The sequence below is a fragment of the Maylandia zebra genome, linkage group LG7 (genome assembly GCF_041146795.1).
Source record: "Maylandia zebra isolate NMK-2024a linkage group LG7, Mzebra_GT3a, whole genome shotgun sequence".
NCBI classification, from domain to species: Eukaryota; Metazoa; Chordata; class Actinopteri; order Cichliformes; family Cichlidae; genus Maylandia; species Maylandia zebra.
The window spans coordinates 33,662,291-33,783,611 of record NC_135173.1 but is presented as its reverse complement, the minus strand read 5'-3'; the positions used below and the strand labels follow the sequence as shown (position 1 = coordinate 33,783,611).

General features: G+C 39.8%; 3 protein-coding genes across 3 annotated transcripts; 2 read left to right on the top strand and 1 right to left on the bottom strand.

Moving 5' to 3' along the window:
• The first annotated feature begins 6,508 nt into the window (after positions 1 to 6,508).
• Positions 6,509 to 15,185, top strand: nars1 (asparaginyl-tRNA synthetase 1). The gene is made up of 15 exons (XM_004538527.2): positions 6,509 to 6,698; positions 8,022 to 8,104; positions 8,209 to 8,274; positions 8,439 to 8,531; positions 8,648 to 8,737; positions 9,509 to 9,587; positions 9,982 to 10,052; positions 10,511 to 10,597; positions 10,983 to 11,204; positions 11,937 to 12,136; positions 12,224 to 12,359; positions 12,486 to 12,599; positions 13,148 to 13,279; positions 13,809 to 13,940; positions 14,326 to 15,185. The coding sequence occupies exons 1-15, from the start codon at positions 6,656 to 6,658 to the stop codon at positions 14,455 to 14,457; spliced, it is 1,680 nt and encodes a 559-aa protein (XP_004538584.1). The 5' UTR covers positions 6,509 to 6,655; the 3' UTR covers positions 14,458 to 15,185.
• A 2,273-nt stretch (positions 15,186 to 17,458) lies between these two features.
• Positions 17,459 to 36,955, top strand: fech (ferrochelatase). Its single transcript, XM_004538528.3, has 11 exons — positions 17,459 to 17,670; positions 19,551 to 19,641; positions 22,987 to 23,106; positions 25,280 to 25,428; positions 25,841 to 25,975; positions 26,374 to 26,480; positions 27,395 to 27,493; positions 28,495 to 28,602; positions 29,900 to 30,064; positions 31,064 to 31,123; positions 34,898 to 36,955. Exons 1-11 carry the CDS (start codon positions 17,631 to 17,633, stop codon positions 35,033 to 35,035), a joined length of 1,212 nt encoding a protein of 403 aa, XP_004538585.1. The 5' UTR covers positions 17,459 to 17,630; the 3' UTR covers positions 35,036 to 36,955.
• A 26,428-nt stretch (positions 36,956 to 63,383) lies between these two features.
• Positions 63,384 to 101,696, bottom strand: onecut2 (one cut homeobox 2). The gene is made up of 2 exons (XM_076886269.1): positions 100,151 to 101,696; positions 63,384 to 63,694 (listed from the first exon to the last, which is right to left on the bottom strand). Exons 1-2 carry the CDS (start codon positions 101,376 to 101,378, stop codon positions 63,405 to 63,407), a joined length of 1,518 nt encoding a protein of 505 aa, XP_076742384.1. The 5' UTR covers positions 101,379 to 101,696; the 3' UTR covers positions 63,384 to 63,404.
• Between the last annotated feature and the right edge of the window lie 19,625 nt (positions 101,697 to 121,321).

The following is a 121,321-nucleotide window of genomic DNA, read 5'->3' as shown; positions in this document are numbered from 1 at the left end:
GGATGCGCTGCACTCTATTGTTCACATACACATAGAACCTCCTAGTCTCGTTGTGTATGTATCCCAATACAACTCTGCTGTCAGTGTAGAATTTCACTGTCTTGAGATCTAGATCAAGCTCCCTCATTACTAGATCGGCTATCTCAACGGCCATGACAGCAGCACACAACTCCAGTCTTGGGATTGTGAGGCCTGGGTTGGGAGCGAGCTTGGATTTCCCGAAAACAAAGCCCACCTCTTGGAGACCTTGTTCATTCGTTGTCTTAAGATAAGCAACTGCAGATATTGCTTTGACAGAGGCATCACAGAAGACCAATAATTCAGCGTGCTGTGCTTTTGAAACAGAGAAAGAGGCATATGTTCGTGGAACATCCAGGTTTTTTAGTGCTGACAATGATTCATTCCATCTTCTCCAACTTTCTTTTTTAGCCTCAGGGAGTTCTACGTCCCAGTCTGCATTCTCGGTTGTTAGCTCTCTTAGAATCAGTCTCCCTGTCACTGCAACAGGAGCTATGAACCCCAAAGGATCAAACAGACTGTTTACTGTTGACAGGACACCACGGCGTGTAAATGGCTTTTCATTCTCAGGAATACTGAATCCAAAAGTGTCAGTCATTATGTTCCAGCTGACTCCAAGACTGCGTTGGACTGGTAAGTCATCCACAAAGAGGTTAAGGTCTTTTACATTGTCTGCTCTTTGATCTGCAGGAAATGCTTTCAATACTTCTGCTCGATTTGAAGCTATTTTGTGCAGAGTGATGTTAGATGCTGCCAACATCTGCTGTGTTCGACGCAGAACATCAATGGCCTCTGCTGTTGTAGCAAAAGACCGGAGGCCGTCATCTACATAAAAGTCTCTTTCTACGAAGTGCCTCGCATCACTGCCATATTCAACTTCTTGGTGCTCTGCTGCTTTCCTGAGGCCAAAGATTGCCACTGCAGGTGATGGACTGTTTCCGAAAACATGAACACGCATGCGATAATCCACCACATCCTTACTCAGATCGTTATCCTGATACCACAGGAACCTAAGGAAATCCCTGCAGTCCTCACGAACAACGAAACAGTAAAACATCTGCTGAATATCTGCAGTTATGGCTACAGGCTCTTTCCTGAATCTGAGGAGGACACCGATGAGAGTGTTGTTAAGATCTGGTCCAGACAGCAGCACCTCGTTTAGCGAGATTCCATCATACTGAGCACTGGAATCAAATACCACTCTAATCTTGCTTGGTTTTTTGGGATGGTAAACACCAAACGTGGGCAAATACCAGCATTCTGCCCCCTCCTGGAGTGGTGGTGCAAGTTCAGCATGTCCCTTGTCTAACATATTTTGCATGAAGTCTGTGAAATGCATTTTCATTTCGGGCTTCTTATCTAAAGTCTTCCGCAGTGACATCAGACGGTGATGAGCGTAACATCTGTTATTTGGCAGACGTTTACGTGGGTGCCGAAAAGGAAGAGGGGCAACCCAGCTTTTTGTCTCATCCTGGAAGAATTCCTCTTCCATGATCTGTAGGAAGACTGAATCCTCAATGGAGTGTGCTAGCTGGTTGTCATCTTCTGTGGCATTGAAGACTGTTTCCCCAAGATTAGTCACTGTCAATGCATTTTGAATGTCTCTATTGGGTGGGGTTCTCTTTTTCTCATCTTTGCCATTAGGATTTTCTTTCACCTTTATCTTATTCTCACACGTGGCAAAGTGACTTGGTCTGCCATTTTCCAGGATGCAGGTTTTCATAGCACTCACTGTAGTCGTGTTGTGTGCACCTCCTATGCACACCTCTCCAACTATGACCCACCCTAGGTCTAAGCGTTGTGCATATGGGGCGTTTAGTGGACCATTATACTGGTCTCGAACCTTATGCGCTCTTATAATGTCTCTTCCCAATAGAAGAAGAATGTCTGCTTCTGGGTCAAGTGGTGGAATCTTATCTGCCACTCTTTTAAGATGATGGTGGTGACATGCAGCTTCGGGTGTGGGTATCTCTGACCTGTTATTTGGGATATCATTGCACTCTATAAGTGCAGGCAAAGGCATGGTAACTTTCCCGTCCAACGATTCTATCATAAAACTGTGGGCTCTTCTCCCAGATGCTTCTATGACGCCTGCACAGGTTTTCAGTGTGTATGGCATGGTTGCTCCCTTGAGACCAAACATGTCAAAAAACTCAGATCTGGCCAGTGAAACATTACTTTGGTCATCTAAAATGACATACATCTTCTGCCATTGCTCTTGGTGGCCATTTGGATACACATTCACCAGACAGATCTTTGAGCAGGATTTCCCTTGAAACCCATCCCCACATACCTGGGTACATCTGGATGTGACACTCTGTGCCTCTGTGTCCGACCTCTCCCCGCCATTCTCTGTCGAGGAAGTAGGAACTGCATCTGAGCGCGAAGCTGGTCCGGGGTGCAGAGCGGAAATGTGTTTATCACTGTCACATTCCTCGCATTTTACGGTGGCCTCACAAGATTTGGCTTGATGAGTCGTAGAGGCGCAGCAGCGAAAACATATATTGTTTTCTTTTAAGAACCTTTTCCTCTCTTCCAAGAGCAGTTTTCGAAAACCTCTGCATTTTTGAAGAGAATGAGGCTTGTGGTGCATGGGGCATAGCTTCTCTGGATTTCCTGTTTTGGGCTCTGAAGCCATGCATATGTTCGTCTTGTGCACGGAGACAGGTCTCGCTTGATTTGACTTCTCTTTTCTGTAAGAATTAGTGAAAAGATCTGGATAGTTAAAACTGGGATCATTTCTCTCTTCAGCCTCTCTGCAGATGAATTCTTTGAAGTAGGAGAAAGGAGGAAAGGCAGCATGATGATCTCTTTTGTATTTGCACCCGTGTGACAGCCACTTGTCTTGGAGATAAAAAGGGAGCTTTTCCACAATTGGCTGCACACCTCTTGATGTATCAAGATAGGCTAGACCTGGCAGGTAACCCTCTCGTTTAGCAACGTCGAGTTCAGTAAGCAAGTCAGCCAGTTCTTGTAGTTTTTGACTCTCTCTGTTGTGGATCTTGGGAAAACTCTCAAGTTTACAAAAGAGAGCTCTTTCTATCACCTCTGGAGCACCATATTTTTTATTTAGTCTTTCCCAGATCATTCTAAGTCCCACATTAGGCTGTCTGATATTCACAGACCGTATTCTGATTGCATGCCCACCAGATTCTTTACCCAGCCATTTGATAAGCAGATCCATTTCTTCACTTGCTGATAGACTCAGACTTTCGATTGTGTTGATGAACGTTTCTCTCCAGGCTTCATAGTGTTCGGGTAAGTCATCAAACTTTGTTAGGCCTGAGGAAACCAGCTGGGATTTAGCAAGGAACTTGGCAAGATCTGTAGATGAGTCATTATTGTGGGAGCTGTTTAGATGTGGTCGATTGTCGGGCAGTACCCTGTGCTGATAGCGCTCATCTTCTTGCTGTGGGAAGTTCATATGGAGTGGCTGAGCATTATTTGGAGGGAAGCTGGCTCCATTGTCGATGAGCTGGGGCTGTGCATTCTGATTGTAGCTTGGAAATGGAGTGGATGTTGGCGGTAAAGTCGAATCATTCTCTACTTTGGGTTCTTGTGGGAATTGATCTTTTGTGTGCTGTGTAACATAGTGATCAGTCCTTTTCAATGCACTCTCTGGCAAGGGCAGAAAGTCAAATTCTTTGTTGTTGGATTCATTCACGTCTCCTGCAGCTGCCTCCAACACCTCAGCTTCAGCTTGGGCAGCCTCAGCTTCTTTCTGTAGACTAATATAATCTATCTTGGCTTCTAGTCTGGCCTTTTCGACTCTCAGTTCGCCTTCCTTTTCCGTGAACGCTAGTCTGGTTTTCGCCGCTTCTGCTTTGGCTCGCGCCCTGGCTGCTTCATAGCTTACTCTGGAGCTTGTTGATGAGCGTGAAGAGCGTGACCTCTTTGAGCTGTGGCGTGAATAAATAGACCCCGATTCAACTTCATCTCGTGAGCCTTCAGCTCTATCTTCCTTTAAAGCTTGTGCTGAGGCGCTTGTGGCTTCCATTGCAGTGTGATGCAGACTGACAATCCTTCACTCTTCTTAACTTCCACGTTGAGTGGTCATCCTTTTACTATGCTGTCCTCACTAAAGTTTGTTGCAGGCAACGTAATTTCAGCTATACAGCTAGCTTAACAATCTTTATTCCCAGCACTTCATCCTCCAAGAAACAGGCCGCTTGTTGTGTTTGGCAGGATTTAATGATGAAAATAAATTCTCTCTCTCTCTTTTTTTGTAAAACTGTACAAAGAAAAGGAATACAAAATACACAATGAAGACATGTTCCATTACACTGGGAGAATAACATTGTTCTAGCGAAAAACACACGACCACAGATAAAGCATCTGCTGACAAAATACAAGCATCTACCTGCCTCCATATGATTTAACTCAAAACAGCGTCAAAACTTACTAATACACATTAAATGTATAGGAACTTACGGATGAAGCCGATATTGTGGACTTTAACACCAGGATTGCAGAGATTGCCATCAGATTACAAATGCTGTCACTGCAGCAGCTAAAGAGCACACAACTTCCTGTATATCACTTCCTCTACAAAAAAGACATTCTGCTTAGTTACCACTAGGTGGTAGTAACACTTCTTAAACAACTATAATATGTCCGTTCCATGACAAGCTGTGTCAGAGACCAGAGACAAACTACAGGACATCCCCGGTGAGGAATGGACCAAAACCTCTCTGAGAGGAACTGAATGGGATGTTTTACTGTCACTGACAGAGCCCATGACCAGAGATGAATTCTTAAATTATAAATGTCAGAACACATTCAATCTAAACACAACACACCAGCGTATTGAATGTGTCCAGAGCTTAAAAGTAGAAAATAGTTCTACTTAAGGTGAAAGGTATCAAGATCACCCAGACAGATTCACTGACTGGCCTCAGGTGAAGTCTCGCAGGACATTGTTACTTGGAGGTGGAGTGGAATGGGAATGTTGTCATAGCATTAGCTCACAAAGATATAAGCAGATCAGGAAGAGAGACTGTTTTTGGAAACAATGACAGGTTGTGGGCGTTGGAGTGCTTCTGTGGTGGTTATGAATTCATACACAACACCATCAGACCTCCATTCTCAGTCTTCCAGAACTGGAGTGTACCTGGATCACAGTGCAGGTATTCTGTCCTTCATAACATCTGTGAAGCCACTGAAACCACGACTCTCCTCCACAGAGTCCAGCAGATTCAGTTGGACAGTCTGTCCTGGATTTGGCATATATAATCTTAAAGCTTCTGCTAAATCCTTGATGACTCAAAAGGCTAAGAAAGTTTAGCAAACTCAGACAGGTTGGGGTTGTGGTACAATTATTTGCTCTTCTGGACTAAACAGACAGGCTCCCCTTTACTTCACCTACAAAGTAATGAACAAACTAAAGAAATTGCACAACAAAATTTTTTGTGTGTAAAAAAATTTTTTTTTTGTCAAGTTTATGTATAATTTGTAGGTTTTTATGTGAAACCAGTTTCATACCACACTGGACTAAAGGATGCATGCACAAACATCCTTAAGTTATAGAATCAAAGTAAATCAAAATAAATTAAAAATTGACTTTTCTACAGCATGTCTGCAAGTTTCTCCATATATTGTTTTTTCTTGTTTTACATGAAGTAACATATATTCCTCCTTCTGTGTTTGAATGTGTATTTACTTTAAGGACAGTGAGAGGTTTAAAGGAAAGTGATGCATGATTTTAAAATCATTGTTTTTTAAGCATCAAATGACAAAACAAAAACCTAACATGTAATATTATTTATAATCAGTCACTCAGTATCATAGCCTTTAAAAATTGTACTTTTAACTTTCTTTTATCATTAAATCAAACATCCCACTGAATTGACTATTAAATGAATTTTAAAATATTTTTCATCTTAGTCTTAAGTACATTCTTAAATTTTCCTCCTTATCAGTTCAGTAAGGACCAAAATAGCTGAAGAGTTTATGAGAAAAATACCACCAGAGGCTAGAACGACTCCGCCAGCAGGCGGGGCCTAGCGCAAAACTACTCCACCTTTACCTGGAGAGCAGTGTGACGTGAAATACGAAACTGAAAAGGAAAAATGCAGGAAGCAGGAAGAAATCATTGACAGTTATTTATTTTATTTCCCTCATTAAAAACAAGAAAATCTGGCTTTTTGTTCATAAAATTACATTTATGAATGTGGAACCATGGGCACATGGTAGCATTAAATAATTTAAAAAAATTATAGCATCAAATGCGGAAGCATCTTTGCCCCCAATGATCATAGCAAATAATTAAAATATTCATAGAGTAAGAAGCAAAATAAGAAAAACTATTATCAACCACAAGAGTCTTCTTTGATTTTCAGTCCCCGTTGCTGATTGGTCGCATTGTTATGGCACATGAGTTGACTGACGCGGTATTCCACCAATTGGATTTGCTTGACGTCTCCACTCTCGCCAATCAGCGCATGGGAAATGAAAACACGCTTGAGTATCCTCCCCCTTCCCTTCAGTGTGAGAGCAGGCTCTAGCGGGGCTGATGCAAAGTTGCATGTAACTGGTTAGCAGTGAATACCGGTCGTCGGCTTTGGAGGTTAAATTCCGTATTCTTTAAATATAAAACTAGCGCGTTTTAGCGGGCTGCTGCTGCAGTAACAGAGCCGAAATGGCGACGGAGATAACGAAAGACGTGGAACAGATCTCAGTAGGTAAGGAAGGAGAGTGAGCTAGCTGGTTAGCTAGCTCCCACAGACATGTGTGGCTTTAATATTGCATCAGTTGCAGAGATGTTAGCAGTTAGCCTGCTGTGTAACGCCGATTTCTGATTCTGTCAGGTCTCTGGAATGATATGAGCTAATATGTGGCATGATCACGCATCGATCGGCCCTTCTTACCGCTGCAGAACCAATGAAAGTCATTATACAAACGAAAACATTAGCAAGGATATGCTAACATTTAGCCACGGCAGCTGTCAGTTTGCAGTGGAGAAGCAAAAGGAGGCTGCGGCAGACCTGGATTTGAATATCTCACCGTCTTTTATTTAATTGATCAAACCAATATCTAACCCGTGACTGTATTTCAGTCTGTTTTAATCAAGCAGAAAACTGAAGGTACTTTCGGTTTCATTTTAGGGTGTCACTATGATAGAATTCACACATATGTGGTGTAAATATACAGCAGATTTTTACACATTACATGTAAAGTTCGTGTAACGATAATAAGCGTGACAGTCTTAGTCTTTACCATTGCCTGTTGTTACCCGGAGGCTGACTATTTTACATGTCAGATATTTGAACACATGATGCAATCTTGCTGATCACATTGCTCAGTGGTATATAGTACGTGTGAAAGGTACTGCATCTCCAAATTCTTCACCAGGACTAAATTCGAATACAGTTTTATTTATATAGCGCCAGTCACCTCATTAGCTTTATATTACAATATTAAAGAGGGAACCCCAAGGGTCACACGGTCACTTATGAGGATGTACTCACTTTTAAAAGGAACCAGAATAAATGAGAGATGGTGCAAGATGACCTGATCCCATAAGCTTGAACAAGTAAAGTTTGAAGCCTGAACTTAAAAGTACAGAGGGTGTCTGCCTCTTTGTCTGACATTCTTTAGCTATCAGGAAAATCTCCTGTGTAGGAGCCGGTTGCTGAAGGCTCTGTCTCTGATTCCTCTTTTGGAAACTCTGAGTCTGAGAACAATGTTCTCTACTAGGATAATTTGGTACTTTGAGGTCTGAGATATGGTGGGGCCTGATTTTGCAAGACTTTATATATGAGGGGCAGAAGTTTAAATTCAGTTCTCGTATAAGAGGGCGCTAACGTGGGAGAAATGTGACGTCTCTTTCTTGTCCTTGTTAGTACTGATGTGTGGAAGTATTTTAAATGTGTTTTGCTCACAGCATTTTAGTTGTCTTGAATGAAGAGTAGGCCCTGCCTTGAAGGCAAAATCTGAGCGCCAGTAAACTTAAGAGATTGCACATACTGAGAAAATACTGAGCCGACTGTGCTGGTGTTTCTCAGGTGAGCTGTATGTGTCAGATAAATGTGGCAGCGACCAAGACGGAGATGGCACGGAGCAGAAACCCTTCAAAACTCCTCTCAAGGTAACTTGTTTGTTTACTTCAGATGTGCACGGGTAAAAATGCTTCAGGCTGCATGGATTGTGGGATGTCTGTCAGCACCTCACTGTGTCTTTGGATCTTCACAGGCTCTGTTGTTTGCTGGAAAGGAGCCGTTCCCCACCATCTTTGTAGAGTCCCAGAAGGAGGGAGAGGTTGGTTATATTTATAGATGATCACTTTAACATGGATAGAAATCCAATCTTTACCATTTTGAACCAAACTTTGCAAGTTTTATTCCAGTACCAGCTGCAGCACCTGTTTTTACTAACTGTTATTAATGACTGATTCAGTTCATTTTCCTCCTCGTCTCCCTCAGCGCTGGGCGGTGATCTCTAAGACACAGATGAAGAACGCAAAGAAGGCTTTTAACCGCGAGCAGATAAAGAACGATGCCAAAGAAAAGAAGGAGGTTTGTGTCTAACCTCGAGATGTTTCCTACAATCAGTGGGTCACACAAAACATTCTACAGATTCAATCGTTTTGTGCTTTTCTCTTCATTATGGCTCCGCTGTGTTTGTCGTAAAGGCCGAGGACAACGAGAGGAGAGAGAAGAACCTGGAGGAAGCCAAGAAGATCGTCATTAAGAACGATCCCAGTCTGCCTGAGGCTGAAGCAGTCAGTCTTTCTTATTTTACCTGTATTTTGGCTCCTGCTCCTGTTAGAAAGTTTGGTTTTAAGTCTGATTGAACTTGAACACAGAAGTTAGCAAAAAACAGTCCAAAGAACAGCAGCTCTGAATGCAGCCTCATTTCCAGCTCCATCTTTTTAGTGTTAGACTCAGAGTAGCTTTGCATGATTCACAGTTCAAAGTAAACAGCTTGTTTCGTTTCTATCTGAAATCACTGAATGACTGCATTATGCTTGATTTATGTTTACATTTAATTTGAAATATAAGGCCTGAGCTTTTGGTTGCTTGCAGATTTATAAACCTCCTTATTGGGAACCGTTTTATGAGAATTAATTGTTGTAAAATAATATATATGAGAAAAAATAAGAACAGCCCTCTTAACCTGTTCCTTAAAGTTTCACTATTTGGTTCTTTACATTCATTTTTAATATTTTGCAGCGGATGCAGCGTTTCTGAATAAAAGTCACATACAGTTTAAAAACAAAGAAAGTAGATTAAGCTGAAAGTAACTGGCTTTGTGTAGATAGAAAACAGTTCACAGACGACATTCCTGAACCAGAATGGTTTGTGTGGAGCGATAAGCTTTGGCTGGTTTGCTGCTGTTTGAATTGAGCAGCTGAAACACAGAAGTTTGTTTTAAACCCCAAACTAGCTGAACAATCAATAGAAATATAAATATGTCTCCAAAGTCTGAATCATTTCACTGATTCTTCTTCTTCCTGGTGATGATTTAAAGATGATTGTTGTCTTTATTTCAGGTTAAAATCCATCGTCTCCAAGAAAAGAGAGGCCAGAGGGTCAAAGTGTTTGGATGGGTTCACCGCCTCAGGAGGCAGGGTGAGGAACACATCAATATAATCAAACAGTCGATCCATTCAGTATTTACTCATTCTCATTTCAATTTAAGATTCCAAAGTCAGAGAATTCAAAACTGATTTGTTGCTTGTTATTCATTTATAATACGGACAGCTGCATTAAAGGCTTAAACGAGGATATTTCTGAATTATTTTGCATTTAAGAATAATGTCAAAATGACAAACTTGAAATGAAAAGATTAATTTGTAAGTTTAAGATTCTTTACTGACTGTGAAAAGAGAGAAATGAGTAAGATTCAGTTTTTAAGATTGAGCCAAATTAAGTTTTTTAAGAGGATAGAAATAATTAAAATGTTACTTTGAGTCAACATATGTGTATTATTATGTTTTTTTGCTTTTTATTTTGTCTCCTCCAGGGAAGAACCTGATGTTCCTTGTGCTGAGAGATGGCACCGGTTTCCTCCAGTGTGTCCTCTCCGATCAGCTGGTAAAGCTTCATAAACCCCCATTTTTAACCTTTCTACACTGTGAGCTACATGTTATGGTTAAAAATTAAATGTTCATGTCCTGTCACGGCCAAAAGTTTGGCACCGGTGTGGTTTTTCACAATCTTTGCTGCTTCTGTCTTTATTCACAGTGTTTCTGTGTTGTTGTGCAGAGTGATCAGAAACATATTCACAAGCTGCAAAGAGCTCCCTGGGATTAAAAAGTTGTTTGTTTGTTTTTTTTGGGGGGGATAAACGTTTAACTGCCGCTCCTAAAACATTTGGCCGTGAATGTAGTTCAAGACATTTCTTTTTATCCTCTACCACCAGGCCTAAGCAGAGAATCAAAGATTTAACAAAATCGGTGGGAGTGATTCATTTGAAGTTGGTGCTTTAAAAAGAAGCTGTTTAATTTCTGAAGTTGATTCTGAGTGCGACTCTCTGTTGTTCTTGTCTTTAGTGCCAGTGCTACAACGGCTTGGTTTTGTCCACAGAGAGCACGGTGGCTATTTATGGGACCGTCACTGCAGTTCCTGAAGGAAAGCAGGTAAACTCACCTGCTGCAGAAACCTGCTCTGCCTGTGCATGCTCACAGGAAACTAGGTCACCCAGAGCAACATGTTTACATGCCCCACAGTTCTTCCTGGAATCATCCTAACAAGAAATCACCGCATGACTGAAAGTGTATTTCAGTAATGAGATTTGAGTTTCTGTTATTTTTATCAGTGTACAGTAAATATGTTGTGTTAAACTAATAGTTGAACAGAACAGAAAACTTTGTCTTCTGCTAAAGTCTGAACCATGACTGAGGAACAACCTGAACAATCTAGTAAACCGTCTGTTTCCACTGATGAGCCTCCTCAGCCGTTACAGATGCTCTGCAGATGCAGGACGGAGATGTTCAGTGAGTTCTCCTCGTCTTCTTTTCTCAGGCGCCCGGAGGCCACGAGCTGCACGGCGACTACTGGGAGCTGGTTGGCTTAGCTCCGGCGGGCGGGGCCGACAACCTACTGAACGAGGAGTCGGACGTGGACGTCCAGCTGAACAACCGACACATGCTGATCAGAGGAGAGAACGTCTCCAAGATCCTCCGAGTCCGATCCACAGTCACACAGTGCTTCAGGGACCACTTCTTCAGCTGTGGGTACTACGAGGTGAAGCACAGATTTATTGTGGATGCCAAAATGTGGTGGGGTTGGGTTTGTTTTGTTTTTGCTTCTTCACCTCTAACAAGGAAAGAAACCCCCAAACCTGATGACCTCACTTTTAGTCAGTGACACTCTGTGCCTCTGTCACAGGTTGAGAGTAGTTTTGCAGATTAGGAATCAGATCCACCTGAACTGAAAAGCTCCTTAGTCACGTCAAGTCGATGCTGCTGGCCAGATGCAAGATAAATAGCTTTTTTCCAGTCTTCTTAAAGCAGCTGCTTGAGTGTAGCTGGTCACATATTCCACCTGCAAATATCTGTCTGTGGCCTAAGTTTGTCGTTTTTAGCTGATTGTCTTATCTGGGACCTATTGAAGGATTTAGCCTCTATCAGATAAGAGCCTGGTACTACATCTTCTTATCAAATCCAAATGCATTCAAATCACTTCTTCAGTTTGTTTATTTGATTACAGATATTTTAGTCATAAAAGTGCAGTTTAATAGTACAGAGAAGTCTCACTCGACAGCTGCTCGCTCAGAAATAAAGTCGGTAATAACTACAAACCGTTATGGTTGTTTTATTTTATCCTGCTTTGTGATTGGCCCGTTTCTCCTTTATTCTGAAAAATATGCAGCAGCAGTAAGTTTGAGGGTTGAGTGTGAAAAGGAGCAGACAGCTCGGCATCAGACTGAGGATCGCTTTGCTCTACAATAATCGTTAATTTATTTTTCCGGTGTAGATCACTCCTCCGACTCTGGTGCAGACTCAGGTGGAGGGCGGCTCCACGCTCTTTAACCTCAATTACTTTGGCGAGCAGGCGTACCTGACGCAGTCCTCTCAGCTCTACCTGGAGACCTGCATACCTGCCCTGGGCGACACCTTCTGTATCGCCCAGTCGTATCGGGCCGAGCAGTCTCGCACTCGCAGACATCTTTCTGAGTGAGTCGCCACGTTACAGCTTAAAAGCCTTTCTGCAAAGATCCATCATTTACTTACAGTGTTTTTATTATTGTCCTCCATGGTCAGATACACTCACATCGAGGCGGAGTGTCCCTTCATTACATTTGAGGACCTGCTGAACAGACTTGAGGACCTGGTGTGTGACGTGGTGGACCGAGTGCTCAAATCTCCCGCCGCAGAGCTGCTCTACGACATCAACCCTGTACGTGACGAGCGACAGTTTTGTGCTCCTGCGTCATTTTTCTAACTATTCTGGAGCATTTGACCTCATAACATTCACGTGTGGTAGTAAAGTTGATATTTTGTTTGGTGACTATGGCTTTTCCAGAACTTCAAACCCCCGAAGAGGCCGTTCAAGAGGATGAACTACAGCGAAGCCATCGAGTGGCTCAGAGAGCATGACGTCAAGAAGGACGACGGCACCTACTACGAGTTCGGAGAGGTGACGGTTGAACACAGCACATCATTCAGCTGCTCAGCTCATCTTATAAAGTCCCCAAAACGTCTGATATCAAAAAAAAAATTAATCAAACATATTCCAAACAATTCAAATTCATGAGTGCATACAATCCATTAAACATTCATCAATGTTTTATTAAGTTTTAAAACAGTCCCCTCGATTAAAATGTTAAAAATTTTCCAAAAACACCCACATCTTCATTCCTTAAAGTATTATTCACACCAGCTCCTCTGAACGTCTAAACCGGCCTACACTTGTGACAGACAAACAGGAAAGTGATCTTCAAAGATCCTGTCAGTAGCAGAGAGCTGCGGTTTTCAGAGACGCCTGTAGAGGGCACTGTTGTACAACTTGTTAAAAAGCTCAGCTGTCAAACTTTGGTCTTTTCAGATGTTCTGCAATCATTTACAATTTATAAATACGGTTTTCTCCTACCTGAAGAGTTTTTTATTTTGAATATTCATGAAGTCTTTCTTTGATTCTCTCTTTCTTTGACTTGCCTGTTGTGTCGATATTTCTCCCTCTGTCAGGACATCCCCGAGGCTCCAGAGAGGCTGATGACCGACACCATCAACGAGACCATCCTGCTCTGTCGTTTCCCGGCCGAGATCAAGTCTTTCTACATGCAGCGCTGCACCGAGGACAAACGCCTCACCGAGTCGGTACGAACCTCACAGATCCAGCTGCGGTGTGGCTGAAGCCTGGTTAGAGAGCGGGGAGGTCATGTCCTTCACTAAAAGTACAGTTTCTGTGTGAAGAGGAGCATGAGCTCTTCACTTCAACCTGAGCATTAAGTAGGTAAAAAGGTAAAGACTTAAAGTATAAGTAAGTTGGTGATGAGTGAGTTAAAGGCTCGGCAGGAGAGTGTGAGTGACCTGTGGTGTGAGAGACGAGGTGTAGAGCTTCACTAAAGCAGGTCATCTGTGACTAAAAACAATGTTTTATCTTAAAAATAAAGGCAGGACAGCAGAACGGCAGTTGTGATACAGCGGCATGTCAGGAAACAACCAGCGGCCTTATTAAGATATGATCTGATATATTCATTAAACACAGTAAAGGTTCAAAGTTCTTTATTTGTCACATGCATAGTTATACAAGTATAACACACAGTGGTCTGTCTCTGTTTTACCAAAAACAAAAAACGTGAGTTACCTGGATCCCTCAAGTATCGTATGTTTGTCTGTGCTGCAGGTCGACGTGTTGATGCCAAATGTTGGTGAGATCGTGGGAGGGTCGATGCGTATCTGGGACGCTGAAGAGCTGCTGGAGGGATACAAGAGGGAGGGAATCGACCCGACTCCATACTACTGGTACACAGACCAGGTAAATGAACACTGGTTTGACCTCAGATGTTTTGTGCACCTCACTACATCTTTACTTTGTGCAGTTAAACGACTCACGTGGCAGTTAGTTTGTAACGTTAGCTTGAATAAGGTTATCAAACATGCGCTAGTCGACGTTAGCCAGAAGAAAGACAGTTCAGGACTTGGGGACCAAATCCTTGTTCAGCTTTATCATTAGATAACAGTGGTTCTCTTATGGCTGATGCAGTGGCTTCCAAACTTTTTGTCTCCGAGGACCACCAAACAGGAAGTCAAGATTTTAAGGCCCACCTGGAATGAGCCCTAACGTTTGGCTTTATTGCATCACTGCATGTGTGTAGTTGTTGGTAGCTGTGTGTTTCAACAGGCTTCTGTGTGTGTTTCAGAGGAAGTATGGCACGTGTCCTCACGGCGGTTATGGTCTGGGTCTGGAGCGTTTCCTCACCTGGCTGCTGAACAGACACCACATCAGAGACGTCTGCCTGTACCCGCGATTCATCCAGCGCTGCCGACCCTGAGCACTCACACGCCCACACACACACACATGCAGTCAGTACACCCGCATGTGGCAGCGCACATTAAATGAAACCGAATCCATAGTTTGCCCGTGTAGCTTTCATTTCTGAAATCTGAAGAGTTTAAAACTTCACCATGCAACTCCTCAGAAACAAAGTCGGACGCCAGCTGTGCTTCGCCTCTAACCTTCACAGCTTCCTCCTGTGACTTCAAAAGTGCATCTGATCATGTTCAGTGTCTGATTATTAAACCAGAAATAAACAGTTGTTTCCTGTAAGTATCTGCTTCTGAATGTTGCAAAATATTAGCTCAGTCCACCTTAAATTCTTTGTTTTTCTTCGGGAAATTTGGCTTTAAACATTGAACCTGCAGCCACGACATTTACTAAAATAAGTCAGCCTTAAGAATATTTCAGGTGCTCCTGAACAGAAAGCTGAAAAATATGAATCGAAGAATAAAACAAATCCACTTTATTCCTGAGACTCATCGGTGCGTCCGTCCTCCTGAAGTCTGGACTCAGGAGAAATTCACAGCCTCAGCATTGCTTCTCCTGCACGTGGTCCTGGGAACATTTTCTCAAAACTGTTCGTCATTGGTGGTTTAGAAGTGTGACATACTGTACGTGTTGGCCTCAGGGGGTCTTATTGTGTTTCTGTTCTGCCTCTTCATCTGAAATAAATAAACTCTTACTCGATCAACTGAAGTTAAATAAAAATGTGATTCAGACGTGGCTGCTTTGGGCTTGTGTCCTTTTTTTTTTTTTTCTCCTTTTAACCGTAACAAAACCTTAATTATTTAACCTAACAAACACTACAGGACATTTTAATGAAAGATATTTTATATTAACTATTTTTACTAAGTTCACACAACGTCTGGCCCCATGTCATGCTCATCATCTTGCGAAAATCTGTGCCTTTTGTTGCTGCTCCACATGCTACAACACCGCCCCTACAAAGTTCCAACAAAGCAACACTTTAAGATGCCGTTTTTGCTCCTTCCAGGCCGGATACTTTGACAAAATCCTCGTAGACATTTCATCAGATCAGCTTGGTTTTTGGTCGGATCAGTCTAAAGATCACAGTGATGCTATATTGCAAAGCGTTTGAGTTCATGTTGGAGGGCATGTCCATGGCCCTATTTATCTTATGTCAACCTTAGGACTGATGTTTTTGCACCAACTTTCTTTTGATTGGCTGCTCCTCACAAAACAGAAGGAAATTGCAGCGCTGCAGTTCCACTTATGACCACTAGAGGCTGAGATAATCCAACACTTGCTTATAAAGACTTTGAAGCGAAAGAACCCAAATGGCGACAGGTTGCGTCTGTGAGAACTTCCCCATCTGGCAGCTTTTGTTTCTTTCTTTGTGTTTCTGCTTAATTTAACTTCCTCTTCTTGTAAAAATGTTTTTAAGGAAGAAGGAAACATTATGCAAACTGGAGAAACTGGTATTATTTAATAGGAATGTGGGCCATTCAAACGAGATTCTGATTCAAGGAAATAGTTTTTTGAGCTCTTTAGTAAGGCCTGATGCTGTTTAAAACACACTTCTATAGCATTTTAATCCCTTATTTAATTAGTTTGATTACCGGGAGGTTGTTAGGCAAATGTTTGTAGACGCTTTAAAAAAACCCCATCAAAACACATGTTCTGACAGAGCAAAGCAGTCGTAACAGGCTGTTTATGATCAGCATGGTAAGCCTTTGGCCACTTTTGCACCAGAAAGTGCAGCATAAAATACACAGCAGGTCAATGAACATGTGAAATGTTAATTATGAATAACTCATAATTAAATGCAGAGGGGCGTAATAGTGGGGATCAGGTTGGATCAGCTGCAGTGTCAGGTGATCAGGTGTGTCACAATTATAGAGCACATTGTGTGTTTCGCTTTTTCTGTTTAAATTAACGTTTCTCTTCTTGTTTCCAGCTCTGATTAAACTCTGATACTTTATCTCCTAACACATGTCTCTTAACACGCCGCCTGTGGGCGTGACCAGCACGGCCGTGGGCGGGGTCCTTTAACGTTAAGATGACGCCACACTGAGATAACGATTCTACGTTAAGCACGCCACGGTAACAAAGCAACAGACCGGAAATTGACTCAAGCTATTTCTATAATAAAAGCACGTGTTCTTTTTCTTTTCTTTTTCTCAGTTTAAAGCAAAAACAAAATAGATATCGAGCAAAGGGCTTGTACAATGCAGCTTACAATCCGTTTCTATATATAATTTTACTGTCATAAATACAATGAGAAATGTGAAATATATGTTCAGTTTAATTTATTCAATTATGTTTTGTATACTTACCTTCTTAAATCCCAAATAGTTGTAATTAGAGTAAAATAGTTCACTAATCTCTGGAACTGACATGGTTTTCTATAATTTGTGTAATCTTTTGTATGACCTTGTATTTTTTCTTTTTTTCTTCCTTTTATAAATTTTGTTGTTATTTATTTATGTATTTACTTACAATAAAAAAAGCTTCAGTTTTACTGTTTTTGTTGTTTTGTTTTAGTTTTGATTGATTTTATTTTATGTTGTGTTTCATTGTCTTTATTCTAGATTGTCTTTTATTATTTATTTTGGCTTTTTTTTCGTTGAACGTTGAGGGAAAAAATATTGCTGAGAAGATTTAATTACAAATAATAAAATGCATTGACCAAAGACTAATACTACATGCTTGAATAGGAATGTAAAAAATAAAAATCCGACTTTAGGGGACAAAAAAACCTAAATGTCCTATGTTGTAATACCACTTCCAGTTCGGAAGTGCCTGATAAATATCCTTCATAGTGTAATCATTAAAAAATATAATAGTGACATCCTCTTATGAGGAAATTATCCAGGACACATATTTTAGTTTTTAAAGCGTTTAAATATATTTTAAGAAGATATACAAGTGAAATCTAATGAAAAAGATGACATTACATCAATGCAGTTTTTGTAACGTTTAGCTCGTGTTAGATTTTGTTTCGAAACTCTAAACCGGAAGTTGTTTTTCATTAGCTGTTATAACTCTTAACGGAAGTCCTTGCAGGCAGCCGGCGGTAGCTGAAGGAATCTGGCTGTGGTGTCGGATAGTACCGTGAGTTACTGTGGATCCAGCAGCAGAGAGTCTCAGCATCCAGCCTTAATCTTAGCAGGCGCGGAGACGTTTTTTGCGTCAGTGAAAGCGAACATGATGGCAGCCCTGGGCAGCGCCGGTCGTTCGATCCAATGTGAGTGTGATTGCGCCGCCAAGTTAGCCTGAAGAGAAAACTTCCAAGTTTTACTGGTTTTCTGAGGATTTAATGTCAGGGCATAAACAGCATCACAGCGCTTATTTTACACAGTTTACAGTCACTGAATTATTTTATTTTTATTTGCCAGAAACTCAACAGCACGCTTCTGACATTGACATCAATATTTTGTAAATGTAAAGTTAGCTCAGGGGATAGCATAACAACTTCCTGGCCGGATGTGCCCCTCGCTTTTAACAACCTCCTTTATTTTGCCATATTACTGACTTTTTTTTTTTTTACCGTCACCGTCGTCTTTTTTGGAATACATCGAACCCAGGTTTTGTGTATAATACCCATGCGGTTAGGCGGAAAGGCTAAAATTATCTGAATGTGTTACCATGATTGCTCTCTTATTTTGTAAACGTTGGTGTTTCTGCGGCTCATTTCCACAAGCTTGACGCGGCAGAGCTGCGTCCCTTTAGGTTGCCGTGCGAACGTGAGCGTTACATAAGGGATTTATCCCATGCCTAGGCTGCATTTGGTGAGCGTCAGGTGGCCTGAAACTATCGCCAGTGTGTACATACACTTCGCGTTTTAGCGCCGGGAGGAAGAAAGAAAGACTCGAAGTTACACAATTGCAGCTCTGTGAACTTGCGTAACCTCAGCGAGCCCCCTGGCGGTGCGGCGCGGTACTGCTGGGAGCGGTTATGAAAGTGAAGCCGGCTGAACGCATCGGTTAGACTGTATAGTTATTATCATTATTATTAGAATAATAAAGTTTATTTCCACGACAGCTTTCAAGAAGTACTTTCAAAGTGTTTCCCAGGATATTTGAAAAAAAAGGGCAACGATCTAAAGAAGAGAATGCACGCAGTTAAAACGGCAATAACAGTTTAAAAGTTCATTCATGACTTCAGCTTCATAATCCATAAATAAATCTGTAACAGATCCACTAATCTGAGACCACTTTAGGATTTATGGGTACTTTTAAAAAGTTTAAAGTAAACTCTGTATCTGCCAGGAAGCTGGTGTTAAGTTCACTCTTGCCCAGCAGCTGGGGTTTGAGGCCTGAGTGGGTTAGGAAATTATAACAGTCCAAACATGATGAGATGAAGCAAACAAATCTTTATTTATATAGACTGTTTCATCCCAGGTGGGGGCAAAATTGCCTCATTCATACTCTATGAACAGATTTATAACTGATTCAGACCATGCATGTGCACAGATGATAATGAATGAAGGCCATAACTTAAACGCACACATCTATCATTATTTTTTTTTGTGTGTTTAATATTTTGTTTTTCAATAAACCCCCAAAATGCCCAGAATGACAATGAAATTTTAAAAAAGGCAATTAAATTACACGTTAAGACCAGAAAGACCAAAAAATCGTCAGCTTGAATCCAGCTGTGATTTTGTGTGAGCGCTTACATTTTATCTGCATTTCTATGCTCATATCAGTGCCCATTTATCTGCACAAAGCCTGAACCAGTGCAGCCATGATAGATTTAAAAAGGAGCCAAAATGCAACGGTAAAATGTTGTTGTTGTTGTTGTTATTATTATTATTATTATTATTATGTACTATTTTAATCCATAAGCAAAATAGAAATTAAGATTGTTATTACAGCTATAACTGTAGTTTCACAGTACTTCTTTGGAGAGTAGCATTGGCTGTGTTACCTCTGTGATTTTTCTGGAAGAGAGACTTTTGAGTTTAATGTAACAACAGATTTGCCTTCTCTTCACCTTAAAACTGATCCATGGTTGAACTCTACACTCATTACAAACTGATCGTTACGCTCACTCACTGATTCTTGAGCTAATAAAATCATCTAATTGTTGTTCCGATGAATCGCACTGTTTCTTGTTCTTCAGTTGCCAGGAGCAGCTTGAGTCTGAGTTTGAGACGACGCTCCACTGCTGCAGCCGCCGCCTACGCCCAGACTCCAGAGACGCAGGAAAACAGGTCACACACGCCACACTCGATTTCATGTCTTAGCGAGGACATCTAATTGAAATAATGCTTTCCCTAGCTGCTTATCCTTACCCTAAATATCAAAAATGAATACCTACCCTTAAGCCTTTGCCTAAACCTAACCATAACCTAATTGTATCCCTGACACTAAAACCACATTTTGAGTCTCAAAAATGCCTTCAAACTTGTGGGGACCGGGACCACAAGGGCTGTTGGTCCCCACTAGTGATGTGCGATACCACTGATTTCCTTTCTGATCCGATACCAAGTAAAAGTCAGGGTGGTATCGACGATACTGATCCGATACCGATACTCTGTACAAAAACGTAATGTTTCATTGTATTTCATAATACAATATATAATTGTATTATGAAATTGTAATAATATAGCTTCATAATGATTACAGGACATCAGACTACTTGTTCTTTTTGCTTAATAATGTAGAATTATCATGTAGAAATAAAAAACCTGAAGTTGTGCCCTATTTGAACATGTTGAGAGACAGACGTCTCTCAGGACTCCCTGAGAGACGTCTGTCTCGCCCTAGCAGCACCTGTCCCTCTCCTCCTCTTCAGTTCGCCTCAACATAAGCTCGTCATATTCTGTGATGTGATTTACTCTCAGGTGTTTGACGAGGTTAGTGGTGTTGCCACAACACGTCACTGTCTTGCCACATGTATCGCAAACCGCGCCTCGGCCGTTTGTGGAGGTAAAATACGTGCACACATGACTCCATTTATGCTCAGCCATTGTTGTGAGTGCGCACGCCAGGGGCTGGACACATTTATACAGCTGTGTTTTGCACATGACTATGAAAGGCGTAAGAGGAAATAGTTCCTTCCAATTTAGACAATCCGAATGATATAGTTTCTTTCCACTTTGTTCCTGTTAATGAAAAACTACAAATTTACCCCAAAGTACTAAAATATCGATATTTTAATATGAGAATTGATTCTAGAACATAAATGACTGGTATCAGAAGAATCGATATTTCAATATCGATCCGCACACCACTAGTACCCACAAGTATAGTAAACTTCCAATTTTTGGTCCCCACAAAGATGTTTATACCCGGCGTCCACAAACACACACACACACACACACACACACACACACACACACACACAAAATATGAAATAGGTGTAAATGGCTAAAGGGCTCTCTAAACACAGAGTCAGTGCCAGAGGTGGGTGGATCAATCCAAGTATTGGTATTAGATCGATACTAGCCCGATAGATTCATACTTTCTATCATCTATGTTAAGTTTGCTTTAGCTGCTCTCCTACTGATTGATTTATTCCTTTTATTTCAGAAGCAAAGTCTAATAAAACCGCTCCACACCAGTGTGCAGGGCTGTATACACAAAGATTCCTGACCTTGTCTAAAAAAACAAAAAACACGTTTCACAAAGCATCTTGAGTCTAAAAGAAGGTGAAAGCCTGTCAGGAGTGAGGAGGGGAGAAGACGTCCTGTAATGATTAAAGAACAAATAATGGTGGATTTCCTTTCATCTTCTGTGAAATCGTTTCTCCTGGTCTGACCTGCTGGGGTTCATTAGAAATGACAGGGACTGTTTTCACCAGTTTGTCGACATCTTCTCACACAGGACCCGCCTCACGTCTCTTTATAAAATTCTGTCCTCCTCGAGCTGACAGTTAAGCTATATTTATGAATGCGACAGCAGATTATTGGAGTTCAAAGCTCACTGAAGGGTTTAAAACCTTAGCAGTGAAACATGTTTCTCGGAGCTGCTACGGCTGTAAGGCCTGCAGTGATGTAGCGTCAGAGGATGGAAAAGCAGCAGGCAGATAATTCCTGCTGAGCTTTGCCCACATTGGTCTACAGCATAAATGCTTTTATGCAGTTTTTTGTGCATAAATACATTGGCGTCTCCTCCAAGCAGGTTTTCTTCTGTTAGGGGAAATGTTTACCCTTCACTACCAATTTTCATAACTGGACTTTCATTTATTAAAGCATAAAATGCATTTTTGTTAATGAGAAGTGGGCATAAACATCAGAACTTGTTGTATGTGAGGAAAGAAAGATAAATGACCTTTATTAACTCTAGTAGAGCAGGGCGATATGACCAAAAACATTTATCATGATATACATTTGAAAATTTGCAATAACGATATAACTGACGACATAATTGACACTAGACAAAATACTTTACAACTCCACAACTTTTATCAGTGCAAAAACCCATCAATGTATTTTCACTTAAACAAGCAACTGTTTTTTTTGTGCATTAAAGTTATATAAAAATGTAACAGTGCAAAATCCTTGCTGACAGTTTAACCAAAAGACATTTCCAGTGGAAACTGGCCGACAGATCCTCAGCATAACCATGTATAATATCCACAAAACTTGAAGAGGTTATACACACACAATACTGTAATATTATGTTGAAGCACAGTACGTATCACTCCGCGAGGCTCCTGCCTACGATAGCCGTACTGCTCCAACAATCCATCAAGCGGTGCGGCTTCGTAGCTTAGCAAAGTCGTACTGAAACATTTGACAGATTTTCGAGCGCCGTGTACGACATAAAATCGTTTCAAGGTCAGTAAACAAAACCAGAATTCCTACATAAGGCACACGGGATTATAAGGGGACCTGTTGATTTTCAGAAAAATCAAAGGATTGATTTTAAGTGTGCCATATTTTCCAAACAACACGGTAATAACGACGGCCCGCTAGCATGCTCTACCAAAAATAGTGCTTTGTTGTGTATCTGACGGACGAAAGCTAAATCAGTTCCACACCACTGAAGTTGGAGCATTTTTACAAACCAATTCTGATTCATCCGTTTCATTCAACGATCTGTTTTCGCTCTTCTCATTCTGCGTCGCCGCCATGTGCTTATGTAAACATAGGCACTGCTCATGCGCGTTTTACCCATATTCTATCGCGATATTTCATTTTCCTATCGTTGCCCAAAATTACACCGGTATTACCGTGAACGGTATGATATAGTACAGCCCTAAACTCTAGATCAGATTTGTTAATTTGCAATTGATTAACATTAAAATACAGACTGCTGAATGACCTGACTTTGTACTTTGTGGGGTGTAAACGCATTGAAGCACTGAGTCTGGTTTAGATCCTGTTTGGCTCAACTTTTCATTATTTATTCCAATAATTTATGCCTTTTGTTCTTAAACGATTAAATTTACCTAACAGAAGCTCCCCCTTGAAATATCTTCCCAGTCCCCCTGGCTTCCATCCATAATTTTTCTGACCTAGATTTGGCCTAGTGCACAGTTTCTACACAGTGTCACATCTTTTAGGGGTGTTAGATGTGAATTATTGATCGTGACTCTCTCCTGTCTGCAGGAAGCCAAAGACGGGGATCCTGATGCTGAACATGGGAGGACCCGAGAAGCTAGAAGATGTTCACGACTTCTTGTTACGCCTCTTCATGGACACAGACCTGATGAAACTCCCAGTACAGAAGTACGCACACAGAGATCACGCTGCCTTAAATGCAAGGAATTATTTGCAAATGTGAACACAAAATATAGTGACGCAAACAGCTGACCTTAGAGTTGAGGTGGTCGGTGTTTAACAGCTGGGATCTCGGTTTCCCAGCGCTCGCTCCATGCATTTAGCCCGTAATGTGAACTCTCCGGTGGACAGGATGTAAACAGGATATAAAGCTCTGATAAGAGGTCCTTCCTTCAAACAGTCCTCTGTCATCATTATTTCAGCAGGGCTTTGTGGGGATCTAGTGGATTATGTTATGCTCTCGTGCTTTTCTGAAACTCCCCAGATGTTTTCTGTTTAGATTATGTGATGAATTAAAAGCAACTGCTTTATTTTTGGGTTTACACATATGTAAGCACACACAGTGGGGGCGGGCGGTTTGAGGAAGTTTGTTGGGTGACGGCTCTGTGCTGTGTCCGTATTTCATAACGTCCCACTGAGAAGAAAAATCTTTGTGGTTTTTAGCAGCACTGATCCTTTTTAAAGCAGGCGTGACTGACCCAAGATCACACACTTTGACTTCAAAGATTGCTCCACCTCAATATGAATGTTTTATGAGCCACTTATTGACTTTATTTAGACCTCGGGCGGTCCCGACCCCGAGGGAATGAAGCGCTATAGCGAAAGTCTGGATATTTGGGTGCAAATGTGTCCTGTGACTTAACCAAGGACGTCATTCCAAACCAGCAGTTTGATCTGAACTGAGTTCACTCTGTGAAGAGCTTTCCAGAAATTAAGACCCGCTTAATGCATCCAGTTCAGGGTCTTGGGGTGGGGCTGTCACAGGATAAGATGCGGGGTACACCCTGGACAGCTCACCAGTCTGCTGAAGGGCCTCGTGCATGGTTTTGGGCTGTGGGAGGAAGCTGGGGTACCCATACAGAAGGACCCATGCTGTGAGGTGATGGGATTGGCCACTGCACCACCGTGCTGCCCTGCACATAAATGCACATAATGCAACTTTCTGTACAGTTTTGGAACATTTTTAAAACATTGAAGAAATGTCAAAGTCGAACTGTAACTGAAACACAATGACTAAACGCGTTTGTCTGTCAGTCGGCTGACCTCGGTTGGACCTCGGGGGTTAAGCCTTTCTTACACTTGAAGCTGTTTGACTGTAAAGTAGAGAGATTCCCATCAGCCACTGCTCCTCTTTGTTTGCTGCTAACATGCCGGGTTAGGATGGTGAGCATTTCAGCATGCTAACATTAGCAGGGGGTCAAATGACAGCTGTGTCTAAGTATAACCTCACAGAGCAGAGCTCCCTCCCTTTAACTTCTATTTCACCCAGAAGTGAAGCTCTTTGTGTGAAGAATCTCTTTTTATTTATTTATTTATTTATTTATTTATTTATTTTTAAGTGTCATGATTGTAATCTCTGCTCTGTGTAAGAAAACAACACGAGTGTCCGTCTCCATGTTGTCCAGCACTGAGACAAACCATCCTCAGAAGCTGGACAGAATAATACTGACCTGCTAGGGGGTCGTGTTGTGCATGTTTTGTATAATTTTAGACCGTTTTGTGTTTCTGTTTTATTGTTTGGCCTTTTAAAATGCTCAAATATGACGGCACAAACTCCTTGTAACCCTGCACCAGTGCTCAGTAAGGTCTGTTTGTTCATCCATGCAGCATCTGCTCGTTGGACTACAACAGCATTTCATGATGTAACAGGATGAATCCAACTAGACCTGACAATAGAAATGTTAAAATAATAAATTCCTGCCATCATTGTGTACTTGGTGGTCACTTTACCTTTCCTGCTTCTGGCCATTTTGAGCAGAGTTGTCTGACAGGTTTCCCTGGGGTGGGAAACACAAAAACGGTGCAAACGTTAGTGCTTCTTGCTTCTCGCTGCAGAAAGTCCATGCTGGAAACTCTAAACTAGATTTATTGTCTGGTGTTTGGTGACGCTTGTGGACATGAATCTCACCTCCGTGTCCATGGAAACTGCACATCTTACTGAAAATGTTAATAATGAACCTTGACCCTTTAAAGCTCCAGAAATCACACGTTATAGTGCTGTTACAGGTCATTTGCTTTTCTTCTTCTTCGTTGCTGCGCAATAATTCACTGTATTAAATCTGTGATGCATTAAGTGTGAGTTGTGTAACTGCAGCTGTGCGATCTGCCTCCCGCTCTGCAGTAAACTCGGCCCATTCATCGCCAAGCGGCGCACACCGAAGATCCAGGAGCAGTACAGCAAGATCGGAGGAGGCTCGCCCATCAAACACTGGACGTCCATGCAGGGGGAGGGCATGGTGAAGCTGCTGGACGAGATGAGCCCTGAGACGGGTGAGGATGCCTCACAGAGGCCTCCGCTCCTCCTCAAATCTGACAGCTTACATGGAGTTAAAGTCATGTTTGGAGGCAGTTTGTGTGCTTTTATTGAGATTATGGTTTGCTTGGCTGTTGTTGGCAAAGTGTGTGTGAAATGGAGATAGTAAGACAGCGAAGGAGTGTCTCCTCACACGCCTGCAGCACACCTCACTGATAACACAGCAGCAATCTGAAAGCTGACCAGATCTGTTAGAATTTGGTCTAAAAGCACGATAATCTTCATAAAAACCTCCCTTTAAGCTCCTGAAATGTTATTTTTATTTGAAGATTTCAATTAAACTGCATATCCTGCATATTCAAACTGTAATGTTGCCAGTGAGTTTCTCCCGTGCTGTCTGGTCATTGGCTGTTTCTTCTCTCTGCGCAGCTCCTCACAAGTTCTACATCGGCTTCCGGTACGTTCACCCGCTGACGGAGGAAGCCATTGAGGAGATGGAGAAAGAGGGAGTGGAGAGAGCTGTGGCCTTCACGCAGTATCCTCAGTACAGCTGCTCCACCACAGGTGACACAAGCAGGAAATGATGTCTGTTAAATGTAGAGAACATGTAAAAGGAACAATCAGAAGATTACTCAGACGTTTGTGTCCGTTAATGCCGCCACACCCAGGGTGCTGTCTGCTCTGCGAGCTCCTGATAAATACACTCTGTTCTCTCCAGACTAAATCACACTCAGCATGTTCTCAGACTGTTCCAAGAACGCCCAGCTCACACGTGAGGCAGGCACACTCTTCAAACCCACAATCCATCCATGAATCGGTGCCCACAGACTGTTTTTGGGTTACAAAATATGCATCTGAGGAAGAAACTTTGAGGAAATTTATTGATTAGTGATTGGCAGCAGCAGAGAGATTTTATTCCTGTGTAATGAAGTATTTCTCAATGTGTTTTCTTTTGCTCACAGGCAGCAGTCTGAACGCCATCTACCGTTACTACAGCAACAGAGCTGACAGGCCGAAAATGCGCTGGAGTGTCATCGACCGTTGGCCCACACACCCTCTGTTGGTGGAGGTTAGAGACACACGCACTCATTTTCATATCTTAGTGAGGACATCTAATTGGCATAATGCTTTCCTTAGCCGCTTACCCTAACCCTTATGATTAGGCTAATTCTAACCCTGACACTACAACCACATTTTATGCTGCAAAACTGCCTTCAAACTTGTTGGGACGGGCATTTGGTACAGTGGAGGCCAATTTCTGTCCTCACAAAGATGTCTAAACATGTGTGTACACACATGCAAAGTAAAACAAACTAGTACTGATGTACACGATTCTGCCAAAAGTATTCACTCATCTGCCTTCACATCCATATGAACTTGAGTAACATCCCATTCTTAATCCATAGGGCTTAATATGATTTTTGACCCACCGTTTGTAAAGGCTTCAGCTCTCCTGGGAAAGCTTTCCATAAGGTTTGGGAGTGTTCATGAGAGTTTTTGACCAGTCTTCCACATGTGCACATGTGAGGTCAGACACTGATGTTGGGTTGGGCGAGATGGCCGGCTTGGAGTCTTTGCTCTAATTCATCCTAGAGGGTTTGAGGTCAGGACTCTGTGCAGAAAGGAATTCAGTGAGCTCCTGAGAGCGACCCATTCTTTCACAGATGTTTGTAGAAGCAGTCTGCATGCCCAGGGGTGCCTTTTATTTTTTTAGTTATTTTTTATTTTTATTTTTTTAAATAAATAAATACACCTGTGGCAGTGGGAGAGATTGGTATATTTGATTGGGTGAGTGAATGCTTTTGGTAATATAGTGTGTAAGAAAACAGAGTCAGTCAGTAAGTCACCACGCAGCTAAATGACCAGAAAGCAGTTGTGGTGGGTGATCATGGCAGCTTTTTGTCCTGACTGTGTTTTATCAGCTGAGGTAAATTTCACTAGCTGTGTTTATAATACACCCTAAGTGTGTGTGTCTGTGTCCAGTGTTTTGCAGAACATATCAGAAATGAACTGCTGAAGTTTCCAGAAGATAAGAGAGATGATGTTGTCATTCTGTTCTCGGCACACTCACTCCCCATGGCTGTAAGTATGAAAAACTACTATCAGTACTGCTCTAGCCTCAAAGTAACATGCTAATAAAATACTCAAGTTTCACTCACCAGAACTGGACCACAGACTTCTCTAAGCTCTGTACTGCATAACACTCATTATATTTCTCAGATAATTCAAGTAAAAGGCTTAAAAGGGTCATAAAATCGAGTGAAGTGACTCCAGCTTGCAGCAGCTGTCGGTATCACACCCATCACCCCAACTTTTAAACTTTAATACATTTGAAGGGGTGGATTATAAAAATGAGAACAGGTTTTTGTCACCAGACTGTAAAGTTTGGCATTTGCTGTCACAGTTTCTGGGGACTGACTCTTGGAAAGGAACGAATGAAGCCAGAGTGGGGTCTGGTCCTTATTACTGATGACACTGATCAGATGGTACTGACACTGACACTCTTATAAAAACTGATGTGCTTTCCACAAATTACTACTAAAATTTACTGATATTTCTCAGTATAGGCATTTCCTTTCACAATGGAGTAGTAGTATTTATCTCTAGAAAACAAAACCCACTTCATCTTCATTTTCTTTTCGTGTAAAGAAGTACACTTTAAAAACTATTCCGATTTGTTACCTGACGGTTCATCAAAACAGATGAAAAACCTGAAATATCTCAACAGAAATCAGTGCAAATTCAGTTTGTCTTTGCTGTTAGGAAGCCTATAAAACTGTTTTCTGCTGCTTAATTGGTTAGTTTGACAGCACATCTTTGGCATCTATATCCAACATGTCACCAGCAGTTCAGTGTAACTACTCACACTTTAAATCCAGGAAAGTCCCAAACTCTGTGATAGGCCAAGCTTCTCAGATGAGAGATCTGATTTCCTCGTGCCTTGTTAGCTTTCTTTGAACCATGCCATTAGGCAACAGAAGGTTTTTGTCCAGCTGAAGTACTTTCTTCCAGCACATTATTCAGGAACTGCTTAATGTGTTAATGTTGCTTAGCGCCATGCTGTTGTGTGCCCTGTGCTGCAGGTTGTAAACAGAGGTGACCCGTATCCTCAGGAGGTGGGAGCCACAGTTCAGAGGGTCATTGAAAGACTGGGTCACTGTAACCCCTACAGACTGGTGTGGCAGTCCAGGGTGAGTAAACATCACTCGCTACGTAATTGAATAAACCAGCAGCACCACCTAGTGGTGACAGTGTGCTGTGATAATCAGGTAACGCTGCATACTCAACACTGATCACACATCAGTTTGTAATGCTTATCAATATGGTTTAAATTCACTGAGCGTATGCTTTGCTGTTTTTCACACAACTTTCATTGTCAAAATGCTTTTTTTGTTTGTTTGTTTTGTTTATTTATTTACTTTTTGGCATTATTTCACCCTGAGCCTGACTTTAAAAAGACAAAAACGCACATAGCGACATGGTCACCACAGGCCAAAGAAAGTCTGTGACATTCAGCGACTGAGTAATGATGGATTAAGTGACCACTAGTGATGCAGAGTGGGCAGGTTCCAAGTAAGGGGGGCATCAACACAAGAAACAATTTGCTCATCACTTTTAACTTTGCAGCTGCCTGGTTGTTGCTAAGGGACGTTCCAGACTCCAGTTGCCTAGGTAACCCTCTATTTTATTTGCCACACCATCAAAATACAGATAAGAGCATCCTTTGCTCTCATAGGTAGTCGCTCCATTCGCCTAAAAGTTCAGTAAAGTTTAACTTGGGATTTTCTATGGGAAATACTCAATGTCACCTAGGCAACCGGAGCCTAGACTGTCCCCTATGTCACCATCGGTGACAAAATGCTTTACTTCCTACATGAGCAGGAGCCCATCTGGTCACCGTAGGTAAGAATAGATTTGGGCAGTGCTCACATTCCTGGCAAATGTGTTCAGTTTTTCTTTAGTTCTGCAGACAGACTCTTCCAATCCAGCTTTACCTTCTTATTATACTTACATGCAGCTAAACTATTAATATTATTTAGACCTGGCCGGCCTGCTTTTGTGTTTTGTGTTGCCACAAGATGGAGCCACTTGTCTGACTAATATTTTTGCTATTTCAGAGTAGAAGCCCTCAAAGCTCCTCAGTGCTCAGGTCACAGGGCCTGGCAGCTTACATAATTCACAAATGATAAAAATTTCACAGTGGAAGAGGACTCTGAGCTGTCACTGGCTACCTGTAGGGCAGAATGAATAACCCAACAGGGTGAAAATGCACAGTATGTGGTACATACAGTAACACAGGGTACCAGAGATAGCCTTCCTGCAAGAAGATCATGGTATCAGTTTTATTTATTTTATATTTAATGGGATTTCAAGAAAGGTCACAGGGTCGTTTACGTCCTCACTGAACCAGGAACACCTTAAACCACCTTGGACACGTCATCCATCTATAGAACTTAAGTCAGCCATGTCCTGTGTGTGGTCTCTCAGGTGGGGCCCATGCCGTGGCTCGGTCCCCAGACAGACGAGGTGATCAAAGGTCTGTGTGAGCGAGGGAAGAAGAACCTGCTGCTGGTGCCCATTGCCTTCACTTCGGACCACATAGAGACCTTACACGAGCTGGACATCGAGTACAGACAAGTGCTGGGAGAAGAGGTGAGAGGGGAAAAAAGCAGTGTTTATATACATTTCCTCAGTTTTATGTAAAAATTAACCGGTACATAAATACTGATTTAAAAGAACAGAATAAATCTGCAGCAGCCTTTGGAGAAATAAACTGAAGCAGGCAGAAAGTCAATTACCCAGACCTGCTCTTTCTCTAAAGTCCTTAGAAAGATTCATTAAATAGGGGAAACGTATTTATGCATTTGTGATCTACAATTAGGGCTAAGGTCTTTGTACTGGTTGTTTTGGTTAGCTAAAGTGTGTGTATGTGTGTGAGGTTTGTTTCCAGCAGCCCAGTGCCCTCTGTCTGAAGGCACCAGTAAAATGGCCACCAATCAATGTGACTGGTGCCATAAAGATACACATTCTTATACCCATGAGGAACCATTGAAATCGTTTCTAAACTTGAACCTGAAGAAACACATCTGTCTTCCAGTCCCAAGTTTTGAGGTCTGAAATGCTAAAAAAAAAAAACCATACTCCACCAAAAATGTGTAACACCTCTACACACCTGATGTATTAAATTCCTCGTGTTTGGATTAATTTACTCCAAAACAAGACTGTCGCATTAACTGAACGTTTACTACCTTTTTTCTGTGTGAGTCTAAATTGTTGGTAGATATGTGCAGTTCCAGTTTTTCCCAGTGGGCTGGAGAATATCATGACGATCATTTTAACTGATGTGTTGTGGTCGTGAATCACATATGAGCTGTGGCAGTGACTGCATTTTCTCTTTGGGTCTATTGAGTTTCTAAAGCTCAAAAGCCAAACGAATGACTGCATAAAGCTATAAAATGGAGTAAAGCAGCAAATGCTGACCTTTTAAGTCCACAATCAAGAGACTCTTTGGTGTTCTGACTCCACGTTCAGAACAGAAACTCAGACAGGAGCAAAGGAATGAGGAAAAGGGGGGGGGGGGTTTGTCCCCTAATTTTGCAGTTTTCTAAGATGTTATGAACATTTGTGATGTGTTGTTATTTTTCTTTCCAGTGTGGGGTGGAGAACATCAGGAGGGCCGAGTCATTGAATGGGAACCCTCTCTTTATGAAGGTACCTGTCACACACTAACCTGACCCATGTTTGCAGAACAAAGATTTTCTTTAAAAGAAATGCAGATGCCTAACATGAAGTGCCACGCTGGTTTTTAAAGTCATGTTTTGATCCCTTGCGTTGAGCATTTTGGCTCTAATGTCATATGCAAGTGTTGCATATATCTCAGAAACGGAGTTGTTAACCACCGACTGCCCTTTATACAGTCCTTTTTACTTCAAATATGACCATAATTGACAAAATGAGCATCATCATCAATCAAATAACAGTTAAAATGAGCAACTTGGACAATAAACCCATCAAGAAACTCTTCACTGAGGTCACAGATCAAGTGAGAAGTAGGGTCGTTTTTCCCATAGACTTCTATGTAGTTGCGGCTCTATTTTATAACCAAAGGAGTTGCCCTCTGCTGGTCATTGGAAAGAATGCAGATCCAGCTTGCATATATATTCGTAAAACAATATGAAGACTGACAACGGGTAATTATTAAAAGGTGCAAATAAATGTGGAAAAATGTTCAACCCCTTAATACAAAAGAATAAGTGTGAGTTTTCAATTGGTAGATAAATTTTCACTCATGTTCCCAGATTGTAAAATATTCAGATTTCTTTTCAAACTTGCAAACTTACAGCTCTGTCATCAAACCTTTTCTCTATTAATGCCAGCAGAAAGGACGAGTAAAGTAAATGACAACAGTATATGTACAGTAGAAGAAGAAACGAGCAAAGATAAAGTTGAGGTATGCTGCAATGTTCCCGTGGGGCATGTTCATGTCATATGACATTTCTTTCCTGTCGTAGGTGAAACCTTTTCGTTGGCACCATAGAGCTTTTTACCACATAACATATATAAGAAGTTAGTTCTCACAGTAAAACTTCTGAATCTGAATGAGGTGGATGTGATTTAACCTTCTAGGCGAACTGCATAAAATGATGAAACCTGTCATTTCCATTCCCACTAGGTGGCGCTCTAAGCAAAGATTATCATGTACATGTGTTCCAAGGCAGGACTTCTATCTATGAACTTTGGGGCAGATTGGGCGATCCAGGTTTTGAGCTGCAGCAACTTTTTGTGTTTTACTGTTTCATGACGAATCATTGAAATTTGCCCTGGCACCATGGAAACGCTCTTTAGCAAAAACGCAAAGAAGAATTCATTAAAGTACACTGCCTGGAAATTGCTAAAACTGGACCAAAGTTGCATTGTAAATTAAAAATGGGGACCTTCCTGTTGTGTTCAGGGTATGGCTCTCATAGGTGTTTTTATACCTTTTGGGATGACACACATGTGAGCCAAATTTCATACATTTACATAAAACAAGCGGCTGTTTCGTTTGACTTTGCAGGCAAGACCCATAAAACCATATTTAAGTATGAAATCTGTAAGGGGGTCAAAAGAAGAGATGGTCCTGTGAAGTAGCTGCAGCCATGAGATGGTGAATGAATGAGTGAATGCCTCCTTGTGTCCTTCGTTCTATCCTTTATCTCTTTCCTTCTCCATTGTCACTATTTTTCCTTCCATCCCTCCTTCCTTTCCTCTCTCACCTCCCTCTCTCCCTTCATCCTCAACCCTGAAACCCTTCTCACAACAGGCAACTCCTCCAGCTGTATCGTGTGTGTTTGTGCGTGCGTGTGCACAGGGTTTATTAAAGGAAAGGGGCAGATCAATGGGAACCTTTAGAGCTGACTACAGTAGAACTGAACCGCCCGGCTGGCTGGCTGGTCAGGCCCGCCGTGCTCAGAGACCCCTTGCCGTGTGTGTGTGTGTGTGTGTGTGTGTGTGTGTGTGTGTGTGTGTGTGTGTGTGTGTGTGTGTGTGTGTGTGAATCAATATCCAGAGGATGATTAGTTGGTAGTTACTGAAGGATGGTTTCCTTGGTGTGGTTTTTAGTTTCTCAGTGAGCTGCTGCCGTCTGCAAGTAGCAGCAGCTAGAAAATACAGAAAAATGCATTCATCAGGATTTTTACTGCACACTCTGGCTGGTGTTGAAGCTTCATTTAAAAAAAAAAAAAAAAAAAAAAAAAAAAAGTTCCCCTCAAAATTACTACACCTAACAACTTTTTAAAGCAATTTCAGAGTTGCAAAAAATGTCACCTGTAAGACTAAAATTACAACAGTTCAGGTAAAGTTTTGGAGCGCTCCTGTCATCCTGTATGTTTGGTGTAAGGGGATCTTAAGACAAAATTTGCACTTCAGCAGTTGAATGAACTATCATGTGACTATTGTAACACCCACCAATAGGTGCACTCGCTCCAGTCTAGTGCATTAGCTGAAGTTGTAGTTCATGTTTTAGGGGGACTTTTTAGGGGGAGGTAACAATGTTTAAAACGATAACAATAATATTTATATTTATAACAAGGTGCAATAATAATTAATGTGCAATAATAACAGTGTGCAATACACATACACTTATTCTTCTTTTTTATACTAAGTTAATATACTGTGTTGTGTTGTTTGTTACGTTGTGATGTGTCATATCGTGTCGTGTTGTGTTATATGTAGTGCCGACGTAGGACAGTTTTTCCAATTTCATTGTACTACTGTACTATGTATGACTGTGCAATGACAATAAAGAGTTATCTTATCTTATCTTATCTTATCTTATCTTATCTTATGTTCACTGTGTTTGTAACCTTGTTGAGTAAATGTTCATTTGCTCACAGATGTGGTCAGACACATCCACTCATCGTGGGCATGAATGTCGTGGTAATTCTGTGCTTTTAATGATATCTTTGAGCGGTTCTTTTTCCAGAGTGGAATAATTGTACAGCCTACATCTTTAATGACTATTTATTAAAAAAAACAAAACAAAACACTACAAGTTGGTACACAACTTCATTCATTTATTGTTTTTTCTCAGTTTCAAACACACATTAATTATGTATGCAGGTAGCAGCTCTGCCAGTTGCTTTTGGTCACATATCCTGCCAGAGGCTTGTTGATGGATACCATTTGTCTTGGCAGAATTGGTAGCTTATTTAACTTGGTCTCCTGGTGCAGATCTGGCTTTAAGCATAATCCACATATTTTTCAATACGGTTGAGGTCGGGGATTCGGAAAGGCTATTCCAAAGGCTTAATGTTTGCCTGCTATTTTAAAACTAGTTTTGATATGCGTTTTTGATCATTGTCTTATTGAACCAACCACTTGTGTCCAAAGTTCTACTGTCTTACTGATTTGACAATTTTGGAGGTAGTCCTCCTCCTTCTTTATTCCAGGCCTATTAACGGGAAGTTAATATGCCTTGACCTTATCAACTTGAAATACTGCAGAACCTATAGCACAACATTAAAAGATTTAAGTGTACATGTATATTTGAGGCTGTGTGGATTAAAGAAAAGGATTAAAAGTTCTTGTTTGTCTATTTATTTTCTATTTAATGTCTTTCTAAGACATTAAAGATGTATGCTGTACAATCCTGTTTAAAACAAACACAGTGAAAAGGATTCTTATTGGCTTTTTACCCACAAAGGTTTCAATTCTGATTATAGTAACCACCACCATTGCTTCAGTGCTGTGTTCTTTATGCCTTTTAAAGCTTAATATATATTTGCTTTGCCGGGTTACAGCATTAGTTACAGCGTAGGGTTTCAGAAAGGTTTGCAGATATGTGCCCAATGTAGAAGTTATACTTAAGATGGCCTACTTTCTTTTAGCCTTTAAAATTAAAATGCTGACTCCAGCCATCTGTTTACTGGTTATATGGAGCCCTAATCTGTGAGGCACAGTTTGAACATACTTGTCTGACTGCTGATATTCATTTATCTCGTTCAGGCCTTGGCAGACCTGGTCCAGTCCCACTTGAAGTCCAACGAGCCATGTTCCCGTCAACTGACCCTGCGCTGTCCGCTGTGCACCAACCCCACCTGCGGAGAGGCGAAATCCTTCTTCGCCAACCAGAAGCTCTCATAGAAACTCAAGGCACACATTCTGATGCAGCAGGGCTACCTGTGGAGGAGCTCGAGGCCTTCTTCTAAAAAGCTTCATTCAAACGCACAAGCCCACACCACCTCTCCAACAAGAGTGTCAGTTAACCAGGAAATGCCACCAAGAAAGGACCAAATGGTTTCTGCAAATGTATTCCCACACACACATTTACTTTAGGTTTTGGTCTTTAGAGGGGACTAATATCTGCCTTTCAAAACCTCTTTATGCTACTTAAATTCATCATTTTATTTCACCAGAGAGGTTAAACCGTCAACAGATACCATTTGGTCAAAGCTTGTGTAGATTAGAGAACTGGGACATCACATGACAGGAAAAAATTGCACTAAAAACTGCATTTCCCCTTACTCACATTCCATTTGCTTTGCGCCTGCAAACTTCCATCAGAGACCCCATTTTCTTGCCTCTTCGCTGGTGCTAAATGACTAACAGTCGGCCATGATGACACAACACGCACCCAAAGGGTTCTGGGCTGTCTGGCCATTTCCTTCGCCCTTCATCTCACCTGCTGCTTCACGCCATTGTCTCTCCAGGTGGTAGCCCCGCCCATCCTGTTGTAACTCCTGCAATTTGATTGGAGGAGGTTGGATCCTGTGTGATAGGAGGGTACTGGCGGGCTTAAGAGAGAAAAAGAGGTTCATATTTAAATTAAATAAAACTAAATGAATTCTTGTGATGATCCTTCATCTGCTCTAATTTCATAAATGAACCCCAGTGAAGCTGGGAAACTAGAGTCACACACTGACCCTGTGAGTGTCATAAGCAAGCTAGAAAAATCCGTTGCTTCTGTTTTCCTGCTGAGGGAAAAACGGAAACCAAAACAAGTCAAAAAGCGATGAGGGATAATCGAACTGTTCACATCTTGAGCTGTCCGTATCGGTAAAGGTCCAGCCTGTGAGTTAGGGGTTGTGTGCAGCTATTTATTTTGAGAGCGATTGGCCCAGTGACGTGACCAGGAGATGAAACAGTAGCTGCATATTTTTTTTTTTTTTTTTTTCAAATAAAGTAAAATGAATGTAATGAAGAGACCAGTCAGAAATGTGACTTAAAATTGTAGCTTAACAAGGAAGAAGTTACCATAAAATTGTGAAACTATATCAGTGAAGCTGCTCATGAACCCTCCATGAGGAAAAACAAAGAGGGAACAGACGTTACTGGTTTTTATAGTAGCAGTACTGTTTTCACAAATTGAATAACAGCCACCAACATCATCAAGCTTAAAAATATCTGGAAAAGGGGGGGGGAATGACATTGTCTGTATCTGTACACCTGAAACTGAAGCTAAACCTAATCTCTTTAAAGATGAGGAAAGTAAGAAGGAAAAACAAGCAATTAAAAAGAAAAACTAAGTGATCAACACGAGATATCCTCACATCTGTTAAAGGTTTTAAAGGCTCGTACAGCTATAAGGCCGAACCGATTTGGTTTCAATGGGTGTAACAATTCTGAAAAGACTAAAATCATCATATTAATGCTGCTTACTCCCATTTTTCTATTGGGCATCACCAACTTAGAGTTTTTTGTTGCTGTTATGGTTTCTCTTGTGAGCCAGTAGATCAGTACTAGTTGAATACTTTAAATCTTCTTTATCAGTATAGGTGCTGAGTCGGTGTCAATTCCATCACTCTCTAACCAGAGCCAACGTCAGAAAATGTCTTTATTCTTTAAAGTATCCCATCCTTTGGGGCATGATAAGAACTGGCTTCAGTTTGGAAGGACTGAACAAAATGTAGATGAGTGCAGAGAAGTAGCTCGAAAATGACATTTGTCAGGTGTTTAACTGCAGTTAACCTCTGACTGCTGTCTGCATATAGAAACAATTCATCCTGATATTATTGTATCCAATTTAACCAGTGATTAGTCTGAATTAAAGAATTCTATAATTGATTTCAGTGTGGGTTGATAAAACTCCAGATGTCGTCTCAGTGACTGCTGGTTTGATTCCACCTGACTTCCTGTTGTCTTGGAAATGTCCGGGATTTGGGAAGTGATGTTTGATAGTGATGTGTCGGTCGCGAACGAAATGGCTCTTAGAGCCGGATCTTTGACGTGAACGACGCGAGCCGGCTCCTTATCGCGAGCCGTGGAGTTTTTTTCTTTTCTTTCTTTCTCTCACCCTCTCTCTCGCACATTTTTTCCGCTTCACTCGCACGCGAGCCTTGTGCTTTGTGCTTTGTGCTGGGCAGAGAGGGGAGGGGCGGTAGTTATACTCGCAGTAGCACAGGAACAGAGCGGGAGGGAGAGAGAAAGAGAGCCAGGGACAACAACGTCAACTGTATTCAGTTGTGGATGATAAAGGATTCAGAAAGTTTATTCATGCAGGCCCATAAGATAGAGGATATGCATCTTATTTTTATTTATATTTAATTGTGTTGTGCTTTCCAGTGTTTTGTTTTGTTTCACTTTAAATTGGTTTAAAAGGAAAAAGCTGAACATTCATATAGTTAAAAGAAGCACGTACAAAACACAACAGAAGTGCTCCAGGATGCTAGGCACAGTGTTGAGCTTTTGTTACCTGGTGGCTACACAAGCCAGCAAGTACCAACGACCAGATTTGGTGTGTGGTAGTAACAGGTAAATGAACTTTTTTTTTTTTAAATTATTTGAATATATATGAGTGCCTGTGTATAAATACACAAACAATACACATATGCTTTCAATTGTGTAATTTAAGTGATCGAGGTAGCTCTGTTTTGAAGTTCAGTTAACGCTAGGAATGTGTTTTGGAGTTTGTACGTGTTTTGTCTCTTGGGGCCAGCACATATATTTATATATAAACATATATAAATAAAACCACCAAGCAACAAAACAACCTGAAGAGCCGGCTCTTTTTAGTGAGCCGAGCTGAAAGAGCCGGTTCTCTAAAAAGAGCTGGAAATCCCATCACTAATGTTTGACCTCTGACCCTGTTCCTCCTTTACTGGTTTTGTTCTGTTATGCAGTGATAATGTGCCTTTTTTACACTGGCTGACTAAAAATACTGGACTTGTGCTGTGTATGTAAATTATACGCGTGCTTAACCAAAATGCTGACAGGAGAACTCCATCCTGAAATCTGAATTTGCGTGTTTCTGCTGTGGTCAGTGCCATTTATTTAAAAATACATTAAAAATAAAATCTAACCATAATATCCAGAAAGTAGTTAAACTGCTGGGGCTTTACTGCACATGTTTCAGTAATGACCAGTCTCTTTAAGGGTCTCCTCTCCCTAAAACTCCACTTTCTTCTGTTTGGCCACTTTCTGGAAGCTTGCTTTTTTGTGTGTGTGCTATTTGGAACTATGACCATGTGTAAATTTTGCAACACTGTATCATTGTGTCAAAAACGGGGAAGAGCTACAGATATGTAACATTTAAAAAGTAGCAAGTACAGGATATTTACATAGTTTAGAAATGATATGAAAAACTGAAGGCTTGAACCTGTTTGTAGAAGCTAATGGAGCTCGAAATCAGCCTTTTCATGGTGCAGGTCATTCTCATATTTTTGCCAATGCTTGCAAAAAGTTTCTAAGATATTTTTGCTCCTACATTTTTCTGCTTCGACTGTACAACACAGACAGAAATGCACTATACAACGTGTACTCATCCGATACCAGACGTGTTAGTGTGCTTCCACATTCTTTTTTGTGTGTGTGAGAGTGAAATGCGTGAAGTATTACTCAGTCTCAGTGACTCCTTTTTAATGTCAGCATCCATAAGCTGTCTAAAGTGGTTTGTCATTATTATTGTGACCCATGATGTGGGCTTTCAAAACTGCTTTGCAAAGGATTAAAGGAGTGTCTCACTGCTTATGTGCAACTAAAAGACAAAGTTGACCTTCATTAAAACCCTGCTAACAATGGGAAAAGGTCACAGCAGAAAGACATTCTCAGGGTGTGTGTATCCTAACTTATTTTCAATGATCCTCAGTGTGTCCGCTTGGACAGCTGGTGTGACTGTGCGTGCGTTCAGCTGAAATTTTGCAGTTTGATTTGTACAAGCAAACGCACTCTAGATTTCTTGCACCTCCTGTGTGCTTGTTGTAGTTTGGATTTTTTTTAATTGATTTATTTTCTTTGTTCCAGAGCACATAAACCACCTGTCTCTACTGTTGTATCATGTTTTTTGGACATGTACATGAGAGGACATGGTATTAACAGTGCAGTTACAGACGACAGCAAGTCTTCCTTCAAAATAAAATACAGTAATGTGAGAAAAAAAAAGTAGTCATTTCTTATTATTTCAAATCTGTTGTCACGATTATCATTTGTCACTAAATAAAGGGTGAGATTTGCATGCACCAACCATTTTATTAGGCACACCTGTTTAGATATTTGTTAATGAGCAGTTAATCATCCAAATGCCAGCAGCTCAGTGCTGTTCATACTATGATCGTAGAGCATGTGTGTGTTCTCTATCACTCTAGACGAGTAAACCAATCATGATAAAACTTTGCATAAACACTGCAAGTCCCAACCTCTATATTCCATATCTATCTATCTATATATACAGGGAGTGCAGAATTATTAGGCAAGTTGTATTTTTGAGGAATAATTTTATTATTGAACAACAACCATGTTCTCAATGAACCCAAAAAAACTCATTAATATCTGTGTGTGCAGGTGACTATTACTGTGCATAATTATTAGGCAACTTAACAAAAAACAAATATATACCCCTTTCAATTATTTATTTTTACCAGTGAAACCAATATAACATCTCCACATTCACAAATATACATTTCTGACATTCAAAAACAAAACAAAAACAAATCAGCGACCAATATAGCCACCTTTCTTTGCAAGGACACTCAAAAGCCTGCCATCCATGGATTCTGTCAGTGTTTTGATCTGTTCACCATCAACATTGCGTGCAGCAGCAACCACAGCCTCCCAGACACTGTTCAGAGAGGTGTACTGTTTTCCCTCCTTGTAAATCTCACATGTGATGAAGGACCACAGGTTCTCAATGGGGTTCAGATCAGGTGAACAAGGTGGCCATGTCATTAGTTTTTCTTCTTTCATACCCTTTCTTGCCAGCCACGCTGTGGAGTACTTGGACACGTGTGATGGAGCATTGTCCTGCATGAAAATCAAGACTCACTCTCATTTCATCAGTCCATAAAACCTTAGAAAAATCAGTCTTGAGATATTTCTTGGCCCAGTCTTGACGTTTCAGCTTGTGTGTCTTGTTCAGTGGTGGTCGTCTTTCAGCCTTTCTTACCTTGGCCATGTCTCTGAGTATTGCACACCTTGTGCTTTTGGGCACTCCAGTGATGTTGCAGCTCTGAAATATGGCCAAACTGGTGGCAAGTGGCATCTTGGCAGCTGCACGCTTGACTTTTCTCAGTTCATGGGCAGTTATTTTGCGCCTTGGTTTTTCCACACGCTTCTTGCGACCCTGTTGACTATTTTGAATGAAACGCTTGATTGTTCGATGATCACGCTTCAGAAGCTTTTGAGACTTTTGAGACTGCTGCATCCCTCTGCAAGATATCTCACTATTTTTTGACTTTTCTGAGCCTGTCAAGTCCTTCTTTTGACCCATTTTGCCAAAGGAAAGGACGTTGCCTAATAATTATGCACACCTGATATAGGGTGTTGATGTCATTAGACCACACCCCTTCTCATTACAGAGATGCACATCACCTAATATGCTTAACTGGTAGTAGGCTTTCGAGCCTATACAGCTTGGAGTAAGACAACATGCATGAAGAGGATGATGTGGACAAAATACTCATTTGCCTAATAATTCTGCACTCCCTGTGTGTGTGTGTGTGTGTGTGTGTGTGTGTGTGTGTGTGTGTGTGTGTGTGTGTGTATATATATATATATATATATATATATATATATTTATTAGGGGTGCAACGATACACAAAACTCACGGTTCGGTACTTTGGTGTCACGGTTCGATATTTTTTCGATACAAAAAAAGTTCATGCCTTTTTAATTTGTCATTTATTAAAATTATAAATATATATTTTAACTCAAAAGTACAGTTTTTAAATTTAATGTTGCTGAAACAACAAAGTCGGAGTAAATGTGCAGTCATATTCGTTGTGTTCCCACTAGTGCTATCAGCGTTAATTCTCGTTGAAATGCCGTTAAAGCCACAACACGACAAATCTCCGTTAACGAGCTACCGCAGATCGCCCTGTGTGTGGGGCTGGACCGCCAACACCTTAACAAGCTAACTGCGCTAACACACTAGTTCCCACCAATGTAATTGAGCATTGCGTGGCGCATCCCACATACTGTTTTACTTTAGTCCGTGACGCGCTTACCTTCAGGGTCATACGTCACATGAAGACCAAAATAGTTCTAAACGCCAGATCTGAATGAAGGTGGGAGAGGTTCAATTTGCCATGTTGCAAGGAGAGCTTAACTTCTGTCTGCTAGCTTGCCCTGCGCTCAGTGAATCTGCATTCGACTACTCCGCCTAGGCTGCACTGTCGATCGCAGATCCACTGAGCGCTCAACACAGACAGCATCGTCAGAAGGAAAGTTGATAAAATATATTAAAAACTTTGTATTGTTCATCCATATGTGTATCGAACGGTTCAATATCGATACGAGTATCGTTGCATATGATTATATGATTAATGGTGAATGGACTGGTTCTTGTACAGTGCCTGAACACTCAAAGCACTCGATACAACTTGCCTCATTTACCCTTCACATTGGAGCAGCCAGTTATCTTTACATCTTGAAACATCTCCCTCTGTATAATCTGTGAACCTCTCAGCTTCTACGCTGAGAAAAAACAACTTGATCATACTGTTGTGTCCTCACCTGTGCGCAGACACCAAATCTGAGAGGTGCATGACTGGCTGAAACTCCACCAAAGCAGCAACAGCATTCATGAGAGTGAGAATGGCAAGTATAATGGGCTCCTTGCACAGCTAAGCCAGGTGTAACAGTATCCAAACAGGTGAGATATAAAAAAGACTCCAAAACATGAAGGTCACTGGGGCTTTATGCTGCTTTCCATTTGAAGTTAAAAGTTGAAAATCCTGAGTTTCCAGTCAGGATTTACAGTTCGAATTCCGACTTTAGAAAGTTTCAGAAGGCACACCAACCCAAGGCATCTATGCTGTGGCTGTTGTGTATTTGTATTTGGATAAAGCTCTATCAGGGCACATTAAAAATATCAATCCAATAACCTCAAAAGAAAAAAAAAAGGGGGGGGGAAATAAAAGTAGCGTTAAAATTGGCTTCTTGTTATTTGGTTAGTTTTGGACAAATGTAGGTGATTCGAGACACTTTTGAAGTTTTGTTGCTTGAGGTTTTTTTTGTTGCTGTTTAAGGCTAATATAGCACGGTCTAACACACCACCAGGATTTGATTTCCTTTATTCCTCCTCTGTTTTCCTTTCTTCTTTCACTCATCTCGTCTTTTCTCCTTAATTGTCCTTTTAATCCTCAGCCTATTTCTCTTTATCTTCCCTTTATTCTTCTTTCTTTCCTTCCCTCTCTATTTATGTCTTCATAGTCGTCACCTTTTTCATCTGAGTTTCCATTCATTTTGCTTTCTCCTCCACGTTCATCTCTGCCTCGGAAAACATTCCTTTCACTTGCCTGCTTTCAGTTCCTCTTTTTCCCCTTTCTCCCACATCTTCCTCACTTCCTCTCCCATCTGTCTTTCTCTTATCTTCCACTTCATTCCTTTCCTCCTCTTTCCCGTCTCGCCCTCTCGCTCATTTCTCTTCATTTGTGCTTCATCTTTTTCTGCTTTTACCCCCTCACCTGTTTTCTCCTCCTGTCATCCCATAATTTTCTCCCCTCTTCCTCTCCTCTGTCCCCCTTACTGCTCTTTACCCCTCCCCCGTTTTCTCTGTCCCATCTTTTCCAATCGTTTGTCCTCCCTCCTTTCCTCTTGCACACCCCCCTCTTCCCCCAGTTTTCCGTGCTTTTCCAATCTTTTCCTCATCTTCACTGTTCCTCCCCCCTTCCTCTCCTGCACCGTTCATTCCTATCTCGTCTCCCTCCGCCTCCTTCCTTCGTTTTTCCCAGCAGTCCCCTGCGGTGTTGCAATCACCTCTGCTGCTGTTGATTAAGCTGAGAGAGATTGGCTGTCCACGACCCAATAACCCCTGAGGACGGCCGGCTGAGCGACCAACCCCCCCCCCCCCCCCCCCCTCCTCCCTGCATCTGAGCCAGCAACTATCTTTCATTTCATTTTCTTCGCTCTCCCCTTTTTCCTCATCGTACTTCATCCCATGTTTTCTTTTTCTCCTTGTTCTATTTTATCTCCACTTCTTCTTTTAATTTACTCCTCATTTAGCTCCTATTTTTTCTTCCTGTCTTCCTCTCTTGACCACTGTCCAAAAAATCTGTCCTGTCCTGTTCTGTCTCCTTCATTCCTCTTCTTCATTCCTCTCCTTTCCAGCATCTGTTTTTATTTATTTCAGTTACCTTCTCTCCTTGTGCTCCACCCCTCGCTAGCATTTTCTTTGATTTTTTCTTTTTTCCTTTTCTCTTTTCTTAATTGTCTCAGTTTTGTCAAACTTGTCAGCTAAACAAGTGTCAGGAGGTTTGGTGCAGATGTTTACTGAGACTCTGATCCTGTTTGGATTGTCGTATCCATTCTGAACTTAATTAAATTAAATTGAATCTTTATCCTGACAAAAAAAAGCAGCTACCATAGAATAATATATATATATTTTTTTAAATCCCTCAAACTAAAACAAGTTCTCAAATCCATCCATCTTTTTCCGCTTTTTCCGGGGCGGGTCGCGGGGGCAGCAGCCTAAGCAGAGAAGCCCAGACCTCCCTCTCCCCAGCCACCTCCTCTAGCTTATCTGGGGGAACACCAAGGCGTTCCCAGCCAGCCGAGAGATATAATCTCTCCAGCGTGTCCTGGGTCTGTCCCAGGGCCTCCTCCCGGTGGGACATGCCCGGAACACCTCACCCAGGAGGCATCCTTGTCAGATGCCCGAACCACCTCAGCTGGCTCCTTTCGATGTGGAGCAGCAGCGGCTCTATTCTGGGCCCCTCTGGCTGAACTTCTCACCCTATCTCTAAGGGAGAGGCCAGCCACCCTTCGGAGGAAGCTCATTTCCGGCGCTTGTATCCACGATCTTGTTCTTTCGGTCACTACCCACAGCTCGTGGTCATAGGTGAGGGTAGGGACGTAGATCGACCGGTATCGGTCGGTGACAAAGGGCAGCCCTGGCAGACACAGCCCGAAAAGGGGACATGGGCCCACCACCCGCAGGAGGCGGGTGCATTGCGTGCCGGACGGCGGCCAGGAGCGGAGGGCCTGGCGGACTGATCCCCGGCTACCAAGACTGGAAACTGAACCCATTTAATCTATTTCTGTATTTTTCCTCAGATGTGTACTTCTCATTACTTACACTGTAAAAATGTCAAAAACTACTCAGAGCATCGTTAAAATCTCCTCCCACTAAATATGGCCAATAGTTTAGGAAGGCTACTTACTTGAAACACTCGCTGCCTTCATGTCTTTTGAAAACCAGCTCGCATTTCTACAGGTTGGAGATTTGAACATAACGAAACATAAGTTTTCCGCCCCCTCATCGGCACCCACATTAGAGGGAGCATTTTCAGGATTTGTTTTAAATGAGGCGGTGCAGGCAGGCCACATGAAATCAGAATATTTGATCAGAAGTTTTACAGAAATGTTACAGCTTTGTCTTTTCTCAGGACAGGCTTTTCATACTTTAGGTGGTCGTTAGGTGGAGCCCTGCTCAGTTCTACCTGCATTCATTCCACCAATCACCCCGCTGTATTTGAGCACTAGCTTAAATCTCAGAGCTCAAATCATTGTTGCCCTTGTGGTGTTAAGCAGGTTTAGGGAGGTTTGATTCTGTCAGTTTTTGATGTTGCTTTTTAAATTTGCCTCCTTGAAAATCTTGAAAACAACCCCCCTCCGCTCACCTGCAAACATCTCCTTCTCTGGACAAAACTGTCTCTCCACCACTCCTCGGCCTGACTCCTCTCAGCAAACTGTAAAAGGAAAACCAAGTAAAGACTCTAAACTGCACACTGAAGCATTAATGGCATTAAACATCCCCACCACTTCACACTAACCTGTCTGCTCCTCTCTGGCATTCATAAATTCCTCGTCCTGCTTCTGAAAACAGACTTACCTGGTTTCACTTACTGGCTCAAAATACTGGCTCCAGCTCCTGAAAATGGTGATCGGTCTCTGAGTGCTGCTTCTGATACTATGAGACAAGTACATTAAAACGGTACTTGAGTAGATGTACTGCTGATTGGTATCACTAGTCCTCTCCTTGCTTTCATCCAATGCTGTTGTCCAGAATAGAATTAACAATAATTCAGTATTTCTGCATCATTCAGCACTGGAAGGTGTTGATTTCATATCACAAGTGACTGACATCCACGAGAGGACACGCAATGCAAACATTCATCATGGATCACTGACACTCCATTCTTCAGATTTTTCTTCTTTATTTCCTTCAACAATCTGACTTTGATTTATTCCATCTCTATCTGTCTCTGATGGTTTCTGTCATTTCAACATCCAAATTGTCCTTTCATCTCAAAATCTTTGCACTTAATTTTGCAACGGTGGGTTGGAGGAGCGGCTCAGTACTAAAGGTGTAGGTGTGTGTATTTTTGTGTGTGCACGCGCTGTGGTGACTGCAGGCTGCTAGTAATTGAAAAGCCAGGACGCCAGCGCCCGGAACCCCGTGACCTCCTATTGAGGAGAACGACCATTGATTTCTGCAGAGCAAGAGAGAGAAGGACGGAGCGAGGTATGAGGTAAAATGAAATTAGAGAAATAAAATTGGGAGAGGATAGAGGTAAAAGAACGAAGGGCGAAAGGAGAGGAGGAGAAAGATGGAAGGTTGAAGAGAAAGCGAGCATAAGAGGAAACCAGAGAGAGAACTGGGGAAGCAGAGAATAAAAAACAAAGAAAATAGAAAGAAAATTTAGTAAATTCTGCACAGTCTCTCAGAGGAATAAAGAGCTCGCCTTGTATAAATTTCTCCACTGAATGACAGAATCAAGTGATAATCAAGGGGCAAACACCTAAAAATTGCAGTTCTTCTTGTGGTCACTTGAGGTTGTTATTAATAGTTAAACACTACAGTCTTAATTCCTGCTCTTCTGTGCAGGTCCGACTTTTCAGATCAGCTTCTGTATATAAAGATGTGCGTGAGTCTGCTGATGAATTATTTTCTGTGCTCTCATTTTAAAGCAGAACCAAAATGGCAAAGCCAGGTCAGGTGACGTTGTTTGGGAACGGCGTGGTGGTCGATATCAGCCGGGCTGCACCGAGCTCAGCATAGTTTACAGGCTATTTGATTCCCTTTCTCCTGCATGCTGCCTGTTTACACTCATTGTGGAGGTGTATTGGCTCCTGTCCACTGGCATTAGCAATGTCAGCCTAGTCCAGCAAACACCCTTCTACCACGCAGCCTGCAGCACAAAGTCCTCGTACTTCAGCCTGAGTGGAAACCAGCACCACGCAGGAATCTGCTGGACTGTTAAGATAAGATAAGATAAGATAACCTTTATTAGTCCCACACGTGGGAAATTTGTTTTGTCACAGCAGGAAGTGGACAGTGCAAAAGTTATGAGGCAAAAATTAGAATACAATAAGAATAAATACAGTACACAGCTGTACAGAATAGAATAAAATAAAATACTATATACAGTAGAATAAAATAAAATAAATATACAATAAGATAAAAATAGAATACAAATACAAATACTATATACAACGGAGTAAAAATACAACGATGACAGAAAGGATTATTGCACTTAGTATTATTGCATATGTATGGATGTGTGTGCTTGATCAGTTAAAGTCTTTATTATGGAGTCTGACAGCAGTGGGGAGGAAAGACCTGCGAAATCTCTCCGTCCCACACCGTGGGTGCCGCAGTCTCCCACTGAAGGAGCTGCTCAGTGCTGGTTAATGTGAATTTAGCACAAAGCAGTGACACAAAAATCTTAAAATCAAGCTGTTCATTGTACAGCAGTTTCCAGTGAGTTGCTCTTCGGTTTCCCACGCTTTGTTCTCCTTATCAGGCATCTGACCCACAGGTAATAGAAAGACAATGTCACCAGATTAACAGCTACACAATGGGCCACTGTTTCCCTGGCAACAGAGGTAGGAAGGCGAGCAGGAGGTTTGGGACGGAGTGATTAAGAGAGCGGGAGGAGGGGTTAAAGGGGAGAAGTGACGAGGTGGATTGATGAGAGGAGATGGATGCTGGAATGATTACAGTGAGAGAAAACAGAGCAGAGTGACACTGAGAAGAAAAGAATGAAGAGAGAAGAGATGTAGAATCAGACGGAAGAGGCGGTAGAGTCATTACAGACACAGAAAGAAAGAAATAGATGGGGTCGTGGAGTGGTTAAAAAGAAAAGAGGCAAGGTGAGAGGTAGAGGGGACCAATCTAACAAAAGAAAATGCGGGACAAGATGAAACTTTAAACACGTCTGTAAGGAAACTGAGGAAAAAGATCAAATTAAAGATGCTTTGCCAGGACTTTACTGCAGCTACCTTCGGTCTATGCTTGTTTGTGGGTCTTCATGGATTCAGTTTTTATATTTAATAAATGAAAAGCTGTTCCATCAGGTGGCTGACTGTTTTGGACATTGAACAACATCCCATTTCTTTGCCTTGAGAACCTCTTGGGTTGCTTTTGAACTGTGACGCTCTGTCCAATCAGTTTTGAAGCTTTCCCTGAATCCTGAGAAAAGACCAATGCCCTGAACTCTTCACAGTTCATGTCCTGTTACTTCCATCAGCAATCACATCATCAGTAAACACTAGATCCGGATCCGCTGGCAGACCTTTATGCCCACGTAATGCTGCCTCCACCATGTCTGACAGATGTTGTACTCTAACCTCTTTTCTGTCTCTTCCCATCAGGATTAACTTTTTGGGAAAAGTTAATCTTGATTTCATCTGTCCAAAGAATTGTTTTCCCAGAACTGTGCAGCTCTCTCTACTTAGGAGGTAGGCTGTGGTTTGCAGTTTTCTGTAAACCTTCTGTATTTACATTTGTAAAGATCTTGAGCCCTTGAGAGCGCTCTTGACTTTGTTAGATGTTGTGATGTTATTTTCCCATGGAAATAATTCAGTCATCGCACACTTAGTTGTCTTTTTTTGGTCTTACAGCTTGTATGGTGTCGCTGAGCTGGTCAGTGCGTTCCTTCTTCATAGGAAATAACTAGATTGTTGGTTTGGCCACTCCAAAAGCTTTTTTTCTTTGAACCAAAGTAAAGCTAATGATGGCCTTCTTCACTTTCACAAGCAGCTCTTTGGACCTCATTTTGAGAGTTTCAGTGAGCAGTTACCAAATAAAGTTCGACACTTAAACTCCAGATTATTTATTTGCTTAATCTGTCAGGGAACAGGACTCACCTGACCACTGGTCACTTTCAAACCTCTAAAAAGGACTCCAATTACTACTTTGGTAAATAAATGGCCTGCATTTGTATAGCGCTTTTTCTAGTCCATAGGACCCCAAAGCGCTTTACACTACATTCAGTCATTCACCCATTCACACACACATTCACACACTGGCGATAGCAAGCTACATTGTAGCCACAGCTGCCCTGGGGCGCACTGACAGAGGCGAGGCTGCCGGACACACTGGCGCCACCGGGCCCTCTGACCACCACCAGTAGGCAAACACGGGGTTAGTATCTTGCCCAAGGATATTTGGCATGCAGCCAGGAGGCAGCCTGGGATCGAACCACCGACCTTCTGATTAGTGGCTGACCTGCTCTGCCACCTGAGCTACAGCCACCCCACTTTGTTGAAACCCATTAATCAAAGCTGAAAGCCTACACTTCAATCACATTTTGATTTTTGATTTTAATTTTGATTGAGAAACTAAAGTCACTGCACACTTGTTTGGTTTTGACTTGACAATCCCATGGTAGCTGCACCCTCAAACAAACCCCACTTTATCTTCTAGTTAAAGCATTCCCAAATTCAAGTTTCTTTCAGCACACTTTGGTATCTGAAAACCTTCTGCTGCTTACCCAGACCACTACACCTCTGCTGAATGCAGAAGATTAAGGTGTCTTCTGGTCCCACACAAGTTGGGTGATTTGAACCCCTAAACAATATGACTTCTCCAAATCAAGTGGCAACCAAAACTATCTCTAATGTCTCAGTTAGCCTCCAGACTCCCATTTTAAAATGCCCCTCTTTAAATAAAACCCTTTGGAGCCTGCTGTATAAAAAAAATAAAACACCTTTGGTCTCTGTAGGTAGTTTCCCTCCTCTCTTCAGTTTGGGCTGTTGGAGCACTTTTAATGGAGCTGGCAAATAACGTGGCCCGCTGTGTTATACTGACCATACAAGAAATTTGATTCAGTGTTAGTAAGTGAAATTCTAATATTTCATTAGTCTGCTAGCAGCAGTGTTGGGGAGTAACGGAATACATGTACCGGTATTACATATTTAAAATACAAAATATGAGTAACTGTATTCTATTACAGTTACTGTTTAAAAAGGTGGTATTCAGAATACAGTTACTTTGATGAAATAAATTACACGGCGGTATTTTCCTGTTTCATATGTTCGGCTATGTCCTCTCTATTTTTGGTCATTCCACGCCGGTGGAAACCCAAACAAAACACGCATTAAGAGGCTCTAATGCCTGTGTCTCAATCTTGTGGCCCGCATAATGACATGAAGAAATATGTTTTAAAATGATTATTCAGAAAATTATTTAATATGAAGGCAACAGGCAGAATGCTACAGGCATCGCCCTAAAGAATGTAGCCTCATGGGCAGTGTAGTCCGTGCTGCAGGGAGAATGGACTGCCATACCCGTTATGTTTCTGTGAGCGCGAGGAGGGAGAAAAAGGAGAGTGGAAAAGTACGAGCTGTCATCGAGCAGAAACGGGAGCTGGAAGGATGTAAATATAATAATAACCACTGCAGCCAAGAAGAGTGCCTGACGAGCCCAGTTGTAAGTAAGCTGTTAAGACTCGACTGTACACCGTGTACACACGGAATAGTTTTCTATACGAGATCGCTGCAAAAAGTGCAGCCTTACCTAATTTCCACCCTACTGTTACTCAAAAATCTAGTTTGTATTGGTATGACAAGTAACTTTTAGTAATAGTAATAAATCACACAGCAGTAGTACATTCATGTAGTTGTAAAAAGCTAAAAAGCATGATATATTAAGTAATCCAAAGTATTCAGAATACGTTACTCTCACTGAGTAACGTAACACATTACAAAATATGTTTTGGGGCATGTATTCTGTAATCTGTAGTGGAATACATTTAACCTTCCCAACACTGGCTAGCAGTAATTAGCAAGTATGTTTCTTTGGGTGATATATAGTTCATGGGTGTAAATACTTGGGTACTTACATTAGCAAATTCTTACTAACCGCGATAGTTAATATTAACTGATTATTTATGGTCATTTTACGCCTAAAACAAAAACAAACAACAAAAACCAAAATGGTAACTTTAAACCTTAAAGACCAAAACCAGAGGGTGACATTAGTGACCACATTTGTTAACCAGTTTATATTTAAAACACACCACCTCATTATATATTGTCAAACTTTCTATAAACGTTTAAACCTTGAAAAGTAAACTGAGTATATGAATCTGCAGTTTCCCATCATTGTACTTTTTATTATAAACAAAATAACAGAAGAATCAGTTGTACATGGATAAGACCATTGTGATTTCTTTATTGATTTTTTTTTTCTTCTTTTATACATAGAGTGGAACAACAATTATTCTCCAAATATCTTCTTCATGTTTGATCATCATTTTTATTCCACACCACAAGTTTGCAGTCACTTCACTTTTTCTGTTCCGACCAAATGTCAAAAATAAAAATGCCTCATTTGATTTTTAATTACAGTATGACAAATATGACAAATTAAAAATTAAAAATAAAGAAAATTAAATTAAAATTTAAAATTAAATTAAATAAGTAAAAAAAAAAGGTTAAGAAGCAAAAACAAAAGGATTAAAATATTGTTCAGGGGGATGTTTTGGCGCGTAAGCATGGAAAAATGTATTTTTGAAAGGAAGCTACATTAATTATTCTCCCCTGCAGTGTCCGTGGTAACTAAAAACATGGACAGGTTGTGATTTTATCCACGTACTGACTTCATGAGTCTGCCTCTTTAACCTTTGACCCCATTTTGTTGATGCTGCTGATGTTAAAACCATAGGTTCTGACTGGATTTCTATATGCACAAAAGAAATGCAGCTAAATGCACATATACAAATTTTATGTCATTGGTTTCATTATTTCACTTGTGCAGGTTAATGTTTCGTACACATACGTTATTAGAAAATTAATAACTTAGCGGACTTGTAAAGTTCTGATTCTTAAGAATTTTCAACTTAACTCTGGGGTTTATAGCACAAAAATAACATTCAGGATTTAGCATATTAATTTACATCACACACTTAATCAACAGACAAATGAAACAAAGAAAACATATACTCAACAAGGACCAAAAAAAAGAAAAAAGGGTTTTCCAAAGTCAGACTGTTAATTTTCAGGTGATAGATGCCATTTTCTGACTAGTTTCTCTAAGTTAGAGTAACACTTTGACCACGTTCACAAAACACTAGCCTTAAGTGAGCTTAAAGATTTTTTTTTCCTCACTGAAACACTGAAGTAACTTTTGTTTAATTTTCATTTTAGTTATTGAGTTATGAGGGGCCATTTGTATCAAGATTCTCATCACTTAAAATGTTCTTTTCCTTTGGATACTGAAATAACTCAAATTTGATCAACTGTCCATTTGTTCTTTGGCTCTTTTTGTTCATAAATAGCCTTTAAAAATGAATTAAATCTTGAGTTTCTCCTAAACATCCCTCTTATAAATGGTCAGAGCATGAGATACATGAACAATTTCTTAAAGCTTTGCTGCTTAGTGGTTTCAAGTTCACGTCCAGCAATATTCAAACCAAGCAAAAAACAAAACAAAAACAGAATACTACTTTGATTATTGTTTGATTTCAGTCAAAACCGTTTCTACGTCAAAGGCATCACATTTACTTTAACGATCACAGGAAGGGCCAGCTTCTAAATTGTATGATAAATTTTCCTTTAAACTATCAGTACCCTGATAATCCCTTCTCACTGTGGGTGCTGATGCTTCAATACTCCAAATGGAAACAAGTTATCAGGTTAAACATCAGGAGGTCAAAGGTGTGCCAATGCGAGATGCAACACAAGGGTCTGTGTGTACAGCATATAGTCATGAAAATGAATCAAGAAGATGACAACAAGAAGATGGTTAATAATAAGACTCACAATGCATTACATGGCTAGCTAATTATACTCATGCATAAAATCTGGGCTATAGAACTGCTGTATGGGTTATGTAATGTGATGCTAGCATTACGGCACTGGTAAGGAAAGAAACCAAAACTAAAAATGTAAAAGAAGTACATGAAAGCAGCCGTTATTATTCTGGGCTGAAACATGTAGATTGTGACATCATTCCAACAATGTTCCCAATCCCAAAAATATCCATACGAGGGGACAAAAAACCCCTTTAAAAGAGCCAAAAAATAAGATTTAAAATGATGTGTCCTTCAATCCTTGGCAGATGGGATAGACGGAGAACAGCAATACATCAACAAGAAAGAGCATAGAAGAAGACAAGCATTTTTAATTTTTGGTTTTAGCGCACCTTTTTAGCTATCACAAAAAAGAAATCACAAATTAAAAATGTATAAAGCTTTTTCCCCACATTTGTTTTATTTTAAAGTCACAGTTACCAAAAAAAGAAAGAAGAGCAAGTGAATAATTTATGACATACGCTATAATAACATCATCCTAACACTAGTGTCTATGAGGTATATCTGCAACAGTTTGGTAAAGAGAGCACGGTCTGCGCACAACGCTCATAAGTTTGTCTCCATGTTTAGTTTTATTTTTAAAGCTTTGCGACCATTTAAAAAGAGAAGAAGAAACAGAAAAGAGGAAAACAAAGAGCTAATTTTCCACCAGATCTGGTTGAGTATTGTGGTTTCTGTCTTGCTCAAGATTGCAAAATTTTCATTTCAAGAACAAGATCTACAATTGAAACCAAAAATGGAGTCAACATTAGAGAATCTGCACAGCTTTTGCTGTGTGAAATGACTTTAAAATTCCATCAGATTTGCACACTGGAGTTACTTTCACAAATAATAAAACTAATGCAACAATTGTGAAATATTTTTTGTTGTACTGAAAATCTTTCTTTTCTCATCACTTTATTTACTTAAAATTTTATGTCTCGTTGGCTTCAGTGCACAAAGATATTCCATATTTCCCTGTGAAAATTCCAGGTCACTTGAAATTATGTGTATTATAAAACATTTATTTTTGACTTTCTGTACACATAGAAAGCCAAGAATTAAAAAAAATTAATTTATTTCAAGGATGTCATGAAGTAACTGGAGAAATTGAGAAAATTAGTTTGTTAGCATATTACATTAAACTGAGAAAGAAAAGCAAAGACCAAAAATGCAAATTGTTTGTGTCTTTGGCCAAGATGCCAAACATTTCATTCATCACTGTCAAAGTTTGACAATTGGAATCATCAGTCATGGTAAAATGGTAAGTAAACTTGAAGCAAGCAATGATTAATCATGACATTAATTTTTGTACATTAGACGCTGAATAAAGCCACAATGAAAATGATGAATTTTGTGGTATCTAAGAAACTGCTTTGTAGCATAATCATAGAAATATCTAATAAGATTTTATCTGTTTTAAAAAATTACATTTTTAACATTGTAACAGAATACATAGGCTTTTTGTTCTACCACATTATGGAAAAACTGTTCATTCTTTTACTGTACAAGCAAAATCCTCGCAAAACTGGGATTTGCCTTCTTGTGATCTACACAAATATTTGTACTGATTTGCAAAGTCTGGAACTCATAAAGCAAACTTATATTGTTTGTAAAACATAAGAGTTTTATTTTTGTGGCTTTCCATATCTATGGAGGGTCAAAATCTACTTATCTTTGTGTTGGTTCCTGGTTGGACCAACATGCATTAATTGTGAAGACAGGTTTCTTGCCTTTTAGAGTATTGCTTGTAATAAACAAAATACAATCTGATTGGCCATCCTGTTCCAGTATGCATTAAACTTACAGTAGATGATTATAGCATTAAGTATTTTGTTTTTTCTTTTAACAAAAACAAGGAAAAATGGCAGAAAAAAAGTTTTTATGTCTCTTTGGCTTTCCACATTTACAAAAGGACAAGAGGTCAAACTTTTCATTAATGTCTCTGTTAATTCTAGCAAATATGACATTGACATCTTTCAGTCAGTTAAAACAGGCACAACATCAACCAGATCATCCTGTGAAAGCCCAGCTGGGAAAAGACAAAGAACAGGGAAGGAATAGTACGTAGAAGAGGAAACCTTTGGTATTTAATGCATTTCTTCACTTTCATTACACTGCAAAGCACCACAGAGCAGTGAAGACACTCAGTGGTGGCATCCACACTGAGGTTTTTCTTATTTCATGGGAACAGGACATTTAAAGCACATCAACAGATCTAGACTTTGCTTTGGTTCAAAAAAGGCACTCATCCAAAGTTATCTCATACTTTGCAACAAAAGCGCTCTGTTTGTTTTCAAAGCATCCTGGTTTGGAAAAGCAAAGTGTATTTTATTTAGTATTTAAATAGTATTTAAGCAATTTTCTACAATGTTTTACTATGACCCTGATGAAGGCCAAAAGCCGAAACGCATCGGTCAATTATTAAAGTTGTTCATCTTCCCTCAAGTGTTGCTGGAGTTCCTGCATTGTGAATTCTTTCATCCTCTCCATGCACCTTGGAAGTAGGTGAAGTTGTGCCAGAAATTTTTGCTGCGATAAATATAAAAGGTCCCATTAAGACTATAAATGTAGAGCCATCACAAGTTCCAACTCAGCCTAGTTTTCAATGCTAATTACCAAGTATTTTTTTGTTTAAGTAAAATTAGTCTAACTGGCTTTTATCACCATCATAATGGACATGATTGAGTCATTTTGACACATCCTGGAAGTAGTTCATTTGGCTTCTTCCTGCTCAAACACAGTACTGATGATGAATAAACATGACGTGGGTGTCTGAACAGAAAACATCTCATACACAAGGTGTTGGGACTTGTTTAAAGGGCTATTTTTTTCACTCTTGTATAATTTTTGGTAATTTTTACTTTTGTGTCTCAAAGTAAAGGCCTTACTTCATATGTCATACAGTCAAGTTTAGTTGAAACGGGCCTTAGCAAAGTCCAATTTTAGCTCAGTGACTCTTAATATTAATGTTGCAGTAGATTAATTAGAAAAGACAAACACTATCAGTTAAGTTTTAGCTTCGTTTATTATTTTTTCCTTATTTTTAGGCCAATTAACCAGAATATGAGTAGAGGAACTGTACAAAATCAGACTTTTTTTATATTATCACATCACATTGAATTTACATTTTTTAAGACGTTACTCATAGTTTAAGTGACATTGAGGCCCTTTTATTTACCAGCAGTTAATTTACCAACTACATTCAGCTGTAAAATATTTATAACAGATGCTAATTTTTTTTTACATTAAATCATGGGGCTGTTTTTGATCTTCAGTTGAGTGTATTTCTGAATTTGGAATCCAAACTCCGAAGCTCATCGCATGAAATGTTCAAATGACTTAGTTGAAGTCATTTGAACATTAATACCCCTACAACTGATAAAGCCCTGATATTCTGCATATAGCCCGAGCCGACACAAAGTCTGCCTTTTCACCTTCTTTGCACTTTTTGAAGATAAGAGGCCAAGTGGAGCTAAAAGAGAAACATGTAAATGTGAGAAAGAGAAAGTAAGAATAAGAGAGACAAGAAAATGTAGAATCTGTGGGATTATTAAACAGAACAGAAAGTACAAAAGCATGGAGCTGAGCGCAGACCGTACCGAAGAGGAAACAAATCTTTGGTTTCTTTGGTTTCATCAACACGATTAAAAGGACAAATGGAAAGTCAGTGAGGTAGCCTCTCTGGTTCTCACTATTGAAATAGAAAGTTTTTTTTTCTTTTTACACACAACAGACAAAGTCAGTCTTGGAAGCAGCTAGCTTTAAGGGACTCCTCATTTTTCCTTTGTAATAAGTGAAACAAGTTGGTGTGTTGGCATTCACGCAGTCATACACATTGAAATCCTGATACCAGCAGTTATTTCACATCCTGTTTATAGTGCCTGGGCAAGGACACGGTTTAAGTTTGTAGAGGACATGCTTGAGAATATGGTTTGATTTCTTGAGAAAAAAAAATCAATTTTTGGCAGCAAAATACTTATATACTGTGTATAAAAGATGGATGTAACCTTTGATCTTAGCCTGGAAAGTGAAGCCAGTGTATAACTGTCTTAAACATACTTTCTTTATAATAGTCAGCAGAGGTTGCTGCTCTGGTTGCAAAAAGAAGTCAAGTTACATTTACGTCCATAAGAAAAGGACCCCATTTCTCACAGTATTTGCAACCATGGTAAAAAAAAAAAAGCCCCAAACCTTTCTGATAAGTTTATGGTCTTAGTTTAAGTCTTCTTAAAGATATAACAATGTTACTTTTTATAAATTATGGTCGCATTTAAAGCAAAAGAGACAAGAGACTGACCTACTTTTCACATGTGATGTTTTGCTTCATAAAAACAAGATGGTAACAACCAAAAAGTGAGGCTTTAAAATGTGGTTACACCCATGTTTTATATACAATATACAGGTGCCCTATAAAACAAATATCTCGTAAACATCTGACATTATGTCCTACAGCTGTAAAAGTAAATTAAAATTTTTCTTTATTTAGTCCATTTCTTATAAATTATTTTTGTTTTGCTGAATTAAAAATGTGACAAATATACCTTAAAAAAGTCACTACCTCAAATATGCTTTTGAAGAAGTGTACATGTGGTTATATGAATACGAGCTTTACCAGGGTGTGAGCTGCGTGGATGTAAACACACACAGTTTATTGGCCTCTCAAGGACTCCAGTTATCTTTGGCGAGTCAGTTCATATCAACATGTGGCCCTTCACTTCACCTGATCAAGTGTCACTAGAACACCAGTCTCAAATTCATTGCTTGTTCAACAATGGTCAGCAGGATGCAAACAAATTAACAAAATTAAGCACAAAAATCACAGGGAAGAAAAGGGAAACAGATGCAGTGCTCATCATTCGGTAGGCTAATATTTGTCATAAAGAGATTGTTTTCATTACAAAAAATTAAAAAATAATTACCAGGACAAAAACAAAACAAACAAACAAACAAAAAATAAATTAGCTAAAGAGTGAGAGCAAGTGTTCACATTCAGAAGTACGCAAGTCTAATCTGACATTTCTACATTGTTCTGTCATTAAGTCTAAACATTCATAACACAACATCTCATTTGCTTTAAAGTAAAGCTAGCTAAGAATAAATTAACAGGCCTGGCAAATGCACTGCATCTTTGATGCACCTAACATTCTTAAATACTCATAAATATTCATCAAAAAACAATTACATCTAATTAAATAACATAAAATTATTAATAAGTACAAAACTAGCGTGTTCTAAAACACCTCATAAATAAATACAGCATCGAACAGAAAGGAAAAGAAAAATACAGTGTAAACTTTGGCAAAGCTAATCATCAAGGGTAAAAGGGTTAAGAGGGAGATTTGGCAACAAAAATGTGTTCGCTTAAATTAATTCACAATTAAAAATATAAATTACATTAAATAAAAAAATCGCATATTGCAAAAACACACACAAAAAAAAAACCCCTAAGAAGGAATACAGTAGTAGTAAATTTGGCAAATAATTTTTAAGTACTTAAAAACAAGCAATGAAAACCTCTTTGGGACTGTTTTTGGTTTCATACCCTTCCTATTTCATTTTCATTTATCTTTTGTTAGTTTGGCAGGTTTAGCCTGTATTAAATCCAGACGAACTGCAACTAGGAATGGAAAATGGCCACCACCCCCTGAACTGTAAGTCACGCCCCCTCCTTGGGCGCTGTTAGCAGGACGGGACAGCCAGGTGGGTGGAGGATTTCTTTGGACTAGAAGCTTTACATACAGAAAGACAGAGAGAAAACTAAGGATAAAGCTATTTGACCGATATTTTAGCAGTTTCTCTCAGCAGATGTCGACTTGGTCTTTTTTGGTTTGGTTTTATTTATTGTTGTTGTATTCACGGAGCAGCAGCATAGTTCTTCCCCCCAAGGAACAAGCTAACATGAGCTTTCTTTGCTACAGAACGGGGATTTTTAGGTTTCTCCTACAGCATGGCAAGTTGGGCTACAATTTTTACAGAAACCTTCTATCCAACTTTAAAAACTTTTTAACCCTAGCCAGCCGTGCTTTAGTCCGTCAGCTGAAATTCACTTCAGGGTTACAGTAATTATTGTTATATACTGTATGATAGAATAGATTATTGTACAGGTTTGTAAGTGGTCCAAATCTGATCTTAAACAGCATGCAGCTTTTTCTTCTTTAACAGATTTTTAGCTGGGTTTGGGTTGAAAAGCACAAAGTCAGACTTGGCATAAAATAAACTGATTGAAAAGTGACAGTGTGCTACTGTTAGTACAGCAAAAAATCTTTGGTATGCACTGTACAGTTCAAATAGCACTACCGCTGTCATTCTTTCCATAGCAGGAAGTGTGCTAGACAACAGCAACTAGCTAGAATATTTAAACTGGGTGCAAGCATCACAACTAGCTGATGTTGTTTCTTAATGCTAATTCACCAAGCTCAAATATGTTGTCCTATTGGAGTTGGAGGTAGACATTGACCTGTGTGAAAAGCTAAAAGGGAGAAACTTTTGAATTTTCCAAATACTCAAGTAGTTCTCCCTCGGTGTGCAGCAGAAGATTGTTTTTATGTGTGGTGTGGTCTGGTGGTAAAGTTTGCAGGTAATGATGGCTACATTGATGCCATGCTGAAGGAACAACCAATAAAAGTAAAAGCTGTAAGTTTGGGGTAAATGATCCACAGAAAAATAAAATTAGCTTTTTGCAAGCTCATGACCTTAAAAGCTTAGAAGTAGCTAGCTAGCTTACAATCAAACTAGGTTAATTGAAAGAGACATGTTGGGTAAGTTTGTTAGCTAACTGCATAAAGGAAATGCTACTAGTCTTAAAATCAAATGATAAACAAGGCTTTGGGATGGCCTTTATGCTAACTTCCAGAACAGCTTAAAACTATCTGATAAGCTAGCTAGATAGCTTGCAATCCAAGTAAAGTTTTCAAAAGAAAAATGTTGGCTAAGGTTGTTGGTTTTAATAAAGCTAAATGATTGCTGAAAATCCAAATTGTTTTAAAATACAAGCTAGATCAGCTAATATAAGAATCCAGAATAGTGTATAAGCCAGCTAGCTAACTCGTAATCAAAGTGAGTTCTTTGAATGAAACACGTTGACTGAATTTGTTGGTTTTAATAAAATTAGACTGAAGGTAATACTACTTGCTTTAAAGTCAACCAATGAACAAGTTGAATTAGCCTTTAAGCTAACCTTTAATGTTTAATGTATAACAGGTGATCAACAATAATAATAAAAAACAACAACACACCACTATCAACAGTACATATGCTGCAGGTATGTTCATGCTGGTTAACAAAAATGGGTATTTTATTTGGGGGGGGAGAACTGCTACTGGAGTTAACGGTGAATCTTTGGTTTGTTAGCTGATGAGGTTTCTGTTGTTCTTTTAACCTTTTTTTTACTTTGAAAAACTGCATAGGCACACGTTAAAGACACTCTTCAACCGTGAGAAACACATTAATGTTCTGCCTTTTTTTGGGTGGATCGAAGGGAAGAAAATGGTCAACGGTGTCCTCCGTTCGTTCCTTCCCTCCTTCTCATGTGGTTTTACCCTTTTTCAGTCCCCAACTTGCTTCCCCTTAAAGATTGCCTGACTTAATATCAGGCAGAACAAAGCTACTTCTCCATTCTCGTGGTGTCATCCTTCCTCATGTCCTCCCTTGTCATCGTTGTCCTCCATCCTCGACGTTGTCGGCGCCACTCTTTTTTTCTTTTTGTTTTTTTCTTTTTTTTGGTAATAATTCTCTTCCATCATCAGTTTTTCCCATTTGTTGGAACAGTTAGGTGCAGAAAAAAAGTTTTCTTTGGTTTCGATTTGTCAATAAATAGAAAAAGTCTTAAGTGTCCTTTTTTTTTTTTTTTTAATGTTAAATCGTTCTTAAAGCCTTTGGCTTGCCTCTAACCAGGCCAAGACTCAGCCTGGGGTTTCTAAGGAGCAGGGGCTGCTGACTGGCGCGTTTCCTTTGGTTTGGTTTCCTTTCTTTTTTTGGTTTGATAGCTTGAGTGAAAGATGATTGATGAAGTGACTGCAAATGGTAAAGGCTGCCAAAACTGAGCTGGAGGTGATGGTGCTTGAGGTTTTGTGGGTTTGTTAGTATTTACATCATGCGTAAAGGCTGTAAAGTGTGACAGTAAAACCTTCAAATCAATGGGTATTGGAGGATTTGGTAGCTATGGATGCTTGGACACAAGGACAGTCACAAATATGGGCAGAAGAGTCTAGTTTTTGTGTCACAGCCCATCTGTCTGTTGACTGTTCAACCCTTTTACCAAGCATCCAACTTTCCTACACTGCAAACAAACTACATTTTTGAGTGTTGTCCTCAAACTTGCATTGCATTAGAGCTGATCTTTTCAAGTTGACATTTGCTTTATCTTAATAAATCAGCACAGTTTGATGTACACATTTATCAAAGATCATTTGTTTGCAGCAAATGCTCTTTTCCAACCCACTGACCCTCTGGAAGAGACAGACTAACCAGGCATCGTCTTTAGATTGTCCTCTTTAACTATTACAAAGGCCCTGATTCGCCTGGACAGTTTGTCCTTCTTGGGCTCAGATGGTTAACTGGTTCTGCGGATGTGTTGATGCAGTGGGAGGTTTTGGTTTGCTTACCTGTGGTAGCAGTGAGGGCAGATCAAAGCTTTCCAAAAAGCATCTTGGCTTAAAACTGGATTTATACCAAAAGATTTTCAATCCAGAACATTCTTTATTCTTAAAAAAAGTTAAAGTTTTGGTTTCAATATTTTTTGTGGTTGACTAAAAAAGAGCGGTAGAAATCACTCTCAACATAACGTAGCCTTGTTTTCCCAATAATTGTGCTTTTTTTTTCACAAATTTTGACTTAAGGGTCCAAAGAAACCAATGTAGGAGCATTTTTGTGGCATCTTTCCGATTTAAACTGGGGATAATGTCAAGATTATAAACCTAAATGTCACCTGCTTAGTGTTTGTTCAATAAGAAATTAACTCTAGTGCAACAGAATAGATGCAACTAGATGGTGAGAAAAGGCGGCTGGCCGGCCGATGCTTATTTAATGCCAAGATGTTTGCAGGGTTCTTGCGGATGACTAATTTAAAGCCCAGAACTTCTTGACATTTTTTATTGTCTTAGATTTAATGTTAATAATATTGAACTATTATCCCCATCCTACTTTTAGTTCACCACCTTGAGGATCACAGATTTTGGTCACATGGTTATAAATTTCAGCTCTAGTCTGACTTTCATTGGTTTGAAAACCTCGTTTTTCTTTGCAAACCAAGGTGGTATTAATGCTAAGATGCTTTGTGGAGTGTGCTGCCCTAATGGATGCGTTTATGGTAACAGAAGTGATGGGTAGGTGAAGCAAGGGTAAACTGGAGCTTAGCTTTGGTTTGGCTGTGAATTCAGGGAAGTGATTGGGAAATGACTCTTTAAATTTGTGTGTGTGTCTGAAATCAGTTTGTGTGTCTGCATGTTTGTTTGTACATTCGTACAGTACATTATGTGACAACAGACGCTGAATGGATTTCAGCCACTGTTTAAAAAAAATGGCATCCTGAGTTTTCTAAGATGTGATGACCACTCGGCTTGGCAGAGAGCCCCGGTTCTATTGCAAAGAAAATGTGCTTCAAGATTGTGCTCACGTACATCATATATATTCATATATTATACAGTAATACTCCATCAAACGCTAAATATGCTGAGAAAGCTTGTAGTTGGCTCAAATTATGAAGAAGTTGCATGTGCCTTGGTGAGTATTTGTGTGGGTGTGTGTGTGTGTGTTTGTGCTTGCATATTTTGCCATTTCCTAACTTAAAAAGAAAAAAAAATCCTCACGTTCCCCTTTAAAGAGCCAAATCTTTACATGTTTTATCCAAAAAGCTATGGAAATTTTGTCATTTTATAAACAAGAGTTGGTTATTGATCACATGCATTTAAGGGATCGGCTTCCTATTTTCACATTAAAATTTGTATAGAACATGTTAGAAATCAACTCCTCAGTTGTGATAAAAACAGAGACTGCACAGCCAAAAAATCTTCCTGAATAATATATAAAAGACTCTTTGAGCTATTAAAGGCTGAATCTGAATTTTGAGGGGTACGATTTGGAAATTTACAAGAAAAAAGGCTAAATTAACTAGATTTTTAGTGTGAAATTTACAGGAAATATACCAAAAAACAAACAAACCCTCAAAATCTTTAAGGAAGAAAAGAACATCAAGAATTGTATAACAAATAAGAAATCCTGAAATGAATGAGGAAAAACTCTAAACTTTTTTAAAGATTGAAGTCATAACCTACAGCTAAAATTGTGAGATTTTTATTGTAAATTTTTTAGACTTTTTTTTTCTCCTGAAAATGCTGTTGTATATCAGATAAACTGATACATTTTTATCAGCAGAATACTGAGCTGGAGTAACTATTAATGTTATTTTGAATAAAACTGTCCAGATATCCTGTGAAGAAAAAGAACTACCTTCTGTTTTCAAGATAAATAACAAACTTTGATTGTGCAGTTTCTGAAACCCAGCTTCTAAATTAGGATTCTTTCGTGAACTGATGTGTCGGCTTTGGACATTTGAGATTAGAAATACCACAAAATTTCCACACAACTCCTGCTTATCTCCGAGCTTCTATCACATTCTGTGGTCTTAAAGCTTTCCTTGCATTCCTGTTTGGTTGGTTTCTAGCTTATATTGCATAATAGAAAACACGCATCGTCTTCTCGTCTTTGGTATTTGGGCTAGCGTGTCAGCTTATTGTCCAAAAGGAGACATCAGCAGTGAACGTCAGTGAGGTTTGAATGCACTAAAGATTAATTTACCCTTCAGCTTCTTAATGGATGTATGATGAATTTGCAAAAGGCGGTTTGGCTAAAACAAGTCGTGGCAGTGAGCAGCCCCTCTCTCAGTTTGTCACTCTTGACAAAAGCAAAAAAAAAGCCAAAACAAAACCAGACAAACAAAAAGAGTAAAAAGTTTGGTTTTCCTCCACGCTTCAACTGGACGAAACCTCAACCCGCGCCCTCCATCCCTCCCCAAAACTCCCACCCCCTCCCTGACTCCCCATTCCCCTCCTCGCTCTCTATTATCACGCTTTGGTACAAGTGCTTGACGCTGAAGATTGGCCGCCAGGGCTGGCTCCGTCGTCTGTCCATTTGTCCAGGCTCCGGCGGCGGGCGTTCATGAAGAAGTTGCTAACGGTGGTGAGTTCGAGGCCCAGCTGCTGCGAGATAGTGAGCTGCATCTCTTTGGACGGCCGCTTGTTCTCCTTGAAGATGGCCAGCAGGGTGCGCCGCTGCAAGTCGGTAAAGACCAGCCGCGACTTCTTTGGCGTATTGTTGCGGTCCTTCGACGTGTCCTGTTCCTTTCTCTTGCACGCTGCAAAGCAAGTGTGAGAGGGTGGGGGAAAGAAAAAATAAGAGGGGAAAAATAGAAAAGTGTTATTGTTTGCATTTGAACAACAGTTAAATATTGGAGGGGGATCTTGCAGTGTCCCTCACACGAAACACAAACAGAAGGTCTTGTTTACAGATGCTCATGTTCCTGTGTTGATCTGATCTGTGTACCTTCTGTCTCGCCATGTTTTCCATTGTGCCACCGGGCTGAACTTTACTTACTTGGCTCATGCTGTGATGTTTCACTGATTAGAAAACACAGGAGTTGCATGATCGTTTGGTATCTAAGTGTGCTTTAACCTCTAGCCTACTTGGTTCATTTCCTGATGGATTTGGTTGTATAGACTGTGGTAAAATCTGGCAATCAAGCTTTATTTGTGTAAAGTGAACAACCAGAGTAAGACTGCACTGAACTTTGAATTCTCATCTGTTGAATTATGACAGATATACTCTTATGTGTGATTTTGTTTAATACCATCAGGACTGTGTACTGTGTTTGCTTTACTTGCCACCTTGCTGTGAGTGTTTCTTCCAACCTCTGATTATGTTAAGATGGTGTACTTGTTTTTTCTGTGCACCTTTTTCCAAAAAGAAAAAAAAACTTTAGTTTTGCATCTGCCTGCCTAAAGCACATCATGTAATGCTCAAAAAGTGACCTTTAATATTTGAAGTCACTCATTCTTATTCTCATGTCTGCTTTAAACTTTAAGGATCCTAACTTAGTGAAGTGGCCTGGCAATATCTTCTTACAGTCACAGTAACAGCTAGTAGGATTCTCTAAATAGTAAGGAAAGTTACTCCAGTGCTTTCTTTTTTACTTCCTTTAGCAGAAGATACACTGGAGCATCCTTAATGAGAGGAAAGCAGACATTTATTTTCCATAATTCAAAAGGAAGCACTATCTGATTGTCATTGCGTAAACTTGTTTCTGCCACTGAAAAAACAAACAGTTGAGTTATTACATTTGAGTAACTCTAATGTAATAACTCAAAAATTAACTCAAAATCAAGAAAATAACTTGAAATTTTGAGTTATTAAGTTGAACTTTTGAGATAATAACCCCAAATGGTGACTTCTGGTTGCCAAAAAATGTTATTTTCAGTGGAAGAAACAAGCTTCTATATGATGTTTTTCCAGCAAGTTGAAGGTAGGCTGACCTGTGCTAAGTCTACCACACCTGTCCCCAATTAGCCAATCAGCCCTTCTAATACATACACAGCTCTCCAGTCTTTCTCCTCCTGCTCGCTCGACTTTCTTGCCACTTTTTGTTCTTGTTGCAGTTCAGCAGCTCTTTGTGATTTTCTGGTTTTGTTGTTTTTTTTATTCGTGTATGACCTTTAAAGCTGTTTGTTTTTAACCTGATGCCTGCTCCTTTCCTGTAAGTGTTTGTTTTCGCTGACTGCCTCTACGTGTACAACCTCAGCCTGAATCAAAGATTTGGATTATTGTGGGCTGGAGCTGTCTCCTTTATCTTGGTGTAGAGCTGCATTTTAGCCCGATACTTGCATTGACCCTCTCTGACTAGATCAGAGTGCCGAGGGATCACCATTTTCCATCATGAAGTAACTGTAGTTTTCCTGTCACTGATTAACACCTGAAATGTGTCTGCTGCTGTATAGCAGCCAGAGAGGGCAGAGGAGGAGGATGAGGAGGTCTGTGTGTTTGATTTGATTACCTCCCTGAATTAAGTATGCACGAGTCAGAGCTGATCAATACGAATCAGGTTAAGGACTCAATTCAGTCACAAAACTATTATGTAAGGGGAAACTATCCTCTCTGTAAACACACACACAGAGTGACATCCCTCTCCCAGCTTTGTATCTCAGCATTTAGCGACCTGACAAGATTAAATTAATTAAGGACAGCACCTTTATTTGTTTCCCTGTCTCATTACAGGAACAGATGGATTTAAAAATGCACCGTTCCCCCAGATATTACCTTTTAAGCTCAGAACTGGCCTTTAAGGAGTGACTAGTCCTATAAACACAATCAGTCCTTGTACCATAACGACAACTTTGTTTTTTTTACTTGGTCTGAGAGACATTTTTCTGTTGGTTCTGACCATTCATGACCCTGAAATATTGTACATGAGTAAAACAAACACCAATTAAAGAATCTGACTGAGAAAGGAATTGGTGATTTTTGCTGGCTAAAACCTCGTTGCGGAGCATTTATACAGGTTCTGGTATTTTTGGAAACACTTTTTTGGACTTTTCTAGGAAAAACTGCCTTAACTTTGAAATATGTTCCCCCTTTGAGTTGAATTTCAGGAGGTGCCTTTCAAAAAGGCGTCTGGAGATAAGTGTGAATGTCTTTGTGTCTGTGCTGTTAATCATGTGGGGAGAGATTCCTCTTCCTTTGTTCTCGCTGTCAGGAGTCTTGTGGTTGTAGTTAAAGTGTATCACTGACAGGTGGCACTGTTGATCTCTGAAAATGAAGGCAGCTGTTACCAAAAAAACCAAAAAACCAGCATTGAGAAAATATATTCATCCTCAGAGATAGAAAGGGGAGAGTCAGAGAGTCATCTCAGAATCATCATGACTGTAGAGAAGAGATATGTACAACAAATATCAATAATTATATTTTAAATCACAACTAATGACTTTATTCTGTACCTGCTCTGCATGTTGAGCCTTTTAACCTGTTTCCTATATATTCCTAATTATTTAACTATTTTTTTTAACAGTGCATTTATTTCCTATGTTTTCTTAGGACTCCTTTTATATTTTCAAATTAGATTTTAAAGATTGTTGGTTATTAATATGAAGGTAATTAGAGGGCTTAAAATCTGCCACAGGTTTGTTAATTCAAAGTTTAAACTAGAGGCAAATGTTGGACTTTGGACACGACTATTTACTGGATGATCTTTGTGATAAAATATTTAACTGTGAGCTAACAGACTGAGGGAGGTACACCACTCTTCATACTTCTTATTAACAGCTTTCATTGCTACCTGTTTCTAATACTGCTGCTGTAGTTTACCCCCGGCTTTACACTCGCTTTAATAGGCGTGAAACAATGTTCTCGACTTTGAGAAATAATATTTCATATTTTGTGTGTGAATTTGAAAGCATGCACAGCTTCAGTTCTACTGAAAGGCTGAGAAGACGGAAAAATGAAATCTTAAGCGATATGAAATGGTTAGAATCAGCTTTTTATCAGGAATATGTGACCCCTGCTCAGCACATAATCCCTATAACTGTTGTTTTTATGTGTTTCTAAAGTTGATTTCAGAATAAAATGTCACAAAAGAAATATTTACTAAAACATTTAAATTCAAGTCCGAGGCAGAGTCCTGCAGCGGTCAAAGCCACCACAGACTGAAGTTTCAGCATCATACACTCCCAGATGGAAAGCCTTTTAGTAGGCTGTACACATACTCTTGAAAAAAATTTAGATGATCCGCGTGAAATTTTCAGAGCTGCAACCAAATCAATTTTACACCACTTCAAGTGCCGCAGCCTAAAGATATCGTAGCATCATCATTGGGAAAGCTGCACCAGTTCAGCCCAGTGAAGCAAAGTGTGGCATGTTTGATGCAAGTGTTTTTGTGAGCTTTGAGACCTCTATATCATCAGTGTTAAATAATCTATGGATGTAGCAAAAATCATACAAATTATAAAAATGTATTTTAAAATGTTAAAATTTAATTTCTTTTTTTTTCTTTGTATAAACTCCAGTTTCTAAAAGGAATTTTTTTGCATTTCAGTGTTAACATCTGTGACACAGAACAAATTCTTTTTATATTATGGGACTCATTTTATATTAAGTTCACTCAACAGTGAAACTACCCTTTCTGTCAGTTTATCTACAATTTAAATCCTGATATTCCTTAATGTATGCAAAAGAATCACAAATTCAACAATAAGTCTCAGTTTTTCTGCGTGATGAATAAATGCTGCTGTAGTAAATGAAACAAATCTGTCAGAATGACTATTTAGGCTTAAATTGTAAGAAATAAATGTATAAAATTATAGGAAAGCTCTATTATGTCATTGCCTAAACTTATGTAATTATAAAACCAAGTTTTGTTAATTCACAGAACTCAATGTAAAACAGAGAAATTTAAAATATTAAAAAATAGGAACTTACTTGTCATTCAATTGTTTATATATTGCTCAATTACTTTTCAGTCACAGGGCAGGTTTTTATTAATAGGAAAAGATACAAAACCTTTGGAAAATCCACTTAAAAGTCCCCTCCACATTTTCCAAACCTGTCCAGTGGGCCAGGTCGGAGTCTTTGCTGGGTCGATTTTGTCCCATAAGCCTTATGTTTCACATCTGTGATGTAGAGGAACAGTAATACCCATTGGTACCCTGGATGGTTAGATCTGTGTTCTGATAATTCACTGAGCTGTTTGGCCATGGAAAAACCCCAACATGGTGCACGTTTTTTATGCAGATGTTAATCTTAGAGCGTTTCTCATCTATGTCGTTCAGCAGTCGGTGATCCTGCTCTGTAACTTTATGTGCTCTGCCACTTCTTGGGGTTCCTAAACACTTTACAATAATCCCGCTCACAGCTGATCGTGGAATATCTAGGCTGGAATGACTTGTTGCAACTGTGGCATCCACTTGAACTCAATGAAACTGTATGTTTGTAAAGGCAGTATGCATGGCTAGGTACTCGCTTTTATACACCTATAGAGGTGTGGTCTAATATTTTTTATCTGCCAGGCTTTGTTAAAGATGCTCCATTTAAAGTAGTTTGCCATGCTGTAAATAGATTTTAAATGTGCTCTCTCTGACTTTCTCGCTTCCTGCTTACTGTAGCTCAATTAAAAGCAGATCAGCAGCAGTTCACCCCACACAAGTTTTTTTTTAACTTAAAAAAAGTGCAGACACATCTACGTATAAAAAAAGGGAGCAATCAAACACAACCACCCCTCTTCCCTCCCGTTCCCCACACACACCCACACACACACGAACACACGACATTCAATGGAAGCACGCTTGGGTGGTTCATTGAGCCTTTTTTTTTCTGCCCGCGCCCTCTTCTGTTCGAGGTTACAGTAAGGATCAAACACACAATTATATTATTCAAAAGGGGTTTACCGGTTTGAGGAGGGGTGAGAGTAAAGGTGGGGTGAGGGGGTGGGTGTTCTTTAAAGGTAAGGGCTGAATCAATGGGATCAATAAGGCAGGGCCCCTCTGCCTTTCATTAGCTTTCTCAGCCACTCTAGACATCCGAGTGTTGCTAAATGTGTCTCTAACTGCACACGAGATCAGCAGAAAGTACTGAGAATCACTCCTGTTTTTTTCTCTCTGAATCAGCTGTCATGTTATTTTTACATCATCTGAGTAATCATCACTGAAATCTCAATTAAAGCATTTCCAGCACAATATTTACTCTCATAGTCATCTATGTAGTCACAAGTTAGCCTTAAATAGAGCTAAGGCTTTTATTGTCTAACCATTATCTAAAGTCTTTGATCTGCACTGCAAATTTTCCACTTTTATACTAAATTGCAACATTTATAAAAAATGATTAAGTCATCCAATAACAGTTTACTTTTGTTGTTGAATTGTTGCTAGAGAGCACACCAGAGACGTTATAATCCTGATTCTAATGGAAAACTTCAGTCTACCTGGGGATGAACTTTTTCTAGTTTCTGAGATGGGTGATACATCTTCAATACTTCAGTATGGCTATTAAAAGTAATTTGGCGAACTGAACCAAGACTGTGTTTCACAGCTAACTCAGTTCTATTAAAGCAGACATAGGTCATTAAGGGTTGGCCAGTTACTATGATCCATTTTATGTGAAATCAAAAACATGTTTCAGAGTAAAGGAACAGAGAATATTTTTTTTGCTAAGCTGCAAACTCTGGGTGCAGTTTCTCTAGTGAGCAGTTGAGGCTCACTCCAAAAGTGTGTCAGTTTCCACAAAGTCTTTACAGCAGTGATAAACATCTTTACAGACTGCTACAGAAATGGCTTTTATCTCGATAAACAGACTTTATTGCTATTTGGAGTTTGCACAAGTACTTCATGTTGGTGGTCGATTGGTCTAAATTTTTAGACCAAGTGGGTAAAAGGATCAACTAGTCGCGTGCCACACCTTCACCTCTGAAAGGCAATCTGTCTCCAACAATTGTGGTTACATTCAGAGTGACCACTGTCATTCTCAGACAGACTAATGAAGGTTTTACAAATAGTTGCCATCTAATTGCTAAATGGAGACAAATTGCCAACACACCAACAAATCAGTCTGAATCAGTCTGCAGTAATGAGCACGACTTCCGACAAGTCTCTGCAATAGGAGACTTGACTCTACCACCTATGCCATTTTGTTGTTAAATCGCTATACTGCTGCAATTATGTCAGTATTTGTGGATGAACTTCTGTTTCAGATCTATCAGGTTCTGGCTGGACTCTCTGGCTGGATGTAGTTAAACAGAATTTCTTTGCATGTAGAAGGCAACAGATTTGTAATTTTCTAATTTCACACAGTTTTATTGCAAACAGATCGCATGTAATTGCTCACTTGGCCCAATTCACCCACCACTGATGGCAGGCCGACACAGGCTTATTGTCATCTTGTAGCCATCTTGATGCACCAAAGTCACTTTGCAGGCGACACCTGACTGCGAGTGGTCTCAGGCTGCAGTCTGCTCTCATTGTTTTTCCGAGTGTGACTAACATTAAAGAACAGTATAATTAGTAATATTAAACACACAATATTATAATAGACTATAAAAAATTGCTGAATTATTGTACATATACATTAAAATGCATATGTTACCACCTTTCTAGTGGGAACTACAAAGAGCTCTTTGTACGAAGAGACATGGAAGGTCAGGTAGTAGACATGGCTACAGTTACTTTGCTTCTTTCTTTGAATCAGCTGAAATATTAGTAACAAAAACCAACAGAACCAGTGAGCTGGTGGGAATAACATATCAAGGTGCACAACCTGAGTCAGTGAAGAGCTAAAAACCACCAGCTTTACCTAGCATGGGCTCTGAGATGCTCATTAATTGCTTGGATAAGTGAAGACTTTGACCGTGCAATGCCAGATCGAAACCGCACTACATTCACTAATAATACATGATGAGAATCTGCACAAAACAAAGGATGGAGCACCGCTGTTGCAGAAGAAAGGGCCACAATCCAGCTGACAGTCCCTCACTTTAACACACATTTAAGAGCACTTCACTGAAGTTAATTATTAACCAATTCTGAAGAAGGCTGATATAAAAACTGATCTTATGTATCTGAATCGCAGGTCAAACACAGATGTTGTGCACATCTGTGCTGAACTGTTTAAAAACACAATCAGCTTCTCTCTCCCACCTCAGCTCATGAGGTCAAGTCTTCCAATATGGCAGCTGAGAGGCACTACTCCACCTTAAAGCCCTTTCTCTTTTCATTTTTGAATGGGGGGGGGGGGGGGGGGTTGAGTCAAGTACAGAGCCTCAAGAGCTGGTAACACTCACAGCAAACTCATCAGTGTATCATACAGACGCTTTAAGAGTCAAGGGCCAATAAATGTCAATAGAAACGTCAAGTTGATGTTTTATTGAAGCAGCGATTCGAAGTGAAAACACAGATATGGAGCTCAGATACACCCGTGATTATAAGTGGAAACTGAGTGGAAAAAGAGGGGTGCAAGAAAAAGTTAGGAAACACAGAAAGGAGGAATGGATTATCAAAGATGAGGAGAACGTGACATAATAACCAAAAACAGGAGGGCTTCATTTTCAAACAACATCTGTTAGTCTAGGTTAGTCTGTGTACTGGGTCTCTACTTGCTGTTTTTGTGAGCCTCCTGTCTCCCATGTCTTGCATTTAGCTTTACATTCCTTCCCTATATTCTGTTCACCTGTCGCTCATTTTTCCCCAGTTGTGTTCATATATCAACCTTTGAGTGTTAGGAGTGGCTGTGTGGAGACAGGAATAGGACCCAAGGTGCAGACTCCGGAGACAGTCGTGAACTCAAAACAGCTTTAATGTAAAACTCAAAATATAACATAACTGGAAAAAAAAAAATCAAAATAAACTTAAACCAGCGGACTGACAGAACACACTACTAGGTAAACGGTAGATCGCGACACAGACACAGAGAAACACAGGGCTTAAATACACAGAGGGAGCAATCAGGGAATGGGTAACAGGAGGGAAACACAGCTGGGGCAAATCAGGCCTAACGAGACAAGGGGAAGTGAAACCAGATACATTAACATCAGACATGGACTTTCAAAGTAAAACAGGAAACACATAACACAGACTGAACCAAAGACACAGACTCACATGCAGGCACTACAACAGAGGGAACAGAGACGTGGGACCAGGGCAGACACAGACACTGACTGGACACGGGGATATAGCGGACAGGGGAGACAGCAACTAAGGATTACACAGAGACAACCCATAAGACATAACTCTAACAAAGAAACCAAAGCATAGAAATGATAAATAATATATAAACTCAAAACCCTGGGTCAACGACCCAGGCATCCTAACAGTACCCTCCCCTAAAGGGCTGGCTCCCAGACAGCCCAAACCGAAACACCAAAACAAAAAAAACAACCCAACCAGGGTGGGCGGCGGTGGAAACAGGATGAAGGGCTCGAAACAAACCAAACAAGGAGTCAGAAACCAAAAAAGAAAAGTGCAAACACCGGAGCCCGGAAAGCAACATAACAAAACACAGGCTCACGACAGGCGCAGGCGGCCAGGAAAAACAGGTCACACAAAGTTCAGGGGGCCGGCCCGGAGGCTGACGACCCAAGAGCCCAGAAAAGCGTTCAGGGGGCCTGCCGGACGGGAGGCACCGGCGGCGACCGAGCAGGTCAGGAGGCCGGCTGGGCGGGAGGCACCGGCGGCGACGTAGCTCAGGGGGCCTTCCATGACGGCGGCATAGTCCAGGGGGCCGTCCATGACAGCAACGACGTCCGGTCATCAGCCTGGAAAGCGGCCGAACAGGACGTGCAGGACGAGCAGGCCGGACAGGACGAGACGGCATGGGAACCTCAGGCGCAGACGAAGCTGAACACTCGGAGGCTGGACCAGGCGGAGCTGCAGAGGCTGAGGCTGGACCAGGCGAGGGCGTGGGAGCCGCAGATGGTGGCGCTGCAGGCGAGGCAGGCTGCTGGACGGGCCCCTCGGACCCTCCGGAGACAGGAGGCTGAACAAATAGGTGAGCTAATGTTTGAGCTATGGATAGAAGCTTAAGTTGTATTGACTGTTGTAACGATGGTAGTAATGGTGGGTGAGGTGGTGGATGAGCACCAAGCTGAGCTATGTCTTCCGAGCCTACGGAAAAATGCTGGACGGGCTCACCTGAGCCTCCAGCAAGGACAGAAACCGGTGCAGGGGCCTGCTGGGCAGTAGTCGCTCCCACCCGCGGAATAGGCACGGGCGCAGAGACTAGCGGAGCCTCAGCTGGCCTGGAAACTGGAGCAGGGACAAACTGGGCCCTAGCCCCCCCTCACCCGAGGAACTGATACAGGTGCAGGAGATGGCTGGACCGCAGCTGCCCTGGGCGGAGGAGCACCGGAAGGCAAAGGAGCAGGCTCACTGAAAACTGGCTCATCAAAAATAGGTGACGACCCTTTCCCACCACGTTTAACAGTCTGTACAGCCCTAGGTTTAGCAGTGTTCACAGTCTCAGAAAAAACAGACTCGGCAAACTCAGGTTTTAATTTGTTCCCACCCCAACGAGCAGACCTTGAACTAAAAATCTCAGACGAATGCTTATTGTGATGAACTAGCGCGGGAAGATTCAAACCAAAACTGGCCTCCCAATCCAAATCCTCGTCGAGAAAAGAAATCCCAAAAGTGTCTGAGGTGAGTTCATAGTCTTTACTGTTTAACGGCTCTGGTGGCGTTTGGAAAGTGTAGTCCTTTTGACTCACCACCGGAGGTTGCTCCGAAGTGTCCTTATGACGGCGACGTGAGCGGCGTTTCCTTTGGGCAGAGGTAGCTGGCGGTGTGAGCAACTGAGCCTCTGGTGCACAGAACGGTGACGCTGAGGCCGGAGCGTGAGCGCCTGAAGCTACACGGAGGACTCCCAACTGAAGCGGCCGCATCTTGAGTGCCAGCGGAGCAACAGGTGGAGACTTCTGGCAGCTCCGGGGACCGCCGAGAGCCAGCCGAGTGCCATGGAAAATGCGCCCAACGTCAGAGGTAAGCCATGGCTTCCAGCGGAGTTCCTCCTCCAGCTGGGCAAAGGCTACTCGGCGTTGCTCTTGAAGTTCAATGTCTGCTGGGTCCATAGTATGGTCGCGATCTTCTGTTATGAGTGGCTGTGTGGAGACAGGAATAGGACCCAAGGTGCAGACTCCGGAGACAGTCGTGAACTCAAAACAGCTTTAATGTAAAACTCAAAATATAACATAACTGGAAAAAAAATCAAAATAAACTTAAACCAGCGGACTAACAGAACACACAACTAGGTAAACGGTAGATCGCGACTCAGACACAGAGAAACACAGGGCTTAAATACACAGAGGGAGCAATCAGGGAATGAGTAACAGGAGGGAAACACAGCTGGGGCAAATCAGGCCTAAGGAGACAAGGGGAAGTGAAACCAGATACATTAACATCAGACATGGACTTTCAAAGTAAAACAGGAAACACATAACACAGACTGAACCAAAGACACAGACTCACATGCAGGCACTACAACAGAGGGAACAGAGACGTGGGACCAGGGCAGACACAGACACTGACTGGACACGGGGATATAGCGGACAGGGGAGACAGCAACTAAGGATTACACAGAGACAAACCATAAGACATAACTCTAACAAAGAAACCAAAGCATAGAAATGATAAGTAATATATAAACTCAAAACCCTGGGTCAACGACCCAGGCATCCTAACATTGAGTCCTGCATTTGGGTCCTAAACCTGCACTTCATGACAATTTTGTGTTCTGTGTATTGCTCTTTGCAAGTTTTTAAATTGTAATTTTAAGGACTTTAGTTTTGCATTTGTTATAGATGCATATTGTTTAGTTTTTGTAACTTTTTTTCATGATCTTCATTATTATTATTAATAATATTATTATTACTACTGCTACTACATAATAATAATACAATAACATAAACTCAAAAGTAAATGAACTAAGGGGGAAAGAATTGTTTCCAATGCGTGAACATCCACAAACCAGGGACCAAACCAAAATTGTTAGTGTGAATATATTATTACTATGTTGTGCAGGAAAAGTTAAATCATGCATGCACATTCACCCTTTTTCTGAGTTCAAATACGTTATGGAAATGTTTTTTAAAAATGAACATCTGAAAATGTGTGCAGTTTCAAGACAGTTGCTTCACATGTGGTGAGAACTTACAGGTTGAAGTGGAAATACATTAAACCTTCTAAAGCCCAGATTTTTCTTTCACATCTTTAAGAATTAAAAAACACGGTCTAGCTCTAAAACCAAGTTTAACTTTCCCTTCATTTTCCCTCCTGCGTTGTACGATGCTATAGGAATGAAGCTTATTATAAAGAGTAAAAGTTTGAAGGGAGGAAGTGAGCGAGCCAGCGAGCATTGGTTTCATCTTACAGACGGGGAGAGGGGAGCTCAGCAGAGTCATTACAGACTGTTTTCATCTCCACCACAGAGATAGATCACAGCCTGGCAGCTCCTCCGTGACAGCCTCGGTCTCCACAGTGCCATGCAGGAGTCCAGCTGCTGATGGACGCCAATTCCCACTTTGCAATACATAAAGGGAATGGACGAGTCGCTCACAAAATAGTGACAAATTCCTGTCGGACGGTGTGATGGCTCAGAAATATAGTGGTCTGAATGACAGTGGATAAAACGGGGCACAGTTCAGGGACAGGGCTGAGTTTTAGATCACCAGTATTAGAAGTGCTTAGAGATGAATGCACAATCCCTTTCTTCTACTCGTAAAAACAAAAAATAGGAAAACTATAAGCCAGAATAATAAAAAGCACTAATACATGTGTTCAACATAAATAAAGGATACAGATTACCTGTGACATGAAACCACATGCTTATTGGCTAAAAACCCTTCAATCACAAGTCAACAACTACTGACTGCGTGGGCTTCACAGTCAGACCCCGAACAGAAACTTCATCATCACCATCTTGTTTTTTGCAACCAAGACGGTGACGATGGAAACATAAAGCAGGACTTTAGAAACCAAAGTGATCTTTTATACTGGCTACAATCAGTCCTCACAGACTCCAGTGTTAAAATGTTCAAATTTACATCATAAATAAACATGTTTAGAGACTGCTACAAACATCCGATTTGGTCTTCATGGACAGTTTACCCTGTCATAATAACCATCTGAAGGTTGAACTCTTTTGGAACTGACATTAAGGCTTCAGTTTTTGTGAAATTGTTATATTTTACTAATGTGCTACTACTTACTTTGAACTAATGAGCAAGTATCTGTTCCTGTGCTGTAAACACCATAAAAGATGGACATAGCCTCAAGATGAACATCTTCATCACTCGCATCTTGGTGTTTTGAAACGGGACGTCACAAACACAGACTCAGATTTAACTGAGGACATAAACTCAGAAGGAAGGTGTTTACTGGGATCAGACCTAATGGCTGTTCTTCCCAGAAACTTCTATAGTCTAAAGGAAGACAGAAGACAGAATGCCAAAAGTTGATTTGGGTTATTTAAACTGTTTTACATGATTTGTTGGCCTATAATCTGCCAAACGTGTCAGTCATGAATTATATCGATTCATTTTCAGCCAGAAAGAAAATTCCTATCAAAAGATAGAAGTTGCAATCAGCTTTTGGCACAGTGACTTTTAGAGATATGGTCTCGAGGAAAGCAGAAATTGCAGCAAATATAACATTACAGTTATGTAACGAAATCTTAAGTGACCAAAAAGGACTGGATTTATTATAATGTGGGTACAAAAATGCAGAGTCATAAAGATACTTGTAAAACAAGTTAGTTATTTAATACATAACCCCTTCATAAATAATGTTGATTAAAGTCTGTTTACCAATATAACCAAAAATATCACACATAAAAACATAAAGAAACACTGAAAATTACTTTCTGGCACAAAACCTGGAAGCTAAATCCATCTTTTTATACAGCCTACAGCTATCATCCAGTCAAACTGTCAATGTAGAACTGTGCCCTCTCGTCCAAAGATGGTCACTGCTGCCTCCAAGAAGAAAAAAATAAAACAACATGGGCCAAAATGGTCAAAATGTTGACACAGATAACTCAAATCAATCCTTCAGCATTCAGTCAAGCAGCTGTCATTAAACCTGCAATGCTCTCAAACTTTTGGGAGTAAGAGTAATGTAAGAAGTCAGGGTAGCTTATGTATATTTAACATTTGGAACTGGCAAATTTAAAGACTCAATCTCTCACTTTCACTTGCCACACCTGGCTAGCAAACATTTCACGGTGAATTCCAGTGATAAAAGGTAGTTAGCAGCCCTAAGATCAAAGCACACTGCAACATGATTGGAGGCTTTTTGCTAACTTAATGCAGAAGTTTTTCCAGGTACCACAGTGGTGTCTGCTTGCATGGTGCAGAGAGATGAATTGTGGGAATTGACCCCACACACAGGCTACAGAGATAAACTTGAATTCAGTCCTCCTAACAAACCAACAGCACGATGGCAATGACGCTACGCCTGGGTAGAGGGCCGATTAGTTAATAAGCTGGACGCCATGAATAAAAAAACACACCAGAGATCAACAAAGCACAGAAGCTCAAACAATGGCTTTAACACAGAAATGAAGCGAGGGTCATGTCACCACCAGATATTTACTGGAATGTGCAAAAATGTTTGTATGCTTATAAACTTCACAGTTAACACATGTCAGACAATTGATATGAGTGAGAGGCCCTCAAATCACTCTGTGTCAGGGTTCAGTACGTATTACTTACATAGTTTCACAGTAAACAGGTCACACTGATCACCAAAGCATATTGATCACAGGCCATTGTTTCCTGTGTGAAACCACCTCTGTATTAAAATCAATGATTCTGACTAAACTGCAGCTGCCATTTTACTTCTCCTCTGTCTGAGACGGAGGCAGATGGAAGGAAAAAGAGGAAGACTGAGAAAAAAAGAAACCGAGACGCAGACGGAGAGAGTTTGAGGATCAATACAGCTGAATATAAAGCCACAGATGTCTGTCGGGCCTTTGCAGACAGACAGGCTTCATTCAGCAAGAAACAAAAAAGGATTTCTTGCACAAAAGGAAGTTCCTCTCTCTCTCTTTCTTTCCCTGCCTTTCTTTGCATCTGTGTGTGTAGATTTTGTGCCATCTTCTGTTTTCTGTTCATCGTTATTTCATCTTTTGTCCTCTTTCTGTCCGATCCATCATTTCCCCCCCCTCTTTTGTCTCCATTATCTTTTTAACTATCTTCTCCCTTGTCCTCCCTTCTTCTTCTCCATCTCTCCTCTTCCTTCCTGTCTCCTCACCGCTGCCTCTCTGTCATTTCCCCGCACCTTCTCCTCCTCCTACCTTACTGTTTCTCTCTCCTCCTTCTCCACGTCTTCCTTCTCGCTCTCCCTCACTCTGTGATTCTTTATTCTTTTTTTTTTTATTGCACCATTACCACTTAAGCTCTGATATCCATTACACAAAGGGCATATAAGTGCAGGGTAAGTAGTAAAGTCGCCCTTCAACACACACTTCCAGGCTTGTGTGTGGCGCCATGTTTTGGACGCTTCGACACTCCGTCATGGGCCGACCAGGCCGAGCGTTGTTTGGGTTCAGTCGTTAATCAGCTGTGATGCTGTTAATGTGGGCGAACCTGGCGCGGTGTCACACGCCCCTACACTGCAATAACTGTGACTGCTAACTGTCATTTAGTGCTGTCTGCTTATCTCAGTACTATAACTGTAATCTGCTGCTATGTGCTCAAGGTTTATGTCTTTATTTTATTACTTTTCTGCTAAAACGTGCGGTGACAAAATCCAGTTGACTAAATCTTACTTCATTTTAAAAAACTAACAAAAACAAACACTTCTAACTGAACCTTTAAAAGGTACTTGTTGTATGTCATTTGTCTTTTTAATACAAATACAGACACAAAATGACCTCTGCTCCTACAGACATCTACAGCAAACCAGCCCTCAGCTCTGAGTTCTGTAAACACAGCTTAAATGTTCATCTCAAGACCTCAAAACAGAACTTCACAAATCGATGGCTGATATTGGTAGTTACATTCAATCATTACAAACACGTCCTTATTTACAGTGGTGGGCTGCTGAATGAAAAGACCTCGGAAAAACCTAAAAAGAACCACACACACACACACACACACACACACACACACACACACACACACAGACTGATATAATAATGTAGAACCAGGTCTCCGGCAGCCATATGTGTGTGTAATGTGTAAGACAGAAGCTAAAGCACAGCATGTCAGCCTGGCAATCATACTTGATGCATCATATCTCAGCACTCAGAAACAGGACTGTAGCACTTAGCAATGAGTACTCTACTACTGTATAACACTGTGTGTGTGTGTGTGTGTGTGTGTGTGTGTGTGTGTGTGTGTGTGTGTGTGTGTGTGTGTGTGTGTGTGTGTGTGTGTGTGTGGTCATGCTTAATGCACCATGGTGCTTTCCTGCTTCTGTTTTAAGAAAATAACCGGAAATGGAGACACAGACTAAAGCCTCTTTGTGCTTCTTTCTCACACAGACACACACTCGAGAGCATGAGTGAGACTGTAACAGTTTATCCTCTGATGTCTCCTTTAAAAATACAGTGTATGTCAGTAAGTCAGCTGAGAAATAAAGAGCACTCACTCTGTTAGACTCTAAACCAGACAAATCCTTGTTACCTTCATCTCCTTTGATCTTACACTATATCTTTTTTTGTATTGTGTCTATAAAGGCATGTAGATGTGTCTGTCTAAAATACACAGAACATGTTGACAAGGAACAGGTTTCCCTGACCAATCGCTTTTGGCAAATAAAAAAAGAAATGCCATAGCCAAACTGCAATCACCTGACAACTCCTTAGCTTTTTACAAAAAGCATTTGCCTTCATATATGGACTGTAAGAAATAACTGGGAAACACAACAGGAAATCTTGGCTGGGAGATGTGTTATCTGTATATCTGCTGCCTCTGTGCCTTTTAGCTGAAACACTGGCTATCACCCACAGAGGCTAATTCATCATATGACAGGCGATGGGTTCCCACATTGCTTATGTTGTGACCCAAAGCCCAAAACTCAGAGAAACATTAATCCCAAAGAAGCTATAAATCAGAATAGGAGGACCTCCTATAATTATTGTCAGCTGCCCGTACTCTTCCTGCTGATGCAGTTGAACCAGTCTCGTTATACTGAAATGCCTGAAGTGAATCCTAAGACTCAGCTGTGTTTATGAAACTGTTAATCTTCAAATACTACAGTGTTCTAACAAGCCTGCAAACCACCTGGAGACGCAAGCATCATCAGACAAAACAGCATGAAATTATGCCACAGGATGTAATGCATTGGGTTCAGGCTTTACTTTACTGAGGCTTTACTTTGGCCTGTGATATGATCAAGTTCTTTAAAGTTAATTATTCCATCCGTGTTCAGTCTTGGTGTGTCAGAAGGGTTTCCACATGTACAGACTGATCTGTTTCATGAGTGATGTACCGAGGAACAAAGAGAGTCTGAGAGAGAGAGAGAAAGAGTATTCAGAGTACGTAATCACTGAATCAGTGTGTGTGCAAAGATGGTTTATCAGTGTGTAATCTGTATGTCCACACAGTCTGTGGTGACATCACCGGACAAAGGTCTCTCTGCCCGCCCGCCCGCACACACATAAACGCACACACACACATTAATGTATCTCTACTTGTTTACCAGGACAAACGGGCTGCCCAATCACAGAAACTGGTGACTCAGTGATGTCATTGAGCTGATGAGGAAATGGCCTCAGAGGAGTTTGATGTCATCCACCTTCATCACTCACCCTCTGTCTTGCTTTGTGCCGCCTTCTCTAATTTTTCATTTTCTCTCATTCACTTGCTTCCCGTCCTCTCTAGTTCCGTCCGTGCAGGAGCTAAGGAAACTTTGTTCAAATTCATGCTTAAATAAACATGATGACAATCATCTGAGTACATTACAAATCTGTGTTTTTATAGATATGTTTCCAATCACTTGGTATGTTTGCAATGAACAGGGTGAACCCAACTGCAGAGCCTCGCAGCTCTATGAGGCAGGAGGATGCAAAAAATACTATAAAGAGGAAAAATATAGTATGAAAAAAGAAAAAATATAGAAAGTCTACCAGAAAAAGGGAGACTGAAGGGACTACAGAGGACAACCTGACAAAGGCTGAACGCAATATAAATATCCAGAACCAAGGAGGGATAATAAGGCGCACGTGAACGACATCTTTATCTGCTGACTCAGACACTGGGCATTATCCACAGAGAACTTAACACAGACCAAGGGAGAAAATATTGGTGAATACCGACACCTAAGAGATGCACAGATGAACTATTGCTAGACCTCCAGTCTGTACACGATTCGGCTCAAACTGCCTAAAATGTACAACCTGATATCACTGCTGTTAAGTCTTCAGGTTCTGATCTGTTTGACAAATTGTTCTCTTATATCCTGAACAATATTTTATACATTGTGGATTCACTCAGACCAGCCATAAAAATAAAACCAATAATCCTGTTACTATGTTAGATCCTCATATTCACGGACCTAACATAGCATAGCATCTTTATTAATAGGTTACTTGTAATGCTAAGAAACCAGGCAATTTTAAACCAATGACTCCATGTTAGCATCCTTCCCGTTTACATCAAATATTATGAGAATTGTAGTGGCAAAAAAGTCACATTCATCCAAAGTTAAAAACAACATAAACCAAGGACATTCGCTTTTTTCCACCAAGATTTACAATACACACATAATAAATTATATCCCTGTATAAATGATTAAAAACCCATTCATTCAAAGGGTTTAAATATAACAAAGTAAATAAAAGTTAATAAGAGCAAGAAAAAAATTACATTAAAACATCCTTCCAAGAGAAAGAATGAAAATGTTGAGAGAAAACACCCACTAACCTTTAACCTGCTGAATATTGACACTGAGGATAAGTCAGAGGGAAGCTCTGTTTGGACATTACACACACACACACAGTAATAGGTGATGAGTTAACTGATCTCTCAGTACCTCTTTCTTATCAGCAATGTTTTTTGGAGGCCTGAAGTCATCGCCGCTCTGTCTCACAGCACAACGGTCCAACAGAGAGCAAACACGAGCAGAAAGATAATAGTCTCTGATCAATAGATTGTATTGTAATCGCTGATTGATCAAAAGAAGGTTGGTCAACTATAAACGTACATCCTGGCAAACCGCTCACCGCTATGTTTGTCTCCAAACGATCAGTGGCGAGCGATTTGAGTTGATCAGGTTTCCTGCTTTGAGAGATGCAGATGCAGCTCACTTACGTTTAGTCTGAAAATGTATTTTTAAAATTGTATTTAGATTTAAATATCTGATCTAATATGGCTTAATCTTGATCAAAAAGTTTAATATTTATTAACCAAATCAAATCAATCAGTAATCTGCTTCCTTACTTATTTGTACCTTTATTTCCCGTGTTTATCTTTGGCTTTTTTCTCTGACAAGCTCCTGCCCGCTCTCTCCTGCTAAACCTGTCTCCATTAAAGGTTGTAATATCTACAATTGGATCCCATCCATCCAATATGAAACATAATCCAATAACAGACAGATTTAGCTAAATGAATCCAGTTATGTGGCCCAATCAAATAGAGGAGGATTCCCTTCAAACCCATCTGTCTGATACACATCAATCTGGGTGCTTTTAATGCTTTTACCACCAAACTGAGCGGAGGTGAGCACAGAAGAAAAATAAGAACAATCTGACCTTCAACACTGGCTTTCTTTTCTCTGTAAATTTGGCTTTGATTTGGACTTTGTCACCACAAATGATAAGAATAAAAGGTCAGCAAAACAAAAAGTACAAGCTCTGTAGGTGAGATAAAGAAAAGGCCATTACTGCAAGAAGAAACCATGAAGTAGAAAACAACAAGATTCAACAAAAGAGGAAATTTGGCTTCATGCATACATTAGAACAAAGAGAAATTAGGCAGTCATGGCCCATGTTTATTTTTAAATGTCTGTAGTTTTCCCTTTTCACAGGTTTTCTCCTGTGTTGAATTGTGGTTTTTAAACCCTCATCTTTATTTCCTGAACAGTTAAGGTGAGTAATTGTTCCCACCTGTGTCTCATTTCCCAATAACGCTTTGTAAACAGGTTCTCTTGTGTTTTGCTGTTACTGCCCTGTTCAACTGCTTGTGCTTATTTTCTGTGATCATGAAAACTGTCTTGCCTGTGCGTGTGTGTATGTACAATTATATACATGTTATCTATATATTTTTTCTGTGTTTATGTCCTTGTTTTTGACCTGCAAAGTGATTACTGTACCACATGCTGTACAATTTCTAATGTAAAAGCTGTGCTATCAAGACATGCATAGTGGTTTGCAAATGGTTATGAGATGAGAATCAATACTGCAAAAATCATCCCCTAAACAACACAACATTTTTCACTGGTGTATTAAACTGGTAGAATGGTAGTCCACGTGGCTTTAAATACAAAAATAAAACTATTGTTGCTAACAGTTTTCCACGAAAAACAACTTAAAATATAAGGAGTTTTTTCTTTAAAGGGGAAAAAAGAGTTAAATGTTTGAACTTTAAATGTAAAACCTGATTCCATTTAAATCCATTATTTCCAAAAGACTAGATAATTTTACTCTCTGTATATTTTATATATTTTATTTATATATATATATATATATATATATATTTTATTATTATTATTATTATTATTATTTTATTTTATTTTTTTACTATTTAATTTGTAAAAATGTGTATACACACACACACACACACACACACACACACACACACACACACACACACACACACACACACACACACACACACACACACACACACACGTAGGAAAATATTTAGTATACACATCCAGAAATGCATACACTATTATATATTGTACATATATTTATTAGTTTCAGGTTGGCCATTCTTGTATTTTGCTCGTTTGTGTTGTTGTGTTTGCACATCTCTGTTGCTTGTGGGACTCGCACACAAGAATTTCACTCGCATGTGCTGTGCCAGTGTGCCTGCACATGTGATGTGACAATAAAAAGTGATTTGATTTGATTTGATTTGTGATTTGATTTTATGCTATTGATGTGCAGTGACCTTTGCATAAAGACAAGCATATAACATAAAATAAAACCAGAGTGGTTGCCAGTGAGGATCACATCTCTCTCTCTCTTTTAAAGAGTATTAAAATATTAATATAACAATAAAAATCACAGCTGAAATATATAAGACTTGAGCACTGTATGACATGGTTAACTCTCAATATCTAAAAGGGGGTTTAAATATTTAAAAATAAAAGTCGTGTTTCGAAAATGACATAGAGTCCAATGGTTTTGAATCAAGCCCAGAGACAATAGTGAACTGTGGCCACAAGACATTGGTAATTTATAGAAAAAATGCAAACAGCCAATATAATATAATATAAGCAGAACAATCGCTTGCACTTCGCTGGTTTTAACTGATGCCTATTTTTAGATTTCACTGGGCAAGCACTGCCTCTTTGCTTGCCCTGAACTTGGAATTCCCATGTGCTTGGTCACAGGTATAGGCCATCAAACTCCCTGGTTTCTCTGTCTTTTGCATGTGTACACCTCAGTTATTCCCTATTCCCTCAGTGCCTCACAACTGGTGTTTTATCAGAGTGACAACTCTACACTTGTTTATTATGCCAGTCAATACCAGCTGTAGGAGCATTTTTTTGCTAAACATCCCTAGCATGCTCCCACAGGTGGGAATATGGACAACAGCTTTCATATTGTGTTTTACAACATGATATGTTGCCTACAATAACACCTGTATCATGTCACAGCGATTCTATGATACAAGTAAACATCAAAATGCATTTTCAGCCTTAAAGTATCTGATATTGACTGGAAAATGCTTTTCATATGTTATGATGCTGATTATAACGTTGTTTAATGCAAGTCTGGTCCTCTCTTCCTTTTCCTCCTTCCACAAGGGGAACTACTCCATTCTCCCTAATAAATCATACTGTTATGTAATAAAAATATTAAGATCTAAAATTTGACCTAAAACAGTCCTCCAAGTGGGGTGGACCCCTGGGCCCATCTCTAGAATATTCATTGACTAATCTGGCCAAAAAGAGGCAAAAACCAAGAATATGTCAGTAAAACTGACTAGCTCACTATTTTAATTGTCACATTTTCCCCCTGTGAGTTTCTTCCTGTCACATATTTCATTTGCTTTCCCTTCATTCATGTTATAAGTGCCACCATGTGGAATTTCAATAGCAAATTTCCTGCACATGAACATGCAGAAGAGTACTGACATTCAAACAGGCTCTGGATGCATGAAGGTAAACAGTCCATGTGGAGCATTAAACAGGGAAAGCATTTACTAAAACACAACCTTGAAACCAAAAACTAATGTCACTGGTGAGTCTAACTGGTGAGGGAATCGGTTTAGAGCAGCTACATCCTTACGTACAGAGATATTGATATATTTGGCTTCAGCGTATCAATAACATATTGCAAGGGAAATCGAAACAATATATACTCATATCAATATTTGGTCCAAAGTCAGTGAATGTCACTAAAGCAATGAAAGTGAAACATGCTGTTCTCATATCAAATATTCACAGAAGACTAAAGAAAACAGTCAATGTAAATGTCTCCAAACACCAGAAAAAGAAACTGGTTTCAGCAAAACCAAGTGCAAAACCATTTTAGCCACATTCTCCAGCACGAACCAGCACACAAATAAAGTAATTCCTGTACTGTGATTCAGATTCTTATTGTAATCGTTATGTAGTGAGCCATTGGCTCCAGAAGGCTCTTTGCTGAGTTGCATGTATGCCTTTCACATAAGTAGTTTGCTGCGTCTACTATTGCACATTAAAGTGTCCAGGTTGTTGTTATTGTTTTGCAGCAGGAGACATTCAGATACAGTCTCTCTCTCTCTCTCTCTCTCTCTCTCTCTCTCTCTCTCTCTCTCCCTCTCTCTCTCTCTCTCTCTCTCTATTGTATGCTGTCAGCTCTCTCGGCCTACAACCCCCTCCCCCATCTCTTCCAGGAACCGGTCTGGATCAGGTTCCTGCAGATCAATGGAGATCTCGGTCCACACCGTTTACGTTATCGTTGCCAGTATTAATGCTCTTTTAATCTGCTCGGGATTACAGCCATCGATCCACGTCATCCATCCACGCACACGGCCAAGCCCGAACTGCAGCTGCTTTACACACAACAACACACACACACACACATTTCAGAGGAAAACAGCAGAGGAGAAAACAACAGCATGAGCAGAGGCTGGAGCAGGAAGGACAACAAACAAGAATGTGCCTCAGCTTCCTTGTTTGTGTCCGATCTCAGTATCTGACCATCAGAGCATTGATCGGTTATAGATACACATCAGCACATTTGCATAACTGTCAGCTGAAGCAGCAAACTGAAATATCACAGACTGACAAGAAAAATGAAAACTTTAAAATGAGTTTGGTGCATTCTGATGTATAAATTGTGCTTGAGCAGTAAGTGGGTGGAAGTAAAATGAGTTGAAAATGTTTCAAACTGTGACTATTTAAAAACTGAAAGATATTAAAAATCTGAATTTAAGCTTAATAGTCCTGTGTCTCATGCCTATTTTTGGTGTTTAAAAAAATCCATGTTTACACACTGACACAGTTTTTCCTGTAATAAATTAATGTTTTTACTCTAAGCTAAATTAATCAGCCTGTCATCAGATGTTCTTGTGCACCAGGATTCTACTTCTACTTCTTCTCATCTTGATATAAACATTAAGCATAGAAACCATTACCAAGAAATTCAAGTTAAATTATAATAATTATAATTAATTCTATTCAGCAAATAATCTATAAATTATCTATACATATTTTGATGCTGTGTTTTTTCTTGGCAAATTAAGCATGTAAAATTTAAAACTGCATAATAATAATAAAGAAAAGGGCTCAGTGGCTACCAGAGTATGAAAGTAAAACTGTTAATTGAGAACGAGCAAATCACCAGAAGATCAATGTGAAGCAATGAAAACACTTCAACTCAGGCTCATGTGATGAGCACAGTTGTTATTAAAGATAAATTTTCAGATTTCCAAATGCAGTCTGGAGTAAGGGAATGACTGAGTTAGGTGATAATAAAATAGACATCTAAAGGTTTTTGTTGTGCGCTTATGTTCCTTTTTTCCTTAAACACTGTGTTTTCACAGTAAACCCTGCCTGCAGCCTGACAGGTTTGTCCTGCCTGTCGTTGCTCATTACGCCTCTGGACAGACTTATTTCAGCCAGGCAGTGACACCAATACTAATGAAGCTGAGGGAGGAAGGGTGAACAGGATGGAGGAAACAAAGACAAAAAGAAAATTAGGAAGAAAACATACAAACCCCACAAAGATAACTACAGTAAAGTAACAGAAAATGTCATCAATGGGATCGGTCTATTCAAAGGTGCTGCTTCATGTGTGGATCAATAAATGAATCCTAACAACCACTAAAATAGCACAAACCAAATAAGGCCTCACATCCTGCACCTCCTCCAGTCTACTTCTGACCTAAACTGCTGCGGGGCCTCACTATTGATTGGATAACGTCAGCAAACACATTCTGCAATCTCCTGAAAAACCCCTTGAGATATATAATGTGGTTAAAAAATAAATCCAACAGCAGCCAACAAGGACAAAAATAGTTGAAATTAATCACAAATGCTGTTCTACGTGTCACAATCATTAGATGTTTCCCATATTTTTAGTCTGTTACTGGAAGCAGTTCATTCCCAATTATACGTGTATAAACATTTTGTTTAATTGTAACTTCAAGGATTAATAGAATCTACTGCATTGTCTTTACACATCACGACCAAATTGCAGGCTTTTACATACCAGTCACTAAAATATTGACCTCCTTTTAACTGTAGCCTTTCCATTATTCCAGAAATATCCATGATGAGGACCTTTGGCCATGAAAACATACTTCATGATAGATTTAATAGATTTACTATTATTATTATTATTCTCTTGAAATAGGTTCTAGGTTACCACATGAATTGGAAGATAACTAATTGGCTTCTTTTGAATATAGCTGTAGGAAACATGCAGGGGGTGACTTGTTTCCTATGTAGACAGGTATCATTTAAACTGGAAAAATGGCTTTAAACTGCAATGTCTGACTGTTTTTTGTTCATTTTACAGTGTTGTGAAGCTTTTTTATATGGAAACCCAAGTAACTGGAACAGTGCATAGATAAGCTAACTTAACTGTTGGTGCTTAGAACCTGCAGAGGGGATCAAATAAAATCCTGTAATTGTAATCCACTGGCAGAAGCCAGAGTTCGCTCATGCTAGTTCCCGAGTTATTTTCTCCCAGACTACAGCAGCTCTATGCTATTACACACTACTGAGCTCTTTATGAGGTTTTTGAGCTTAAAGCAGACCTGTTAACGGAGTAAGTCTTATTCATAAGGTTGAAAGAGGCAAATTTCCAAATGAATGGTAAGAAATTAAGACTGGCATGCTATAAATTAATACTATAGGGCCAAAGACATTGCATACTACTTTTTCCATAATGTATCTCAATAATACATTTCATTGAACCTAATGTCAGAGTAGAGTAGTTTTTAACTATACTGAAATATAAGATATTATCACCAATAAATAGCAAATTTTCATAGCTAGGCTAATCTTTATGAAAAGAAAGCTAATTTGGCCTTTTGAGCATGATTCAGGATTGTTTTCTCGTCCTTGCTGCAGCTCCGACTGTCCACTGTGCATTCTCTGAGCACTCGGCCTCAGTGAGTTCATGGTCCAGGTGTCACATTTGATTTGACCGTCCTAATAAAGAGGCGACAGGACCATTTTCTCCCCTGAACCCGAGCCACTCAAGCAGCCCCAGCAATGCTTCTACTGCCCCAGCAACACCAGTGCACCATAATTGGTGTGGACAGTCTTAACGAAAAATCTCTACACCACTCTTCTGATATTCTTATTGGGAACGGTGAAGGTTGGAAAGAGTCTGTAAAAGGAGATCGGTGCTCTGCTAAATGAATATAGTGCAGCCAGAGCCTCTAGAGTCATAATTTTTTGATTATCTGAACCATACAAAACATACAAACGAGTTGTGAGTTTTCGTAATTTTAGACACAAAAGCAAGCTAATTATTACAAAAATGCACAGGCACAACCAAAAAAACATTGAAAATCAGGAGTGACCAACAAATGCAGACTTTGTCATACTTACAAACACAGTTAGTGTTTGGCCTCGGCATTGAATGTCGCTGCAGTTGGTGTATTAAGACACCAAAGTCAAAGATCACCTTTTGGATATCTCTGACATGGGACCAGGTTGGTTTAGACACAAAAAGGAGGAGCTCAAGTGAAGGTGGGTTGTAAAGTGGCTTGCAGATGTGGAGCAACAGCAGCCAGGTGGCTTAAAGCATCTTAGATATCATGCCTTACATGAGACTTGTCAACTCTGTGCATAAAGAGAATCAACTGATATGAATCAATTTAATTCAATTTAGTTTTAGTTTTATAGCCTTAAATCACAACAACAGTCACCTCAAAGTGCCTTACATTGTAACATAAAGAGCCTACAGTAACAGGCTTTATTAAGCATTGATTTAGACTGCTTCATCCAAAACACAGCATCTACACTGCCCACCATGAAAATAGTGTGCATTATCAGCATAATGTCATCACCAGCTTTTTGTGTCGTAGAGATAAAGAGCTCCTTCTTTCTACCTTCACAACCTGAAAATGTATATATTTTCAGTCTTGTAGTGTTCAGAATCATCATCGACCATATATAAGAGTTTGATGTAGCCACTGTGATGTTGTGAAACCTCAATCTCGTGGTTTTTGCCATCACCAACTTGATGTTTTGAAACCAAACGTGATGAGCGATAAGACTAAGAAATCAAGGGATTGCTCGAAGGCTAGCAGCTTGTCAGTTACACAGTAATCAATAAGTAACAAGTTGTACTCAGTACATCTATAAACCAGTGACTGAACCCATACCCTCATCAGGACAGTGTTTGCTCAGCTCATAGAGGAGCTGAGGGTTTTTCCACAATCTTCTTTAAAACCAGAAGAGTTGACCATTAAAACAAATGTAGGTTTAAGACATATCTGCATGAACTTCACTTTTCAGACCCAGAAGGTACAGCCATCTATTACGGAAAGACCCATCAGACCTGCTGGAGACACAGAAGTCTGCATTCACTTCCCAAAACCTGAAGACAGACTTTGTCACGTCTCACTTTCCAGCCACCGAAAACTGCTATCGACAGCACGAGACAGAGATAACAGCATCTGTCAAAGCTTCTCATACCGACACACAAACAAACATCACAAGTCTCCTCTTAGCAGCCTGAAATCCATTATTACAGATCGATGGCAGTCTGTGAATATGCAGGAGGTCAGAACAAAAACCCCGAAAACGGACACAAGCTGTATTCCCACAGTCTGAAATTGTAAGACTACACACACACACACACACACACACACACACACACACACACACACACACACAGACAGTAACTGCTGGTAATCTGTGTCATAAAGCAGAGTCCGACTCATTAATAATGCACCCTGTCTGCTCGCAGCAGGATGCATAAAATGGAAAATATTTAGGTTCAGTCACTCAGATTTTCAGCACAATTTGACTCTGAGTGGATTCATTCTCTTCTGGAAACATTAAGGTAATCCCTGGTGATCATATTCTGTATTTTATTTTCCGCTAAAACAACCAAGCCAACAATGACTGTATCCTATTGATAAATAGACTGTGCTATCTAGAAATTAGTTTCCCTTTCTACCTAATTTCCTGTTTTCTGAGATGCTTTTAATGTGAAAAACTCCATAGGAAACAACTTCACAGTGCAAAAGAGATGCAATATGAATACATGTTGAATTTGTGGTATGTAAAAGGAGAAAAGAGGGATCATTGTTGTATCATTACATGCACATTACTCTGAATAAACCATGTGAATAGCGGTTCGTTGATTCAACACCAATTTGCCCATCATTTTCCTGTCATCCATAATTCAGTCGCAGTCACGGGCGGACTCTGTCCTCCATCCAAACAATGGACTCCTCCTCCTCCTCTCTTCCTCTCTCCCTCTCTCCCTCTTCCTCCCTCCCTCCATTTTGCCTGGTTAACCCGGCTGTGAGGTGAAGAAGAAGTGAAGTGAGCAGACCGAGGCGGGTCACGCTGAGATTCCCATCAATAATTCATCGGGCCGCTGCTGCCTCTGCTCTTGTGTTCAATTCCCCTGACGATCACATAATACCTCCACCCCCAAAAGAGAGAGAAGAGGATGGAGCGAGAAAGAGGTCCAGGGGACGAGAAAATGGTGAAAGAAACAGATTCAAAATGAGGGAGAGGATGAGGAGGAGGCATCGAAAGAAACGAAGTAAAATATTTAAACAAGCACATTTGTTTTCTTTTAATATATTGTCAGTGTGCAAGTTTATATTGTTTCTTTAAATTTCAGAATTAGGATTTGTATGTGACTTCTCTTTAAACTGCCGTTGCAAAATGTACTTGCCTTTATAGTATGTGGACACAAAGATACTAGCACATCTGATGAAGAGCAAATCTAAAACCTCTAAAATGTTGGAAATTGCCTTTTTTTGTTCTGCCAGACAAAAGTGACTGATTCATCTGTCCTGACAATTACTTTTCAAGTGGAGACAGAGGTTAATAGGAACACATGACTTGGTTATTAAGATTTATTTATTATTCCAACCAAAAAAAGGTCCTGGTGGTTGATTTTCCATCCACCAACTGAAACAAAACCTGCTAAGGGTTTTTCGTGAATATAATGATTTTTGTCACCACCCAAAAATCCAAACCTGTGATTTTTAAATATTTTTTTGTGGGTTCTGGGTTCAATTTACACCAGCGTGAAATAAATACTTGTTTATTACATGACTGAGAACAGGGAAATGTACAGACTCTTTGCCTTAATCCAACCCACACAGGCCTCTTTAAAGGCAGGAACTGTTTTCTTATATGAACATGTACAAGTACAGGAACTGGGGCGTCCAGTTACACTGTCAGTGTAACAATGGTTAGAATTTTAGTTAATATTATTTTGAAAAAGTAAGGAGAAATTGTGACGTACAATGATTCATACAAGCTACTTAAGTGTCTCAAGAATACTTAATCTTAGTCCAAAACAGCAAACTCACTGCTTTTATTATTTTGTCTAATGTTTTTGACCACTCAAAATTCTTTACACAAAGCCACAGTCACTTATTCTGGCACTTATCCTACCAGACACTGGGAGGAATTTGGGGTTTCAGCATCTTACACAAGAACACTTCAAAATGCAGGCCAGAGAAACTAGGCTCTTTTTTTTCTCTATTTCTATTGGTTATTGAGCCACTCTACATCCTGAACCACAGCCAACACCAGACCTTAGCTCTCTCCTGCTGTACACAGAAACCCATCTGAAGCCCATTTACAGCTCAGTATCTCAGTTCCTTTCGTTGTGTGTGAAGAAAGCTTTAATAGTGCAATCAATTCAATTTTCAATTCATTTGAATTTTATTTACATAGTGGCAAATCACAAACAGTTCAAGGCACTTATTACTGTAAGATAAATAATACAAAGACAGATCACACAAAACGCAAAGCTAAAAATTATAGACAAACTCGGAACAATAAGAGTGATACGTACAGAGAGTTATTCATGTTTGCTGGACTTAAAATGTTTACATTTTGGCAAAAGATTTGCTTCACACTAGGTTCTGAAAAAACTTTCTCCAATAATTTGCAATGTAGGACAAGCGTATGATCACTGAGTTGGGTTCACATTTGCAGAATTGTAGGCTGATTCACGCTACTGGTTATTCTCTTCCTCATCACATTAGCGATTAGGGACAAGTACTTAGAGCTTTCCAGTGCAAATGTATCCATAGACATAGCACAAGGAAAAACTTTGTGGGCACTGGATCTGTGAAGTCTGTATCATTGACTTCCTTGTCACCGACTTTTCCAAACTGACCTAAGTGTATGTGCTGAACATTAACCGTCATCATTTGAATTTCTCTACCTACTTCTATGCAGCATGCAATACTTGTCTAACATCAAATATATATAAAGCATTACTGAAATTCTGCTTTCTATATCCATCCATCTATCCATCCATTTGCTTCCACTTATCCAGGGCCAGGGATACTTAAACACCTCCACTTGGAGCACTAACTCATCCGTGACCCAGACTGGGTAATCCGCTCTTTTCCGACTGAGGACCTCGCCCTCAGACTTGGAGGTGCTGATTTTCATTCCCCCTCACTTCACAAGCCACTCCAGTGCAAGCTGGAGGCCACCACCTGATGAAGACAAGAGAACCACATCATCTCTGAAAAGCGAGACCGCCCAAGTGGAAGCCATCCACTACTTGGCTATGCCTAGAAATTCTGTCCATAAAAATTCTGAACAGAATCGGTGAAAAAAGGCAGCCCTGGTGGAGTCCAACCCCCCCGGGAATGAGCCTGACTTATTGCTGGCTATGCGGACCAGGCTCTTGCAGCGGCATACACTTTCCCCAGGAGACTGAAGAGTGTGATCCTCCTGGAGCACACCGTCTGGTTCCCCTTCTTAAAGATGGGGAACCAACACCGCGGTCTTCCAATCCAGAGGTACCCCACCTTATCTCCACACAACACTGAGGATGAACCTCATCCACTCCCATGGCCCTTCCACCAAGGAGTTGTTTAACTGCCTCAGTGACCTCACCCCTGGTGATGGACGATTCATCCCCTTCATCCCCAGATTCTGCTTCCTCTATTTTAAGATGTAGAGAAGTTGCTTGATGGTTTGTCAGAATCTCCTCGAGGCAGTCCAAAAGTCTCTCCAACTGGCCTCTCCGAACTCCTCCTACAACTGAGTGCCGGGTGGCGGCCAGACACGGAGACCCTGGCGGACAGAGCCCCAGCTGCCAAGACTAGTGGTTGGGACATGCTTTTTAAAATTAGAAAAAAATGATAATGCTTTGTTTTTCCATGCCCACAGTCTCACAATAATTTCCTGCAAAAGACCCTGAACAAAAATATGTTTATAGACTGAAAAGCATTCAACCCTCATTTATTACTGAAAACTTTAGTTTCCAAACTTTAGCTGATGGTTGGTTGTCGAGAAATAAATACAAAAAATAAGCAAATAAGTGGACTGAATGAGATGAAAGTGTATCAACTTCCTTCTGTAGTTTTCCTACAGTTTCTTCCGACCTGCGTATTTTTTCCCCAGAAATATAATATGGATCATATTCAGAATTTACGGACAAAGGCATTACTAAGACATTTCTAGACAGAGTCTGAGATGATAGGGAGAGTAAAGAAATTGAAATATATGCTTAAAATAACCACATAATTATTATTGTCCTTCATTGCTGTGACTGTAAAGACCATTATGATGGAGAATTTAGCTACCAGATAAACCTGTCTCCAAGCTCTCAATTCTTTTCTTTTCCCCGTGCATGCTGCTCCTCCCTCTCCTCTCTGCTCATCTCAGGGTCAAGGGAATATTTGCTCCATCTATTGTCTGAGTGTTGCAGCTCTGACCTTTGACCCCACCTCTATTGGTTGCGTGTAGCGTTGCTGATCTAAGGATTGCACCTCCCTGTTTCTGCGGTAATTTTAAAATCACCGTAGAGGCGAGAGAGAACAATGGAAAGAGCAAAAGAGCAACACCTGGCCAACACTCAAATAAAGAAACAAAATATTGACCCATCCTCTGAGAAACCACAGGATGCCAATTACACATCAAGAATCAAACAGAATTAATATTTAAAATCAAGGCATCAACATGTAGCATCTCCAAAGCTGATTTACATTATACGGAGAGCGCTTTTCTATAGCCTAGCTTAGCCCAAAGAGCAGACGTCGCAGCCAAGTCAAACCATGATGTTTAGACTTTGTGTAAAACTACCATTGCTTTCGTGTGCACAAGAAATGTAAGAAACAAAACAGGAGCTGGAAACAAAACAAGGTCAATAGATAACAGCAATTTAAAAAATGATGGCGCTGGATGAGCCACAAACCCCAGTTTCCTGAGTGAAAGTCCAGTGTGGGCCGAGGCCAAAAGAATTTTATAGCCTTTGTTGTTGTCTCGTACATTTTATTCTGTGAACCAGCTTCATAGCTATTACATAATATTTATAGTAAGCCTATTGCCAGAGGAGGAAACTACTGGCTTAGCAAAAGAGAGAGAAAAAAAAACACTTTTCCACTTTTACTTTTACAGTACTATTATGTCATCAGTTCTAATGTACTACAGTTTCCTACTTTAAACTGATTTACAGTAGAGAAGAATAACAGCAGTATCTGTATATTTTCCCACACTCTTTATGGTAATATACTGCGTAAAAGGTTGTGCAGTATCTTACACATACTACAGTTGTTTAGATAAATGACAGTATGTTATCATAGGTTTCTCATTATACAGCCATTTAAATTACATGAATTCCAGTGTAGCTTTTGACAACTGCTTTAGACAACAAAGACACTAATAAACAGAAAACTTAATTACCTTTTACTCTATAAATCAGACATTGTACACTTAGTTAACTACCTAAATAAAAAAAGGATTATATTATATTTCTCAATGTTTAGAATTAAATAAGAAGAATCTTTAGCATTGGTATAATAAACTGCAGGCTTTGCAAAGATTTGAAGTTAAAAAAGACCGAGAGTGTGAGATATGCAGTTTAATCCTAGGGAAAGCAGATGAGTGCAGCTCACTCAGACAGAGGTATAACTGTGAGGCTGTCCTGTGACATTTTACAACACACAGGGGAGCACAGATCACATGAACACTCCCCTGCTCTCTTCCAGCTCCAACCTTCACCCACTCTCTCCTGTCATTTTCTATTAACCTGTATCGTCAAATACCAGCATCGAAAATCAAAGAACCCCTAATGAAATTACAGTCAAATCCTGCAGAGATAATCTCATCCACATCAGCAATCTACAGACAAATCCAGCCTGCTTAAATACTGATTTCCAATCGAATGTTAAAGAATCAGCGCTCCATGTTGGGCTGATGTCACGCATTGTTATAGTCAAGACCTTTTCTGTCTCTGCAAAACTCAGAAGGATACTGAACTGGTTGCATCATATTACAAAGTACATCATAGGATGTGTCAGATGAAACCACGGCAGATCTGAAGGTTTAAGAATAAGATAAAATCTTCTTAAACTCTTAATAAAAACCCTGCAAAAACACTGACATTCACAAGGTATAAAAATGGTTATCACAGCGATAAAATAAGAGAGGACATAAGTTCATAAAATGCTGTTACGATGTTATTATTAGTAGGAAAAACAACAGAAGATATATAGTTTTAGGAAAATGTAGGAACACCTTTACATTGACATATTACTAATAAACAAGCTGTTTGTTTTAATTAACTGCGTACTCATTTGAATTTCTCAAGTGCAATTGGTTTTGTTATTTGGATAAATCTTTTAATAATATTTTGTTATATGACTGCATTGTATAGATGAATAAATACATTTTTAATTTCAAATTTGACCCAATCATTCATCAGTTGTATATTTTTGCCTCATTTATTTTGATTTGTGTTCTTATTTGGTAGATTTTTTTCTTGACATAAAGTGGTTTTTTTTAAATCTCTTATCTCATTACAGCAACAATAATTAAACCTAATTAAAATATTATGATAATATGAGTATTATAAGAAAGCTGTAATGATATAAATTGAAAGACATATGCGCTGTATGATAACAAACATATTTATTAGATTAGACCATATCTATTATATTTTTGGATAAATAGAGTTTATTAAAAAGGAAAAAAAAATAAATGAATGAAAAACTGAAGAGACGCACACACATGACAAATGCACATATCCAGGAGTGAAAGGGATCAATTTCAATTTACTTAATTTCACCCACAAAATCCAATATCAATATCCTATATTCATGGAAAGTCCTGGAAATGTATATAAACAAAAGAAAACCCATAAAACAGCCATGCTGAAGACTTATTGTTGGATATTACACCGACTATAAAAGCAGCTAGATATAACATTTAAAAATGTACTAATCTATAAACACATTAAGCCGGTGAAAACGATTTAATGTATTTATCTGTGACTTAAAGAAATGTATAAAATGATTATTTGAATGCTGTATGCTATCATCTTAGTGTCACTGTATGCGCTTATAATCATGCAGGTTTTAGAGGGTTCATTAGTCTGTGTGGGAGATTTTACAAACTCATAATGAAGCATGTAAATGTGCAACTTATCAAAACGTTATAGTTTTTATTACTTTTATAATGAACATTTTCAATTTACAGTGATTATTTACGGAAATGATGAATAAAAAATAAAATACAAAAGGTAAGAATTCCTTATCATGATCATTTTAATACAAAGATTTTAATTTAATACTACTTCCATGTAAATCTGCATTTGTTCTCTGGTATCTTGTATGTACTTTTGTTTGTTTAGAGCTACTGAAATCAAGAGCATAATTAAAATGAAAAAGATAGTGATCCCCTAAAACAGAGCATTTACCAGATTTCTTTATTTAGACTAATTCGGTGCTGATTATTTCTCCTATGAAGGCAGCTGGGATTAATTAACTTGAGTCAACCAATAAAACTGAAGTGGATTTCAGCGGATAGCAAAATACAGGCAGACATTGTTCCTGAGAATCTTTTTTAAGCTTTTAAAGATTATAATATTCCCAAGTATCCCAAACTCTACAAAGTCTATTCGTCAGAAATCCTGCGACTGAATGTTTCACAAATCTGTCACTTTGCTGCTCCACATGTCACTCTTTTTATTTGAAAGTGAAAGCCACGTGCCTCCCAAATTTAAAAACAAGGTATATGGGGGTTTTTTTTTTAATTAAAAATACGAATTAAAATACAAATTGATGCATTTTGAAAACTATTTATTATTTAAACTTGAAACATAAAAAGTTGATGTTTAATGGTTTACCTAAGCAGTACAGTGAAAATACTACTACTACTACTACTAATAATAATAATAATATCTTTGTTGGGGCTGCCACACAGTTTTTACATCCATTTCATTCATATTTCCTCTTCTTTCTTACTTTTTAATCTCATGTTTATTTGTGTTTTCTTTGGAATTTTGCATAAATAAAAACAATGTAAAAGCATATTTACACAGAGTGAGGCACTGACACTACATATATAAATTAAGCTTATAGATTTAACACAACAAGGGTGAATGCACCACTGAAAATATGCAGGTTATAGCTTAAATATGCAATAATTACAAACTTCACACATCAGGTAACTATAAATACCGTTTCGCTTAAGCCAGGACACCATGACGATAAAGTATGCTTAGTGTAAATGTAATAATTTGTAATATTTTGGATTGTCTTTGTGTTTTCTCAGCTTTTGAATAGTTATAATTTTGCATATATAAAAAAAATGTGAAGGCACCTTTCCTGTACCTAAAATATCTCGGCACAGAGTTTTGGCTTTCCTTCCAAAGGAAAATCAGCAGTTTTATGATTAAAGAAAAACATTTTTAATCTGTGTTTTTAACAGGGCATAATTTACTGAAGTTTGAATTCATGTTTGTTTAACAATGGTCAGAAATAAGAAGAAAATACAAAGATTTCTATCCGGTGAGGTAACACACACTTTTTGCCTTTATGTATATGCGAAGCATTTGTACTTACAGTATCTGCATATTTAAAACTTCAAAATGAGTTTTGAAGCCACAAGAAACCCTGGCATATATTTTTAAAACAAACAAAAAGAGAATAATTTTAACGATTTAAAGTCTTATGGTAAACCAGATAAATATAAACACTCATCATTTATGCTTTTAATGGGACATAATGAAAGTAAAGACAATTTTAACAATATGGGATCTTGTTTAACTTATATAAAAACAGCAAAAGTCATAGGTGTGAATGACTGTGCAAAAAAAAAGTAATTTTGAATCACTCACGGTGCATAAATCATGCAGTTTATAGCAAAAAAAAAAAAAAAATGCAGCCCTAATGAAAAACACATTTTTTTTCAGATTAACATGAAAAAAATCATTTTTAATGTGATTTAAATAAACTGGCCTCTCTTTGTTTTTTCTGTTTTTGCATGTAAAAACAATATAAAGGCATATTCGTATCGTGGGAGACACTAAAAAAAAGTTTAATAAAAAAGCTGAAATGATGTGGAGCTATAATTTACTCCCAGCAAGCAAGCTATGAAGTATGCAGGCATTAAGATGTGGACGTGCAGTGGGTAATTTAAAGTCGTATTCTAAACCACGTAAATACAAATACTGCTGTCACTTGTGCTGCGCTTTACATTTTAACATGAAAATAAAGAACCTTTGATATAATTTAAGACTCTAAAATTACTACATATTCAAAGAAAATGTCTCTGTTGTGATATATAGATGACCAAATCCCAATAGAAACATTAAACGTTTATCACATCTTGGTGTGAAATTAAATGCAAGCCTTTCCATGACCTGACCTTTAAAAAGGGGGAACTGGCCCGTTTTAGTGCTGCTCCTGCAGACAATAGAGGCTGGGACAGGGAACAGGTTCCTCACTAGAGGGGGCACCAGACCCACCGATTCTGCAGACCTTCGTGTGTTTATGTCACAGCTTTCTGATCGCTTGAAGCTCCACACAATCAAAAACAGATCCTCCTGAACGCCCCCATCACACTTCTCCACCCAAATGCTAATGCAATCGCAATGCAATAAGCATTTAAGGAGCTAATGACAGTAAAAACACCAGCATTAGAATGTTCAGCCCTGAGAATATATATTTACACCCGCGGATGCACATTAACAACCACAAATTATACCAAAAATATTGTGCGATGTTTAGCAGGTTTTTATTGTTGTTTTATTTTCTTGGAATTTTAAATATATTTATTATTAATCTGGGTGTTATTTAAAGCAGAATAACTAGTAGATTTTTTGTGTTAGTGCAGCGTTTTCCTCGCTGCCATGGAGGGACTGGAAACTGAAAGAGGAGGATTGTTGGAGGGAAATCCCATGACCTTGTCATTTCCCATCGATCCTTTTGTGTTATTGATCAATAATGGTAATCATAGCACCGGTGAGTCTAAATAAATCCCATTCACCTAAATTGGAGTGGCGCGTGAGGAGCCACGAGGAGTGAGAAAGAGAGAGAAACCAACCAAAATAAAGCCAGCAAGAAGATTAAAAGTCAGCTAGTGATAAATGCTGAGGAATCATTTGAGGATATTTTGTTTTAATGTGGAGGATTTCTCCTTTTTCTTCTCGCTGTGGCACAAAAACAAATCAAAGCAAAGCAGCAGCAGCAGCAGCAGCAGCTCAGGTTGTTTTCCTCTCTTACCTGCCAGTCTGAGCGCGGACATTCTCTGAAACTCGGGCTCCTGCAGCCACTTCCACATCCTCCTGAAGGTCTCCCGGCCTGACTTTAGTTTACTCCAGGGTTTGGGGTTCCTCAGCAGGTCCGACAGGGTCCCCTGGGAGCGGCACAGCACCCTCTGGGCGAAGATGGCCTGGGGGATGCTGTACCTCTTGAGCTCCGCCGTGATCCTCTGCGCAACCTCCTTAGTGTTGATTTCTTCCAGCTGTCCCGAGCTGTTCCCCCCCTGCGTCCCCGAGGAGGAGGGCGTTCTTTCCCGGGTGGAAGCCAACACGGGCCCGTGGGATGGAGACTGGAGGTGGGGGTGAGAGTGGGGGTGGGGGTGGTGGCCCGCCGAGGAAACGACCGGGTGTCCCGGGTGGTGCATTCCGTTCAGGTGCGGCATCATCCCGCCAGCCGGAGCGCCGAGGCCTCGGTGCTGGTGGTGGTGGTCCCCTCTGGCCAGCATAGAGGCTGTGTGGTCGAAGTTCAGCATCTTGTCGTGGCTCCCGTGCGTCGTGGTGCCGTAATTGTGGAGACCCTGTTGGGTGTTGTGGATGGAGCCAAGGCCGTTGCCCAGCACCGGGGAGAGGTTCTGACCCATCCCGGACATGTGGTCCTTGTGGTAGGGGCTGTAAATGTTGTTCATCCCCGGCAGTCCCCGCTCGTCGCGCATCAGGGTGAAGCTCCCGCTCACGTTCCCGGAGAGCCGCTGGTGGTGGTGGTGGTGGTGATGGTGGTGGTGGAACTTGTCGGACACGGTGGAGATGGGGGGCAGCGGCTGCAGCGGGGTGAGCGTGGTGTAGGTGCCGCTCATCCCCATCCCGGGAGAGGAGGTGTCGCAGGGAACGCTCATGGCGTGGTGCAGCGGCAGGGACAGCTCCGGCCGGTACTCCCCGCTGCCGTCAAGAATCGTGGCCATGCCGGACACCATGGCCGAGCGGGAGGACGCGGCGGCGGCGGCAGCCAGGTCCTGGTGTATCCGCAGGGTGGACGCCGCCGCAGCCGCAGCCGCCGCTCCGGGTCCCGACGAGCCTCCGCGGCCGTGGTGCGGGCTGTGGCCGCTCATCAGCTCCGCATCAGGGGCCACGGAGCTCACCGCCACCCCGCCATGCAGGCTGCCGATGCCGTCCATTGTCATGTCCGTGTTCATGGCGTAAGCGTCCAGGTCCTTGGCCAGGCATCTATAGGCGTTAGTGTAGGCAGTCTTCATTCATCTGTCCTCTCAGTCCATCAGGTCGAGCAGAATTATCTCTCCTTCTTCTCCTCCTTTCTCTCGCCGCTTCTCCCGTGATGCGCCGGGATGGGTCAGTAGCCGTGTCCCCGTGTTTCCTCCACTCCCTCGGTGTGTTTCCCCCCCGGTCCTCCTTAAGGCCTCTCCAGCTCGCTCTCTTTGTAAAAAGTGTTTTATCTCGATCATACGGGCCTGTGCGGTGGCTCCCCCATATCCAGCCCTCTCCTCCTCCTGTGTTGCTCTGCTCCTCGGACGGGAGCTGTCCACGGTCCCCTAGCCGACCTCTCAACCCAACCTGCTGGGTGAGGAGGCGGAGGGGGAGAGGCGAACTCGTATACGGGGTGACTGACGGTGGAAGAGATCAATTAGAGGGACGGAGAGGACTGTGGGGGCGTGGTTGACTGAAAGACAGGCCAATCAGCGTTAATGATTGCAGCTGTGGGCGGGATCACCGCTGTTATGATATCGGTCTAAAGAAGACTTCATACATATTTTTATGTACTAGTTTAACATTTTTGATTAAAAAATAAAGACCAGTCCCCTGCCATTTTCTGTGCTTATTTTAATTATCTATTTATTTATTTTCTTTTATTAAAGTTATTGAGATATTTTACTCAATGAACTTTATACACCACATTTTACTGTATTTTAGTCTGATTTCCACGTTTTGATCTTCTTACGTTGTGATACTCAGCTTTTACATAGCATTTTGCTGTATATCATACAATTGTTTTAAAATGATCGCGCTAGTGGGCTTCTTAATATTATATATTCAGTTCTTTATATAATATTTAATTGTATTTAATGAGCTGTTTTACTCTATTTAGCTTTAGTTCTTTTTAAATGATAATTTATAGCATTTTACTTTAAATGTTATTGAATTACACTAATCTTTTTGCATGGCCTATTGAGATATTTTATTTTGATTTTTACTCGTTAAGCTCCTTACTTTACTATATTGAGCTGTTTATATGATATTTGATTAAATTTGTTGAGCCATTTTACTTTATGGAGCCAAATTAGAGGTTTTTTTTACCAACTGTCTTATTTTCTTTAATCTCATAACTACTTATTGAGCTCTTATTATAATAAATAAACTTTTTTGCTTTGCATGTCACTTATTTACCTTCTTCAGATTTTTGGTTTTGTCATATCCTGTTTCATTTAAGCTTTTTTTTAAATTATAGATTTTCTTTCGTGTTTTGGCTGCTGTACCGTTATTTGCTTTTTCCCAGCTTCTGGCATAAAGAATATATTTATGTTGTTTTCTTATCTAATTTTTTAAAATATATTTTAAAGATGTCACCAAGAACATGTATGACATGTCTCCTCCTGAATTTATGGTATTGCAGTATTGTCTGTCTGTATATTACTCCCACAAACTGTGATAAATTAATTCTGAAATTGTAAAGACTGTGCTGTACTTGTGCAGTGCAAGGCTTAAAGGTCATTATTGACATTGGGAAGGAGTCTGTCTGTTCTGGGACTTTCTGTCATGTTACACGGCCTTCCGTGGCACATCTTGTCCAGTTTTAAAGACACCACCATGAAAAAGTCCTTCATATTCAAATTAAATTTTTATTGTTAACTTAACTGACAGCCTGATCTACTGGCGACACAACCAGAATATAGTGAGACCTATTCCAACCAAAATTTGAAATATAAGGCTTTACAAGATTTAATTGTTCCTTCTAAACAAATCTGTTTAATTATTTATGTCATATAGGGCTTTACATTAGACATATAAATAATTTAATACACATGACTGAATAAACTAGAAATAAGGAAAGGAAAGAGTTTCTTTAAAAAAAATAAATAAATAAAGAGGTGTTGAAAATAATACAGAAAGCTTGCTCCATAGTTTGCCAAAATTACAAGTGCTAACATAAATGTGGTGTAAAATCATTATATGGATTTCTGAGTGTGAGCATAACAGCTAAGAAACATTTCCACTGATATGAATGTGAACTGAGCCTTTAAGGCCAGTTTGGCTGAAGGTGTTCAGCATTAAGTGTGCAGATTCCCTAAATCACTTCTTCATCCTGCGGACATTCGTCTTTGCGCCTTCCCAAAAAACAAAGACTTTAATCTGTGCGTCCTTTGTAACAAACCAAGGATGCTGTGTTTTCTCCTCAGCTCCTGCAACAAAAGATGCAATTTGCCCACAGGGATCATTAAAATTTGATCTCATCTCAGCTCTCATCGCATCACCTGCTGTCTCTGACTGTTCACCGTCAGTGTGGGGACAGGCAATAACACATGACAAAAACGTGAAGCACAGAGGAAGTGAGCCTTTATGCTTGTCTGATATTAAACAAGTGATGTTTTTGCAAAATACCACATGATCGTAACACTGTTTAATCTCAGCAGTCTTTTTGCAACTTTTTGATGCTGATATCTGAACGGACTGCAACAAAATGTAAAACAAAAATACCTATAATTGAGACTCACCATGTATATTATATTTATTATCATTAAAAACTACCAGGTTAGTTTTAGCCAATAAATATAATAGATTAAGTTTGAACGAAAGTCATGGTTTGGGTTAAAATGAGTTTTTCCAACTTTTCCTCCGTCGCCATGGTGATGCACCCCCTCTGAAGAGTCCAAAATCTAGGTATTTCATGCACTGAATATAAATATTCCATGTTCCAATTACCACTTTTTACAACCGAGAATCGGATTGTGAAGGCCTCCATTTCTGAATGCTACTTTATCCAAATTGCAGCAGATCCCTACAGGCTCTCCTGAGGGTGGTACGCCCATAGGAGGGCTGGCCCACAGAGACCAATGAGTCACACAGACGAAGGCCTGGCCAAAAGGCCCTCACCAATTAGCTCCTCCCTCAGGCTTAACTCCAGGGAGGTTCCCCTGGTAACCCAGAGCCCTGGCTGGGCAAGGTAACATGGACTACTGTTGTTCTCTTCAAAGTGGTCTGCTGAATCTCACATAGTCCTTTCCCCTCATCCTGGACCATTTTACCTTTGGAGACCACACAAGGAGAAAACTGGTGCTGAAGGACAACACAGCTCCTGGGATCATTCAGGCACACAAACCTTTCCGCCATACTAAAGTGGCATTTCATTGGACCATGGACTCTGAGAGGAGCCGGTACTCCTGCAAAAGGAGCCAGAGCTTGAGGGGTTTTGGGCATGTCCAACCTGGAGGAGCTCTCAAGGCTGACCCAGGACACAACACAGAGATCATGTCAACATGTACACAGCATAAGTTATCAGTCCCTAAATGCAGTATCAGCACCTTCAGCAATTCTAGAGCTAGTCACCATGCAGGATATAAAAGACATACTGACTGACTAATAGAAGATTTTCATTAACTTCAAACTATCTAAAACGCATTTGTGAAAGTAATTTGACCCATCACCCTAAAAACATGTACTTTACACAGTTATAGCAGAACAGGGCAGTTTAGCCAGCTAACTCAACTCAGCGCTGAGGTTCTGCAGACATGTGACCGCTAACCACATGACATTTACTTATTGGCCACTTTGGATGTGTCACAATGTCATCACAACTTTTACTTTGATGGCAAACCTTCTCCAGTTCCAGTGTTCGTTGTACTTTTTCAAGTTTTATTACCACGTGGCTAATAATTAAGGACTGTTTGCTGACAACCATGAAAAACCACAGGCAACGTTCTTTCCAGTGAGAACCAGAAACCTCCAGGAACCGCTGCTAATCAGTCAATCAATGCACATCTTTCCCCAGAAACCAGTGGTTGTCCAGCATGGCTGACAAATATGGAACAATCTGCAAGTAATCTCACTTGAATTACCTCAATACAGGAAATCTAATGGTTTGAAGAAAGAATTGACAGAAAGAAAAAGAATGGGGAAGTATTACAACAAAACATTACATGCTTTAATATTAAATGAGACCAGAAGTGTCTTAGACAAGGCATCCCCACCAAAGTCAATACTTTATTTTCTAACTTTAAAGAAAATTATCTCAAACCAAACCAGATCTTTATGACTTTTTCCTCAAACTCCACCTCTCCACCAAAATTCAGTTGGGTAATAATGAACCTATGTACCTCATTTAACTGGTAGATGAATATTGTGGGTGTTAGTGCAGCTGGACTGTAGTTTGATGCTGGTTGGATAGATGTTTGCAGCCGTGTAGCTCACAGTGTTGAGCGCTGGCTGCTGCAGCGTAAATGATGTGGTGGTGTGTCGGGACGTTATCGACAGACTCCGGGTGGAGTGATGAGCGTGGGAGCTGCACTGAGAGAGCATTATAGCCCGTAGCCAGTTCACTTTACAATTCATTACACTCCCAAGGACAAATGACTGCTAAATAACTCTGTCTGCCTCTCTGTCTCTGTGCCCTCTCCAACTGATCACTGCTATTGTTAGATAACAAGAAAAAAAACATGCAGTTATTTTAGATCCAGTCAGTAAAAGATCTGCTTTTTATGGCTATTTCTGTGGCTTCATGAATCTTCATGAATCTCATCAGTGCAACATTTTCTAAAGTAAGGTTTTGGATGGTGAGAGTGCTGATTGTTGGAGAATAGCTGCTTGGTGGAGCATTGCTAATCACTATTTTAGCTTTACTTTGGCTTTGAGAGAGAAATATCCAGCCTGTTCTCATTCTTGTGTCATGGATGGAGCTGAACAGGTAGAATGATTTTTAACACCGGCTGCTAAACAAAAATATCCACCTTTTTATTTCTCACATATACGATCGGACATTTAATCTATGCTAACACCGGTCGTTTTTCTCACAGGGCAAAAAAGACATTAGCATTGTTCTAATCAGCCTGCTAAGGAATTACAGTACTGTGCAAAAGTCTTGAGCCACCCCTTAGTTTCTGTACATTTTGCCAGGAAAATGAGAAAAGTAACAGTAGCGTTTGTTCAGTTAAAGTAAGCTTGAAAGTCTGCATTTGGCAAGACAACCTTTGTTCTTCAACACAGTCTGAACTCTCTCAGGTGAGCATTCTTCTAATTTTTTAAAGTAGTCTTCAAGAATAGTTCTTCAGGCTTCTTGAGTTACATTCAAGAGGACATTTTTAAGGACATGATTTTCAGACACTGCTCATCTGTTGTAGAGATCTTTTATCTTTTTTGTAAGCCTGGCACTTCTTTGCCTCCTCCACTTGTCCAGTTGATAAAGTAGCCACAACTGGAGGCCCAAAGAAGAAGTGGGAGGACTAAAAAAAAAAAAACTATATCCAGCAGATGAAAATCACATCTTTAAGAAATAAGAAAAATCCAGCAAAGACCTGACTTTCTGAATGTCCTTCAGAAAGTCCGGAGAATTATTCCTGAAGACGACTTAGTAAAATTATAGGAAAGCTTCCATGAGTAAGTTCAGATTTTGTTGAAGTATAAAGGTGGTCATCTCAGATATTGACTTTCAAACTCATGAAATAGCAAAATGGATTTTAAAAAAGGGATAGCTAAAGACTTTTGCACAGTTTTGTGTATAATAGAAACATAATCTAAAACAACCTGCAGAATAATCCAAATAAAAACAGACGTGGTAAAGTGTAGGAAACAAAATTTGTGTCACTGCCAAGACTTTTGCTCATGACTGCAGCTATACGAGACGGCAGGAAGATGTCGTACTTAAAGTAAATAAATAATAGTAAATGTAAGAAGGAAGTGTTTGTGTACACACTGTGAAATGTCTTTAATAGACACTTTTGATATTTCTAGTAGGGAATTATAATCACTCAACAATATTCTCAACGTAAACAATTATACTCAGAGCGTTTGTGATGACTATATATATGACTTTGTAAACATTCAGCACTAAAACAATATTACTAGTTGTTTCTATTCTCAGTGTATCTGGATAAATGACCAGGATTTGCTTCCACTTACAAAAAAGTCAAAGTAAAAGTTAAAGCTGCTCTAAACAGTTTTTTAAAACATGATTACTTATTTTCTTCTTTTTTGGGTTTTTTTTTTTGGTTCTCTTTAGTGGACTATGATAATTATATAAATTACATTTATTTAGTATTATTGGAAGTTTTATTCCCCACAAATATATATATACAATATTTTCTTTCCTAAAACCAAAGTTTATTTCTTGCAGGTTCAGCTCTCCGACTGGGTAAAAGTCTCCCTCAATTATTCTGTATGTTTTATATTTTTTCAGCTGAGGGCCCGTAAAATACAGATTTTGAGAATTCACTGATGAGAAGGAGGATGAACCACAGAAGAAAAGGTGGTGGATGAGACAGAGAATGGCGAGAGGAGCAGTAGGAGGAGGAGCAGGATGGGTAGTTGGGCAGATGTTGCTTTGTTTAAAGACTGTTGTGTAATTAAGGCCAGAAGAACAGAAGCCTGACCCATTTTCTCCTTTTGATCAGTTGTCAGAGACTCTGCAGGAGGTCTGCTGAGGGATAACCTGTCCGTCTGTCTGTCTGTCTCTTCTTGAAACTTTCAGCTGCCTTGCTGAGGAAACACTGCAAGAGAAGCAAACTGTTTATGTTTTATGCTCCACTTGATATTTTTAACTGCACGGAGAGGAAGAAAAACAACAGAGAAAGGTGGCATGCCGAGCAGGATGAGCAAGCGAAGAAGAAGATGAAGAGCAGGAAGAAAGAGGTGAGGTAATAAGGGAGTTTGGGGTCGGTCAAGGAGATTGAGGAGAGAGGAGCAGCTGTAGGCTGAGGTGGTGGTGATGGTGGGTTGAGGGGGAGGGAGGGAAGTGACTGAATTTGGAGTCAATGTGGGGGCGTAAACAAAACAAATCACTTCCCAGCAAAACTTTAAGCTCCGCCCCTTCTGAAAAAGTTCATATCAAAATTTCCGAAACATGCATGAACTTTTATAAATGACTGGCTGACACTCAAATACCAACATTTTGTCTTAAAACCAGTAAACCTGTATTTTCCTCCAATAGCTCCAGCTCCCATGAGACGTGTACGTGAATCATCTCAGAGGGGTACACTGTTGGCAAACATTAGCTAAAATAAATAAATACAAATATTTAGTAATTAATAAAATCAGTAATTAAAAGATCCATGTGGTGTAATTCTGGCTGTCAGTCAATCTGTCAGTTGTTTTCTGAGAAACAGTTTAACACCTCTGTTGTACTAGAACACCAACCCACTGGAGACTGATATTTTAACAATTCCCAGATATGAAGTTTAATTATTAGTCTCAGTAATGTCCTTAAAGAACTGCGCACTGTACTCTTAAATAATAGTTGTTCACCGTTTGATGATGCGACACCATAAAGAACTATTTTGTGCAGGCGAATGATACACATTTTTTTATTCCTTACAATTTGAGTCCACAAATAACAAAAACAGAAAGAAACATGTACCAAATACTATAATAGGGACAATCATAGATACACCAGTGACCCAACCAGTTGCAGCAGATGGCCCCGCCCCTCCCTGAGCCTGGTTCTGCTGGAGGTTTCTTCCTGTTAAAAGGGAGTTTTTCCTTCCCACTGTCACCGAAGTGCCTGCTCACAGGGGATCATTTAATTGTTGGGTTTTTCTTTGTATGTATTATTGTAGGGTCTACCTTACAATTTAAGTGCCTTGAGGCTGTTGTGATTTAGGGCTGTAGAAATAAAATTTACTTGAATTGAATTGAACTGAATTAAAAAGCATTATCAATAAAGTAAGAAAAAAGTAAAAGCATATCATTTCTGTGTGAATCTGGTCCTCACCAAAGAACAACATTTTATCATCAGAAATATAGAGTTCATTATTTCAAAGGCTCAGGAAAAACAAGCATTGCAAAAGTTTAAAAAAAGTTTAAAAAGAAAAACAAGAGAAGGAAAGTCACGGTTTTATTTTCAGTCATTTCTTTAATACTTGCTTTGTATTCCAGTGAATGATGGACTGAGAGCACATTAAGTAATTTCCAATGAAATTATTTAACATAAAAAATACTGAGCAATTAATTTACTGACTATAATTTTTTTTTCATATACAAACTGCAGTGCTGCTGACTTGTTTTTCATTTATTACATTTTTTTTACATCACCACAACGTTAAATCTTACATTATTTAATAACAGTTATGTGATTGTATTCAGTTGCATGTTACATTATATAGAATTACAACTACATTACTTTACCTTCACAATGATAATAATACATTTTCTGTGATGTTTTACTGCATGTAAATGTTTTGTACATTTGGAGCACATTTTTGCTTCTATACACTAAGAAGACATCTTTCTGCAAACTCGAGGAGCTCTTTAGATCACTGACCTGTCAGTGTTGCGCCTTTGGTGTCCCTGTACATCAGCACACACAAATCCCTCAGTGATGACGCATTTAGTTATGAACTTATCTGGCAGAGAAATTACTACCTAAAGCAGCAACTTACTGAATGCTCTTTGCATGTAAAACAGAACATCCATACATTTATTTTATAAGGAAAACAGTCAATTTTAGGTCTGGTGGTCGTCACTGTTGCAGAGACTCTTTTTCTTATTACTTTTATCAGAAAGCACTCTGATGTTTTATCAGAGAAACCTGATCTTCATCCTGTTATTAAATTAAACACATTACAGATTTATAGAGGCTTTAACACATCATTGCAAATGCTTGACAGACTCAGTTGGCATCTTCTTGATAAAAGACTAATTCACGGTGCAATTTGTGTAAAGGCTGGGAAAACACAGCAGGTTCCTCTGCCGTGTTTCCTGGTGAGTTTTAGTGGCTACGGCTGGTTGTAAAATGTGAATGAAGCTGAAAAAAAAGGAAAAAAAGCTGCAGAATGATCTGGATGCTTCCTCCTGCTTCCTCCTCTCTCTCGCTTCCTCTCTCTCTGTGTCCCGGGCCATCTGCTGTGCACAGAGCAGTAGTATTGATCTGCAGCTTTGTGCTGGAGACCACATGCTAATCTATAGTGTTAGTGACAAACACTGCTCCGCTTTGCCTCGCATCTGTCCCACTGACTCTCTCTCTCTCTCTCTTCTCTCAGTATAACTAGTGTCATCCTCCCTCTCCCTCTCTCCCTATCTCCCTCTAAATGAGCCAGCAGTTTTTAAACGGGGGTCCATCTGTCCGGCTGTAAACTCTTCCTCCTCCTCCTCCTCCTGCTGCAGTGGTTGGTTGCTGGTGAGTCCTGAGTCGGTAGGCTTGTGTTTTGGTGTTTCATGGCAGCCATCTTTGGTGTTGCATGTAAGACCTGATGACGAGCGGAAGCAGAGGTAATAGAGACATGCTGTTGTACATATGTGCTGCATATAAATAGATGTGTGTTTATTTTAAAAACAGGGATATTTCAAATTAACATTTCTCTATTTACAGGCATATAAAGGATTTTTGCTCATGTATGCTCTCTTAAAACAAGCAATGATTTCATACAAAGATTTACATAAGTGCATACATGCATACAGATAAATAAGAAACTATTACAGTTTTTTCTGATTGCTTAAGCACATTTTTTGTAACTATTGGCTAATTTTGCAAAACTCTTCACACAAATAAGAAAACCTGTCACCCAATCATCAAAACATTGTAGTTCTCTTGCAAAAGCAAACACAGCTGGATTAACTCTTCACACCTTCGTAAAAATGGTGTTTCCGTATCAAACAGTACACACAAGCCATCATCTACTAAGCACACAATGCGCCAACTGCACACTGATGGTATGAATACAAAACACATCTGGCTTTTGCTTTCTCTGTGCACAAGGTAGGCTATGTCAGTTTGAGCTCATACTTCTGTCATAGATCCATAAGCATAGAGGGATCCAAACTTCAAGTACTGGTGTTTATTCAAACACATCAAAACAAACACAAGTGTTCATTTCCAAGTATAGGATTATTTGCAATCGCCATAATGACTATATGGGTTACTTGGTCTGCAGTGAACATGCTTCCTCTGCCCCAGCATCTGGTCATCTAGCAATTCTGTAAAGTAACAATTTCAGTATTTTTACATCAATGGTATTGGTGTGTTTCTCATTGGCATATGGCAGTGCTACAAATCTTTGTGCGAAGTGACTGTACTAACCGATTCTCATTTCAAGATGTCCCTATGGTGCTTGCTACAGTGTAGCGGCTCGAGTTAGGCTGGACCCGTTGGCCAGCTACCCTCAGGGTCATTCCACGTTGATTACATGGTCCACTATTGTAGCTCTGATGTCATCAGCAATTCTATTTCTTACTCTTCCTACCCTTCCTCTCCCCCCTCCTCATCTTCCTCTCCCACTTCCTCGTCTTACTCTTGCTCCTCCTTGTCCTTGTCGTCCTCTTCATCCTACTTCTTCACCTCCACGTCCTCTTCCTCGGCCTCCTCTACTTCTCACTCTTTCTGCTCCCTCCATTGTACTCCGCACACACAGCTTACCTGTATTATAGTGCTTAGGCTGATTGCAAAGTGAACTGATTATCTAAAAAAGTTTTCACATGTGAAAGTGTGCCAGACAGTTGGCAAATTAGTGTTAATGATAGCCATACATGTGTATACTTTTGCTAGGAGTGTGTTGGAAATTTGGTAATTGAGTGTTGTGCAGTGAATTGTGCCTACAGTTTTGCAAAGTGTGTGTTACAAAATTGCAAACTGAGTGCAAAGCAGTTTTTGTGCTTTTAGTTTTGCAAACTCAGTGAGTGGTTTTGCTATAAGTCTGAGTAGTTTTAGAGATTGTGCTACAGGAATCACAGTTAGTGTTTACAGTTTTTGCCCGTTGCTTGAACACATTTGGCAAAACGTCGCTCATTGTGCCAAAACTCTAAACACAAGTAAACACGACACAACACTGGGAAATATACCATACACATCTGTGCCAAAATGAAACTCCACTCCCAAAACCTAAACTCTGCTGTCAAAACCTAACATTCCTTTGTCAAAATGTAACTCTGTTGACAAAATGACACATACTTGCATCATATGCAAACACTTACAGATCAGGGGGAACACACTAGTCTTCTTTACATAAAACACTGCAGTCCTTGATTTCCATTGTGTATTCAGAAGGCACATTTACAGGAGACACATTTCCAAACAACCAAAAACGCAAATAGACCTACTCAATAGTGTACATCGCAGTACCATGAATTCAGATAAAGCAAAAAAAAAAAAAACCACAACACAATAATACTGCAATAGAAAAAACACTATACTGTAAACACAAAAAACCATGACAATTGTGCATAAGTGGGCTCATGGATCCCGCCGTCTGTTGGGGTCTGGCCACAGGACCTCATCAACATCGCAAGCAGTGTCCTCTCCCGCTGGGCACCGGGGAAAATATCCTCTTGCATGTCGAAACCCTGTCACTGTTCCTCTCGAATGGGACTCTGTAGAGCTGCTTCATGGTGATGCTGAGTTTACCCAAGATGCGTCTGATGGTGGTGATGCTCACATGGTTTATGTTGCTGAACACTCGCCTGTCTGCAAGTATTTTCCGTCGTAGCTGGTGGAGACGGATGGCATTGTCTGCCCTCACTAGGTCCACAACGGCAAGTTCCTGCTGTTGTGTGAACAGGCGTTGCTGTCCTCCCCCAGAAGGTCTTCGGGTCATTCTGGAGGAATACAACCACATATTGTCATCGGTTTGCTTATTTTTCTTACAGTACTTTACTGTATGTACTGTGTCATCCACTGTACAACACTGTACTTCAATATAAGGAATCAGCCACTTTGGCTGCAAAAGGAGCATTAGCACCCCGTACACTTGATATGGTAATGTGATATACTGTAGAACAGTGCTATGAAACCATCTGAGTAGAGCAGAAGGTATGGAGGTGAAGACAGACCTGTTTTCTAGTCGGAATGTTCGTATTACAGATGCCACTGTGAAGCGGCTTAGATGTGGGTGGACTCTCTGCCCAGCTTCCCTCATAGTCAGGGCATGGTTGATGACATGGTCCACCAAAGTTGCTCTTATTTCATCAGAAATATGGGTCCGTTCATGGCCTCTTCGGCCTTCTCCTCCTCTTCCTCCTCCTCCTCTACCTCTTCCTCTTCCTCTTGCTCTCCCTCCATCCATGCTTGCAAAGTTCTTGAAATGGCTACGCTGAGGGCTTTTTGTAGTTGGCTAATTGGTGTTCGGTTTTGCAAGTACGTGCCTTCAGGTGTGTATTTGAGTGGTTGCAATTATCCGATGTGTTTTGTATTTTGGATACATGTGTTTTCCGAATGGCACCCTGAGATTTCATTTTGTGAGCGAAGTGTCTTATGTATGAAATAGAGTGTAGCATGCAGGACCATGTGTGTTGCATAAAGGAGTAGGAGTGTTGCATAATTGGTACTGGGGTGCAAAGCAGCGCTTTTGTTTAAGGTATGGGTACATGTGTTTGAGGTATGGTAACAAAAGCTTCACGTTGTGTTACTTTAGTCTGAGCATGGGTTTATAGTGTTCAAGCAACGGGCAAAAACTGTAAGCATTCAGAAAAAACTGTAAATGTAAACCTAAATGTATACAAACCAATAAAGTGGCACTTTTAAGACACAAAGATTCAGCTGTTTACAGATTGTCATGTATATAAATGGATTAATGGAAATATACAGAGAGAATACGTCTAGAAAAGATACACAGGAAGAACTGTAGAGCTTGAAGCAAAATGTAAAGACTCAGATATTTCTGATGTAAGTTTAGAGATTTACTGAAACAATGTGAAGGTTGATATGCATAAAACAGATTAAAGCAGATTATAGGAGATTTGAATTAATTGTTGGTTGATAAAAGTGTTACACAGTACACAGTATAACATTTAACAGTAGTAACATGTTTAAAAGTAAGATTTTGTAGAAATATATACAGCATATGCAATTTAAAATTAAAGGCACACACAATCAATATAATATGTAACAATTTGTGTAGCTGATGACATTTTGTCAGGTGATTTGCATTTAAATTCATAATATAGAAGAGGCATAGACAAACATACACAGTATTTGCATATTTATATGATTATAAAAATACAATTTCTGCCATAAGTCCAATTCATAATTAAATGTGCATAAAAAGACACTAGGATAGTATCACCACAGATACATCCATAATTTGTGTAACTGATGACATTTATTTAATTGTTTTGCAATAAATTGGATGTTTATATGAGTATTTATATCCAAAAAGTTGAAATATGAACAAGTTTAAAATGAAAAATAACCACAATATAGACATTAAAACCAATACAATTTGCATAAATGTATCAATACGTAAAAAGACTATGCATAGATTTTTATGCTTAGACCTATTGTTGAACTTCACAGCATCCTTGCTCTCAGCATTTGTATTTATAGTGCAGTGATACAGCCTATTTTATGCTTCATGCATTGTATTTTTAGTTTTTCTGAATTGCTAAAACACATTTCCTAAAATCTCATCTCTTTGTCTCAAAACACTAAACACAAACTCCAAAATTCAAGCTACACACGCAAAACCTTTGACTTGTCTCGCAAAACCAAACATTTGACCCAAAACTATTTTAACTTAACTCAAAATCAAGCACTACTGTCAAAAACCACACAAAACCAGCCAATGTGCAAACACAACTTAGCAACGATTACACACTACAGAAATAAATACAAAACACTGTGAGATAGTGGAAAATAATATGTATTTATTCATTCATTTATACTTGTACTCACATTTTAACAAAAAAGAACAGCAGCAAAAACAAGATATATATATGCATACATATTCTATATTTTTACAGCATAATCAGATTATTTAATCTGCCTCAGCATCAAGCCTCTGTGCTGGGTCAGGCCACAGGACTTCATCCACATCACATGATATGGTCTCCCTTGCAAGGCAACGAGGAAAGAATCCTTTAGCATATCGAATCCAGCCCTAGCAAGATTCCAGGCCTATCTCACCATGCTCCATTCAATGCTTGAAGTAGATTTTCCTTTGTGAAAGGGTTTCGGTCGTACACTTTCCATCACCATGCTGAGAAAAACTCCTCGATAGGGTTCAAAAAGGGAGAGTATGGTGAAAGAAACACATTGATAAAATGCTGCTCATTGTGAAATTGCGTATTCTTGGACCATGGTGAAAGCTCGCATTGTCCCAAATGAAATGGGATGCTCTGCCTACTCGCGATCTCTCTACTCAAGCAAAGCATCCAGGAATCTAACTAGAAGTTCGGTGTTATATGGCCCAACAGTAACATGACTGTGGAGAACCCCATAGCTGCTGATGGCAGCACAGATAGTTACATTTCCACCACGCTGACCAGGCAGTTCAATAATGGCACGTTGACCTATGACATTGCAACCTTTTCTTCTCCTTTTTGCTAGATTCAAAATGTATGTTGTCTTCTGCTGCATTTCATGCAGACAAATTGCATTATGCATGTGGCCGTCTTTCAATTCTAAACAAAATACCATTTTGTTATAAGTATACATAGCACATGTATAGATTATACTATTTCATTTACAGAACTAAAATTAGTTTGTTGTGTAAAGAGAATCTTTGAGCTTGACTCAATGGTTAGGCCTCATGAACACATCTTCATGGATGAAGCTGTATTCAATCTAGCAAAAAGCAGAAGAAGAGGTTACAATATGTGTTTTCAATTTGTGTGTTACAGTTTTTTCTGAATGCTTACAGTTTTTTCTGATTGCTTAAGCACATGTTATGTAACTATTGGCTAATTTAGCAAAACTCTACACACAAATAAAACAACCTGTCACCCAATTATCCAAACATTTTAGTTCTCTTGCAAAAGCAAACACAGCTAGATTAACTCTTCACACCTTTGTAAAAATGGTGTTTCCGTATCAAACAGTACACACAAGCCATCATCTACTAAGCACACAATGCGCCAACTGCACACTGATGGTATGAATACAAAACACATCTGGCGTTTGCCTTCCCTGTGCACAAGGTAGGCTATGTCAGTTTGAGCTCATACTTCTGTCATAGATCCATAAGCATGGAGGGATCCAAACTTCAAGTACTGGTGTTTAGTCAAACACATCAAAACAAACACAAGTGTTTATTTCCAAGTATAGGATTATTTGCAATCGCCATAATGACTATATGGGTTACTTGGTCTGCAGTGAACATGCTTCCTCTGCCCCCTCCTCGTCTTCCTCTTGCTCCTCCTTGTCCTTGTCGTCCTCTTCATCCTACTTCTTCACCTCCACGTCCTCTTCCTCGGCCTCCTCTACTTCTCACTCTTTCTGCTCCCTCCATTGTACTCCGCACACACAGCTTACCTGTATTATAGTGCTTAGGCTGATTGCAAAGTGAACTGATTATCTAAAAAAGTTTTCACATGTGAAAGTGTGCCAGACAGTTGGCAAATTAGTGTTAATGATAGCCATACATGTGTATACTTTTGCTAGGAGTGTGTTGGAAATTTGGTAATTGAGTGTTGTGCAGTGAATTGTGCCTACAGTTTTGCAAAGTGTGTGTTACAAAATTGCAAACTGAGTGCAAAGCAGTTTTTGTGCTTTTAGTTTTGCACACTCAGTGAGTGGTTTTGCTATAAGTCTGACTAGTTTTAGAGAGTGTGCTACAGGAATCACAGTTAGTGTTTAAGCATTCAGAAAAAACTGTAAACACTAACTGTGATTCCTGTAGCACAATCTCTAAAACTATTCAGACTTATAGCAAAACCACTCACTGAGTTTGCAAAACTAAAAGCACAAAAACTGCTTTGCACTCAGTTTGCAATTTTGTAACACACACTTTGCAAAACTGTAGGCACAATTCACTGCACAACACTCAATTACCAAATTTCCAACACACTCCTAGCAAAAGTATACACATGTATGGCTATCATTAACACTAATTTGCCAACTGTCTGGCACACTTTCACATGTGAAAACTTTTTTAGATAATTAGTTCACTTTGCAATCAGCCTAAGCACTATAATACAGGTAAGCTGTGTGTGCGGAGTACAATGGAGGGAGCAGAAAGAGTGAGAAGTAGAGGAGGCCGAGGAAGAGGACGTGGAGGTGAAGAAGTAGGATGAAGAGGACGACAAGGACAAGGAGGAGCAAGAGGAAGACGAGGAAGGGGGAGAGGAAGATGAGGAGGGGGGAGAGGAAGGGTAGGAAGAGTAAGAAATAGAATTGCTGATGACATCAGAGCTACAATAGTGGACCATGTAATCAACCGTCGAATGACCCTGAGGGTAGCTGGCCAACGGGTCCAGCCTAACTCGAGCCGCTACACTGTAGCAAGTACCATAAGGACATCTTGAAATGAGAATCGGTTAGTACAGTCACTTCGCACAAAGATTTGTATCACCGCCATATGCCAATGAGAAACACACCAATACCATTGATGTAAAAATACTGAAATTGTTACTTTACAGAATTGCTAGATGACCAGATGCTGGGGGCAGAGGAAGCATGTTCACTGCAGACCACGTAACCCATATAGTCATTATGGCGATTGCAAATAATCCTATACTTGGAAATAAACACTTGTGTTTGTTTTGATGTGTTTGAATAAACACCAGTACTTGAAGTTTGGATCCCTCTATGCTTATGGATCTATGACAGAAGTATGAGCTCAAACTGACATAGCCTACCTTGTGCACAGGGAAGGCAAAAGCCAGATGTGTTTTGTATTCATACCATCAGTGTGCAGTTGGCGCATTGTGTGCTAAGTAGATGATGGCTTGTGTGTACTGTTTGATACGGAAACACCATTTTTACGAAGGTGTGAAGAGTTAATCTAGCTGTGTTTGCTTTTGCAAGAGAACTACAATGTTTTGATGATTGGGTGACAGGTTTTCTTATTTGTGTGAAGAGTTTTGCAAAATTAGCCAATAGTTACAAAAAATGTGCTTAAGCAATCAGAAAAAACTGTAAGATTTTGGCAACTGTGGGATTGATTTGATGAAAGAGTTTTCATAGTTAACAGTTTAGTTTTTACAATGGAATTTAGTGTTTCAGCAATTCAGAAAAACTGTAATTTTGCATGGCTGCAAATATAATAATAATAATAATAATAATAATAATAATAATAATAATAATAATAATAATACATTTTATTTATAGGCACCTTGTACAACAAATTAAAAAAAAAAGATTAAAAAAACAAGTATGAAATATAAAAGCTAAACAAGGTAAAAATAGACTCAGAAGGAATCATGATGAAGGATGTGCAGCTTTTGCAGATATTTTGAGTTAGTATTGAAAAAATGAAACAAACAGCTAATTTAGAGTTATGTCAATAATATATAATAATTATAATAATAATATAGATCTATACATGTACAAAGATCATATATGGACAAACATGTAATGATAAAACAGAATATTTTAATGAGAAAATATGAATGTATGAAGCTAACATAAATATAATGAATATATCTATGGACACACAATACATTCTGAAAAATCCTTTTTTTCCTAATTTCTTTATAGATATATAGAAATGTAGGCATGCAAGGTTGTATGAGATCTATAAAATACTGATGTTTTTAACATGATATTTGCAGTAATCTGCTAAGATCATTTATAAAGACAAGAGAAGAGATGGCTTAATTATGGTTAAATGTCTACATTATGAAGTGATTTATAGATGCAAAATCTGCAGCACAAGTCCGCGTCTTTATGGAGAGAAGACTCCGTCCCTGGCTGCCTGTATAACAGCATTGATAAATGTTTTAGAGGCTTTAACTTTCTGCTGTAAAGAAAAAAAAAGAGCTTTCTGTGTGTGTTCTGGGAATAAAAATTCGAGCAAACTTCAAATATCTTCCTTCTTTTTTTCTCCCATCTTCCCCCTTCTCTTCTCCTCATCCCTTTTCTCTTCCTCCTTTATTCTCCTCAAGCCTTTTCAAACTTTCGGGACCTGCTGCCTCTTTTGTTGCGGCTCTGTTGGCCATGAAATCAGTCTTTGATGGGAACACAATGGCCGCGTGCAGAGCCGGCCCGCTGTATTCAAATGTGACCGCACGCCATTGTTGCTGCATTTCCAGCTCTAAATAAACACTCCCTTAACAGCCTTTTATCTCATGCTTTTATGAATTTCTATATTAGCTGTTGGGCATTCTTGAACTGCTGCTAAACTCCAGCCGAGTGCAACAAATCGGCCGTTTAAAAACTTGACACTGATGGTCAGGGTTGGACCGACGCGCCTCGCAGTTTTAACTGGTAAAAAACATGTTATAATGAAGTCAGCCTTGTTTTTAGAAAACAAAAAAAGAAGCAAATGAGCAAACTTTCATAAATAAAAGATGCTGGATTCATTATTTTTTAATGGAGAAGGGCAACGCATATAAACAAGTATTTCTATAAATGTATCACTGTTAGCGAGCTAATCATCTCTTGCAGGCAAATGGCGGGAGGTTCTTTAAAAATTAAAGTGGGAAAAACACAAAACAAGACACCGAAATATCATCAAATTGTGTGCAGAGGCGTGAAGGAGCAACAATATAATGAAAACATCCACTGTCCATGAAAAACAAAGACAAGAACAATAAAACTGCAATTATGCCAGCCTCACGTGATGTGTAACATTAAAGGAAAACAGTGACTCAGATAAAAGTATGAAGTATAAGAAATATAAAATATAACAATAGTAAACAAGATATTCCCCAAGGGACAATTAAAGAGGGTGTGAATGCATCAGCAGCAGTGCAGTAACGGACAGAAAGTGTAAAAATACAAAAAAGATTGCCTCTCCATGTCGTCAATGTTTGTTTTTGTTTTTTTTAATGGACTGGTTGCCTTTGTTTTGCAGCTACAGCACCATGCTGTCATGCAACATCAGCAACACGCTAAAAAGATCAGAGCTGCCATTAACCACTCTTTATTTAAACATGCGGATATAAAAAAAAAATGCATAAAGGTAAGGAGCTTCATCTTGCATCACTATATGACGACATGTTTTAAAGGTAAAATGATTAACAGACATATACATTAAACCCATGCATAGCACTCTTACACTATACACTCTTAAATGAATATTAGAAAACATTACAGCTTGGAAAGTAAAGCACACAAATGCAAGAATTCAACCAACACAAAGCCAAAGAATCTTTATCAGGTCATGTGATGAGTCCACTACAAAGTCCAAAACGGGGTAAACAGAAATACAAATCTTCACAGGGAGAACGAGGAGCAGACCGAGGCGTTTCCACACATAACAAACCCAATAATTAAACCTGCACTACGACATGAAGTGAAAGCTCAAAATCCCAGCGCGCATGAAAATCAAATCTTCAAACAATGAGCAGAAACAAAGTGAGAACTTAGAATCACGATAAAGCTGAACAGAAAAAAAGCCCTGAGAACACAGAGTGCAAAACTCCAAAGAATCCACACTTCACTCTAAGACCAAAATTCCTTTACAGAAGATTCAACAATATACCCAAGGATCAAATTCACCACACACCCAAAAATCTAAACTTTACAGTTTAGACAAAACCCCACTGAGCGTGACAACAGAATTTTGTTGTTTCAAGGGGTAAACACAAGGGTGAGGGTGTTTATTAGTTTTTCCCGTAAATGTGAAGACTCGAGAGAAACATTTTAAAGGTGAAATATTTGAATCTGTAAAGTTCTTTAACTCTTTTGAATTAAATTAAGTGAATTTATGTTTTTTTTATAGTATTTACCATCTTTCTAGTATTTATATATAGTACAGACTGCCTTGAAAAAAATGATGTATGTTACTTGTGTGAGTATTATAGTGCTCAGTATTTTTAAACAAGGGGACGAGGTAAAGTAGAATCAGGAAGTAAGTTGATAAGTTGGTAAATTATATTTTCTGCTTATTTCTATTTAAATTTTAAAATTAGTTTTCAAAAATGTGCACTCACAGTAAAGATAACATAACCTCAGTCTTCACACATTTTACAATAATTAACTTCCATGCTGTTATTCTATCATCTGCAACTCATAACATACATTTGAAAATGTACGAATCATAAAGTTTTAATAGCGCTGCTGCTCAGATAAGACAGGAAACAAAGAGGACACAAATCAAACAAAATGAAATATTATTAACTCGTCTTGTCTTTAGTTAAATATTGAGCAAGTAGATATTTTTACATT

Excerpts from the sequence above, each read along its gene's own strand:
- nars1 (XM_004538527.2), top strand. The coding sequence starts at position 6,656 with ATGGCGACGGAGATAACGAAAGACGTGGAACAGATCTCAGTAG. Across the intron at positions 10,598-10,982 it reads CAGTTCCTGAAGGAAAGCAG|GCGCCCGGAGGCCACGAGCT; the intron begins GTAAACTCACCT and ends TTCTTTTCTCAG. Across the intron at positions 12,600-13,147 it reads CCTACTACGAGTTCGGAGAG|GACATCCCCGAGGCTCCAGA; the intron begins GTGACGGTTGAA and ends TCCCTCTGTCAG.
- fech (XM_004538528.3), top strand. The coding sequence starts at position 17,631 with ATGATGGCAGCCCTGGGCAGCGCCGGTCGTTCGATCCAAT. Across the intron at positions 25,976-26,373 it reads GTACAGCTGCTCCACCACAG|GCAGCAGTCTGAACGCCATC; the intron begins GTGACACAAGCA and ends TTTTGCTCACAG. Across the intron at positions 27,494-28,494 it reads CACACTCACTCCCCATGGCT|GTTGTAAACAGAGGTGACCC; the intron begins GTAAGTATGAAA and ends CCTGTGCTGCAG.
- onecut2 (XM_076886269.1), bottom strand. The coding sequence starts at position 101,378 with ATGAAGACTGCCTACACTAACGCCTATAGATGCCTGGCCAAGGACCTG. Across the intron at positions 63,695-100,150 it reads GTCCGCGCTCAGACTGGCAG|CGTGCAAGAGAAAGGAACAG; the intron begins GTAAGAGAGGAA and ends CTTGCTTTGCAG.